Source organism: Athene noctua, chromosome 1 (genome assembly GCF_965140245.1).
Source record: "Athene noctua chromosome 1, bAthNoc1.hap1.1, whole genome shotgun sequence".
NCBI lineage: Eukaryota > Metazoa > Chordata > Aves > Strigiformes > Strigidae > Athene > Athene noctua.
In genome coordinates this window covers 241,079,107-241,223,285 of record NC_134037.1, presented here as the reverse complement: position 1 = coordinate 241,223,285, position 144,179 = coordinate 241,079,107, and the positions used below count along the sequence as shown (strand labels likewise).

The 144,179-nt window shown below is 39.0% G+C and overlaps 2 protein-coding genes across 4 annotated transcripts; one reads left to right on the top strand and one right to left on the bottom strand.

Annotated features, from left to right (window-relative positions):
- Positions 1–20,751: 20,751 nt before the first annotated feature.
- Positions 20,752–45,318, bottom strand: HSPH1 (heat shock protein family H (Hsp110) member 1). 2 transcript variants are annotated; one of them, XM_074914570.1, is made up of 18 exons: positions 45,101–45,318; positions 44,233–44,290; positions 40,949–41,089; positions 39,058–39,180; positions 37,777–37,876; positions 34,792–34,925; positions 34,022–34,266; positions 32,878–33,106; positions 31,863–31,969; positions 30,382–30,515; positions 28,224–28,429; positions 27,306–27,437; positions 26,460–26,597; positions 25,914–26,039; positions 25,276–25,383; positions 25,051–25,170; positions 23,695–23,856; positions 20,753–23,168 (listed from the first exon to the last, which is right to left on the bottom strand). In XM_074914570.1, the coding sequence occupies exons 1-18, from the start codon at positions 45,205–45,207 to the stop codon at positions 22,968–22,970; spliced, it is 2,571 nt and encodes an 856-aa protein (XP_074770671.1). In that variant the 5' UTR covers positions 45,208–45,318; the 3' UTR covers positions 20,753–22,967. The 2 variants fall into 2 exon arrangements, with proteins under 2 accessions (XP_074770681.1, XP_074770671.1); XM_074914580.1 differs by lacking the exon at positions 27,306–27,437 and having other exon boundaries at positions 20,752–23,168.
- A 27,290-nt stretch (positions 45,319–72,608) lies between these two features.
- On the top strand, positions 72,609–142,351 carry B3GLCT (beta 3-glucosyltransferase). Of its 2 annotated transcripts, none has more exons than XM_074914598.1 (15): positions 72,609–72,812; positions 80,586–80,647; positions 83,271–83,310; positions 93,088–93,197; positions 110,222–110,298; positions 114,262–114,373; positions 119,534–119,670; positions 121,013–121,076; positions 126,390–126,521; positions 127,498–127,567; positions 132,869–132,982; positions 133,880–133,979; positions 134,948–135,067; positions 137,415–137,559; positions 140,727–142,351. In XM_074914598.1, exons 1-15 carry the CDS (start codon positions 72,725–72,727, stop codon positions 140,892–140,894), a joined length of 1,539 nt encoding a protein of 512 aa, XP_074770699.1. In that variant the 5' UTR covers positions 72,609–72,724; the 3' UTR covers positions 140,895–142,351. The 2 variants fall into 2 exon arrangements, with proteins under 2 accessions (XP_074770699.1, XP_074770692.1); XM_074914591.1 differs by having other exon boundaries at positions 83,247–83,310.
- Positions 142,352–144,179: the final 1,828 nt, after the last annotated feature.

Here is a 144,179-nt window from a genome sequence, read left to right as displayed (position 1 = left end):
ATCCTTTCTCCTGCTGCTGTTCATGAGATGAGAGGCTGGGGTGATGCCAGGAGATGCTTGGAACAGCCACAGGTGGTGGGGAACAGGGGCGATTGAGGTCTCTGCCCATGGTCCCGGCTGTGGTCCAGCTCAGGATGCTGATCCAGCATGGGAATTTTGGCAGTAGTGAAAAGAACAGGTGTTTTAGGTTGGCAAATTGCTTGCTGTGGAGTCAAGGGTCCAGCTGCAGAGGAGGGAGACTCTGAAGATGTATCACCTTGCCAGCAGTGCAAAACTTCCTGGCTGGCTGGATTCAAGTCCTGGGAATAGTGCTGCAACCCTTTAATAACAAATAGACAGCCCTGGTTTCTAGATGACCTGATGTGACCATACCTCCCAAAACTGGCCCACTGAGTCATGACTCAGACTGCCCTGATGGACACGAGGGACAGAAAAGAAAGGAGGAGACAAGAGATCTGTAAGGACATGACATGGTTTGGGTAGAGGACAGGGCTGTGGGAAGGGGAAGCAGAACTTGCCCAGCTTCTCCTCTTTTTCCATGGGAATTGCTCTGTGAGCTGGAGTCTGCAACAGGCTGAGCCTCAGGAAGGAGAAGAGAGGGCAAATGAGGACCTGAACAGGAAAAAAGTGGAACAGAGGGGTCAGGGAAAGGAGCAATCCCAAACAGACAGGGAGAAGGAGGTGTCAGAGGCCAGGGAAGATCTGCAAGAAGGAAGAAAATCAGCCCAACAGACAGCAAGCTTCAGAGTTGGCAGGAGAGAGAAAAAGCATGAATGAGTTGGCCACTCTCAGGTCAGAGTCTCCTGGCAAGCACATTTTCACATTTTCAAAGCAGTGGGGACACTGCTCTGCTCTCCCAGATGGCTTACCTACCAGCCACTGCATGAAAACTGCTTTCCACCTTCACCTTGCAAGCCCCAGGAGGCCAAAGAGGATATCCATCTCTGCAGAGGCTTCAGGGGAATTTCTGTCCTGCCACCCCATCTACTGTCCAGGCAGGTGGTAAATACCACCAGCCACTTCTGTCCTGGTCCCCTTTGCCATCCTCTGCTGTTCAGACAGACCACGCAAACACGTTCTACCTTTCTCAAGACCAGGGAATGAATGATCAGTATGTCTTAGTCCAACTCTACAGCAAAATTCTTGACCTTCTAGGCCTGAGTGCTGTTCAGATAAATCCACTCTTGTGCATCGGAAAGGAGTGATGGAGGTTTCCATTCTAGAGATGGCAAGAGAACCACTTTTGGTTATCCAGAAAAAATAGTCCAACAGCTGTACTTGGTACACACAAGATCCATAATTTAACCTGATCCATAACATATTTAAAGCACTTTTCCATACTTACATAGACTTTTCACAAGCTGCAACTATGCTTTTCTCAACAATGTATTTCTAAGAAGCTTGAAATTACCATATTTTTTTTTGTAGCACAAAGAAAGCCCTGGGCTTATTTCCTGGCTCTTGTTTTCCTTCATTATTTAACAATAATTATACCACTGTATCCAGGTGACTAAAAAGTAGTCAAACAGGTTTTCATTTTATTAAATAGTACAGTTAGGCTGCAAAAAACACAAGAGATTTAAACCCAGTCGTCATGATTTGCGGGAGTCAGGTGACATGTTCCATCCCAAGGTGCTAATGCAAAGCTAGATTTTTCTCTACTGCTGGAATAATGAACTCATGATGGATTTAAGAAAATAATTGTACTGTTAGACAAAATTGTCCAGAAGTGTAGGCTCATATTAACACAGTTGATAATTAATGATCTTTAAGCAAACCAAATATAATCTTTCTCAGCAATGTTATGTTGTTTCTTCCACTTCCAAGAGCTGGAAAAGAAGGGCTATAAAGCAGTGTGTGTAGAGAAGTTCAAGCAGATAATGAAGAAGTGCATGGGTCCACACAGCACAGTACATGAACTACAATGTTAAAAAACCTGAAAAGCAAGACTGTATTTTGTTAAAGTGTAATTCTGCTCTGTGGACCTAATCCTGCAGACAAGAGATCCTTCAACAGCCTCTGTGCTATTGTAGCCACTGAATGTCCCAGAATATTCTGAAACTCAGAATATTACAAATTTAAAAATATATAATATGGAAAAGCTATATTTTAAACTGTGTGGTTCTTGTTTATGGTTATGGAAAGAGGGAGGAAGGGTTGTTTCCCTTAAGTGAAAACTGTAGGGTTGTAGGATAACTCTGCGAACAGAACGGAACAATATTTGGGCCACATACATTTTTACTTAGTCATGATAGGTTTGGCATTTTTATGTAAAATGAACCCTTAATTGGATTAATTTTATCTGTATTTGGGAAAAAAAATATTCCTGAAGTTCTGATACTTGCCCAGAAACCAAGACTGCAAAACGCTATTATTTCCAGCTGACTAAAAATCCATTGTGATAATAAAGCATACTAATTCAGTTACTCTTCACATAACTTGTTTGTCTCAAAGTCATATCATACACAGTTTTCAGAGTCATGAGCAAGTTGAAAAACTTTTCATTAAAAAAGTCTATGTTGCAACAGGAAGAATTCAGTGGGTGAGTATGCATGGGGGACAGATTTGGGGTCTTTTAATTTGTTTTGTCTCACTTGGACAACAAGTCTTCTGGCCAAAAACAGGAGTAAGAACTGCAGCCTCAGAAGTTCATCAATAGGATTTAAGTCATGGTTTATGTTATATTAAAGAGAGGAAGCATTAAATGAGATTAAAATTTTCACATTAAAATTCTTCTGTAAAATGCACTTTTTTTGTTGTTCTATTTTAGACAACGGTTTGCTTGGTACAGGATCCAAGCTTCCTTCTTGGGTTTTGTACAAACTAAGCAAGAAGCTGGGAAAACAGTCCTAATATCCTAGTTCTGCTGAAACTGACCCGAAGGCAGACTCCACACTGCTATCCCTGCTCCTCTCTCTGCGCAGCAGTAAGCATGTGCTGGACACTCTTCCAAAAACCACCTGAGCCTCGCCACGCCACTCCCAAATGCGGCCATACATTGTGAAGACATGAGGCAAGGAAGGGTCAGCTCCACAGACAGGAAAGGTTGTTCTGGCATAAGTGATTTATCAGTGCTATAGGTGATGAGCAAGGGCCTCATCCTGGGTGGGATTTGATGGCTCTTCATTCTCCATTATATTTAACAGAATGCAATCTACACCGCACTCAGTCTGGTGAGAGTCACATAATATCTGCCTTCGATCTCTGCAAGGTGTCGGAGGTCCTTGGGGTGCATCAGAGGGTAGCCATGCATGGAGACCAAACCTGACAGCAGCACCTTGTCTTCTCAAGGAGCGTGGGGATGGCAACGTCCTTGTTTGCTTTTTAGGAGAAGTTCCTCAAGGAGAAGCCTAAGTGGGTGTTGAATTCCACTGTCATGACACAGTACAACAAAATCCCCCTGGGAAGAGCACGAGTGGTTCCTGCTTGCACTGTTGGATAGCTCTGGCCTTGACAGCAATTAGAGTCTCATGTGATGTTTCTCTACAATAAACTGTTGGATGTACAAAAGGATATTGTTAAATAGGTCACTTTGTCTCTCTTCATTATAATCTTAATTTTATATCTCTACCCACTACCCCCTATGTGCCTGGGTGTTTATTTGGCTTGAAGTCAGACGTAAATGGTAGTATATAGGTGCATCCTACCCTTGATGGTGAGTGAATGTGAAGGGCAGCTAATGCCTGTTGAGGATCTGCCTCTAAAATATTTGGTATTAAGAAATGTTCAGTACAAATCGAGATGACACTGACTGATAATGCCATGCAGTCACCAGCTTAGCCAGTGACCCCAACGCTTCCTCATACCTAGCCATCCCCTGCTTTACCCTGGGGGTGGGGGAAAATATATTAATCTCCCAGAGAAAGGCATTTTGCCTTCTGCTACAGGAGTTAGGGACTGTTTGCCTGAGGAAAGCACTGGGCGAACAGTTTTATTCCTGCTCCTTTCCAAGTCACAAAACGCAGGGTTGGACCCAATGCGACAAAATGTCCCTGTTAACTACTGTGTAGCGTACCAAACAGCCTGCTGTTGCAATGAAATATTTATAACTAATCATTTTGTTAAATGAAACATGTACTTTAGGGCACCTTTTATAATTAACAAGCCATGTTCCAGTTAATTTTGCACATGATGTTTCACGGTTTATTACCAGGTACTACAAGGATACATAATAAGTACCTACAAATAACTGCCCATTTTAAGCTGTAGCATTGCAAACAAAAGCAATTAAACTCCTGGGAAGCTTAGTATTATCTGTTTGTAAACAAGTGTAAGGGTAGGACCTTTGCCAAATAAAAGGTCGGGTTAGTGGGATGATAAAGCAATAAACCTTGCAATGTATGTACATGCTATTGTGGAGCTACGGTAATGGAGTAATGAGGATGTTTAAGCAGAGATTTTGGTGGCGCTGGCCTTTGCTGACAGATAATGTTCAAAGATACTGGTAGGGTCAAGCTGTACTTAATGATCCATTAGATGATCTGAGTGCTGGCATTAACATTGAAATCACAGCTCATGATCTGAGTAAGGTATTCCCAGTGGATTATGGCAGCGTGAACATATCCAGCATTTACCATTAAATTGTCTAAATTGCAGATTAGAGATTAAAAAATGTCTGAGGGATTTGTGCTGAAGTGAAACCTCCAACACCTGCCATTCCTCTTGTTCTCAACAATCCAGAGGTTGTGGGTGTAAGGAACTCTTAGAGATTTGTTCTAATCTAACCAGAGAGCAGAGAGGATGCACACTTAGTTCACTGGTCACACCAATGCAGAGTATTAAGACATCTCCTATTTGTTTCTGCTGTACAAGCATAGAAGAGCCACTACCACCATTTCCCACAGATGTCTGGCAGCAGGGCAAACCTAGTCAGGAAGAGCTTACTCACTGGGTTTCATCTTGCAGCCAAAATCAAGAGTAGGCTTAAAACAACTAAACCCCAGTATTTTCCTGTCGTAGATGTAGTGTGAGGAGACAGCTCTGAATGCTTATTGAAGCATCAATTATCCCTTGGTTAGAGCTAGCAAAAGGGTATCTTCCCCTTTTACCCCTGCCTGAAAAAAACAAGCAGGGTTTACAGTGCTCAGTCTGATCAAGGGAGGAGGAAGCCTGGTCTGGTGCAGCTGAGAAAGCCTTCGTCCCTCCATCAGTTCTTCCTAGCACAAACCCAGTGCTCCCTGGGGAGGGACGGAGTGGGAAATCCCTCTGATGCACACAGATGCCCTTCATCTCCCCTGATCCACTGTATACTGGCCTGACTGGTCCATGCGGACCCCGTGGCAAGGCAACAAGGTGCCTTGAACAGAGGAGGCACCACTGCCACGTGGGTCAAGCCAAGGAAGAGCCAGGAGCTCTGCACAGCCACTGCTGGGGACATGCCCAAGTCTCGGGCCCCAGCACTGCAGGATTAGGCCTTCCCATGAATTCACTGTGAATGTGGCATTTTCTGTCTTACTCTGAATGCAAAAGGCTGAGGCCTAGGGCTGGCTCTGCTGGTTATTTGGGAGCTGGCAATTCTCACATATTCGTTACTTTTATTGGTGCTCTGGGTTCAATTTTTGCAAATTGCAGCGCAGCTTTACAAAGCTGACGTGTGTCTTCAGCTCTCGCTGGTTTAATCGCTGGTCCTTTGGTAACCAGTATCTACAACATGAATTAGCCATCTGCAAAATGCTGCCCTGCTGTATTTGTGCCAAATCCCTACATCCTTATTTGAGATCAGGGACCAAGGGGGAAGATGAGTCTGTGCATACAATTTTCTTGCAAAACGTTTCTTGGCTGTTTCTTTTTTAAGGCTGTGTCAATATTTGGCTCATGTTCTCTGTGGAGGTAAGCATTTGTTTCAAATATGATGCAAAACCAGGTGATAAATTAAGGTCTTTAATGATGCTCAGTTTGAACACTGACAAAATTATTGTGAATTTTCACTGCATTTAATTTTCTTCTTTTTGTCCTATATTATCCTTGTCTGTCTGCAGGATAACTGATGTTCCCCAGGCAATCTAACTCTGGTTAGGAATAACCATCCTGGTTGCTCCATTTTGATGTTGTTTCATCAGTTTCTTTGAGTTTACCCTAAAATTAGGAGCAGAACAGCTGAAAAAACAGGCAACCAGATGAAAAATCCCTGGTTTCCTTTTTTTCATGCTGAAGCCAGCAGATGGTGCTTACTGCCTTTTACATGCTTCTGCGAGAAACCTCACACTATTCCCTAGTTTATTTATGGTATTTGCCAGGGAACAGCTATAAGGCTCACAACTACTTGTCACTTTTCAGAGAGCTGAAGGATTGGGCTCTGAAAGCAAAACACATCCCACAGTGTTGAGAGCTTTAGGATTTCAAACCCCTACGAGTTTGGTTGTTTTCATGGACTGTTTTCTCAAAATGCTGCTTTCCTTCCATCGTAATCATTTGTTGTTTTTTTTTTTTTTTTCTTTAAAATTGAAAGGTGGGAGGAGGAGAGCAAGTTGTACCATCTCCTTGGACAGGTTTCAAAGTGGAGCTTGCGGAAGCAGTTTGTAAGAGACAGGTTTTGCCACTGAGGCCCGAGGGAGCCTGTGTGAGTCAGGATGATTTGCAGGGAATACTGAGTAGTGTACTTCCTGGAGGGATGCTCTGAGACTGCTTCAGCCAGGAGGAGAAAGGTGATAAGCTCTCAGAAATGCATCTTCGCAATCCATTCCCAGTACTGGTAAAGAAGTGCTATCCATCCTCACTGCCAAGGGGAGAAAGCTGTCGGGCTCCCGCGTGTGCTTTGGGAGACCTTTACGCCCTGAATATTTTCCCACAACAACAACTGTTCTCTCTCCCAGTGTGACTTACATCTGCTGGAAGGTGCACAGAGACTGGGTTACATGGATTTAATAAAATAAAAATAAAAAAATACGTATATCAGAGCTGCTTTCTCATTTGATGATGGAGAGTGTGAGCAGCAGTGTGCTGAGGATAAAAGGCTCAGCCACACATTTATACCATTCACTGCCGTGCAAAGGGCTTACCTTGTTCTTATTTATATGCTATGTGTTTCCTTTCTATAGACACAAAACCAGAATAGAAACTTGCCCGGCAGACTGCACCTTCCTGTGAGCACATCTTTTATTCAATATTATTCTCTTTTTCTTGTTCTTTGTAGCTGAATTATTATGACTCGGTTAAAGCAGTGATTTCTACCTCCAGCCATGAGTTGACAGCTTTAGTAATAGGTAACAATTTTGCTTATCTTTAAAACCAGTTGGAATTCCTTTCAAGATAATGTGTACCCAACGAGCTCTCCCTACTTCCAGCCCCATCATAGTGTCAGCGCTACCTGCATTTCTAGGAGTAGCCCGAGGTTTAAACTTTTCCTTTGATGATGAATGCAGAAGCCGTATTCTCTTTTGGGGGTTCTTTTTTTAAAAATTATTTTTATGGATTACCTCTACTACAAGCACGGCTATGTCTTCTACATGGGATGGGAAATTTCTACACCCTTCAAGGCTGGTTAGAAAAGGCAGCAGCCTTGCAACTGAGATGGCCTAATTTCCTGGCCGCTCTTATCAGCTTTGGCAACTAACCCATGGGAGTGACAGTTGAAGGAACCCATACTGGGTACTCCACTAGTCCTGCAGTCCGGACTTGCATCTTCAGGTTTTCTTCTATCTGCATGTTTACACTGGAAACTTGGTGAAATCTCAGAAACATCGGTGTTTTCCTGAGACTGCCAACTAGTTCTTTTTACCTCACTGGAAATAATGCAAGATAAAAATCTCTGATGATTAATATCTGTATGATTTGATCGTGTGTGGGTAGTGTGAATCAAAGATTTTCTAAAGGATACAGGAGAAGAGTATGTCTAGTATGTCTTGGCAGAGGAACTGGGGCTGTCTGGCCCAGTTTGAACCCTTACTGGGGAATTAGTGTATTTCAAATACCCAGAGCTGGTATCCACAGCATTAACACTTTGCATTAATCAAGATAATAAGATAAAAGTAGACACATGGAATAACTTTTTAGTTTTCAGCTGTGTCCAGGAGAGCTGAGCACCTGTCATTTAATCTAACTTTCTGTTAGTAACTTAAAAAATGGATATTGAAAACAAAGGTTAAGTGGTTACTGAGGTATTACCAAGATACTTAATTTTGGGCTTATGTCACGTGCGGGCTGATTAACTTCGACCCTAACAAGGAAAAGGCTTGCATATTCAGTTCACTTTCTGTCCTATTTCTGGGACCATGGTGCAAGCACAGGTTTTGTTCCTGAAGGTGAAAAGTGCTCAGCAACTTTGCAGCCCCATTTCAACAAAGCACAGGCAGCTGCCAAACACTGAGCTCCATGGGGGACATGCAAATGGGCTTCCTTGCTTCTCCCAAAGAAGTCAGCTGCAGAGCTCCTATTGATTTCAATGGGAGAACAACCCTCTTTCAAGAGCAAGTAAATAAATGTATTTCATCAATATAGAGATCAGCTCTCACACAGCTTTGAAATATGAAATGCTGAGCATCTCTAGCATCATGGCAAGCACTGTGCTGCCTTGCTACAGGGTGCTTTATCACCCAGCCCAGACCTTCCCCCACCCAGGCTGTCTTCATCTGCTCACGTCTCCTCCAGGTCACCTTGGGTTTCCATAGTGACTATTTGAATGCGATTGTCTTATCAATCAGAACCTCCTTTACTCTCATAAGCAACTATAAAATCTCTTCTTGTTTCTATAGCAACCATCTTTAAATCCATACATTTGTTTTCTCCAGGCTTAGCTGAATTGCTGAAATAGTACAAATTAACTGCTGGTACAATATTTCTTACATTTTTTCCCTTAAGCTATCCTTTACTGTCACCCAGAACAACAGTTATGGTGAGACTACTGTCCTTTTGTTTCAGTTGCTTAAAGATCCTCTTTGCTGCCTAACCACAGGAACAATGCCTCTTAAAAATCATTTTCATAAGGAACATGAAGCCTCTGGAGTTCAGTCTTTCCCTTCCCAGTTCAGGCTCCTATGTCATTCTGTCCCCAGGCACTTAGAAGAAAAAAAATGTTACAGTTTTGTTACCCTAAATCACTTCTTGTAATAATATGCAAGAATAATACCTTCCCTCCTGTAACCTCAATGAAAAGTACAGTCATTACCTAACAGCAGCACTGTGAGTTAGTCAAATATTATTATCTGTGTAGTATGAAGAATGTGCACAAGGTTAATGTCCCATCTACACTGCAGACCAAATAAATGTCAAGAAGGTTGTTTTCTTTTCTGCCTAAATCTGGTAACTGCAGACAAGGCCAATATCACATTGTTCATGGTTTCCTTTCACTAAACAGCAGGCAGACATAAAGTTATCTAAAAGAGCTGAGACTGGCACAACCACAATTATGCTCTTACTTCATGGTCTAACTATAAACACACATTGTTTTTAGGTCTTAAAGTTCATTTTTCCATATCATAAATAGAGAATGTAGATCATAAGTAGAGAATGTGCTTAATTCAAGGTTATAAAGTTAGTAATAGACAGTTATTCTGCTCTGAAACTCTGTGGCAGCATTTTCTGGGATCCTCTTGGTAGCAGCAGATTGCGGCCATACCAGATCTACCTCTGTGCAACTTCCAGGCTACATGGAAATGTAGATGGACTGCTAAAGGGGAAGAGAGGACCTCAACCCCATCTGTGGTGCTGGTTTCTAGCTGTTCTGGGCTCTTCTTACTCCTCTTCCTTTGTATTTTGAAAACAGTTTTGGTTTTGGAGAAAGATAACGGAACTGTTTGCTTTTCTCTTAATTTCTAACTTTTCTTAGAAACCTTTGGTCCCTCCTATGTTTTCATTTGCTTCCCCTTGCCCAGAGCTGCCCGTGTGGCAGCACAAGGTGTGTTTGTGCCCGTACAATGGGAAAAGCAGCACGTGCAGAGACACCACCAAACCTGCAGTCAGTCCACCTTGTTCCTTAGGAAAAGGGCTGCTAACAAACTGGAAGAAGTTCAAGGAAAGATGAAAAAATAGCCAGGGGGCTGGGGTTATGGTCACATATTAGGGAAGAGCAAAAGAGTTCTGTGTCAGTTAATGGGAAACTCAATAACTGTCATAGAGGATTAGGAAATTTTATGGGTCTGGGAGGTGGAATAGATTGAGCTGATAAAAAGGAGAGGAGTTAACTACTTCTAAAATTAAAAAAGAGGAAAATGTAGTGACTCTGGATCATAATGCTGAATTCATGAAAGGTTGTTGGTACTGAAGGGGCCTGGGCCCCCCCAGCTGCCTGGCTGTGTTTTTTCAGGGTGCACGATTGGTGTTGCCCAGGTTGAGCTGCAGGTGAAGGAGAGAAGGGGCAGGGGGAAGCCTTGAGGGGAAGGACAGGGTGGCTGGCCATGGAAGCTCCTCCAGGGAGAGCTGGAGGGGACCAAACAGTGTTCAAAGCCCACAAGGGAGTAAAAGCATTTACGTTCAGTAAGAAGCATGACCTACTTGTGACAGGCAGAGAGGACTGGGCAGTCTGGCTGTGGATCCCCGACCTGCTGTGGGAGCCCTTGCCAGGGTGTGCCGGTGCAGAGCTGGTGCAGAGGCAGAGCAGCTCCCAAGCTGGTGCAGAGGGCGAGCAGCTCCCACCAGCTAACAGTGTCCCGGCTGCCGGTGTGGGAAGCAGCTTGCTGGTGTCTTTGCCGACAGTGGACTGAGGACCACGGCTCTGCTGCATTGCTTCAGGTACGGCCAGACACCCAGAGCACAGCACGGCAGCTCATTGCTCTTAATACTTCAATCCCTTTTCTCATACAAACCCCAGAAAAAAATTACTTCTATAAATAAATGCCTTGCAGAAACACAAACTGTTTTCAATAGGAGCTTGGCTGGAGCTGTTCCTCATCCCTCAACTCCCAATCCCACAGTGGTTTCTGCCCAAACAGATGCCCACCAGATGAGCAGGGCTTTTAGCTCTGTGCAGGGTCACTGCACACTACCAAGGCTCTTGCAAACCTGCTTACAAAGCTGCTGGGTACGGCTCAGACAGGGGATGCCAGGAACCCAGCTGACTTAGAGTCTGCAGAGGAGATGTCAGAAGGCAGAGATGGGGCACAGGGAAGCCACGGAGCAATACTAACTAGTAGGAAAAGATGCTTTCTTCAGACAAACACTTGCAGTGAAGAGTTGCTGCTGCTGTCTAACCTCCTTGAGAAAACTCATACAACTTTGGTCTCCAAAACACAAATGTTAATAAATTTGGGCCTGATACATTTGACTTGGCATAATAAGAAACTCACAGATGGAAACTGCTTAACATGGAGCTGTTCTTATGGAAATTTCAGCTATTGCGGAGGCATGCTCAGAAGCCATACAGCACTGATCTTTTACCTTCACATATCTGAAGAAGATGATAAAATATTTTCTGTGATGTCCACTGTTGGGGTCTGTAGAAGTTACTCATACAATACTCTGATTCTATGCAAATTTACTGAAATTGTCTAGTTTCTGAATGTGTAACTCATACATAATCTGTGCTAAATAAACATGTCCCCTTCTTTGTCATTAGAAGAACATCTACGAATCTGAAGTCAAATACTCAGGAACTGGAAAATGCCAGAGCTGAAGCTATTTCTGTAGTTGCATTTTGGGTTCTTTCAGTGTAATGCTCTGAAGACACAGAGCACTTCTTGCTCAACTTCCCACCCCCCCTCCCCAGGTAGTCTTTTCCTTCTCTTTTCTCCATGGGTTTGGAATACTGAGGACCAGGGCTGCTGGTTTTGAGCTTGTTCAAGGGTAACCAGGAACATTCTCTCTGCTTGTGTTGCTGTGTACCCTGCATGCAACCCCTTTATGTTACTGTGGCTATAGTTACACGTCTCTACCTAAAATTGAGGAAGGGAGCATCTGGGGAGAAAGGGTGAGAGAGGATGTTTTACATTGCTGTTTTCTTCCCAAAGCCCATGGTCAGGTGGGTGTGAGGCCTGTGAGAGCCCAGATCAGTAAGGAATGCAGGAGTGCTATAATGGAGACAGATAAGGAGCCCATTGCTTGCAAGGACTAAAAGCCTCATTCTCCTTATCTGTTTTCAGAGACACTTAAGCCCTCCATCTTTCCTTCCCCTGTGTAGCTGATGTATTGGGAAACTGATGCAGAGCAGCTCCATGTGTTCCTGCTTGCACAGCGTGACTGGCTGTCCCTCCCTCCCTTGGGAGCATGGGGGACACGGGCTGTGCATGTGTAACACCCCACTCTCTACACAGCATGTAGATGCACATTCTGGTTGTCTTCTCAGCCAGGAACATGACTTTGTTATTTATGCTGCTCCCTCTCCTGCTCCCACTCCTATCACATTCTGTGGGTCCAGAGACTGCAGTGGGCCAATGGCTTAAGTGGCAATAAGACCCAACAGTGATGGGTCTTAGTGCTGGACACTGCTCCAGAAGTTTCCACTAGATTAACCCTGGAGGACAGCCAGTAAGGAAGACTAGTACTGGGCTCTCATGTCCCTGCAGGGTAGCTGCAGTCTCTTGCCCTTGGGGGCATGGAGATGGGGACAAGGGGTGGGAATTCAAGTGGAAAGTTTGAGCTACTTTTCAGAGTCCAAACTTCCTTTTTGTTTTTCCCTTTAAAGACAGATAAAGTGTGGGATTTTGAAATGGGAAAGCAGTTATCTGAGTTCACCAGTGCTCACAGAGACGCAGCAATCACCTGTTTGACTTTTGATAGCAGTGGAAGAAGCTACGTTTCTTTTTATAGTGGTTACATCTCTGTAGGCATTATTACTGGTGCCTGCAGCAAAGAGCACTGCTTTTGAGTCCTGTGCTAGGCTGGCTACAGGAGACAGAGATGGATGCTTGAGGGTAAGGAGTTACAGCAAGAGGCATTGCCTGCATGCTCTGAAGAGAGGTTAGAGGTTTGCAAATTTCTGGAAGACTGGAAAATATTTAAAAGGCATAAATGAGAGTGGATTGGGCTTTTTTTTACCTGCGGAAGGAAAGCATGACTGTACCTATGTGAGGGTGAACAGGAGCATGTAAGGTCTTCCCTGACATTGCATGAGCCTTGTCCCAGGGCCAGATGTATTGGGTGGGAGTTTATGCTGCAAATAAGTGTGCTTTTCTGTGGGAAGTTCCTCCACTGAGACATTCCCGAGGGATTAGTCAGATGCGTATGCCTCCAAAAGAAAAGTGTACTACAGCTTCTAGAAAGAAAAGATCAAAAATAAACCCAAGTAGAGCTGTAGTGTAAATAGATGGGAGCTGCCCAGCCTGGCCAAGCAGGCTCAGGCTGTCCATGGCTGGGTCTGCACACTTGCAGAGTGTGTGCAAGTCAGATGGTGCTTTAAAAAACAAGTTGTCTGTGTCCCTGCTCTGTTATACCATAGACAGCACAGGTGCTTTTTGTAATACAGCAACACACGCAAGCAGGACCCTATTGTACTAATCATAAGACCAAGTACACTGATGAAAGGTTCTGTGATTTCCAAGAGGAATAGTAATTCCAGAGCAGAAAATTATAATTATTTTATCCTTTTCAAGACCAGTGGGTAAATTTTCCCATGTTTGAATATTTGCACTAGTCCTGTATAAATACCACACCTTTTTCTAATTTTGGAAAAAAATGTTGATAAATGAAAGCCATCCTGAACAGTGTTCTGCATGTTCTAGGTATACTGTGGCTGTCGGATGGGACAGAAGAATAAACGTGTGCTTTGTAAGTAGAAAGACTTCATCTAAAAGAGGTGGTCTATTAGCATAAAATAATAGGAAATTATTTTAAAAGAAAACCCAATTTCAGTGTTTAGATCTTGGTAAAAAAATAAAACAGAGCAAAAATCACTTTGCCACCACTAGAACCTGCCGTCTGGGCTTGGAACCAAAACTATGACCAAAATACATGAATCTGTAGGGATCTTTCCATAGCTGAAGTGGTGTTACCCTCTGCCCCCTCTGGAAGAACACCCAGTTGCTTAGCTGTGGGCTGACTTTGGGAACTAGGAGCAATTTTGTTGAGTTCAGCTTGACTAATCAGCCCAGAGAGCCAAGTATGTCTGTATGTCATTGCAGAAGCACCGTGAGGTTTTATTGTCCTCTGAGCACAGTCTTGGACCACTCATTGAAAAAAAAAAAAAAAAGTTGGTGTAAAGCTGCATTTGCCAGTGATCAGAGAAGCATCCAGCAGATTTGGGTAGCCAAATCATGGTGGCAATTGCTGAGGTTGGATTTAAAATGTGGAGAGGAAGCAATTTTGTTACTTCTGCTGACCTGAAGGATCTTCTCTTTCCTTCCAAGGTCCAGGATTCCCTTTGGATGCCCAGGCATGCACCAGCAGACATCTTCCCACAAAAGAGTTTTTCATCATCATCATCAAATGGTCATTTGTTGAAACCAAATGGTTTCAACAAACTGGACAATGTTGGGAATGAGACTGAACAGGAAAGAAAAGGCTCGTAACTAGCTGCTGGCTGTTCAGGGATACTCTTCTTGCTTGCTTTCTCTTTAAAAGGAAAAATAGTTAATTTTATCCAAAATTGAGAGAAAAAAAAAAAAAGTCAGAAACTTCTTCCCATTTTCTGGCCAGCTCCTTTTGCTAGTAGGGCCACAGAGCCTGTGTAGCACCTTCTCATCCGCTGAGCTGGGAGCACATGTCTGGGGCCAACAAGAACAAACCTCTTCTGGCAGCGGCCAAACCAGTCTCTCCCTTGTCAGTCTCCTTGGTCTAGGACTCAGCAGATGAGGTCCTTCATGCTCAGAAATGTCAACCCTTTGGCAGGATAAATAGTAAGGATCCACCTTGAGTCTGCATTTTGAATACATTATTTAATGCAAGCAGTAAGTTATGGCACAGTGTAAGTCAGCATAGCACAGCAGATAAATACTTGGTCTTGATTTAATTCAGGCAAACGAGCTTTTCACATTAAGCTGTTAATTCAATTTTAACATCACATAGTCCTTCATCACTAGTTTTCATAGAGTCTAAGAGAATTCAGAGATGGAAATAATGTGAACTTGGGGAGGGATAGGCTGCATGGTTGTGAACTGAGGTGGGAGGTGGAAAGCAGGTGCACCACCAGGTGCTTGTGGCAGGGTCAGGCTCATGTGTAGGGTCTGACCAAGCTGAAGAACATGCTGAATGAAAGGGAAGGATGGACACTTTTTCTTTCATGGCTTTCTCTCCTTCCATCCATCCCCATGGCCACAAAGATGTCCTGTGTGTTGGGCACTGTCCACTGACTCTCCTCATCTCAACTGGTGACACTGCAGTTTGGAGCTGTGTCTGCTGCAAGCTTCGAGATGCTTCCCAGTGCACCGGCAGAGGAGGCAAGTGCTGCTTGGGAAAACCACAGTGACAATGAGTATACTCCAGCTTTCCAAAATCTTTGCAAAAGAAACATCAGAAAAGTATTTAAGATAGATTGAAATGATCGGCTTTGACTTTTATGGGGTTACTTCTGCCATATACTTATCTTACAGATTATAAACATAATTTGAAGTGTTTGTCTAAAGGAAAACAAAACTGGTTTTCTTCTGAAAACAGTAGAACAGCCTCTTTTAGAGGCTTGCTGGACTTCTTTACTGAAGTGTCACCCCAAAGTGTAACCTTAGTAAAAGCCATCATCATTCATCAGCCTGCTTTGGATTTCAGTAGGCTCAAGTTTTCCAGTGTAAAACGTTTCCATCTTTTGTTGACTGGCTGTACTGAAAGCCATCAGCGGGGATATCCAATACCAGTAGTAGCCTTGTGAGGCTGTGAGGGGGCAGCTCTAATAAATGCATATCAGTTCATTAGAGCTGCTTCAGAAAAAGGCAAAGATGGGGCGTTTATGACTATAATTTCAATACAGGAATAGGGGGATATTACACATTATGATTGTATAATTTAAGTAATTCTTAAATTCTTTTGCATTTAAGCAGGCTTGCAGGGAATACACAATATTTTTCTTCTTCCTTTTGCTTTCTAAGCTGCAGCCACAAGTGGTACCCGAGTGCGTACAGGCTCACATGGCTGGCCTGGGGTCTGGAGCAGCAACTCTCATTTCCAGTGGGCATCAAGGCAGGAGTTAAATTGCAAAATATCACGCACATCCCAGCATGTGTCACAACTCTGTGCTGCATGGGGTGTTTTTTAAAATGATCTATACAATGTTGTTTTTTGTTTTTTGTTTTTTTTTTTTTTAAAGGCTATGCTTATGTGTTTTTGGAAAACCATGAATTAGTTGTTTCTCGGTTTGTAGTCATAACTAATCTTCCCTCTCCCTCTGCTTTTAATCCGTGATCATGTAGATGCTGATTATTGATTTTCAGCAGCTTAAAACAAATCCCTTACATTGGTGACAACACAACTCACCTCTGCTGTGGGGTAAAAGCTGCAGGAGTTCTGGCCCTTGCATGATGATCTGGCCCTTGATGGTGATCCATCCTGTGGGAGAGCTCTGATTTTCCCTGATCACAGGACTTGCCCTAATCTTTTTGAACTGTTTTGGGGTTGGTTTTTTTTCACTGAACATGGATATTTTATTGATCCCTCCCTTCCTTTATGTTAAAGTTTTGAATGACAGTAATCATTTGCCCAGAAGACAAATACCCAGAGAATACTTGAGGTGAATAATAAAAATGAGAAAACCAGCGTGTTACAGAGCACTAGCAGAAAAATACCTAGTAGCAAAAGATAATCAGTGGAGGAAGGTTTGGGATTGTGGCTTCTAACAGATTTCATCCTCTGTGTGCTCCTCTCCCAAAAGGCTCTCATTCCACCATAACTAGGAAATGTTTTCGCCATCACCATTTGTTTTTCCGTGGGTTCTTTCTACTCCTGGAGCCTGCTTGGCTTTGCACCTGTAAGCTTGCCTGCCAGCACGTACTCACCACGCAGATCCAAGCTCGGCACTGTTTGTGCAGCTCCAGACAAACCACGTGTGAAGAGGAGGGAGAAAAAGTGTGTTCTCACTGACAAGGTGCTGCAAGACATGCATCCCCTCTTTGGGTTTGTTACAGGCCCCCACATGACACAGCATATGGCCATTAAAACAGCATGTGCTATATTATCATGGATTATAAATTACTGGTTAATCACACAACTGGCCTGGATGTCCATCTCTGTCTGGAGCATGACAACAGCTCAGCTGTCACTCCTCAGAGCTGGTTCTCCACGAGGCTGATGGCAAGGGGTGTATGTGTGCTGACAGCACCAGGGATGATGCCCTTGGGAATCCAGAGCAGGAGCCACTACACCATACGTGATCTGGATTATTCTTACCTAGATAAGCTGTTTGAGGTGTTGTATGTATGCGTTCACATCTGAGCAAACATGATAAGAGAAAGTAAGGATTTAAATGAGCAAAGTCCTGTCTATGATTTGTGGCTATATTAAAACCCCCCAAACCAATCAACCAATCAAAAAATTTCCTCTCTCCTGCCCCACGTTAATCTCTTTTCTTCCCTTGTACATTCTCATAAATCTGTCCTTGGTATTGCAGTGGCTTATTTTCAGCACGGCTAAGTTTGCCCCTGTGTAGCATTTCAAGTAAAACAATTTAATGGCCCATTGGCTAAACGCTGACAAACCTACTTTGAATTCAGTAGGAGGTAAAGACTGAGCAAAATCTCAGCAAGGACTTTGGCATAGCATCCTGTGACACTCACATCCTTGCAGTTCAGTGGGAGCTATTTACCCACATGGGTCTGTTTCACACTGCATGAAAACTGTTTTAACATTTTGCTGCATTGAAACAGCATTACTTAGTTTTCATTTTTAGGCTTTGTGCTTGACCCTGCACAAAGCATGGCCCTGTGCAACATTTAGTGACCTATATCTGTGTATTACTACAAATCATATGGGATGTTACAGATCTATTCTTTATTTTGCTGTAGATAGGTATCATTGGCAAGCACACATAAACACAGTTGTATTTTAAGTATGGTCTTATACAGCTCAGTTTGGGCTGTGACAGTATCCACAAACTACACAGGCCTATAGCCAGCTGCTTTTCAATGACAATGTGATTAGGTTACTTAATTACCATCCCCCCAGCAACACAGGAAACCTCAGCTCTGCCCTCTGCATGGTCCAGAGGTTGCCAGCAGCAATCACTTTTCAGATCACATGAAGTGCCATTTTATGGTACCATTTCTACTTCAGACACGTCTGACCCTCCTGAGAACCTCAGCTCCTCAAAACAAAGGGTTGGGTTACTGCACTAGCACTGGGCACAGGTACCATATGTGCAGTCAGAGCTCCTCGCTTGGAAAAGACTCATGCTCCCAGCCCCTATGCAGTCCAGTCCCTCAATTCCCTTTCTGTATCTCTCTTTGGGGGAATCCTTCTTTTCCCCTTCTATTGAGCTTTTGGGCTTTTTCCATTTTCCCATATGCATCCTACATTACAAAAGAGGAAGAACATGATCAAAAAATATTTAAAATTAACTGCCTTCAGCCAGAAGAACGGTAGATCAACTTTGAAGACACTTCAAAATCTGAAAACACAGATGTTAAATGAGGTTTTATTATGCCTGTTATGTTTTTAATAAAAACAAAACACTGTGGAAATGTTAAACTTAAATCCCATTTTCTTCTATGCACTTTTGTATCTTTCACCACTTCTGAATATCAGATAAAAGCTATCTGAATTAGCATCCACAGAAATCAATACCACTTTGGGTGATTGATAAAGGTCCATGGAATAAATAACATCTGATTTGGAAGGTTACATAAACATATCTATTTTTGGAATATTTTCAAAGAGCTGTGCTGTGGCTTAATCACAGGGAGATACAGAAATATATGCATAGGACACAAACATTCTGTACCAGAGCAGCAGATACTCTGGTAATCAGGTGCTCAGCTGCAACAGAGAAGTTAAAACCTCCACTCAAATTCAGTAAATCACATGGCAATCCAGTATCATCATCTACAGAGTTAAAAGAACCAGTAGTCTTAATTCATATGAATGAAGAGCCAGGAGCCAAAGATCAGTCAAAGCAAAGCAAAGCTTCAAAAGTCCCTCCTTCCTTCAGAGCTTGTTTAAAACAGGGACACCTTTTTGTTTGAGCTTTCTGTTATGTGTATGTTGTGATCCTGCTTTCTGCTCCTCCTCTTCCCAGAAATCAACGGAAGACTTCCTACCAGCTTTACAGATGGTATTACCCTGAGCTTTGAGATGAGTCCTCCTTGTGCACCTCTTCACACGTTTACCTTCCCTCCCTCCCACCCAGCCCCAGGACCTTTGGCCAAGCTGAGCCTTGGGAGGTTTCCACTCATGCCTCCTGGAAAAAACAGGAACAAAAAGGATGAAATTTGGCATGAGATGTCTTAGACTATCATCTGACAAATGAAAACTTCATTACATATGCAGCACCCTTATTTGGTATTCCAGAGAGATCCTGGCTACATCATTTTCATCATATACATCCATGAAGAAAGTAAAACCTACCACAAAATTTGGAGAAGCAGTAAAGAATGAAAGGAACATTTCACTGTCACAAGATACCTGACCAAGTGTTAAAATGCATCATTTGAACTTTAATAGCAGTAAGCCTACCCACTCCTAGTCTATCAAAACATTCAAGATCAAACCTGTATGAGAGGTTATACAGTAGATAAAAGTAAACTTAAGATTTTACCTTTCTTTTATTTGCCCCTATCTTTTTGTGGTTCTAAGGTCTTAGTGGCTTAAAATACTTAAAAATTAGATTTTAAAAAATAATTTCTCAGACTGTGCATAATTTCTCAATTTTTAGTTCCACTAAACCTTTTGTAAAAAACATAACAGTACAGTAAAATACAACAGTTCTGATAAGTGTCATGTATTTTACATAACTTTGAATTATCCAAGATTCAGAATTACAGAAAGACTGAATTTCAGGCAATTCGATATGTGTTGTAAGCTATAAACTTTATTTTAAAGACGGAGTTAATTCACAACTCTTATGTCAGGAAGATAATGACAGTTAAGGAATATTATATAAGTAACTAAGGTTAATATAATGACCCAATAAGGCCCCCTGAGTAAGTGCTTTTTGAGTTATTTCCACTCACATCCTTAAACATTTTTAGTGGGAATTTGGCCTCCTGGTATACTTCACACAGATTTCTGGATAAGAAATAAGTGTATTTATTAGACCCTCTTCTAGAATCTTCAAAAGAAGTGGAGTCCAAAGAATTTCAGAACACAGCTTGAAAAAAACCTGTACCTCAAAAATAAAAATACATTGAACACCAATGCAAATTCTCCTTGTTAGTAATGTCACTATAGCAAAACATATGTAAAGACTTAGGTACAACGTGGAACTTTGAGAAGCATGCTGTAAGTAAATGTAACAACTTAACTCACACTATCCAAAATACTCCATCAATAGAATTTCAAAAGCTGTTTTAGAGTAATCAAGTTCTCTTCTTTTGGAAGGGAAAAAAAAAAAAAAAAATAAATCAAACCTTTGTGCAATATTAAGTCAGTAACACAGTAAGGCTACTACATCCCCATGCCAGTATGATTAAACTGGCCAGCAGTCTGTGCCTTGTGCTGCTGAGTGCTCTTCTGGTATGCTGCAGCATGAAGGAAACTGCCACCCTGAGCATCCTCACCTCCCTATGGCTGACTGAGATCAAAGTGGAAATATACACCCATGATTTTCACATGTGTCTGGTAAAAGGTAAATTAGAAAGCAAGAAATTCATTAAATCGGGGGAGGGGAGAAGAGGAAAAGTTGAATCACTGCTTCCTGCGTTCATTCCCCACCCCCCCCCAGGTTAAAGCACAAGCACTGTAAGAACTTAAATAAGCCACTTAATCATAAGGGATCAATCACTTACCATGCAATTATCTGTTATGAAATAGCTAATGTTCCAGAAATCTAAAAAAAAAAAGCCTAACAGATTTGTCTGTTCTCTGTGCAGACTTCTTTTATGAAGGTTCATTAGAGGAAAATTAGAGCAGTATCTTCTATAGAGGTAACTGAATACATGATAGTCCCTCACTCTAGGGCCAGCAAAGCTTCTTTTTGTAGATCCAGGACTAGATGTTCTGACAGAGTTCTACTTTAAATGTCTCTACAATGTTTTACCCTGATCAAGCTAAGCTTCCTGCTATGGTATTTGATTTTGCAATGTAAATTCTTATCTTCCATGGTACTAGAACCATAATTTACATTTCAGCAATAACCTAAGCAAGCAATAGTCTTATGAAAACTTAACCCTTGATGCTACCACCCTACTGATACCAACACAGAAGTATTCTTCCACACTGCAAACATGGTTTTGAAGTCTGCTCTGACTTCCTATTCTTTACCTCTAGGAAAAGGATGGGTAACAATCAAAGTATTCTTCGTGTTGCCTACCATACACAGTTGGCTAATGGATCAGCAGAGGTAAAGAACAGGCAGCTGAGAGCAGCCAGTAACAGGGATCTGCATTTTGATAATACAGTTGCTTGCACCTAATGAAGAAAAATCAGACACTACTGTGGAAAGCTGCACACACTGCACTCTCCTGCCCCAGGCTGTGAGAAGACTCAAGTGTTGCTAAAAGTAGCAACACTTGCCATGAGTAGGATTAGTTGGCCCTGGAAAGCACCAATCCTCTCACCCATAATCCCTCCTCCACAGCTCTAGTGGGACTAATTTCTCTTTTCTCCTTTTGGTTTTGTTGCTGACAAAATACCACTGGATCCACACTATTTTAAAAAAACATTTTGCATTTAGTGACACAGCACCTGGTGCCACATGCTTATATACAGGGTCTGTGCTCCAATGCAGCAGTAGAGGTAACACCCTTTGAAATATGCTTCCAAGAAAAATCCTTCCCTTAGTACTTCAGGTGCCCGATTCCCTAGTGTAATCTATAAAGCAGAGGATACAAAGTGTCTTTCAGCATCCTCCCCTGCTCCAAGTACCTAAAAATAAGCTTCTTCAATAGACTAAAGCAATTTGAGAGGAATTCTGAAGTTTTAAAACCTTTACCAAGGTCTAACCAGAGCCACTTTTGCTCAGCAGAATGGGCTCAAATCTCATTTTATTATTTCAGTTTAGTCTGCAACAAAAGGCAGCAGAGCCTGGCCTAAGTATTCAGTCAGGTTTTAACATCTTATTCTGAACTGCAGATTACTGTCTCTAAGCTATAGTGTTCTGTGTGTTACAAATTTTGTCCTATACCTTAACATCTGTTAAAATTTCCAGGTTCTGTCAGGTTCAACCCTTGGGGCAAAGAATACTCATTAAGCAGTTGAGTTACTTCCAACTCACTGCACAACTGTTCCGTGCTAAGTGTGAGAGTTTTAAGACTTTGACTCTTGTGTGCAGGAACATAAAGTAGTGGTCTGTCACAAACCATGAAAAGGGCAACACTTACACCAGAAGTACTGAAAACAGCTAAACCCAACAAGCCAGGAGATACCAGTAAAATGAACTTTATTTTAAAGCTCATTAGATAAGCTTCACAGTAACACTAACAGAATTAGCATTTCCTTCATTTTATGTACCCCACATGAAAAATGTATTGTTTAGCAAGGGATGAAACGTAAGTGTTTCTGCATGCTACTAACACATTTCACCATCTTATTATCTGATAAGTGCTTTGGATTGCAAGAATCAAAAACCTTACAACAGAAGGATTTCTCCTGGGAAGTCCTTATGAACGGGACAGACACTGGCTTTTTATTGACATACCCAATTAGATGTCCAGACGAAAGAAAACTACCTTGGCATCTACAAATGCCTACGAAGGTTTCGATTATAACCTTTTGAAGGAGCAGTATACTTCAGAGCAAGAGCTTCTTTTCATCTTTAGTGATGCAAATGGTTAAATACTGCACAGAAGCTTAGTATGAACTCACAATTCCACAGGAATCTGAAAGTTACCAAGGCAATTTTCCTTTTAGGATAGTCATGACCAACACTATTACTATTCTTCCTCCCATAACACAACATACCCCAGACAAGTCTTAAGAAAAAAATATAAATAGTTCCCAAAACAATGCATTCCCACCCCCACCACATATGACAGCAAAAATATCTTCTGTCATGGGATGAAATAACTTGCTGGAAGTGTAGTGGTTTAGTCCAAGTCCATGCTAATGGTGTTTTGATCACTTGGATGACATTCGCCATTCTGTTGAGGCTTTTCAGAATTTTTGTCATCATCTCCCATATCTTCAGTTTTATAATCACTCTGTTCATTTAATGGGTTTTCTTCCTTAGGAGAGTCAACTTTTGGTTTTGGTTGTGTCACAACAGGCTCACAGACATTGTTTAATTCCTAAAAGAAAGGGAAAAGATGCAGTCAATATCTATCTATCTATCTATCTATCTATCTATCTATCTATCTATCGGACACACCAGCTTCACTAGTGTGAAGAGTCCTGTGTTCAAAACTGTTTGAAACTTGCTTCTGTATTTCACTGAGTCTGGACTGACAAGTATTTATTGTATCCTGAAATAAATTAACTGGTCTACTTTCTGAAGTTTGGTGGGCAAAGTTCTTGAACTTAATATTTTGGATTTCACATGAGGTTTTTTTCAGGACTATTTTGTGCCTACAAGTAACACCAAAAAACAACCTAAGTTTAAGGTGACCGAAAGACATAAAATGTCAATAAGCTGCATAGAATTGTTTACAGTATAGTACAGTTCCTCTGCTTTCTACTGAATCTCTTTCTGTCCATACAATCTAATTACCTTTTAGAGAACTCTGGAACAGTAAGATGAAATTGGGGGAGGGAGGGGGACAGATATCAGTCTAGCTTTAGCACCAGCCTCTAAACTTAGTTTCTTACTGTACTTACCTGTAGTTTTCCCTTAATTTCACTGGAATGCACAGCCGGATCCTGATCTAAGCTCTTCTTAGCCTGTGCACTCACAGCATTATTCATCCACTCTACCACTTCACTAACACACTTCTCTACTTTCATCATTTCCATTTCATCAATATGAATGTATTTCTCATCCTGTCCAAACACAAAAATTTTGTATTAGTTAATAATGTCAAGTTTAGTGTCATCAATTTATGTCAACAAAACTATCCCAATTATTTACAATTTCTAATCTTGACTGATTTACAAAATAGATGGCAACAAGCCAGATCTTCTTGCAGGAAGACGCAACAAGAAATACAGACGTCATAATAAAGCTTTCTTTGCCCAATAATCAAATACAAAACTTAATTCACAGAGGGAATAAAGGCTTCAAACAGGTCATGCAATGAAATATGACAAGTTCTTAAGAGAGCTGATAAAAAAAGAAAACTGTCTCCTTCCTCCTGGAGAGCCCAAGGTAGTACAGACAGTGCAATTCTGCTGTACACAGGAAGGGAAAGGATCAGAGTTGTTCAACTTTAGGTGCATTCCCTACAATGCCAGCTACACCAATAGCTGATACCAGGAGAATGACCTACCCAGCAACACAACCTATGATTTTAGCTAAGAATTCTAAATATTAATTCAAGTCTTAAATGTACTATTTTCAATCATGCTAGTTATTTCAAGACTGTAATACTACTGAATGACTTCACTTAATTTTGTGATCTATAGCTGTGAGGAAATAATTGTTTCTGATGCAAGTCTCAAACTGGATTAGCATGAGTGTTGTGAACTGCCCTATTAGAGCTCTTTAAGTTGAAACCCAAGAAGTAAATTTTCAATAGACAGGAATGATTATCAAGAAAGTAATCTTCAAGTACCAATAGGAAAAAAACCCACAAAAATCTGTATATAACAAAGCTGGATGTTTTAAGGTTATCCTGAGAAGCTTTTACACTAATGCTTCTCACCATAGCACAATTCTTGTTCCCAACAGAAGTGGAAGAGCACACTTCCCAAAAAAAAAAAAAAAAAAAAAAACAACCAAAAACAAACCCACACAGATTAACTTTTAGAAGATCAAGAATTAGACCACAGACTAACCCTCACTCTTTATAAATATGTCTTTTTTGGCCTGAAAACATCCAGAAGTACCAAGCAACTGAAGAAATTATATACTGTGAGAGATCTTTTGAGCACTGGGAAACATTTGCAGTGTTAAATTTGTGACCTATATAACAGTAGATTGCAGCTCATCTGAGAGTGAATTTGAAGCCTCTGCCAGCTGGTGAGCCTCGGTGAAACACTATGTGGTAAAGAGAAAGGTACTCTGAGGCCACTTACTTTATTCCTGAATTCCCCAGCTATTGTAGCATAATACTGGAGCCTGTGTTCCAATTCTTCTAACAGTTTTGGTCGTTCTTCTGCTTCTTGATAGCGCATTTCAATTGGAGTACCTAATTTCTAGAAAAAGCAATTCCTATGTGTTATGCAATTCATTAATACCATTAACGTTGTTTTGTGTGGTATTTTGGAAATTGTGCATTTTGGGCATACTAACGGACCTACCTTTAAATCCTCTAACTTGTTTACATACACCTGCTTAGCTTCATCCTCACCCTCTTCATACAGCCAGCCTTCCGTCTCTGTTAGGAGCGCAGAGAATCCCTGCAGATCCTACATGTCAATATAATTCAACATGTCAAAAACCAAAATATGCACCAATTGACTGTGTCTTGCAGTGACAGGACACTGGTAAATATGCAGATTAATTCTTAAGACTCCTACATAAAAATTACATTTCTCTACTGCAGCTTTTACCTAAAGAAGTCACTTAAACCACACCAGCTTCTGAACTGAGAAACACGCATCTAGAACATAGGCAGCATTTACAATCTTTTGCCCTTGATTAGGCCAGTGCTTGGGGTGCATCTTTAATTTATGTTTGTGGTTATGAACACAGCTTCCCCTCCTAGTCACCAACTTTATCTGGAAACAAAACTTTACTCCCTTTGTGACAACATTTATTTTCAGGGATATGTACTATTTTCTAAACATGAACCTAATTCTGAATCAGTCCCAGCCATCATTCAAATGAGTTAGTTTTCAGCTATTTCCAGGGTGGCTATGAGAAAGCTTGACCAAGGAATACAAGATAGATATTTGGTATCAGTATTTTCAGAGAAGCTCCTAAAATGATAACTTACCTTTTCACAAACAAACTTTTCATATGGTCCAGACAACTTGTCCCTGAACTCATACACATATTCCTCCACTGCATTCTTCGCATCATTTCTTTCTTTCTCCAGTTTATCTTGCATAATCATCTTTCCCTGCATAAGCACAAAAAACAATTTAAAAATGCCTATGTTCAGACAGCATGCTACATAGCACAGCTCCTGTAAAACATGGTAATCTTCCAGAGGCCTTGGCTCACATAACTGTTGAAGGTCTCATGGCTACACAGTGGACTCACCTGAAGAAATGGGTTGCAAATCTCTAGATTACAACAGCTTGAACCAATCTGTGATGACATTCCATAGATCAGTGCTCTGATATTATTGCTATAAACAGCACTTCAATCTTTCTGATTATCATCTGTCAGTTATGTGTTAAAGTTGGACTGTATATTAGTTCACTGTAAATTAAGTCCACACTCCAGGGTTACAGTAAAATATCAGAGGTTGCCTTAAAAAGCAGATCAATGGTTAACAACTGCAATCAAGAAAGCAGTCTAAACCACACCAACTCACCTCTGTTTCAATATACATATTAAGGAGATCTTTTCCTAACTGCCAGACCAAATTAGCTTCAATAGGTAGTTCCACATTCTTCACTTTTATCTTGGGTTTTTTAGCTTCTGGGGGCTGATCACCCTTCTTCTCATTTGTCTGAGTTGGAGAGAAGAAAAGATCATTTTCCTGACCTCCTCCTGATGAAGTAGCACTATGATGAAAGAAACATTCACAGAAAGAACATGCAGAGATTTTCTGTGTTCTCTCAGAATCTTCAAAATATACTTGTGAGGCACTTTCCTTTCAGGGATTCCACCTCCTATTGTAGTCTTCTTACATCCTATTTTATGGACAGTAAGTACTGAGCTGCAGGAATAACGTTTCTCAGACATATGGTGTATTTCCAGCTTTCTCAGAAATGCCTATCTGTAGCTTAGCACTTCACTAGTGATGCTGACAGTGGTAAGAATTTAACCCAACACATTTTTCATCCTATACAGATGAAAGAGCAAACTACTGACAATACCATGAAGGCATATGTTTTTCACATAGATTATTTCCTCTTAGGTTTATGAATTCCTGACCCCAGCTTCTTTCAGCAGACCCACTAAGTTTGGCCTCTAACAGCTGTTAAAACAAACTGAAACATCTGCAACCCAAAAACTGCATAAGGACAGGGAAGTGGTAGATCAAGACTTCTTGCAGGAATTCTTTTTATATAGAGTTTGCAAAAGCATCACACAAAGGCATAAAAACTAAAACAGGTTCTGAGAACCAAGTTCCTTACTTCTTCCTGGAATATGTTACCATTTTAAAAGCCACCATTATAGAGCACAACATTTTCAGAGTTAAAGGGTCACTCACTTTCTTGACATCTGGGATTTTGTTTTCTTCAGAGGAAGGTTCTGATGAAGGGGGAGACTGTGATGCTTGCTGACCATCAGTTTGTACCTGGGACTGCGTTCCAGCCTCACTGTTCTCTTGCTGGATATTTTTCTGAAATGAAAGCCCAGGCACAAAGGACGTAGAAAGCCTATGTACTTGTATTTAGTAAAAGTTATAGGGCACTTCACTTCTGACATACATACTGTATTAAGTGCCCTACAAAGCATTCTGTACATACGCAGAAATGTGCTTTAACAGATACAGACTAGGTGTCAGTTCAGAAAGACTTGGTGAAAATGCTACCAGTGCCAGGCTTGCTATGTAATACTCACGTGTGTGTGTGAGCACGCTAACACTTTCTCACAAAAAGTGGCTTTTAATTTATTGAGTCATAGATTTTAAGTTTTTTCTCCCCTCAATACTATTAAAACACTATGTACACCATAACTACGCTGCATTATTCCCCAGTTCCCCCCCTGCTTCAATGCTGTAGAACACAATCCAGTTTTCCCTTTCACAAAGAGTTTCAGAAAAGTTTACTAATACAAAGGATTACACACAAATCCTTTTAACACAGAGAACATGAATGACTAATAATCCAAACCAAGTTTTCTCATTTGGAACACTGATAGCTATAGCAGCTGTAAGAAACCCCATCCTCAAGCAACCCACCTGCTGCTATTTGGCACTTCACCCAATACTTGATTTTGAAATCCACAGTTTTGAGATAGCACAAATTTTCTCCTGTTCTTATAAAGACTTTATATTTCCTGACAGCTATACAAATCTCAAAATTAACCTCAGTTTCTTCCTTAGAAGGCATTTTTATTCCAGAGTATGTAACAGCAGAACACGCTTCCATTAGTAAGGACATTCACACAAGAAAGGTCAACTTACATCACTTGAGTTTTCAATAGGCCTCTGGTCCTGAGATTCCACTTCAGTCTCAACACCAACATCTTCACTCTCTTCACTTTTAACTGGTTCTACCATGGATGCAGTGGACACGCTGAAAATGCCATGAGTATTGACACGGACTTTCACTTTGACTTTAGACTTCTCTCCATCTTTCTGGGCTGCCACATTCTGGATAACATACCTACCTGAAAACAAAAGAATCACAAGAATCACTACTCACACAGTGGAATTAAATAGGTGATATTACAGAGCCAGGAGAACGCCACCCCTTCTCACAGAGAACACATTATGGCAATGTTAAGTGGTGTCTTTTTAATACAAGCTACTGCCCAACATAGAAACAGTAGTTGTACAAGTGGTCTTTTCAGCTTCTAACATCCATGTAAATCTGCCATTACCTTTTACCCTAGAGCAGAATGTAACTGTTTTGTAACTCCTGTAATACCCGAAACAAGCATTGTGAAACTAAGACAGACATCTAGTTTAACAGTAAATGAATAGCCAGATCTCCTTGACTTTAAGAGCATATGTATTTTTCCTGCCTACTACATGGTTATATGTGTATCACCAAACCAGTGACTTGGAGATTACAATGCTTGTATAGCTGCAAAGTAAAAGTTCACTGATTTCATCACAGACTGGCTACACATCTTCACACACACATCCCCTGACACCCACATGCCATTCCTTCACGAACAGAGCTGAACCACAACCATACAAGGTTTTACCTGCCTACTTCACAGGCTAGAGAATGCAATTCCCCCTCTCTTGTAAATCCAGCAACAGCAAAGTTGTGACCTGTCCACCCTTTTGATAATCTCATCAGAACTACTGACTCACCCATTACTGCTAACAGTTCTGTTCTGAGCAGAGTTAATCAAGGAGTGAACTGAAACCAGTCTGATTTTCAGTTCTCTTCTTACCAGTTTGTGGAAGAGCAGTTAAACACCTTCTCATTTGTTAAAGCCATATAAATTGAACTCACAAACCCCACTATCAGTCTTTATGATAAGAGTTAACAAGAAAGGAAGTCTGATGTTTCTGTAACTACAAAATACTGTGCTGGGTTTTAAGGCATATGGTATTTGAACTTCGACTCTCAGTGAAACAACCACATAATTTGCTTCAAAGTAGAGAAAATAACTGATGCTTCCTGTTATGATAACAGTTTTTGGTACCTTTGTAGTGCATTACATATTAGCTGAAATATTGGTAAACCAGATGGAGATTTTTTTGTCCTAGGTATTCTCCCACCTATTTTAAAGAATTTTTATAAAGCTTATCTTTAACACTACAGTTCTGGTGATACTGTATTTTAAGTGTATTGTTAACCAACAGGACAGCTTATTATCAAATACTTAACCAAGATTTGTCATTTCCTCTACCATTCTGGGAAAAAAAAAAGTTGAGCTTTCTAACAAAACCAAGATATTACTTGACAACTAGTAATAGCTTTAACTTAATTTTATATGCAAACATACAACATTTAACTACCTGCTTAGAACTCAATTATTTAATTGGCAATTATTTAATTGGCCTGTCTTTACCATCACAATCTTTTACTAACAAACCACACCATAAATTCTTTGTGTTAACACTGTCAATGTTGTAATTTGTCAAGAAGGATCAAAGAGCTGCTTATAAATGTTACAATTCAAATCAATACTGTAGTCTTGTAGCTGCCACTATTTCAGGCTGCCTTGATTAAAACTTATTCACCATTATGTCAAACACAAAAAGTATAGGAAAACACAGCAAACAGCTAATCAAAACATGTTTTAGGTTTTTTAATATGCAGGAGATATTTATTTTTCAAGTATTCCTAGCTTGCTTTAGTGATAAGCAGGAAAAATATGAAAGTTAAAAAGTTATCTTTTGCAGTGATAGCCGCAATTTAGTACTGGGCATTTGGCTACAGTTTTCCCTCACTTCTTCACTGGACTGAAGCAACTTTAGAAGCTAGAAAAATTTTAAAAATCCAAATCAGTTACCTATGAAACGGGAGAAGTGAGAGTTGAGTCCTTCAGACACAAAACCCTAAATGTATACATTGTAACCATAGTGTAACACAACAGTTACAGAACTGATTTAAGACCACACAATGTGAGACACCACCACTTCCAGGACAATTACTTACCAATTTTTGACTCAGGATATGGGACTCCATTAGGATCAGAATAGAAAGCTTCCAGCTCAAATGGACCTTTCCTATAGAAGGTAAGAACCTTGGAGAAAGGTGTTGCATGATTTTTGCTGAAGACCTCATGAACCCTATAATTAAGAAAAAAACATCACTTTTAGCAGAGTACTTGAGCTGAAAGACTTTGATCTAGGGTCAGAACTCTTCAGAGAAACATCACCATGTTTTGACACATTTATCCTTCTGAACAATTCCAAGAAAGATACCTCACTACTGTACTGCAATGAAAAAAAAAATACTGTTCTCTGCTGTAATGGGAAATTGTCCTATTCCACTAATTTTGAGTCTCAGAAGCAAATAAGTTCAGGTGTAGGCGGCAATTCAGTGACAGACTATCAGCAGACCTCCAAAATTTGTTTCCTGCAAAGACATTATTCTGAGCTTGGAATAGCATAATTTAAATCATAATTTGCACCCTTCCTCAGTTACTCTCAAAAGGCTAATTATAGCCCTGTTAATTCCTTACTCATTTACTTTCTGTGGCTCAGTTGAGAACCCTGACACCAGATTATTATTCATTCCTTGATATGACAGAAAGACAACCAGCTTTATTTTATGTTCTTCCTCTAGGGTCTGTCTGCTATTACACCAGACTGATCCTAATTTCCAACTAAGTTTTGTCTCCTAACTATGTAAGGATCTCATCTAATAACCCAAATGTGAGAAAATAAGAGCTTCACCTAGAATGTGAACCCATAGGTTGCTCAGAAGCATGTGACAGAACAATTAGGTTCTACATCTCCACAGAAGACAGACTAAAAAAGAAAAGGCCGAATTATAAAGAATGAGAAGGTATGAACAGATCCCTCTAGAACTTAAAACCTCCCAGAAGTTTAACTAGGACCTCTGTACATCCTAGACAGCAACTGCATTTCCCACAGACGTGGCAGTTAATAGCAATAGGTCTTAAAACACCACAATTGCAAGAAATTGCTCTTACAAAACCTTAAGAGTTAAATCCTTGCTTCTGTTTTCAGCCAGACAAATGGCATCCATGTAAACTTGTGATATTTACATAGTGCATAATGTTCCTACTAAAACAAGAAACCAGATAGGTGTTAGGAACACCTTGAATTAAAAAAAAGACAGGAAGGAAAGTGGAATCAGGATCCAACAGCTCTAGTTCGTTTTGTATACCAAAACTTGACAACAGATAAGTGCAATGCAAGACAAGATATTGGTTGTTAACTCACTCAATCACAGCTTTTTTTTAATCTTTATTTTTTAACATATGAAGAGTTATGGTTAAAATTTCAATGCATGCCTTTACACAACCTCCATTGTCAACCATCTCTGGTACACAGCCTATGGGTTTTCTGCATCAGAATGCCAAGATTCTAATTTAAATGCAACCAAGAACATTATCCTTGATTCACGAAGGCCAAAAGCTTCACAGAACTGTAGTTTGAGCTACGTACCCTTCAGTGTCCTCTGCTTCTGTGTTCCACAACAAAGATATTGGGAATGGTGTAGCATCTGTCACAGAAAATTCTCTCACTTTAAAAGCTGGAGAAAGAATTGCACACTAAAAAAAAACAAAACAGACATGCATTAAAGTTAATTAACTGTTCTACTCCACCTGCCAAGACAGCTAAACATTTTTAAACAAGGATGAACTGTGTTGACTTTACTAAAACAGAGCTAGGCAAAAAGCTTGATTTTAGTAGAGTATAAGAAAACAGGAATCTCATATAGAAGTGGGACTTTTGGCCTTATTCTTACTGTAACCTCCAAAAAAAAGGTAACAGTCTAAACAAACATCAGGACTGTAAAGAATGGAAGTGCTGCATTACTTAGTCCTAAAAGAAGTAGTTTTATCCTACAGGTCCCTGCTTCTTTCCCTGGAGACAACTGATTGCTAGTGATGTAAAGCAATTAGCAAGATGGGGTAAAGAAACAGGTCAAAGAAGAGAGGGTGACTAAGAGAATAACTAAAGGGAGAAAAGGAAGAAGGCAAAATGAGTGGTTTGCCTGTAAAATATAGTTCACTAGTTGGAAAGTGTAATATATGTGGAGGGGAAATAGAGTAAAAGTCTGTTTCATATGGATGGAAAGTTGGATATCAAAAAAAGCAAAATTGTAGTTTTGGGCTCTCCATAAATACTTCTCACACATTTTGCTGATTAAAAATATCTCTTCCCTCAGCTTGACAGCGACTTAAATTTCTCATTAAAGATCCCTAGATCCTGTCCTTTAGAGGAGTGGGCTGCTTACAGAATACACCCAACATCAGAACTTCTAGCAAAGTACTGCACCACAAAGGAATACTCTGGACTTTTTAAACAGCATAGTTCCATAAAAAGACCCAGTGAACATGTATGTGTAATTTAAAATGGACCACTTCTGTCATTTCTCATAAATGCTTGTCTAATTCTTCACAGAAGTTACATTGCTTGAGAGTACTTAAGTTTATCAAGTGTGCCAGTACTATACCTGCAGAGCACAACCCCTAGCTATGGCTTCATCTGCATTCAGTGTTGTACTGACATCCTTGCCAAAGAATTTAGCAATCCTCTCTTTGACAGCAGGAATGCGGGTTGCTCCTCCCACAATCTCTACAGCAGTTACATCTTCCACTTTCAGTTGTGTTTGTTCCATTAATGAAAGGAGAGGCATCTCTATCCTTTGCAGCAGGTCAGCACACAGTTCTTCAAATTGTGACCTAAGGAAAGAAACAGAATTAACCAAAGAATGCCTGTCCCACCATTAGGATTTCCTGGTATTCTTGTTTCTACCGATGCTGACCAGGTTTGTTAACTACACTGCAAAGAGACTTGAAGCCAAGGCCCTGTGAGTAGGCAGAAGTGACAACCATAGACAAGGTAGTACATGAACAGCTGCTTACAGATTTTCCTGTGCTGATAAATAGGATAAAAGGTACTAACTATAGTGCTATTTGGGCAGGAGCTATGTATTTGCCTCTCAGCAAAGAGTACAGATAAGAATACAGAAGACATTGATACTTCCTTTACAATGAAAAACTAGTTGCCTAAATACTGAAGGGAAGAAAAAAGCCACCCCACCGCCCTCTTGACAGTAGTTACAGGACTAACAGTGACCGCAAACTAAGTTGTGCCTCTGAGTGTGTGCAAGACAGACACACACACAGACTTCATTTATCCTCAGGCCACAATCAAGTTATGCGTAATAAACACCTTCTCTGTCCTCCGTTTCTCTCAATATCCACAGTACAGTAAGAACAGAAAAAAGGAACAAAGTTCCAATTGTTGCTATCTTAAGAGCAGTATGGGATTTAGGTTACCTAAAATATGCAGGAGGCCTAAATATGCAGCCAACCCCTTGGGTCTGGTTTGCATGCATCAATCCATGGTTTTAAGGATGTGTCATTCTACAAAAAGAATCCAAACTTCTTATGCATATATTATTACACTGAAATGTTGCTCAGGTATCTGAACAGTATATTTCACAGCCTTAGTTATTCTAACATTACAAAAATGCCACAGCTATTCAGCACTTGTGCTTAATTTTAGCACAGTAGTTTCTTTCAAACATGGACAGAGACACTTGTTTAAGAAATAAAGCCACCAAAGCAACTGCCTGTCTTGTACAAACTCACCTGTTCATTTTTCCAGACACATCAGTATCATTCATGAAACACTCAATATTTAGGGGAATGTCTGTGCTATTTGAACTCATTAGTTTTTTCAGCTTCTCACATTCCTGATACAGACGAAGAAGAGCTCGAACTTTTGCTTTTGGATCCAGTTTGTACTTTGATTTTATTTCTGCACAAAAGTAATCTACTAGCTTTCCATCAAAGTTCCTTCCACCTAGGAAAGGGTCAAATGCTGTGCCAAGTACCTGGTTTAAAAGAACACAATTATTCAGTCTTGCACTCAGTAAAGATCAAATGGAATAGCAGTCTTCCAATATCAGCAGTCTGTTATTCAAAAAAGGCTGGAGACAAGTCAGCCTATCTTCCAATGCACAGGCCCAAGTACTTCAATCAGGCAAAAACTGCTCTTCACTTTTCAATTCACATCAGACAAAAACTGCCTTCACTTTCACAGTGGAAGTGAAACTATGTAACTAGGTGACAATCCTAAGCATTCACAATTTTAATCCATACACACAATCATTTAAATAAAACAAACTAAATCAAAGCAGTTATAGTATATATCTTGTATTGGTCTATTGCAAGGAATTTGCAGCCTCTATTTGAAACTACCCTAATGAAATTAAGGACACTGATAAAAAATCTTCACCTTTTGACTCACTGCCACTTCCCATGCATTAAATTATTTCAGAATTTTAAAAATAAGTCAGGTTCACAGGCTATTTGATTCATGTCTGATCAACCTTTTTATTTTCATTTTATCTTACTACCTTTAGTTTACTCTTGTTGAATGCACAGGCTGATACTTGAAATGCAGAATGTCCCATATCAACAAACACAACTATCCGTGGCTTCTCTTCAGGAGCTGGAAGGTCTTGTTTATAAATTCCGTAATTCAGAGCCACTGCAAAAATAAGTGTCATATTATCAATGCAATCTCTAGTGAGTCGCCAATCACATGCCATCACATCCCTGTGAATATTAAGCCGAGTGATCAAGAGCAGCAAGACAAATAAAGACATATATCTATGCAAAACCTGACCTACATGAAAGCTTTATTCCATTAATAGGTGATGTAGGATCCAAGAAGCAAAACATCTTCCCTCAGTCATGTATATGCTACCTAAGCATTTAAGCACACAAAACTAAGAAGCAACAACCCTGTTCAGGGGTTTTGTACTTTTGGTCTGTTTATTCAGAACTCTTTTTTTTTTTGCTTTGTATAGTAATCAAAAGCACAGAGCGTCTTTATGATAAGACCCAAATCCACTTTTGTATTTACAAGGAGTATCTCCCAGGCATGAAGGTTTTGTCCAAGAATAGTGTAAATGGTCAGCAGAGGCTGCAAAAGGGAAGAATCTCAGTCTATATAGAATATCAGGCAGGGACAGTTTGTGAAGTGCATCAAAAGTGTAGAACAGAAGCCAGTGGGACATGTAAATACAGGATGATGAAGACAAAGGAGACAACACAGTTTTGCAGCAGCATTCATTCTGGATGGGTAGCCATATCACAGCTAGGCAAAAGGCTGATACCATAATTAAAGATAAATAAAATCCCAGATAGTCTTGACTACATGGTTACATAGGAAAGGCTAAGATTTTGGGATGAGATAGAATGTGCAAGAACGTAGATTTGTGTATGATGAAAAAATTCCAAGATTAAGATAACAGCCAGGACACTAAACAGATTATCAGGCAAGAGAATTACAGCATTAGAGAAAGTAGTAAGGAGGGCTGGGAATATGTGCTCTGAAGAGCAATGTTTTATATTCACACTGACATTCTCTCACTTTGAGTGAAAGGGACACTGACTCTCCCACATAAATAGCAGAAGCTCCAGACCATCTGAAACAAGGACAGGCAAATTTTCCACTGCCCAGAGACTTGACATTTATGGATTCTGGTGTCTAATGAAGTTCCCCTGCAGTTGGTGCACCACTCTCATCTGTGTGGATTCTTTGGGGTCTATAAAAACCCATAACAGCACTCAATCCCTCCTACTCAATCCCTCTCACAAGCAGTCATTAAGACGTGGTTAATTAAAACAAAAAACCAAGATGTATTTGTTATATCCTTGAGATCTAGGTTTGACTGAAATAGTGTACTGATCTGTTCATTCACATAACATTTGTATTTGAGCAGACTGAACACGTTGCCCTTTTTTCCAAGCTAAAAATAAATTTATGAATAAAACTTGATAAATCATAACAGAATTTGCCTTTTGTTTAAAAAAAAAACTTAAACCATTATTTTTCTTTTCTGCATTACACCTCTGGACCCCTTCCCCAAAGATACAATAAAAGGTTCTTACATTTAAAATTTTAGAAAAACTTGGACATTACTTATTAGGGCTTACAAGGTAAAGAAAACAAAATTAGAAATGCTATGTGCTACACAGTAAATAAAGGCTGCTGGTGCTGCTAAGGGGATGAAAGATCTGTCTGCTTTTCTGGGGACCGTTCATTCAATTACAAAGCTTCCAAAGATCCTTGCTAAAAAGTCCTGAAAAGCTCTCAAGGTTCTTGCATGGCTGTTGCAATACAGAAAGGAAGTGACAGTGCCTTTTTTGGTTGGCTTCTATCACCCCATCATGAGAGGGCACCTCTGAATTGGGTGTGAAGGATTACTTTTGCTTTGATACAGAAGGGGGTTGGAGAGATACTCTCTTTTGACTGCTAAGGTTGGCAAACACTTTGAGTGCTAACCTAACTTTTTTTCTTTCTGATACAGTTTCTTCATAAACATTTTGAAAACGGAATTTGAAGGTTAAAAATAGAGGGTTGGATTTTATACTTGCTCCTCCTCTCTCCAGTCACCCTAAAGATGTACAAACCTTGTAACTCAGAAGAATCCAGGCACATGGGACAGTGTACCTACTATGGGGTCCACACTTACCCAGTTTAAGAATTCACACTACCACATGTTCTCTGTAGCACTCTTATCTAGCTTTAGCTTAATTCTTTGTTTATATGGCAGAATCATGCACCTATGGCTTTTGCAATGATACTGTCACATTTCCTCTTCATTAGGTGCAAATACATAGTGTTCAATGTAAAGATCATAATATTGATGGAACAACTATGTTTACTAGAAATCCTACACATTACCATGTAGATACTCATCTGAATGATTCTGGAAAAACATTTTAAGATGTTACTCCACCAATGCATATTTAAGACTGCTTTACTCCTTAAAAAAATAAAATATAAAATTCAAAAGCATGAATCCAGCCAGTGTACACTAAACACGCTCACGTGGAACATTCTCCTAAAGTAAACTCTTCCCTACTTATCTAACTAGTGTGGGCAGCAGGAACAGGAAAGCAATTACCTCCTGGTACAGACCTCTACTTTCCAATCCTTCCCCCACAAAATAAGGGCTAATTATTATGCCATTTAAAAAAGTGGAACAAATGCTCTCAAACACAAACAGAAAAATGCAGGAAGACAGGGTAACAATGTTTGTTCTAAGAAAGACCAAATAAACTCTTCATTCTACCAACTTAGAGTTCCAAACAGATTAGCAAAGGAGATAGTACTCAGGGAGATAACTATCACTAAAGCTTCATCTCTTCTACCCCTTCACACAGAAGACATTAAAATGAAAGACTGCAGATCAAGAGAAGAGCAACAAGTTTTTAGAACATTTATGTCTCATGTCTGATTCTTCAAGTCAGGCCTGTTTCTTAGAGTAACTAAATGCACCCTCTATCACACCTTTCATTTGCAGAAACTGTTGTTTTATTCTACTTACCTGCTGTCATGTCATTCATTAATCTAAGACAATTTAATCCAACAATCTGAGCTGCATCCAGAAGTGACCTTCTTTCAGCATCCGTGAAAAATGATGGAACCTGAAGAAAGGTTAGAATGGGAATTTATTTCCAGACAATAAGACATCACACTGTTTATCTGAAAGTATTCATTTAAAAATTGCACCTATTCCTCCTCTTTGAGGAAGATGCTTGCTCACTGCAAGTCTTCTAACATGCAACTACTGTACTGAATCAAGATTTCAAACATTCTGTTTAATTCTATCTTGGCTTGATTGAACAACCATCAGCTACCTTACATGAGCACAAACTAGCAAGAAACAAATCAGCTACTTGTATACAAATGCTAGGAAGCTTAATTTTTGGTGCAAAATATGAAACTGAGTATTATGGAGACAGCAACATGGAATAACCTTCATCAGAATTAGTAGATGTACTCCTGTCCAATAAAGAGCAAAAAAAGTACAGCAATATTATAGATGTGAGAGGTGCAAAGAAATAAAGTATAATGAATAAAGAGAATCTGTTTTTATCCAAAATTACTTTAGGCAAGAAGTGGTAAGAGATTCTGAAGGAATACATTGTTGAAAATCTGTTACAGATCTCTAGCATTGGTGTTGGACAGTGAGCTCTGATATCCTCCGGGACAGAAATGGCATTATTAGAAGACACTAACTTTACAGGTATCGACTGGAAACAAACTCTTCTAATAACATAACTAAATATTCCTAGATGTAATGTGAGACAGACTTGTTCAGAGTCATTGACAACATGGAGACAGATGTTATTTTATACTCAGGCTTTGCAATGGAATGACTGTTCTTACCTGAGGTCATTTTCTGTGCAGTCATGAATTGAAAAAAAGTTAACTGACAGAGGATGAACATAAACAGGACAGAAACTAAGGTTCTCAGCCGTCAGAGGGCAAACTTTGATAAACAAAGGTGTCTTCAATGAATAATTAGTGCACTTAGTCATAGAAACGAGATGCAGCAGAAGGGTGTATATCTGGATCCGAGAAGTGTTCTGGGTTCAAAAGTTCAGATATCTCCAAAAGAATGAGTTCATGAAGTGGGTCAGGGTCTAGAATATGGAAGCAGCCCTGAAATTTCTCTGAAGCCAAAAGTTCTAAAACTAGTTAGGAATAACCCCTTTGTAAGCGCTTATGCAGTGTTCTTTTTCACTCTACACGAATAGAAACAAAATGCCCTCAATAGCTGAAGTTAAAAGACATAATGTTCCTGAGCACTACAATTACTTACAGAAATAACACAGTCTGTTACTGGCTTTTTCAGGTTACTCTCTGCAGTCTCCTTTAATTTAGTCAATAACATGGCTGATATCTGTTCGACACTGAAGATGTGCTCCTCATCCATGTACATGACCTGGATAGAAGAAATATGTAAAATAATTCCATTAATTCGACTGGAGGAAAAATTACTTACATTTAATGTTTTTTAATACACCGGTGATTAATGCTCTCTCAGTCATGACATGCTTAGTTATTTCATTATAGAACTTCACTTTACAATTTTATTTTCCAGTTGAGTATCTACAAAGCAATAATTCCATTTTCACAGACTTAAAACATCAATAACTGTATCAACTCTGTAAATGAAGGAAGTGCCTACGAAGGGATTTAAGAAGTGACACAAGTCTAAAATGTGACTGAAGCTAGACATGGTCACCCAGCATTATGCCAAAAAAGTAAAAGCAGCTGTCAACTTTCAAACTGTTGCCAACTGCAAAAGAGTCCAGAATTACTTGCTGAGTATTTTCCCCCTAACATTTTTATGCTTCTGCTCAAATATGTGAAGTCTCCAAAAGAAAGAACTGTGCAACAACAGTTCACCTATGCACATAAAACAACTAAAAACTTAAGATGAAGCTTTGCAGAAGCTTGATTTGTTGCTCCTTTACCAAGAAATTATTCTTGAGCCACCATTTTCCTGTGTAACAGAATAAATGGCAACAATGAAGTGAAAGCAGCACTCGCCTTTTATTCACATTGTCCAATTTGGGGAAAAAAAAAAAAAAAAAAAAAATCACACACCTCAGTTTTAATAGAAAAATTGTTCTCAAAACATCCCAGTCTTACTGAATGTTACTTCCTAAATCAATTCTTAAAACTTTTAAACCACAGTTAAATAGAAAAAAAACCCACTAATTCGTTCTCCAAATAGCCTGAGGAACAAAGGAGAAATACAAAGTAGCACTGTTCTCCCAATACTACACTTTCTCATAAAGTAAAACTCCTACACATCCTGTAATTAAAGGAAAACATTAATTTATGTTTGAATTTATATTTGTGACTTGTGAGATTTAACAGATAATCAGAAAAATCATCTCCTCTTTTGTAATGCTTGACTACTCTTCAAGTCAGAATGCTTTCTAATCTCTTCTGTAATCTATTACCTAGACCTGATCTATACTTAAGTTCTAAGGCACCAGTTCAAGGTATAGAGAAAAGCAGCAAACTAAATACACAGCCCCAAGCTAGGGTCCTCATTAGTGAAGCAGCATCATCTCTTATGCCAGCATGATCAGTATTTTTATATACTTCTGTAAACGAATACAAAGTTATTAACTGCACCTATTCTAGGAAAAGCTGACATTGTATCAGCAAATCCCATGAAACGTAAGCAAGAGTCAAGCCTGCAATGTGGTGCAAACTGCTTTTGAACATCTGTTGAAAGTAACTTATACCAGGCAGTCCACTAAAGATGAGCACATCACTCATTTATAGCAATTATTCTAAAAAAAAGTTCCTACTATTTTATAAAGAATTTGTAACCTCGTAATTAAGACTGTCACAATGCATTCCACACAAGAGTGACAGAAAGGTTAATACTTTGAAATAAAACCACATGACCTCATAATTATCTTAACAGTTTTTCTGCCGGTATGTTTGAGCTGGATGTGCAATTTGCCAACAGGGAAGATCACATTTCAGCAATTACTTGCAAATGAACCTTAATTTGATAGTTAATATCCACTATTTAAAGATGAAGCTGTCTATTAATACAAGAGCTCTACTTAACTGAAAGGTTAAAAGAAAATCTTTAGGGTAATTCTATATTTTCATGACTAGGTGTTGAAATGTAAACTTTTACATTTAGCTATAAAACCCAGAAAGATACACCATAAATTTACCTTTACTCCAACTCCACCATTCTTCATAGGAACCAAATCATAGCTCAACTTTTCTTTTTCCTTCTGAACAAAAGAATCATTAAATGCACGGCCATGGAATCTCTTGAAGTTCGATACTGTGTTGTGGGCATGAGTAATTTGCTGTAAAGAAAGACAGGATATTTAGAAACCCATTCTTAACTGATCTGCAATGCTCAGTGCTGTTTGTATGTCCCCAAGCATCAGTCAGGTTTTAAGACAACTGCTCACTCGTCACATCTGCTTCTGTAATACCTGTAGTAATTTACAATCTGGTACTTTATATCAGTTCATTACTACAGAAAATTATATGAGTCAGGGACATATATACTTACAGACCATCATATTTTAATTATTACAAAGATTATAAAAGTATCTCCAAAACCTTGAATCAATAAGGTGAGCAATAACAGACCTATAGTGCCCAGTACTTTAGTCAGCTAATTTAGACAGAATTCAAAGACTGAAGCCAGTTTCACAAGTAGTTGCAATGCTTGTAAACTGGCACTCCAATCCCAGCCACCTCACCTCCAGCTGTTCACTTTAAACCCCATTATATTACATGCAACAACTGTTTTCACAGCTACCAAGTTTCAAGCTGATTAAGTCTCCCATAGACTTCAGTACTATTTTTCCAGAGCTACTTTTAACCCACATCATTTCCCTGTTCATGTTCACCTATCAGCCACACTAAATCTTGCTCCAGAACAGAAAAAAATTAGACAACTAGACCAGACTAAAAGAGATATTACAAGCACCTCAGAGTAGAATGAATCCTATTCTATTGGAGACAAACCACAGAAGTGCATTGTTCTCTCCAGAATAGATTTAAGCAGGCATCAAGAAATTGCATGATACCAACTCAAATGACAAGCATACTGAGGAAGATTTCTAGCATTCACTACCCTCAAAGGAAATCATCAGTTTCTTATTGCATGCAAAATATTCCATCATGGATTTGAAGAACTTGAGCTACATCTTACACTAGAAAACTATGCAACTATGACAGTTCTCCAACAGAAAAGCTCCCTAACAAAAGAAGTAGGCCATATTAAACAGTAACTTTCAGAGCACTCTGTGTGTGGAAAGATGTCACACCCAAATTCCCTACTGGGAATCACTCTTGGTTTATTCTAAACCACCAAACAGGGCTCAGTAATTATTAGTAAGAGCACCGAGTTCAAAAATCATGCCAGGAACTATTCCAGTACTTTAATGCAATAGAGTATTTAGGCTCCTGTGTCCAAGATCGTTTCCCGACATGGTCTCATTTATTTGTACAGCCATAACTTCAGAGTACTTGAATGCTACGTAATTCACAACTGTATTGCTGAAGAACGTAGAAGCAAAAAATTATTACCATGCAGTGAGCAGAGAAGCACAAACACTCTGGTAGCTTTACAGCCTAATTTAGAATTAACCTCAGAGCCTTTTCTAAGAGAACAATCTTAAGATATTTTTAGAGTAATTGTATGCCATTAGGTCTGTAGCATGTTTTAATATCTTCCTGCTTAGTCACAATTAAGAAAGCTGAGAATTATGGTCTGTTAACTAAATTCTGCTCTCATCTCCAGTGCTATCAGACTTACCTAAAAGAAACACGAAGTCTCTGAAAATTCCCTTCAACAGCAGCTCCTCAAGTGTTAGGGATAGCACTTCTGAGTATTATGACCTCTCACACACATTATCACATTGTGAAGTCACCAGCCAAAACCTTTTTTTTTGACTTTGGGTTTGGTTTAGTTTGGGGTTTTTTTTTTGGGGGGGGGGGGGGGGGGGGGGTGTTGTGTTACTTTTGCTTGGGGGTTTGGGGTTTTTTGTTGTTGTTTTTCTGAACTAAGAAACTATTTCAAATGGAAGGGATCATTTTATTCCTTGATTTAAGTAGCTACTACACGCTAGGACATTGAAAATATAATTCAGTTGTCCATGTTGAGAAACTTCTACATTTACAAAACAAATCCAATTTATACCTCAGGTAGTCAGCCAAACTGGACCACTTACAGCAAGAGAAATAAAGTGATAAAAGATTTCAGAGCATTTAATCATCACATACTTTTCTTCCAGCAAAAATACTTAGCTTCAACTGCTAGGACAACCAAACATGAAGGATTCAATATAGTAACATATTACAAAGGTTAGTCTGAAGTCACAGCTGCTCATCACTGCAAATATATGCTTTTAAATGTAATTCAAGAGACAGAATCTACTTCACTTTCAGCTTACTTCACATTTTCAAGAACGTTTACTGGAATAACTTAACAATATTAAAACTCATGTGAGACTACATAGGATTCAGATCACTTGCTGTTTTGAGTAACAACTCATTTCTGCACACTGATAATCTTACCAGTTTCCAACTTGAAACAGTGGAAGCAGTCAAATAAACAAGCAATGCTAAAATGAAATTTAAGGAAAAAACACAAACATGTACTTCCTTTATTACTCCAACTGTTAGCCTGTATTTGAAAGTGTATGTGTGCTTGTGAACATGTAACCTATTTGTATTGCCTTGGCAGTTCAAAATTAAGAGGGGAGCTATTACAGTAAGGAAGAAAAGTCATCTTTAGTGCTCTCTCCATGGAAACCCACTGCAGTCCTTTTACTACATGGGAGATATGCACAGGCCAGCGGAGGCTGCATGCTTAGTCTCCACCAGCGCCAGTTATGTAACAACCTACAACACAATAATTCTAAGATTTGTCAAAACTAAGCTCTCCTTCTCAGTTGAAAATACTACTTTAACAAAGAAAACATCCAATCTTTCAGAGCACCTCAATAAAAAAAGAAAACAGCTTAGGACTTTTGTCTCCAAAATTACCGGCATTTACCTTTTGGTGAAACCAAAAGTAGTAAGGTACCTAAAAAGCTTTAAGAATCTGAGCCAAGACTATTCCTTTACCTCTAATTTTTAGATACTCTACACTGCATTTAAAATGTTTTCCTTCAAGTGCAAGGAAAATTCTATATGCAACCATTAGGAAAAGAAACCCCATGACCCAAAGTTGTTAGAAAAAGAACATGTTCAACTGGAAAATATTACCATTAATGAAAGAGAGAGCAGTAACGTTCTAAGAAAAACATTCTGCATTTCTCTGAAGCAAGCATGGCAGCATAGTGCAGCATTTCTAAAATAAAAAGCTTAACAAGGAAAATGAAGTTGCTCAGTTTTAACTACAGAGAGCCAACTCTTTACAGCCACTGGTACCTGAACAGTTTGCACTGGCCGATTTACTGTTATGCAGAAACGCCAGGAAATGACCTACCTGGTTTTTAGCCGAGACACCAATAGCTCTGTTTTTGGATCCAAACGAAACCACCGATCTGAAAAGCACAACGGGCTAATTAACTCAGTATTGACAATAAAACCAACTGAGAACTGTCACGGATTCATCTTCTACTACTGCAAGCACCGAAGTCCTTCTGTTGAAGTGCCATTCTTCCGGCTTGCGGTAAAACACTGCAATAAGACTCTCATCCACCTTCAAGTCTTGGCTCGAATCCAGGACTTTTCACCATGGTTTATCCGAACAGCTAAACACGGTAATTACAATTACGAGCTCTCACCCAGACTACATCCCACCCATCTGTGTTTAGCTTCTCTTAAGTTTGTAACTAACTCCTCTGCTTTGAGCCGGAGGCTTTCTAATCTGACTCCAGGCTAAAGAGCAGCAGCCCCGCGGCAGTTACAAGAGCGCACCCCACGGCAGAGAGCGCGTGTGCCTCTGTGGTGTCCCCGTGTTCCGTTTAAACCAGGCTGCCCTTGACGGGGGTTCCCCTGGCAGCCGCCGGCTTTCCCAGCCTGCCGCACCATTAGCCGAGAGGCTCCCCGCCGCGGGCCGGCCTTCATTTCCCCGCCGGTGCCGGCAGGACACGCTCCGACCCCGTCTCGAGTGGGGGGGACATGGGGACACACAGGGACACGCAGCAGAACACCGCCCGGCCCCGCGCCCCCCGGCAGCCTCCCAGGAGCCCGCGAGGAGGCGGCGAGCACCGGGGGCCGCGCGGGCCCCACACAGCGACACCCCCCACCACACCGAGGCTTCCAGCGCGGGCCCCCCGCCAGCCACGGACCGGCTCCTGCCTGCCCCCCCGCCTGTGCAGGACCCCGCCGCCCCGGCGCTCCTCACTCACGGCGTGCACCGGTCGCTGAACTCGTTGGCGACGGTCTCGATGCCGCCGGCCCGCGCCACGGCGATGTAGCAGCTCTGGAAGCCCAGGTCAAAGCCCACCACGGCCATGGCCGCCCCGCCGCCGGGGGGAGGCCCCCGCCCTGCCCGGCTCGCTCCCGGCACTGCAGCCGCCGGTCCCGGTACCGCGCGCGCGGCGGCCCCGTGCGCAGGCGGGAGGGGAAAGGAGGGGAACCGGCACCGCCGCTTTAAATATGACAATGAGACGAAGTTTCCAGAAACTGCGACAACCACTCACCGGCTCCACGTGCGGCTTCCGCTTCCGCCTTCGGCGGCGTTCTCGAACAATTCCTGCCAATCAGCGGGGCCGGGGCCGGGTGACGCAAGCCGTTCCCATGGCGACCTCGGACGCCGCCAACCCCGCGAGGGGAGGAGGCGGGGCGGGGCGGGCAGGGGGCGGCCGAGCGGGAGCGGCGGGGCGGGGAGGGGAGCGCGGGCCGGCCGCGTCTCTCGCCCGCCCGGTGGGGGCCGTTAAGCGGCTTCTGCGCGCGGCGGGGGCTGAGCCCCGGAGCCGCCTCCTCGGCGCGGTCCCTCTACAGCACCCTGGCCCCCCTCGTCTTCCCTTCCCAGCCCTTCTGCTTGCCGCCTCCCCTTTGCCCCTCGGTGCGGCGCTCCTGCGCGGCGGTGCGGTTCCCCCCCGCCCGGGAGTTGCCCGGCAGCGGTCGCGGGGCCGTGCGGCGCAGGGCTGCCGGGAGCGGGGCCGTGCGGAGCGCGCTGCGGCTGCTCGCTGACAAAAACAGTGTTGGGGGGCGGTCAGCTGCGCGGGGGGTGAGGCCTTGCTGAAGGGCTGCAAATGGCGGTACGCGGCTGTGGCGGCTGCTTTGCCGGCGGCGGGGCGGAACCTGCCTGGGTCTAGCCGGGAGTGGCGGGGGAAGAGCTCCAGCCATGGCGGCCTGGGCGGAGCGCCCCGAAGCCGCGGGGCCTACCAGCCGCGGAAGGAGCGCGGTGACGGGGCTTTGAGGGAAGCGCTGGGACGCAGGTGAAGTGCGGTGGTGCTCTGCTGTTCAAGGAACTTGTATTTTATTGAGCTTCTATGTGTGGGAGAACGGCATAAGCAGCCATCTGTGACAGTATCCTCACTCTAACAGCCTGGGAAACCTCTCTGTAGAGTCGGCTGTCACGTTGTTACAGGTATCTTCCCCACTGTGCTGTTTTAGTGCTCTTAGGCTACCAAAAAGTAACAGCACAGGTTAAATATATCAGTGCTACAGATCACGTGCTCGACGTAAGAGGACTTTTATCTCTGTCCAGTGCTGCAGTCCACTATAATATAAATAATCCTGTTGCCCCCTCGCTGTCTAGCTCTCGCTGCTTGTTCAGGACCCCATCCCCTGCTACAGACAGGCCTTAGCCTCATGCATTCCGATGGAGGCATGGCAGGTACACAGATCTTGACTTTGGTTGTCGGTGGTACATCTGTCATGCTACCCTGGTTGTTAGAAGAGGTGGAGAGAGGTGGTAGCATTCAGAGTCCTGAGCGTCCCTGTGTAGAAGAGGCAAAATGTCAGTATTTTTCCCCTACTCTCTAAATACTGTGCTGTAGCAATCTATCTCTGCTAAAGCTTTGTTTCAGAATTGAGTAACATTCAGCTCTGTGTTGGATCTTGAACCCTCCCAATATAGGGAGGAATTGGTCCCCTAAAGTACTGCTTGCCTGTCTCAGAGGAGCCACATAGCTGAAAAATCCATTGAGACCGTTGTGTGATTAGCTGAGGATGCAACTTCTAACAGGTTGGCCAAACTCTAAGGTGTATTGTGTATGCTGATGAGCTTTCGTGTCCCTACTTGACATGGTAAATATTCCTGATAATACACTTCCAATTTTAAATGAGGAGGTAGACTTCTTCAAAGTATTTTGGTGATTAAATATCTTGCCTTTTCTTGGGTGATACAGAAATACTCAAAATACTCCTGCTGCCTTCATGAGCATCCAGAGTCCTTGCATCCTGGATAATACTTCTCTAGAGCCAGTGAAAATCCATCCCCTTTATTACCAGTTCATCTGTGCATCAGCCATTGACCTATCTGACAAAAAGCTGGGTGCCTAGTGTTTTCAGTGAATGTTTAGAAAATCCTGTTGTGGCAAATGATGAACATACAGCATATCTGCTAGTTCAAATGTCACTGTAGATGATAAAGGCAGACACCAAACATTCCTTTTGCTTTTTCTCTTTTGCTGTAAATTGTTTATCCTTGAATAGAAATAAGAAAAACTTGACTGTTTGCCCAGATTTGCAGCTGGTCTCTAAAGGGAGAAAACTGTTAAGCTCAGCAGTGAATTTGGAAGTTACTCTGTTGGTTCCATCTCTCTGATGGTGCAGTGCAGTGGTTGAGCTATGGCTCCAGTGAACTGGGATCCCAGTATAGGAATAAAGTTTTTCTTACTTGGCCTGGAGTGGAAGCACGTACTGACAGTGAATTACTCTCTGTGAGGTTAATTCCCACTGTGCAATTGTAGTGGTATTGAGGGTTGGGGAGGAGTAGAAGGAAGATATGAACTGCTGAGGGCTGAGATGCTCGAGATGGAAGGCTGGGCCCGGGCAGCCGAAACAGCGGTGGGGGCCATTCTGAAAGGGTAGCTGGTACTGCACACTGCCAGTGTTCTGTAGGCTGAAAACTGTGGCTGTGGACACAGCCCAAGCACCAGCAGGAAGTGCACTGTGCAGGAATAAGTTTGACCTTTGTGACATGAATAAGACCCGCCATCATCACTGATGAAAGCTAACAAATACAAGATGAAAGAGCCATCAAGAAATGGTATGGCATTGATTGGCTAAGCTTAACACACTGGTGAGGCCAGACAGTGAGAAGACTCACATCTCTCTGGCTAGACTGATGCTTTGGACAGAGCCAGAAGGACTGGAATAATTAAAACTGTGATTTACCAAGGACTGTAGGGACGAGATATTAAACTTTAAATGAAACATCTAGAAGAAAACCCTTAAAACTCTTTCTTCTTTCTTTCAGTGACATAGAGGCTCTGGGTGTCACTCCTTTCTGAAAGAGAGATAGTATGGGTTACATAAGGACAATTAACTGTCTTGTAAGGAGGGTGGGTAAACCTAACTTCTGCTGGGGTTTACTTGCATTGGGAAGCTTGTGAGTTTAGAAATGGAGAACAACTGATGTGCTGCCCTTCCCCTTGGTTGTCACATCAGCCTTTACTGGATGGCTCTATGGACAGATGCACTGGCCTGATGCAGAATTTCTGTTAACATTATCCTTGGTGCCTGTCAAGTAGTCTGGGATCTTAATGCTGTTGGGAAGGGAAGAGGAAGGTTCTGCAGTTCCTGCTTTCTCATTGTTCAGTGGGATATTGGATTCTTATATAAGGATGCTCTGTTTCAAACTTAGTGGTTTTGCAATGAACCAACTATTGCAGCTTGTTTATCAGAGTATGATTGACCCATGTTTTTCAACTTTTTTAAGGTTGCCTTGCACAGTTAGGTTGAGTGTTGCTTAGTATACCCATATCTACTCAGGTGTCTAGTTTATGGTAAATAAAGAGAGGGCTTGGTGACAGAAAAATATCTGTTGTGGATTTTCCTTTATTCCTCAGCATGCATAGGGAGTTCAGCTATGTAGACTCTCTTACTGTCTGTGACAGCTAAAAGCTGCTTTAAACATGTCCACATTCTGACTTGGAGAAAAGAGCAATCTGGTCTTCATCAGTTCAAGCAATGCTTCACAATGGTAGCTGGTCAGGCATTTAAAGAATTATTTTTGTATTTGGTACTGGATGTTCTATGTTGTAGCCTCTACCAGATCATTAATAAGGGTGTTAAGAAACTAAATTTGACATGGAAATGGGAGTTATCTGTTAAACCAGTCCTAATATTGGCAAACTGTCACAAGGTGTGGAGGTAGAATGACATTAGTGACTATAAAGGGAGTATTGCCATTATAAAACATGACCTAAGTGAACTAAAGAGGACTGGCTAATAGCCCTGTGGAAGAGTACTTAGGATTTCTGCTATGTTGCCAGGTGCCCAAATAGAGACGTACAGGAGCTCTGCTAGGACAGAAGAGGCAGCATTCTTTGTACATAATCTTCATATTTTATTTGAAACAGAAAACAGGAAAGCCTATCCCAGCATAGTCAGGCAACATCTAAACATTGCATCACAAGTAAATAGGTCTATGTATCATTTCTCTGGAGACTTGATATATGTTCTCACTTTCCAGTTGGTTGATCTGGGTTCCAGCCCATGCTATCATTCTAATCTCCCTGGAGGTTGCCTAGGCCGGCTTTACTGCAGCTGGCATTCTGTAACCGTGAGCAGTTGGCTCTTAGGATAGTGTGTGATGGACATGCTGGTCAGTCTAAGCTTCTGCACCATTTCTGTCTCTCATCATTTGAGAGGGTCTTTGCTGCAAACCCAATGAGATTAGGGTTCAGTTTTTCTTGGGTTCCAGGCTAAGTTTTAAAGGGTAAAGGGCATTTGAGATCATCACTTATTCCAAAGAAAGACTGACATTCCTGTCACGATATGGTTCTCTGGAAACATGAATTAATTCACTAGGTAGCTGCAGTAGTCTCACTCTTGCTGTACAGCATACTTCTTTTTTAGACTGAATTTCATACCACTATGTTACCACTGTATGCTGTTTATTTTTGTATATATAAACGTTTTGTAAATCAAATGAAAAAGAGGATAATAATAAGGAAAATAATATGAAATGCCAGATGTTTATGCAGCTAAATGAAGCAGTAGGTAACACATTATGCCTACAAAATAGCTAAGTATTTTCATTTGGCATTTTTGGTTGCTTCTGTATAGGAAGTGTTAATGTTCTACAGTATTATCTTTGTTAATACATCGATCCTCATACTTATCCTGGAGAAAGAAAGAAAGAATGAAGAGCATTTGTCACCAACACAGTAGCATAAGCAGTCTGAAGCATGGTAATCAATGGGCACTGCTTTCCAAAGGCTTGAAACCTGAGCTGGGTGGTTCAGAGCATCCCTACTGCGGGGAATATCCACTTTAAACAAAATGCACAGCCTCTCGGGTAAGGCAAAGCTCACTTGATTGATTTTTGTTGCCTCCTGATAAAAAGTTTCAGCACCTGACAAATTCTAATGTGCCTCTTCACGGCTCTGCCCATACATCTATCAGCATACTATAACACACAGCATAGCATGGATCCAAATCCCAGAGTAACCAAGGGGGTGATGCTTTATCTTTCTGACACTCTGAATAAAACTCTTAACCCCCCAAAATAACTTTTTAATCCAAATACAAGGGCGTCTTTTCCTGCATTTTTTTTTTTTAATTTTCACACCTATTAATAGATCTATGTGCTTATAAAAAATGAATTAAAATGGAGCAGGCTTTGTTTTTGAGGTTATCATGAATTTCTCAAAAATTGTAATTGTGAATGTTTGCTTTGATTGCTGGAAAACTACCATTACTGTCTGATGTTGATTAAGCATTCTTTGGACTTAGAAAAACACAAAACTAAAACTGAAAATAATGCAAAGGTGGAGAAGGTAAGTTAAAAGTTATAGTCCCAAGGTTATTGTAAACTTCTTAGTTCTATTCACTTAGATGTACAGATGTTTTCATCATTTCACTTAAACTGGATTGTCCTAAAATGTGAAGATTTTAGGAAAAAGAACACTTAATTTACTTTGTATTTAATAAACTTAGTACAGCAGGCCAATGTACTATAAATGCTTTAAGATACAAAATTATGGAGTTCAGGAACTTTCAAATAATACTAAACTAAGTGTTCATGAATCTCAAATACTTTAACTTGAGTGATTATGTGTTTACAATTCCCTCATAACCTTTTTTTCCTGTTGCTTAGACACAAGAAGTGTTTTGAATAAGAAAATCAGACAATAGGATTATGGCACTAAACAAATTTAATGTAGGTGACCAGCTGCACATCACTAATTGGAATTAGTGAAGAGCTGAACATTTTAAAAGTATATATGGAATTAGATTGCATAAACTTTCTGATGTCTAAGTACAATTATTAAAATAAATGCACTTGTAAAAACAAAAAGATTGCAAAGCAAGGAGGCAGTCTGGATTTAAAAAAAAATATGTTTTTTGACTGGTTTGTGTATATAAAATCAAAGGAACTGAATGTTATTTTTAAGTAAAAATAGCGGATATAAATTAAAAATGGGGAGGGGGGGAATGGAGAAAAAGAAGCAAAGTTATTACTACTTGATCTGATAACAAACCATCTGGCAATATGCTGCCAAATCATTATGTATCATTTATATGACTCAGTGCTAATTAGATGTGCACAGATTATGCAGACTCCTTGTGCTTTCAACATTGGTAGAATGTTTTAAAAATAACACTTGCAATATTAGTATGACATGTACTTGTTATGAATTTCTGACAGTAATCCAAGCCATTTTTCCACTAGAAGATATCCCAAGCACTTCAAGACTGTTCAAATTTTGACTTATGTAAAAAAAAAACAACAAAAACCCCCAGCAATGTAATATTAGTATCTTCTGTACAGACACTAAGAAACTAATTTCTTCCTCTTTTTCACTAACTTACTGAAAATAACTGACTAGGCAGTGAGGCCTGAACAGCATGAAAAGGTAACCAGAGAGATTTATATACACTACAGATGACAGTAAGCATGCTTTGAAAGAGCATCTGATAAAAAATCTTTTTAAAGTGTGTGTGCATGGTACTGTGCCTAGCTATGCATGCATAAATCCAACACTTGTATATTTTTTTCTAAAAGGAAATGATATATTATTTCTCTGCTTGCATAGTTACAAAATCAACAATTGCCACCAATGGAGTATTATAAAAGTTACTTTTGAGTATTTATAGCATGTCTATAGCTATACTTAGAATAAATTAGCTACTATAAATATATGACTATCTTAAACATGCTACCATGGAAATCTGTTAATAAACTGTATTTTGAAAATCTAAAGCTACAAAAATCTGTTGGATAGAATATCAAATATTGCAAGTTAAAAATTGACAGGCTGAGTAAATAACAGGTCAAATTGTTCCCTTCAACTCAAGAATATCTCAAAGGTGGTACATACAAAACCATGGAAATGATTCTTGTGAAGGAAAAAGAAATTAAATATGCTTGACAAAGAAATATTATGTGTATTCTGGAAATTAAGGGCCTTTAAGGGAGCTTGTTTATTTGTTAGATGACCATAAGATTCAGCTGTGAATACAGTGAAAATAAGGCAGACAAACCCATAGCTGTATAAAGGACTAATAAGTGGGAAGAAAGAAGTAATATTTGAAAAACTGTCAGAACATTCTACTACAGGAATATAGATTTTAACACAAGATTGTTTGTGATGTGGATTCTTATGTAAACATAAGGGTGACTTCATGTGTGTAGTTCCTCATATTTACATTTATAGATGATTTGGAAGAGTTGAAGGTCACTCCAAGAGTTGGCAGCATGCTTTATAGTGTAGAAAGCATGTTCTGCAAAATGGTATAAATAGTCCATTGTTTAGATCTACTTACAGACTTAGAACTACTTATACAAGGAAGAGGTATAAGCTAATCAGAGCATTTTTTTAAATTTTAGACATAGTCATGTGATGTTCCTCAGAAGGATGAGAGCAAAATTCAAAACAAAACAGATGTATGCATTTAACAGTGATGGTCACTAATGTTCTGATAAAGTTTTCAAGTATGGTAAGCTTGTTTGAATGCTTTATACTTACGGATGGTTGGCTTTCTAAAAAGTTACTGTCCTTTGAACATGGGCTAGATTCAAGTCTTCATGGATAAAAACTGGATTGTTGTGCAAGAGATTTTATTTTAGTAGTGTCATAGTGTTTTGCCAATTATCAGGCCTAGCATAAAGGACACGGCCGGCATAAACATGAGCCAATAACCAAATTGTATTTGATACAAAAGGGTCAGAACATGGATGAGTGCTGGGGGTACAAACAAGTCATGTATTATTATACATAATTGACATCAATCCCACTGACCCCAACAACAACACTGTGTGGCCAACAATGGGTGGAATAAATGGTGAAATGCAGTCTCCCATAGAAGGGACGGGAGACAACAAGCCAAACACATAAGACCAAGGAAGCCACATACTGAATCTCTAAACAGCCCATGTTTACAAAAGCCAGACCTGACTGGAGCCTAGTCCCAGGGAGGCAGGAGGTCCTTCCCCAACAGGGAACTCTGCATAGGGCATCCACCTCACAGACAGACACTGCCCCTTCTGCAAGGGGTCCCAGCTTTTATCCCTCAGTGGGACACCTGACCTTGGGTTACTGAATGCAGACACCTGGGGCTCATTTACCCAATGGCTCTCCCTGCCAGGCCGGCCGCACCCTGGAGGGAAGCCTAAAGGCAAACTCACCCCCCCTTTGGGAAGGGCTGTGGGAATCACCCACATGTCAACCTTAATTTGCAGCTTGGGGTTGAAACCCCAGCATTTCACATAGTTAAGTCCATGAACTGCTTGAAACATGCTGAAGACTGATCCCTATGAGAGGCCCCAACCAGATGGGCCCAGAAAATGAGAAACTAAAATAATGAGGACCTTAGGAAAATTCTGGTAAACGTTCTGGTAAGCATGTTTTGACATCTTGTCTGGATTCACCTGGGCTATGCTGATATCCATTATGGAGAATTCAAGCTGAAATGAAATATTAAATATTTGCCTGTTTTGAAATTTGCCACATCTGTTAATCTTATGCCTGATCCAAACTTCGGCATACAGATATGATTACTAATAAGAATAACATACAGTTTGTTGTTTGGGTTTTTTTGTGGTGTTTGGTTTTTTTTGTTTTTTTGTTTTTTTCCTTGCTCTTGGATCAATAAAGAAAAACAAGTTTATGTATAACTTCTGGACATTGGGTGGCACCATTGCCTCACATAAACCACCATATAGATGCCTTCTATCTTAAGTTTTACAGTGTTGGCTCATCTATCTTTTTTCCTTTAGCATAACGATATAAGACAAATCAAAAAGCAGAACTGGTACCCTTCTTTTTTTTTTTTTTTTTTTAGTTTGATTTTAAGTAATCACTTTGATTTAAATGGTAGTAGATTTTTGACCAAGAACCGATGCTTAGTTTAAGGAACTGTTGATTGATTTCAAGTGTTGATCTACAGATCTTCTGTGAAACTCCTGACTGTAACAAAGATACTCTCTACAGACAGTGTGCTTTCGTGTGCGTGTGCCCTGGCCATTGATACAGGGAAATGATCACCTGCTGTGCAACTTATAGTAACTTAAGGCAAATTATAATGATTTCTGAATATTGCTTAATAATCCTGCTTGCCTTGACTGTTCTGTGGAAACTTAACAAGGACTACTGTGTTCATCAAAAACAAGAGACATGTCCTTGGGAAGCAGATGAGTTCTAACAAGCTGAGTCTTTGCAGAGTACAGATAGCCATTTATGGACTGTAGAAACTAGTATGCTAGTGCTTTTAAACAATATAGAGGGAGTAAACCATCTGGGACCACTCTTGTTGTTCAAGAAATTATTTAGGAGAATCTGTGCATTCTCCGAGGAATGGGGTAAAAAGTACAAGATGAGAAAGACTGTGAGCCTTTCTCCAGAAGACCCCCAAGGACAACCACCAGGAGGCAATGCGCAGGCGTAAAGATAACATAAACTGCTGATGCAAGCCTTTTGAACTAACTCCACCTTATTAATACATATGTATTGTGTGACTCCATAAATATGTATATCTACATTCTATAAATTTCTGGTAAAATGTGTTGTTGGTGTGCAAGCGATGTGGAGAAATACCCTTTCACCCCAGTGCTGGAATAAACATACCTGCTTTATAACTCTCTTCAAGTTGTAGAGTCTGTTTCCACGCATCACCATCCTGTTGTGAAGCTGTGCACTAATGTAAAAAGTAGGAATAACACCTGTGTGTTTTATTGTCTTTACAAAACTTCAGCGTAAAATTATTTTTTAATTTGTGTCAGTGACACGGCTGACATATCAGATACCATTATATGTTTCTTTAAGTGCAAGATCTCCTCTAAGTCTACTTTTAAGATGTATTTAGGTCTTTTTAGTTGGATCTTGGTCTTCTGGCTTGCAGGTACAAAGTCTGGTCCAGATCAGGAGACATTTGTATGTATACTACTTTCAAATGTGATGTATTACTGGTGTAAAAACATATGACAAATACCTCTTTTAGCTACTGGTATAAATCGTTTTTCTGGGGTTAATTAAATTTATTGTACAGAGAAAAATACTGAAATAGTAGATAATAGTGGTTAATAATAGCATTTTGCCATTAGATTAACTAAAGTAAACTGTCAGAGACTCCGTTCTGAAAATTGACTAACCATTTACACTGTGCTTACTACTGTGTAACTGAATGAGCCAGTAAAAAGAAATACAGTATTTTGGTTAATTTGTAGTTTATGGATGTATTTGAGATGAAAGCGCAGAATTATTTTTTGCAGCTGTTTCAGGAAGTCTCATAGCAGAGCAATGTTGGGGTTATGTAGATCAGTGTTAGGACTGACTTACCTTGAGGGAAAACATTCTGATGAAAGCTGAAAGAGTAACAGTGATTTATTTTTTTTTTAATTACCCCCTATTCTCTCTGCCATTTGCATGTATATTGATTGTTCAACCTAAAGATACCACAATTTTAGCATAAATAAAAATCTGCATAAAAGTATTTCTTATTCTTTGAAAATGTTGCCATCCAGTTATCAGAAACAGTAACAAATCATATATCAGTAGTATCTGCTATAAACCACTTAGGAACCTGATACCTACAGAAGTTTGCACTGTTAAGAAGTTTCCTTGCAAGAAATGTGTTGGCTAGAATCTGAACCAACTACAGAACTGAAGAACAGATTATTAAAATGAATTTTCTGGGTTATCTGTTTATAATGCATAATCTGACTAGCTCTAGCTGTTTATACTGCTCTCGAACTGATCACAGTGCATCTCTGCAAGTTCAAGATCTTTCATTCTTCAAATATTTAAAGCCTCACAACTAGGAGTAACAGATAATCCAGTTTCAGAGCTGAAAAATGGGACAGAAGCTTTAAATAAATATACATTACAAGAACCAGTGAGGATCAGTGGTTTAACATAGAAGAATCCTACTTTGACTCTGCTTTGGGAGACCTAGGATCAAGCTTGAGGAAGAGGAAGTGCCCGAGAGAGTGTGTGTGTGTGTGTGACTCCTTGAATGATGTGCAAAACCTCAGGCAGTGGTTCTCCCTTAACAGTTTGGCCACTCAGATGGGATCCTAGGACAGCACCCTTGGATCCTCTTGCCTCCAAACATCCAACTGCTGGCAGTAGGCGAATTCATCTGGGACCTTTGGAGCAGGAAACTTTGAAAGGTGAGTGTTAACATTCTCTGAGCAGACTCGAGATTAGTGATTTGGGTAGTGCATGGTCTGATCAGCGTAAATTGCACAAGAATAAAGGGTTTGTGTGTGGCCTGGTCAGTGTAAACCACAGGGAGGGAAAAAACCCCAAACGGTTGGTGTGACCTGACCAACATAAAATGCATGTAAGTGAGACCCTGATACTAAGAAAAAGAAATGGGAAATGTATCTGGAATAGAAAAGGGGATTCCCTTGGCCAAGGTCTTGGGAGAAAATTTATGGTACAGTGGAATTACCTAAAAAGCAGGCAATCAAATTGTACCAAGGTGAATGGCTGTTTATTACAAGAATGGCAAGAGGAAGCCCTCTACAGTTATGGCCAATGCAGGGAACCTTTGATCCACCCAAGGCAATGTATTTAAGACATTGACTGGAGGATTGGACACCAGTAATCCAAATGGATTACTGATATGTATGGCAAGCATGGTCTGGGGAGAGAAAACATCCAGGACAAAAGTCGAAAAAGGAAAAAGGGTGTTATTGTAGCAGTAGCAGAAGCTGCTGCACCAGCAAATCCTGTGAATAGTTTAGTTCTACACTATCTGTCATCTTTGCCTTCTCCACCTTCTTGCAATTCTCCTGTGATGTTAGCAAGAAATTTGCAAGTGAGAGACAGAGGCCAAGGAGAGAAGAGACTGAGGACAGGGAATTACTTAAAGCTAGAGAAGAAAGAGAGAGAGGAATAGGAAGGAATGGTGGGAGAGAGTGCTATCATTGTGAAAAGTTATGACACATACAGTGGGAATGTCCACTCTGGGCACAGGGAAGGACAAGAGAAGTGACCTATGACCAAGAAGAACTAACTTGGGAGAATATGCAATCACAGTGACTGGAGGAAGGGCTCCTATGAATTTCAGGAGAGGACTTGAGGAACTAGAAATTCTTAATATGCGCATAACACAATTAGACCAAAAGAGTCATATTATTGGAAAGGTGGAAGATTGAGAAGTTGAATTTTTGGTAGATACAGGAGCTACATTATCACTTTTAAACTTCATTCCAAAGGGGCCTAGGTCTGCATACTGTTAATACATGGGGTCATGGGAGGAGGGAAAAAAAAATTAAGTAATCCTTTATTAGTAACAGTAGGAGATAAGCATATGGGGAAGGTTTGTGTTGGCAGAAGACTCCCCAGCTTGTTTCTCAGGGAGAGATCTCTTAAAAGAGAAACATCTAACACAACAGAGTGTTGATCTAATAATAATGGGAGGAAGCATAAATAGTAGCAAATTTAAAACCAAATCACAAGTGCCGAAGGTATTAGAATCCACCCTGACAAAATCATATAGTAAAACAAGCACTGATGGGGTCGTTGTTCTCCGCACAACTGGTAAACATAAAAATAAAAGGAGGGCATCCACTAGCGGTAAATGAATATCCTATCCCATAAGAAGTGGAAAAGAGTATACAGAAACAAGTAGATTGATACTTGGCCAAGGAGTTCTGAAACTGTGCATGTCACCTTACAATACCTTGATACTCCCAGTAAAAAAGAATAGATGAGTTGCAGTTGGACACCCGGAATACCGGTTTGTGCAAGATCTATGAGCAATTAACCAACACGTGGAAGTTCCTCATCCTGTAGTACCAGACCCCTTGAATATTCTTTTACAGATACCACATAGGGCAAAAATACTTGACCATTATTGATCTTACAACACCCTTCTTTAACATCCCAATAGACGAAAAATGTCAGTTGTTATTTGCTTTTCTGTGAAAAGGACATCAGATGACCTGGATGCATCTCCCCCAAGGGTCTGGGGATTCCCCTGCAATATTTTCCTGCATATTAAGAAATTATTTAAAAGTTGTAAATTTTCCAGGATAATCAGCACTAGTACAATATGTAGGTGACTTATTATTAGCAAGCAAAAGCAACCAGGTATCTGTATGATGGACACTGTTTATTGTGTAGCTGAAAAGGGACATCATGTATCTCTATCCAAGCTTCAACTGTGTCAGAAAGAGGTTAAATATTTAGGGATTATCTTAAAGGAAGACCAGTGAGAAATAGATCCTGAAAGAACAGAAACCATAATTAGGCTCCCACGCTGTATCACAAAGAGGTAGATACAAAGATTCCTGGGAACAGTAGAGTCCTGTCAACTGTGGATCTCAGGATTAGGACAATTGATCAAACCTTTAATGGAGGCTACAAAGGATGAAGAAGTAGAGCCGATTACATGGGGACCAGAAAAAGAACAGGCTTTTAAAGTAATAAAGGAAGCATTAGCATCAGCTCCAGCCCTAGGACTGCCAGACTATACAAAACCCTTTAATTTGCATGTATGTGAGTAAAAAGGTGTAGGAAGTGGAGTGATAATGCAGAAACTGGGTCTGCATCACAGGTCAGTCACCTATCATTCAACTCAACTTGATCCAGTGGCAGCAGGGGCGCCAGCTTGTATTAAATCAGTAGTGGCAGCACTGGCTATATTGGAGAAGAGTTGCCCACTCATCTTAGGACATCCAGTGACAGATTATGTCCCACAGGAAGTATCATAGAAATACTACTGAAGCAATATATGACCCAAGCATTGTCACGGCAATGGGCACATGAATATGAACTAATTCTGCAACTGGCATAATGTTATTCTGAAGAGATGCAGTACCCTGAACCCTGTGATGTTACTGTTGCCTGATGAAGGGGGGAAACACCATCGGTGCAAATGGGTAATGCTTACTTCCATCAAACCATGACCAGATTTAACTGATGTTCCTTTGCAGAATCCAGATCTAGGTCTGTTTGTAGATAGCTCATCCTACTACTTAAATGGACAACAGCGGACTAGGTAGGCTGTGGTCAGCTGAGGACAAGTGATGGAAGCTGAACCACTCCCAGCAAGGCTGAGCACACAAGGGTAGCACTGATAGCCTTGACACACACAGCTCATCTACGAAAAGGAAAATGAGTCATTATCTACACGGACTCTCAGTATGTCTTTGGGGTGTGCCATGCAACAGGAATGTCATGGAAAGAATGAGAATTTTCCACATCATTGGGGAAAAGGGTATCCAATGAAGAGGAAATAAGCAATTTACTGGAATCAGTGCAGCCACCCAAAGAACTTGCTGTGATACACTGCCCAGCCCATACCAAGGACACTACAGAAATTAGTAAAGGAAATGCTTTAGCTGTTGCAGCTGCAAAGGCTGCAGCCCAGTAACCTCTGAGAGAGTGTGTGGTTGCAATTTCAATGAAAAATCAGAATGAATGGCCAAATTTAACAAGCCCCAAAACTATGTATGAAAAGTACTCTTCAGCAGAAGAGAAGAAACAATGGGAGAAGTAAAACAAGATGACGGTGGAATATGGACAATTGGAGGAAAGCTGGTTTTGTCAAAGAAATATTTAGTTACCAGGGCCAGGTGGTTTCGTGATGAAGCTCATGGAGAAGCAGAGGTGGTGGCTAACCAGATACAAAAAGTATGGGCAGCACCAGGAATTTATGATGCTGCAAAAAAAATCACCAGCAGCAGCCCAACCTGGTAAAAGTTTTCAAGTATCAATCCAAGCTCAGAGTTAGGGGGACAACCATGAGCGTTTTCAGTGATTACAAATAGATCATGCAGATATACCATCTGCCAGTGGATACAAACATTTATCAGTTATAGTAGATTAGTTGTCAGGTTGGGTAGAAGCTTTCCTCATGAGAACAGCGGACACAGGAGGAGTAGTGAAAGCATTATTAAAGTAAATTATACCCAGATATGAAGTTCCTGAATCAATTAAACCAGAGGTGCCCATTTTACAGCAAATATAATTGGTCAACTCTATAAATTGCTAGGTATAGAGAGGAATTTGCACATTCCCTGTCACCTCCAATCCTCAGGACAGATAGATAGAAAGAATGAACAGAACCTCAGAAGCAAAGATAGGCAAAATATCCACAAACAATAGTTTAAAGTGGCCAGATGAATTGACCTTATCCTTACGGGATGTGTGAAATGCCCCTGACAACCCATAGGACTAACATCAGCAGAAATTCTCTTTGGAAGACATTTGGTCATATCAGGGACTTACAACCTAGCCAAGACCAGCCTTTTGGATAGAGATGACTGACCCAATACATTTATAAGTATGCAGAAACAGTTTACAAATGATGAAAAATATGCTCAATGTACTAATGTACAGCACCTGAAATACAAGTACGTGATATACAGCCTGGGGATAAAGTTCTAATAAAGGTATTTTCTCAAAAGTCTAAGCGAGAACCAAAATGGAAAGGGCCCTATATTGTGTTACTATGTTCTTTGGTGTCAAAGTTTCAGAAAAAGAAAATTGGATACACCACTCGCAGGCAAATGAGTGGTGGATAGCTAACCAGCTGACAAATAATTGAACTCTGAAGGACCCTTGCAACAGTAACAGTGAAGCGAGACATCTCAATACTCTTGATAATGACAACCCTGAAAACGGCAACAGCATGGCTAAGTATGAAAAGGATGGGTGATCCCGAGTGGACAAAACTTACAATAAAGGGAAGAGAGTCTACCCGGATTATCAGGGAATAGCTGTTCCAGTCCCTAGGGAACCAGAAAGAAAAAAATTTGGGTTTTGCTGTGAAGCAAATACAGCTCTGAATTTAATTCTGCTAGAACTGACTAGCAGAAAAAAAATCATAGTGTTTTAATAAAACCAGCTGCTGTTTAATGCTGGACTCCAGGTGTTGTGTGTAGGATAATCCTAAATTAAATGTTAATAGGGTACTTGTCAATGTAACTTGTGGAACTACTAGGCTGGTTTTGACAACTGTCTCCCAGCTGCTACGTTACCAACTCCCTTGAGAATGGAGAAGCTGACACCACAAATATCTGAAATTGCACCATACACTATCAAAAATTAGTATTGTTTAATGCTTCATGGTCATTATAATTAGTAGAGTTGTCAGTGCAGATAAATATTTTGTCCATTAAATCAACCTGTGCACCATTCATTAGTACACCCTCTGAAGGGTGGCTAGCTTGGCTACATGGACAAGCCCTGCCCTCTGCCAAACGAATGAAAATAAGTAGGACTAGTGTCCTCTCAGGATTAGGAGCAGGACTTGGGATACTTAATAGTATAGATGCTGAAGTACTTGGAAACAAACTCAGCATGACATCTAGCAAGTTGGACAAACTGGAACACCCTTTGGGATCTTCCCTATTAGGATTAGGAACTAATGAATGTCTCTTGTCTGATATAATGCCCTAATGGGAGAGAAATAATGACAAAGACCACCAGTTGATTATAGATACACTCAGAATAGTCCAAAACGATATCTCATTAGCACTTAGGTATATACAGGTGCAATTATGGATAAAATCTACAGTAGCAGTAATTATAAGAGAAGGTGAAGAAGGCATTTCACCCACCGAGATTCAAAAAGTAATTTTGGATAATGCAAATGAATTTGAAATAATATTCCAGTCATGGTGGTATTTACTTAATTTCACTTATGACCCCATCAGCCAAAAAGACACGGCTTCCATTTTAACAATATATAATACACTGGTCCTTACTATATATCCCATCATAGTATTAGGGTTGAATTACGGATGAAGCATACTTTATCCAATAGAACAAAGAATATGAGCCCAACAAAAAGAAAATAGATGACAAACAGCTGACACAGACATATGTATTGCATGAGAACAAGGGTTTATCTGTGAAAGTAATACCATTAAAGCTCAAGATACATGTTTAGATACTGAGAAAAGCATCTGTCAGTTTCAAATACATCCCAAAGAAATCATAGAAACTAAACTTACTTATATCAGAAAAGGATGTCTGCATAAGAACTCTTTGATTTTAAACTTGGAGATGATAATTTTGTGCATACAGATAATTATTCAAGTATTTGTACCTTTACTACGATTGTAGAATGCAACTTCAATTATTCAGCTCCCATTACATCCCATCAATTACTACAGTCAGATTATTCCTTATATCAAGACATGTCACCCACTTCCACTGGAATGAATCTGACAATGATAAGAAAATTGCTGCACCACAGAGAATTGAAGCAGATATGAAAGAAAGTAAAAGGGAATGGACAAAAAGACTTGGTCACTGTCCGCCATGGTGCAGAAGAAATCCACCGTGATCATGAAAGGGTAAAGAAGGACAGTGACCACCACTGGTAGGAATGCCTTTTTGGATGGTCACCCATAGCCATTCGAATATGTGACCACATGTTGCATCTCATGATAATAGTACTATGCTTAGCTTTATTGTGTTTGTTACTTATAATTATCTCATATATAAGAAGATAGAGATTTTGTGAACTTCCTGTATTAAGCAGGAATGCTTGATAAAAACAAAGGGAGGACTGTTGTAGTCACTTCCTCGCTCAAAGGAGATCCATTGTATAACATTAGTAGAAAGACTTGCTAAACCCTTAGGCCAAGAGCTGTGAATTTTCACCTCGATGCTGCTGAACTTCTGCTAAACTTTTACTTAGTTACATGAAGGAAGGCCCTGACACCAGTGCAAACCAGAAAGATAAGGTAGCCACATCCATCAGTAGAAGCCGCATCCTCAAGATAAGAAAAAGAAGGACCCACCTGGAGACAGAGAAAGGACCCAGTGAGGAGCAAGAAGACCCCAGACCCAAATATTACTATTGGACCAGCCCATCCTGTGAGAGGAGGGGAACTTGTAAGGGTGTAATTGCCCAGAGGTTTCTTTGTTCAGGGTCCCTCTCTGTAGGCAGCCAGCTCGAGCTGTATACCGCTGTACCACCCTATAAATTCGTCTGGTGTACCTCATATCGGAGACCGTGTGTCTGTGTGTCGAGGCAGAAGGGGCACCTGTGAGCTCATTGGAGCCGACTGCTGTGAAGGGACCCTGCTCCTAGCAGGTAAATTCTCAGGAGGTGTGTGCACAAGTCCTTGAATGGTGTGTGAAAGCTCAGGCAGCAGTTTCTCCCTTAACATGGTATGGAATATGCCTTTGGCCACTGTGGGTCCTAGGTGTGTCCCCTCTCAACTTCTTGCTCAACTAGGGGGAAGGATAGCACCACCTGAGCTGCTATGAAGGAAATTAACGCCATCCTGGACAGACCCAGTATACCAAGTCTTTACAGCTTTTTAGGTAAAATTCAACAAATTAGATTTTTTTTTCCACACTGTCTACACAAAGCTTCAGCCATTGAGGCTTACTGTGTATCTCATAGGCATTTTCTTAGGATCAGTGGTGTTTTCTGTAGAGCTGTAAAGATCTGTTATTGCTGTTCAGCAGCACAGCATACCAGGAACATCCACAAAGCATTTTTTTCCAGAGTCTTACCTGAGTGGTTCTGGTTTAGAACTGTATATTCTGGGGGTTTTGGCAGTATTTTTCTTTATAATTTTGACATCAGTCTCCTAAATGTCTTTTGACTTTTGTATTTCCTCTTCCTCATGTTCACTTCATGTTGCTGTATTTGAATGGTTCTGAACCACATGTAACATTCTGTGGTTTTCTGATCCAGTTTTGTTTGACTTTCTATATCAAAAGCAGAATGAAATAGCCCTAGGGGAGCAATTGCTGGGGGACATAACTTAAAACTGCTTTGAGGCTGATACCGGCTGCAATGAGTGCAGTTGCTCTGAAGTCACATCAGGCTGTAATGGCTCCTAAGGGCCATTTCATAAAAGAAAATTTCTGGAATGAAGAGTGCTGTGGTTCCTACTGTCAGTTTTGCTCAATAAGCTCCTTATTTGGTTAACTGTCCCAGCCCTTGTTTCCCCTTACCCCCAGTCAGCAGGACAAGTCAGATGCCCACCTTTGAGTGAAGAAGATCAGAATGCAGAAGTCCTTTTCAGACATAATTAAAACTATTTTTATTGGACAGGGGATGGTTTTGTGGGTTTGTTCATGTCAAGAGGTAGTTGTTAGGTGACTTTATTAATGAGCAAAAGTGGTTGGCAAGTTCAGAATTGAATCATTTTACCTTTAATAATGACTGACTTTTCTGTGAAATAATTAAACTGCTTGTTTGCCTAAGTTGGGGGCTGGAACAAGCAGCAGATACCAACTGCTATGCTTGGAAACAGTTTACAGACCAAAATTATAGATTGATTTTGTCTGTGGGTATGTGCCAGATAGGTGTCATATAATTTTCTGTTCTTCTTCCTACCATCTCAGAATAAGACAATAATGTAGGCTGGGACGGACTCTTGAAGTCATCTGGTCCAAACGCTCAGCTTAAAGCAGGGCTACATCTGAAGTTGTTCAGGCTCCTGTTCAGTAAATTCTGAATGTCTCCAAGGATGAAGATTCTTCAGCCTGTCTGGGAAAACTTGTCTCAGTGTCTAATCTCTGTGACTTCTCTGCTATATTCATTTAGAATTTCCCTTACTGCAACATGTGAACTCCTATGTTCTTGCTGTGGGCTTACTGAGAAGAACCTCTAGCTTTCCCTCCTGTAGGTAACTGCTGACAGTGACTAGATTCCTCTTTAGTCTTTTTTTTTTTTCCATCTATCTTGAACAATCTATTACCTCAGATCTGCCTGGTACACCACATGCTTCAAGCCCTTAGCCAATTTAGTGGTGTCCAGTGAATTTGCTCCAGTTTGACAGTCTCTCTTGTGCTGGTGGGCCCAAAATTGTACAGAGTATTCCTGGTGCTGTCTCCAAATAACAAGTAGAGGACATTAATCACTTTTTTGTCCTTCTGACTGTGCTATACTAATGCAGCCTGTTGTATAATTGGCCTTCATTATCACAAAAGGGCACTGCTTTCTCACACTCAGCTTGACCACCAGGACTCCCAGGCCTCTTCCAGCAAAGTTGCTTTGTAGCCAGTCTCCAGCCTGATTAAGAACAGAATATTAAGGTATGTTAAAATGTTAAGGTAAGAGCAAAATATTTATGGTACCTAACATAGCTACAAAGGTTTATGGAGACACAGATTATAAAATAAGAAAACTATGTCTAATCTAGTTATATTAAAATAAAATGCAGAGACCTACCAGCTAATGGGGATATTCCAACCCTACTTGTTCAGAGGCATGATTATTGTGCACACCCAAGCTGGTTCACAAGGGAGCTACTTCAGCTAAAGAAACTAGCTCTTATGTTCCTGCCATTGCTTAGAGTGTTCTTATCTAAGTATAAAACCCCTGCACTTCTTGGGATTACTGGCATTAACAGCCGTAGAACAGGCATACCCCAAAGTCTTTGTTGTCACCATCTTACAGGATGGATTTTTTCAGGGTCTAAAACCTAGTTCAGATGTTTCTGTGTTCTAGTTCCGGATGTTACTGTGATTATTTGTCTCTTCTACTCCCAAGGATTTTCTTTATTTTTTTTATTTTCTGCCAAACTGGGATGTTATAATAACTTTTGAGTTGGTTCCTGAACTGTCCTAATTTACAGGGCAGCTGTAATAAGGTAAAACAAAATATGTGGATGCTATTTGTGAGACATGGGACATCATGAGGCAGTAATCCCAACAGCTGATGTAGGTTAGTTGAGGTAGGTAGGTTAGTTGATGCTTTAGTGATCACGTTATTTACAGCCCATGAAAACAGCAGAAAAGTTAAAGACAAATTCAGAGGACGTTTTTTGACCATCCACCCCAGTGTTCCCTTAGCAGTTCACCTTGTTTTTTTCCCTACTGCTATGACTTAGTTCACAACGGAGAATGGTAGGTGATTATTTACTCCACTATTTCTTTTCTTGTAGGAATAGAAGCAGAGGAAAGTAGTCAATATGGCCACTAAGTTCTTTAAAATATATGGAAGCATTCTGTTCCTACATGTTTTTGCTCAATTAAATCCCTTGCTATCTATATTTTGACTCTTGGTTGACAAGGTAATATTTTCATATATTGATAAAAAAGACTATCAGGTAGTTTAGGACTAATGTTTTGTATTTTCAGATAGCTGCACTCCATCAGGGAAAATATAAAGAGCTCAGATACACTTGGTAGAGACAGTTCTGTGTCAGATGGAAGCAGCAGGAGATAAAACAGGAAAGAGTATCAAGTCTGACAATTCATTTAGGCAAGCTGTTCATTTGACCAAGGATTGGGCAATATGCCCTTGGCTCATAATCAAGACTGAAAAGCTTCAGTCCTCTACATCTGCCTGTAGAAGTATTACCCTTGTTTCTCCTTGACTGTGTGCAGTACAAAGACAGGAGCGTAAATCATCTTCCTCTCATCACCTAACAGTTGCAAGAAATCAAACTAATGCATTTTCCCCCTGGTTTTAACCTGGCAGCTATTTATCCATAGATACTGGTTCTGAAAAGAGTTTATACTAGAGCTTTTCAGGAATGTTGTACTAAAAATAATTCGTAACAGCATCTTCCTGTCAGTATCATATGGGACTAAATAATTTTAGGCAGTTCTGAATGCAGATAAATTTAGAATGAAATTATTTAATTTGAAAAGTAATCTCATAAAATAAAACTGAAAACAACACTGAGCTCCCAAAAGTAGAAAAGGAAAACTTTGTACATAGTTGAATGTTACAAAATATTAATACTAATTTAGGGATAATAAGGTCCTTTCCACAGGACTCTGACAGTCTGAATTCCTTCTCTGATATGATAGGATAGTATAGTAATTTGCAGGTTGACTAGATAATCTTGTAGTAGGTTTTTTGACAGATTAGAATAAAGCTGAAGAGGAGGTAGAAGTTTAGGAGTGCAGAATGACTAAAGTCAACATGGTGACTTTGCAGGGAGAATAAAGAGCTGTAGAGAACATCTGAGGGTGTTCTAAGATCTAGTCAGTGAAATTTAATATCTGAACCAATATGGCAAGAAAGGAGAATAATCAGATTCTGCAACTAAACTACGACCCTGTGGAAAGGAGAGATAGCCAAGTTATTGACTGAAGTGAAGGAAAAGAAGTGGGAAAGGTTTCAAGCAGGGTAGGGGGAAGGGAGTACGTTTAGTTCCCTCTAGTTCACCTGCCAAAGGATTCCAGATTCCAAGTTTGAATCTCTCCCACAGACCTGTTGATATATTGCTACTGTGTTTTAAACCACAAATTTAAGAAATATGAACTTGACAAATCTGCAACTATAGGTTATATTCTTTGTGATACCCGAATAACAAACATAACCATTTTAGGTTTTCTTCATGCTGTTTCTTGGAGGTTATGTATTTCAGAAGGTAAGCCACATCTGGAATCTGACAGTTCTGAGGCAACAGCTTTTCAGTGATGCCTATGAGAATGATCCGATCAGAAATGTAAAGGTGTGGTCTATAAGGGAGGTTGAAACATTGACATCTATGATGTATTGTGGCTGGTTTAAGGCACTCTGGGGATCTGTGTCAAGTTCCATGGTTTGATAGATCTTCTGTTTCTCACCTGTGGCTTAGTCTGTAATAGTTCAGAGGTGCTAAAGTACCTGTGTCCTCCACCCTCCCCAAGTGTATACACTCTGTACACTCTGCCTCTTGGACAATACTATCATGATCTCCAGAAAACACACTACATAAGGTAATTATCAGTGTTTCTGTGCCAGATGACAGACTGGATCTGTTAAGCAGGCTTTATTTGTCCCATAGGAAAGGAATTGTCTTTGATTCATCTTTACAATCTTCTAAGAATCTGTGACTGATCACTTAATGCCCAGTGTTTTTCAAAGTCCTTTCTAAAGAGTGTGTAATCTAATTACAGCAGTCTCTATCACAAGGAATTGCTTGGTTGAACTCTGTCCCAGGGACTCTCTGCTACAGCCCCAGACCAGCTCTCTATAATGAATGCCCTAAGACTTACTTCAAGATGGAGTCCTCAAATTTTAATTAAGAGCAAGTGCTTCCCAGATTAACCCAAGGAGAGACAAACTCAGACTACATTGTGGGCTACCACAGTGAGCGCTGATCTCCCTCAGTAGTTTTGTTGTCAGGCTTATAGCATATGTGTCTTCTGATACTGCAACTTTATCAGTTCTTCTGAACAAGATGGGGCAAGTCCCAGGCCAAGTGTCACTGACCAAGTCATGTCTACAGCGCTCAAAGCTTTTCCCGCTACCGCAGATTTCTCCTGGGGAGAGCTACTTAGAGTGCTCTGTATGGGAAGAGGGAGTGTAGATAAGGGCTGAGCAATGCAGACTAGCAGAGCTCCAATGCTCAAGCTCACTGCCTAGCATTTGACAAATGCAGATGTACTTCCAGGATATTAGCTGGACTTTGGGATATTAATGGAATTGAACTAGCACTGAACTCATTTGGATTGGTTTTGCTGACTTCTGCAGGATTAGCCACAGTTTAAAGTTATGCCCCTCTTCATATAATTTGCTGAGCAGGACAGAGAAGTGAAACTGCAGCAGCCTGAGGAAGAGCTGGAACAGAACTCTTCTTGTTATTAACAGGCCTGTCTCTGCCAAACAGGAGTTTCCACCCCATCCATTGCAAGAAACCATATGAGTACACTGTCATTCCTAGATTAGTTAAACATTTTTCAAATGGCTAATAAAACCAAATAGTTCCAGTCAAGTTCTCTAATTCAGTAATTGCCATTGTGTCTGGTTCATAATTTCTCTTTTCTCCCATATTATAGTCCTTCCATAGGAACAGATGACAGAGCCACCAGACTATCCTGAATTGCTGCTGGGTTGCCTGCACACAAGGGCAAACCACCCTTGAGCCCGGCCAGTATCAACTGGGCACTATTGTCACCTGTATCTGAACTTTTCCCATTGTTCCCTTTTTCTATGACATGGCCATCTGAGTTTTTTTTTTTCTGAGTTGGAAAGGTTGTCAATCCCTTGGTTTATGTAAAGAGATGGGCGAATATGACATTAGCCCAAATGGCACAGTTGGAATACAAGTAGGGTTTGCATACATTGTGGAACTTTATGCTTGTAAAATATAAACACTTGCCATAATGTCAAGCTCATTTTTCCACTGGGACTCCAGATTCTTCGATTTCTTGTAGCCATATGATTAATAAAAATGTTAAAATAGTGACACTGTGTCTATGAAAAGGTGTAAGGACTTAAATTTACCATGTGAATGGTCCTGTTGATCTGTTAAGTTCTTATGCACGTGAAATGTTTTCAGGACCAAAATTGTAGGTGAAATTTTCAGTTAGTGACAATTTTCGGTGAGTGAAACATTGCTTCATTTCTCACATGGAATTGTCAAGCTGAAGTAAATTAGCAGAGCTTCCACAAATCCATGAGAAAAGACAACCTCAAAAATTCTGCAGACATCATAATCCCACAATTTATAATACAATACTGAATGTTATTAACTAAAATGTAGTAACTTTGATACAAAATTGCTGTAACATACTTTCTATTATAAATTTTTCAAAGGACATAGTAATTTATTATTTTAATTATCCTTTTCCCAGGAAGTCCAGATTTACTTTTCATTCTGGAAAAAATAATGGGTTTTTGCTTTTTTTTCTTCTAAAAGTCTTACCTGTGATCAATAATTAATTTAAAATCTTTAATTGTATTTAATATCTGTAAAGGATATCCTACCAGGACAAAATAAATTTTATATGTATAACTTTATATATATATATATATGACAGGATTTCTTTGTACTTGCAGTCCCTTTTGTTAATCTGAGAGGTGGGATAGCAACAGTGCTATATTTGTATTGTTTACGAATGTAAGATATATGTAACACTATAAGGAAAGGAAGCTTGGTGGTGTTCAGAACCTCTGTGTTCCTTACCAGAAAGTTCATTATTTTCATCCTTTCTGAGATGGAAATTCTCACTGGGATAGTTAGAACAACAAACAAACACAGTCTGAGTTTGTTTGTAGAGTAGAATTCAAGAAAAATATTTATTTCCTCTTTCCTTCTCCCAGCCCCAAATATAAGATTCAAAACAAGTGCTATTTTTCTTAACAGTTGGAGAACATTAGGTTTAATGGTAGAGTTCCATATTTCTAGGGAGGTTGTTGCAATGAAATTTCTCAGCAAAAGGCTGGGCTTTTTTTCCTTACTGACTTGCTGCATGGGGAAACATTTGAACATGGGTGTGTCTTAACCATTTTGAAAGCAAAAGGTCTTATGTTTGTCCCCGCTGTTGTGGGCATGATCTTTGTGACGTGAATACTTACAGAAACCAGCACAGAATGGAGAAATGGGAGAAAGGGCAGGAAATGCTGCTGAAACTTATAAGGAAACTTATAAGGAAAAACAAGCAGGAGGATTTATGCCTTTTATATTGTTATAGAAATGAAACAATAACTTCACACTAGAACCAGAGAGAGAAATGTAGTATGAGTTTCTATTTAATTTGCATCAGAATGATTATTCTTGAGGACAGTAACTTATGTGGTGAATCAGAATGTCAGCAACAATCAGCTGTTCTTCAAGGCAAATAACAAGCTGTGGTTGCTCACACCTGTGTCCCATTTTCCCTCTCTTCAACCTCCTCCAGTATAAGGGGGGGGTAGCAAATATATAAAGCAAGTCTCATACCCCAAGAAAGTCTGGCTAGTATATTTCTATTGAGATAGTTTTAAAGGAAAGTGTGAAATCTGCTACTAAGTTACAATGATATAGGTATGCTTGCCTGAGCTTGCAGTGAGAGTGAGCATTTATCACTGTGAAAAGATTTCCATTCATCTTCAAAATCACATCTCCAGCATACTTAAGGTACCCTATTGTAACTGCTTAATCTGTCCGGAAAAGAATGTAGTAGATCCAAAAGCTGCAGTGTTCTGAGGAAAGTTCCAAGTTGGGTCACATACTGTTGGCCTTACTGGGTTAAAAATATGTTGAAGTATGGGACTGACCTGGACATCTCACCATTTGTCTCCAGTGAGATCAGTGCATATTGGGTTGGTAGAAGGGGTCCATGTGGAAAGTATTTGATGGGAAAATGCGTACATACGGATCTGGCTGGAATCCACATCTACATGTATCCAACACGTAAGGCATCGTTACCTAGGTGTTACACTCAAAATAGTGTTTAAAGGCAAATAGGAAAGCATGGCTTATACGTAAGTAAAGCCAAGAATTTCTTGTTACTATAGTCGACATGTGAAGAATCTAGTAATTATTAATACAGATCTAATTGCTACAGAAAAAGAAAGAATGACAGTGCAGAGAAAATGTTATACACAGTGCTAGGTTTCTACTCCTTTTCCTGCTCACCCTTCTTTGGCTCCCCTGGGTCTGAAGGTTGGCAGTTTCTCTCTGGGGTGTATGGGGGTGTCACAGCAAGTTGTCAGCATGTGGAGCGCTTCACTGGGACAAATCTGACATTTGTGTGGACAGTTTCTTCTTCCTTTCTCCAGGATCTACGTGAGGTCATTTTTTTGTTTGCTAACAAGGTTTTGCACTCTTGCATCTTTCTTTGTTGGTCTGCAGCTCTGTTACATCCAAATTTACTGTCTGTATCATGACATTTATGCATCCTAGATACTACGTCATTGTTCTCTGTGTTATCCCTGACACCAGTTTTGTGCAGCTCCAGGTTTGGCATTTCTTTAACGGACGATGGGGTAGCTGTACCCCGCCTCCTGTCCTGTGCCTGTCCCGGGTGCACGCTGCACCATGTGTCTCTGCTCCTGGTTATGCTGGTAGTTACCAGGGAATGTCTCCCTGGGTGTAACGTGCTCTTTTGGGGTGACGGTTTGTGAGGGTTGTTTTAAGAGATGAACGAGGCCACTTGTTATTGTAGACCAGGCTCCTGTCAGAGGCTGGGTATCATTTTACTGAGAATATTTAAATTTGGTTTTGAGAGGAGAAGGATGACGCTAGTAACAAAAAAAAGCGCCCTCTTTTGCCCAAACCGGACAACCTAGAAACCTCGCCGGAGGACTTTCCATGGAGTTAATAATTTAGCATTAAGCCTTAAAGACACGATTGTTTTTGCTAACAGATGCCGGGTGATGAGAAATGTCCACGGAGAGCTGTGCTTCCTGGGACTATTTTGGGTCGGCTGTGGGAGCTCGGGTGCCCCGGGGAGCTGCCGGCGGGGCGGGCTGGGGTCCCTCAGGGCGGCCGCCTGACGCGGGCCGCCGGGCGCCGCCTCTGCCGCTGCCGCCCGCCAGAGGGCGCCGCGGCCGCCGCTCCGCCCCCCCCCTCCTCCCGGCGCTGGCGCCCGGTCCTGCCGGGCCCTGGCGGGGGGGAGGGAAGGGGAGGAGGGGAGGAGGGGAGGGCGGGCTGGCGGCGGTACCGCCACCAGCCGGAGGCCGCTCGCCCGCGCTCCTGCGGCAGAGGCGGGCAGCCGGGCTGTACCGTGCCCCTCTCCTCCCCCCCGCCGTGCGGCTCGGCGGCCCTTGCCAAGATGTCTCGGGAGCCCGGCTGCGGCCGCTGGCTCCTTTTCGCTGCGTGCGCCCACCTCTTCTGCCTTCTCCCGCCGCTCCGCACCCGGGGTGAGTAGCCGGGGGCCGGGCCGGGACGCCATGGCGAGGTGCCGGGAGGGGAGCCGGGGCGCTCGGCGCCTCCGCGGAGGTGATGAGGGGGAGGAGGGCACGGGACAGAGCCGGAGAGCTTGGGGAGGCGAGGGGGGGCGCCAGAACCGCCGCCGCTCCCGCCCCGCTCTGTCCCGCCCTGTGAGGGGGAGCGGGCGGGGAGACGGGAGGTGCCCCTTCCCCCGAAGTTTGTTAGTGAGCCGGGCTGGATGGTGGGAGGGGTAGCGCGGGCTCCCCTCAGCGGCCCCGGCTCCGATGTGCCGGTGCCGGCCAGCGCAGGGACCGCTTCCCGCCCTCGGGCCCCGCGGCGGTGTGTGCGGCGAGGGGCGGCCCGCTCCGCCGGGCCGGGCCGGGGCAGGGCAAAGCCCTCGCCGTGGAAACCGGCCCTCCCGGGGCCAGCCGCTCCGGTCAAGAAAATCTTCCTTAAACTAGCTAAAACCTACCACGAAGCCGCTCGTGTTTGAAATAGCGCCTTACTGACTGGGTGTTGCTGAGGGGAGGTGGAGAGGTAATACCGTCTGGTTAAAATTTCAGCAAAGAGGAAAAAAAAAATCTTACTACTATAATTTAGAGGCGTTTTTAGTGTGTCTCGGCAGGTGGGAGAAGATTAAAAGCGAAGGGTTAGTAGTATGTCAGCAGTTGGATCGTTACTGGCTCTTGGAGTTAGGAGCAGTTGCTGTGAGTGTAAGAGACAGAAATAAATGTTTATATCTGTTCTGTTTCTCATTATTTCTCTTCCTGAATGTTTCCATCTCTGTCAGCACAGGCTTGTCAGTTCGTTCAAAGCCTTTGGAATTGATTCTCTTACATTACTATGGCTTGTGAATCAAAATCCTGCAGGGGAAACCTGATACAAATAAATCCTGTTTTCAGCAAAGTAAAACTGTGATATTTTGACTTTTCTCTTGTAAAACACTTCTCCTTTCACCTGTGCAGCTTGGTTTTTGGAGGAGTCCTAATACTCTACTGCTTTTCCTACAGCTATATTTCATTCTTTTTGGGATGAGTAGTTTTGCTCCTGTGTTTCCGCAACATACTGTAGCACTTGTAACCTCGAACAGATTGTAATCAGTCAGAGAACAGCAGCGTCAGTTTTCTCCGTGTATATATGTATATTTATTGTACATACATACATGCAGGTAGAAGGCAAAAATGGAAAATGCAATTATCTCTTGTTTGGTAGGTCTCGATTAATGCTTGTATAGAATATGTTCACCTGAAGCTTACTGCAGTATCATGGCTTTCTTGTAGTTTTTTCAAATATCCTTTTACATCAAAGTCCTTTCTTTCTTAAATACCCCATGCTTTTGAGATGGCTGGATAGTAACTTTGCCAAACAGTCAGCTTTGCTTTTGGAAAACAGAAATAATTTGGATTGCATTTCACAGAATAAAACAGCTTGTCAGTTGGTAGTTAAGTCATTCCATAAATTCCAGCTTGCAGGTGTCAGCTTGCAGAATAGGAAAACATATTTAGATGATTTTGCTTGGGTTAACTTCTAGACAATCAGAAGGGATAATGATGATGCTTTTTATTCTACTGTTTTTCTTTGCTCACCTTTTATAAAGATACTGGTGTACACAGCACCCATTTAGACATTTCAGTGGTTCACAGTGCTGATTTCAGTTGCCTTCTTCCTATATGTGCCATTAGCTTAAATAAATTTAGTAAAAAAATAAAATTACTTGCTTTTATTTTATGAAAAGCTTCAGATGCTGGAAATGTGCTTTCATCACCCCCTTTTGTCCCTCTTCTCCCCCCTGCTCTCTCCCCATTTTGGGTTGATAAATCTGTAAGTCTTCAGTCTTACCTGGCTAGACCAGGGTCTTTGATGCTGACAGGATAGCAACAATGAAGAAATATTACACCAGTTTGCATATAAATACATGAAACTAATTTATTTTGCTTGCTAGTGCTCCCAGGCTGTCTCATTATCTTCCATAATGGCTTCCATAATCGTCCATCCTGTCTCTTTGACTGACAGCGTTGGTGCAGATTTTCTCTGGAATCATGTCAATCCATAGAATCTTAAATTCTTTGAAAACTTGGAGGGGGAGGAAACCCAACCAACCACAACAAAAATAGGCCTTCCGTTAGATTATAATTAGAATAAAGAAATTCTATTTTAAATGTTTTGCCTACTGTGTACAACATAATCAATGGCTTTCGTTATTTGAAGTGGTTATTATTAGTCACGGTTTTGCCATACGTAAGTCACAGAATCATAAATTTTTGTTGCTTGTTTAAACTGACCCACAGCCCAGTGAGGTGATCTGAATAACTCTGGGGTCAGCCTTGAATCAGACTGTAAAAGAGGAAGATAACAGAAGTGTTGCCTTTCTGCCTCAAATGGATTTTGTCTATGAAAGCAAAAAAATTAACTCTGTAACATCTTTTGCATTTAAAGGACATATAATTGTAAACGTTTGGAAGTTGTTCACACTCGAAAGAGTAGTATTGAAGAAATGATTAATTCTTCATTTATAATGTGCTATTATATCATTATATATATATTTATACAGTATATTGTATTTAAATACTACAGTATTTACATCCATTTTCCTAGTAGTTTGTTGGCATGTATTCCTGGAGTTCAGCTGCTGAACAATAAAAATAAATGATTGAGTTTTACTTTCTAGTGTTATAAGCCAGTCTATTTACCCATATAAATTTTAATGGAAATAATGGAAAACTTAAGAAAAATAAACAGAAACTGAAGCTGCTTATATTGTATTCTCTGATTAAATTTCTAGATTTTGAATGAATCCAAAAATCTTGTCTAGATTTTTCAGTGGATTTTAGTCCTGCTTTCAAAAGAAATAAATGTAAGATTGATGAAAATAATGAGCTTTAAAGTGTTTTTAAAATCTCTTTCCTTTTCTTACTTATCATCAGTTCTTGAGCATTTAGCAAAAGGAGGGGATCTGGTGATTGACATGTTCAGTTTCTGTCTGCTGTGCCAAATGACTTTTACCAGCTAATTAGTTTCTTCTTTTCTCTGTGCTCTATGGTAAGTCAGTGGTTCACCTGAGCTAGGCTTGCATTGCATCAAAAAACTCAAAGGGGCTAACGGAAGTTCTGGATTTAGCAAAGGAACTTCTAGCTCCAGAGACTATGTGTGTCTTAGGGAGTTCTGTACTGAAAGAAATCTATTGCAGTTGTCTGAATTAATAATGACTGGACATGAGAAGTTACTGTTTTGTTTTGTTGTAGTAGCATTTGATAGCTCCCAGACATAGGTGAGCCTTCTTTGTGTGTGTGTACTTCACACGCAGCAAGAAGATACCCTTGCCACAAAGAGTTTATCGTTTCTACCTGTATTGGTACAACTGATCTGGTCATGTGCTGCATGTGTAGTTAGAATTTTTCTGTCTGTTGTCCCCTCCTGGGCACACCTTTTTCAGAAACGTCTTGAATTGTGGGTGGATGAATTAATCTTAGAGATGTCCACTTGCACTCAGGCACTGTATTTCCTACCTTTGTTGATAAGTCATATGCCAGCTAGATTTACCACGCTCTTCTCACGTCACCCTTTTCCCAGTAAATCCTTATAAGACACTATCTATTTCCAGGCTGAGAGATCGTGTTGCTTAGCCAGAACAGTCTTGGCCATATGTTAGCAAGACTTGAATTTACCCCACAAGTGCATCCCAGTTTACTTGTGAAGACTTGCTTTACTTGTATCAAATGTTATGTGTATAATAGATTCGCTAATGAAGTAATAGAGGGGGCATGGCATATTCGTTGCTAAAATAAATTCATACAGTCTGCCTGAATGGAAAGCTTGGTTACTGTTGGGTGAAGACTCCTGAGGCTTTTTTGTGGTGTCCTCAGTGGTCTGCTAGTATGTTTAGTGAATGGTTCTTCAGTAATTTAAATATAGTCTGAGCAGTTCTTATCATTAAAATGTATTATCTGGAAAAAGTCTTCCTGGAATATTTAATATAAAAGATACTGAGTCATTTTAATATGTTTATTTGTTGGCAGAGAAAGGAAGGCTGCATGTCTGAAATCACTGGGAATAAGAGTAATGGGATACAGAGAGACTTTAGTGTTCATCACAGATACCAATTTGTTTAATAAACAATGCGTGTGAGTGTTGAAGTTGCACTGTATGTCAGGGCAGCTGCAACAAAAGTAATTTTTAGCCAGACGTACTCAGTTTACCACTGTCCTCAGCAATACAGAAAGATGGATATGGGAGATGGTCCAGGAGAGCTGGTTGATTTTCAAGGTTTACCTCCTACAAGCTCAAGAATGATCCATTCCCACGTGCAGGAAGGCAAGCAAAGATGGCAGGAGGCCCACATGCATGAACAAGGAGCTCCTGACAAAACTCAGACATAAAAAGGAAGCACACAAGACATAGAAACAGGCTCAGGTCACACCAAGAATAATACGAAGACGGTCTCTGAGAGTGCAGGTATGCCATTTGGAAAGCCAGACACCACATGGATTTGAATCTGGTGACAGATTAAACTTGTGACAGGCAAGAAAAAGGGCTTCTACAGGTATATCAGCAGCAAAGGGGAGACTAGGAAAATGTGGGCCTGCAAATAATCCTGGATACCCTTGCCAAAAAAGGAAGGACAAGACAAACATATAAAAGACAAGAAAGTGATTGGGAGAAGTCAGTATGTTTTTATGAGGGGGCAGTCATGCTTGATCAACCCAGAAGACTTCTGTGATGAGATGACTGCCTTCATGAACGTGGCAAAAGCAGTGGATGCTATTTATCTTGCATTTAGCAAGAAGTTCAGTACTGTCTCCTATAACATTGTACACAAACTGATGAAGTATGGGCTAGATATGTGGACAGTGAGGTGGATAGAAAACTGCTTGACTTGCTGGGTTCACAGGCTCTGATCAGTGCTGTGGTACACTTCAGGGGGTGATACCAGGGATAAACTACTCCAGTAGTGTTCAGCCTCTTCCATTGATGACCTGGACAATGAGATAGTGCACACTCGGCAAGTTCACAGAGGATACAAAGTGGGCAGAAGGGGTTGATGCACCAGCTGGTTGTGCTGCCATTCAGAGGGACCTCTGTGGACTGGAGAAGTGGGCAAACGGGAAACTTGGCAAACAGTGTTCAAGCAAAGGGAAATGCCAAGTCCTGCCCCTGGCAAGGAGTCACCCCATGTGCCAGTGCATGCTGGGGGCAGGCTGTTTGGAAAGCAGCTTTGCAGAGAAGGACCTGAGGGTCCTGGTGGGCAACAAACTCACCATGAACCAGCAGTGTGCCGTTGTGGCAAAGATGGCCAGCAGCCTCCTGGGCTGCATTAGGAAGAGTGTTGTCAGCAGGTCAAGGGAGGTGGTTCTTCTCTGCTCAGCCCTGCTGATACTCACCTGTCATGCCGTGCCCAGGTCTGGGCTTTCTAGTACAGAAGGGACATGGACATGCTGGAGTGAGCCCAGCAAAGGACCATGAAGATTATTAATAGATTGAAGCACCTGATACATGAGAAGGCTGAAGGAGCTGGGGTTGTTCAGCCTGGAGAAGAGAAGGTTCAAGGAGGATCTTACCACCATGTGTAAATACCTGATGGGGGCCAGTAAAGAGTACAGAGCCAGACTCCATGGTGACTATCAGGACATGGGGTAGTGGGCACAAACTGAAATATGGGGAATTCCAAATTCCATTTAAATGTAAAAAATGTAAGAAATACATTTTGTTTTTACTCTAAGTGTGATTGGAACAGGTTGCTCAGAGTTTGTGGAGTCTCTGTCCTGGGAAATACTCAGAACCTGATTAGACAAGGTCCTGAGCCTCCTGCTGTGGTGGGGATTGGACTAGATGATCTTTAGGGATCCTTATCAACCTGAACAATTCTGTGGTTCAGTAACATGAAAATGAAGTAGGTTGTTAAAATAATTCCCTGAAGAGCTTTATCTGTGCTCTCAAAGACGTAGTATGAAATAGGTCTTTTTTTTTTTTTTTCTTCTAGGTTATCTAAGTATTGTTTGATTTGTTTCAAGGATCATATGCATTAATATTTTCTAAATCTTAGAAGCAGTGTGACATGGGCTATTGAATGTTATGGTGAGAGAGGCAGCATCTCTTGTTTCAGGTCTTGTGTGCCATTCCTCAGCTGCATATTAAAAACTGAAAGTTACAAAAATTCTGCTTGCATTCAGTTTTGCAAATAAGCCAAACTTATCAGCTGATACTTCTTCAGGTTAATACTATGTAATTAATACATTTTCTGGAATAAGGGTGTTTAGTATTGATCTTGTAATTAGGATCATGTCAAGTAGAAGTTGTGGATCTGGTTTATGTAGGGGAAGATACACCTTATCTGGAGCTCAAAGTACTGTTATATTGGAAGAGGAGGAGGAAAATGATCATAGCATGCAGTCATCAAGGAATATACAGACAGATATGATATAATAAGCAGACTGAGGTATTCTCTGTGCACTTTTGAACTAGAAGTGCAGAACATTTACTTGAGGACAGGATTTGAGGAGACACTCCTACTTATACTCTATTTTCTTCTACCTGGCATTTATGCCTTATTGAAATATGTTTATGGTCAACATGGGTCTCCTGTGTTAGAATGATTTGGGGATGTCTGCATCTAGTGGTGTAATTTGAGATTCAAATTAGTCAGGACCTGAGATGTCATTGTGAAACTCACCTCCTAGACATGAAATTTGTCTCCAGTTGAAAGAGCATAGGGATATAGGTAATCCGAGGTGGAGCACTGCAGGATTTGGACAATCTTGTCTTCTTGCTTTCCTACGTTCCACGTTTCTAGTGTGTCAAAGGAATTGACAGTTGTTATCAATTCACTTTGAAATCAATTTCAAGCAGTAAATGATTGTAGTGAGACACTCCACTTGAATCTGTTGATTTTTTTCCACTCTAGTTGTTAAGAAAACTGTCTATTTGACCATGATGAGTAGTGTCTTGAGTTCCTTCCAGATTATAGCAATTTACTTTCATTTGCATCTCTTTAGTGTCTTTAAGAAAAAGACTCCTTACAAAGAAACTTAGCAAAGCCTTCTTATGTTAAATGGAACTATTTTACAAATGAGCAAGCTGAGACAAAGTGGTTAGATGACTACATCAACAAGGAAAAAAAATAACACTTTTTTGGTGATGATTTTTCTAATACAAACCAGAAGTGTATGCATTAGGGTGGTGTCAGTGTAAAAAGTTTATGATGATGCTATGTCTGTGCAAATTAGCTCTTTGGGGTCTCTGTTCTTTTTGTAAACATTTATTTGGGCTTTTTATACATCAGTAAGTTTGACTGTTGTTCAGAGATGGCATTCAAAGCGTATGACAGCTATCTTCAAGTTTGATAGAAATTTCCTCAGTCCCTGTGGTTCCAAGTGAAGCTTTGGTAATGCAAACTTTAACCTAAAGATAGAGTGGAATGCAGGTCTCCTACATGACAGCACTAATGTGCTGTTATCAAGTGAAATACTGGACTGAACAGATTTGAAATTTTTTTTTGTAATGGGATTTATTTGCCTTGAAGCCAAGATAAATTGGCTTTACATCAAAGAGTGATATTCTCAGTGATGTACAGGAATAGAATTGTCAGGCGGCAAATATATAAATTCTGTAAGAATGGACTATCTTATGTTCATAAAGATTACTACCAGTATAGTATCATTTAATGTGAAAATCTGCCTAAATATTTTTTTTTCTTTTGCTGCAGAACTTTATCAAGTGTGAAAATGAGCTCCTATAATATGAAAAAAACCCTCTCCTTTTTCTTTCAGCGTTTGCTGTAAGTGTAGTTCTTGAAGATGGAGAAGATGAGACTGAACTACCAGTGCTGCAGGTAATAAATTTTAATTGCCAGAGCAAGAATGTTTTACAGACATTATAAAATCATCTAGATGAGACTAGAGCAGAAAGCCTAACATCTGTGACATTGATTATTTTGATCACTGACTTCAGTGGTACTAAATGTCATATGTATGTCTGTTCTATGTGGCATATAAGAGACCTTTAATGGGACACAATGCATGCAGCACTACTCTTCTAGTATTACTAGGTTCTTAATTTGTCCTATGGATTCTTAAATTACTGGAATAAACTTATACTTAACACTTCTGATTTCTTTCTTACACTGGATTTTCTGATTTATGTTGACATTTTTATTAAGAGAATTAGGTTTTTGGGGTTTTGTTGTGGATCAAAATTATAATTTAGAAAACAATTTATTTTCTTTTTTCCTGGATCAGCTGAAGAGTACATTAGAAACCTTGATGATTTCGCATAACTTCTACAAGTTGATAGCGTTACTGCTGTTGAGAGTAGTATATTTTTGAGTATATAATCTTTATTAGTTCAGAGGCAGGTTTTTCTTTCTTCTTGATTTTGTTAAATGCGTAATATATTGAGAGCAAAGTGGCTGCTTTTTTGCTAAATTAGTATTATTATCTATTGCTACCCAAGTCACACCTCAAGTAAAGCATATGAAATTTCAAATTAACAGATTAGAAGAATTGATGGTCAGAGCTAGCCCTACCATTAAACAGCATAATGGATGTTGGGTGTATATGCATATATGTCCTTTAACAGGCTTCTATCTATCAATTTTTATTTATATATGTATATATTTGTAACAGATATTAGTGTATGTATAAAAGAGATTTAAGGGAGGAAAATCAAATAAAAGTACTGGAATGAGTCAAGAGTTAGAATCTATAACTGCTATTTAGATCTAATGATCTTGCATGAAATGCAGATAGATCCATGTTTCTAAATAATTTTTGGTTTTGATGATGGTTGCTCTGAGTAATTTTCATAAATGAAAAAGATCCCTATTGCAAACTGCTGATTTGCTGCAGTGTATCTGGGAGACGAGATAATGTCATTCTGTTTTCATTACTTGTAAGTTGCTGTTTGTCAAATTCCACTACTGTCTCAAGCCAGCTGTTTAATGTTATCATTCTTATGTAGGATATAATTTATGAAGGCTTTCCTACTATTTTAGAGTTTCAAAATCTTCCCTCAGATGAAGTCAGAGGTGCCTCCTAGAACTCTTTAGGCCAAAATCCTTTTTTTTTTTTCTTTTTCTTTTACATTAAGAGGAATGTAATGGGCAATAATTCTTTTGTGTTTTAATAAAGGTAATTGTAAAAGAGGACTTGTTTGTCAGTGTACCACAAAACACATACTTTTTTATTTGCATAGAAAATTAATCTTCCCATGTTGTTTATGTTACATGTTAATTTAGAATGTTGTGTATATTACGCTGTAAGATGGCAATACTGTGTATAGTCATCAAAGAAACTTAGTCTTACAAGAGTTTCTTTAAGCTTTATTGACCCAGTCAGCAAAAAAGGGTCATAAGCATGGATCATGGATGCAATGCAGCCATTCTTGAAACAGTTTTACAGATGGCTACCAAGGAAGTTGGAGCTTATGCATTGCAGTGTAAAAGTCAGACCTGGACAGAGGTAGAGATCATCTGATGCAAGCAGGACTAAAAGGATTAAATGAATATGATATTTAAAAAAAAAAAAAAAGGGGGGGGGGAGGAAAAAAGTGTTTATAAATAGGAATTAAGTCACAAGGGTAGGAAAACTATATAAAAGCTTGTTACTGAGGAGTACCTTGTATGGCATTTCTATCTGAAGGTCTTAAAGCAATTGAACCAATATAAGTCCTTCAACATCCTTATGCAATTAGTAAAGATGATCTTGATTTTACATGTGAAGAAACCAAAACACTGAGGTGCTGTTACCAGGGAGAAATTACGCAATAAATGAAGGCTCTGTTTTCCTTTCTACAATTTTTGTAGGAAGTGCAGAGCTACTTCTCCAGTCCTGTCTCTCTACCAGTCAGCAGTTCTTAAACAACACCCTTCCACCCAGCCTCTGTTATTTAGAAGCAGTTGAATGTGCTCCTAAGATATTTTATGTGTGTGACTTAGTTTCATGGTTAATGCTGCAAATGCAGTATCACTGTTGTCTGTACCTCAGCACTCTTAAAATTCCATCACAAATGCATGTGATACCTGAGTAAATCCCAGCAAAGTCATGTTATGTACAACAACCTTTTCATGTTTATTTGTCTTGATATAAATTGCTTTTGAGTCTTCCTTTAAGAATTGTATTTCAATAGATGCTTGATAGTGGATCAAATGAGTACGAGTGTGTTGGCTTTTTTTTACGCACTGGACAGGTGTGTTTGTATTATAGAGTTCCATATTCCAAACTTTGTGCTAAGGAGATACGTATTAAAAAAACCCAAACAAAACCACTGTTAATAGTTTAATTAACATTTTAATTATTAATTATATTAATAATTAAACCATATGTTAATAGTTCTTGAGTTAAAACCTCTATGTATGCATTTACAATCAGATAAATGTTTTGCCTCCCTGTATGTCTCTCTAGAAATATTTGAGGTTTTGCGTTTATATTTAGTTTGCTTTTTCTCCTTTCTTCCAGAAGTCTGAAAAAAGTGGAACGATTAGTAAAATAAGCAGAGGTAGGTACTGTATAGTCTGTATGTTTTCACTTGTGGCTGCCTTTTTAGTATGTTGTGTTCACTGGGTGAACAATGCCCAAATGCTCAACGGCATTGTTAGTTAATTACTGATTCACAAATACTTTTTTTTTCTCATTTAGTCTCATCAAACAGAACTTCTTGATCTTTGTTTGTATTTGCAGTTCTTGTAGTTGTTTTTTTTTGAAAATGTTCACTTGCACTATGAAACTGATGCATTGCTTTTTGTAGTACACAGTATTTTAAAATAAAATTTAATGATACTTAGTAGCTGTTCTTGTAAAAATTTAACATGAAACTGAATTTTACCATTCTGCTAAGCTCTCATGGTACATGTAATAACTATATAATAACTTGCAATAACTTTTTAATATCTAGAAGCAATTATTTAAGAAACATGTCAAACATTAAGAGGATACTGAGTGGTAAAATAATTTTTTTACTGGACATATAACAAATTATGAGAATAAAAATTATGCAGGCTTCTGCCTTTTCTGAAAATAAATCTGATGTCTTTCCAGCAAAAAGTTTACAGACCTGAGATAAGGACTTGCAATCTCTGCACTGTAAACTAGTGCTGCCTCTGCTATATTAAAGCCATTAAATTCTTGAAGGAACTTGGGCTCTCATAAACCCTGAGTGCTTGGGTGTGCCTGCTCTAAGAAGAGCCAGCTTAACCATGTCTCTTGTAGCAGTTTGTGAATAGTTATGAGTTCATTCTGACATCAGAGCTGAACACTGGGAAGGCTTAGCTTGCTTTTAGTGGAGTTGCTAACAGAACTCTTGAGTGGTGCTGCTAAGATCTGTTTTTTGCTTGTTTGTTGGCTTTTTTTGGACTTATTTGCAAGCTCTGTCCCTAACACAGATAACCACTTTTGTGGAAAATAAAATTAAGTCACTTGTCCCATTAATCTCCCATTTTACCATTGCAAGGTCAAGGCATTTCTATAGAAGCTTTATTACTGTTTCCCTGTTCACCCTTCCTTATCAAGTGGCAAAGAAACTCTGTTTCCCCTTTGTGTTGTTTCATCTCTTTCTGTAGAATCTCACAGCACAGCCAGGTGCTGGTTGCTGCTTTTATTACTTTCAGCAGAACCTGCTGTGTCTCAGTTCATAAAACACCCAGGGAGGCATTGACAGACTTTTTTTTTTACTTTTGACAGTGATGTTTTCATAAGTTCCCATATCATCTCATTACTTAGGAAAGTTATATTTAGGGATGTTACAGTGGTAGATTAGTGATGTAACTACTATCTGTCATCTATTGTTTGTTGCAGTAGGAGATCACTTTAAAGCAGACAAGCAAAAGTATTTTATGCAGCAGGTAGCAAAATTTAGAAACTCGCTGCCACAGGAGGTTATGGAAGCAGACCATACCAGCAGTTTCAAGAGAGGACAAGTTCATAAATGTATGGTAAGATAAATAGACAGCAATGTATCTTCTGGCATTTCCTAATTCAGTAGTTGTCGATGCTGTTAGAATATGAGGAGCACTAGAGAAAAGGAAGGTCTTATGGTGTTCTTAAATCTTAAATAGTGTTTCCTATTGCTAGTGTTAAAGACAGTGTACTGGACTAAATGTACCATTGGTCTAATGTAATACATCTCTCCTGTTCTTGAGCTTTTTTTGACGAGATTCTGCCTCTCCTTAAGAAAGATTTTTTTTTTTTTAATTCTCTTTTAACCCATTTCTGTGGGTAAAATCAAGAAAGGACTTGAAACAGAGGATGAAGTCCTTCATGATTCTTTAGTTTCTAAGTTTTTTCATTCCTCTTTTTAAAACTGTTATATAAAAAAAATATTTCTCCTTTATAAATAAGCTGTAGCTTTGTACCAAGGAAGCAAATTTACCATTTGTAGTTTTCTATTCAGAGTTCTAAGAGATCTTTTAAAGTGTTCTTAGTCAGGCCTTTGAAGATAGGTATCAACATCTTCATATTCTTGTCACTGGGAAGACAAGTGTAATAGAGAGGAGACTGAACTTCAATGTTCCCATAGTTGCTTTGTACCCAGAATGTGATGTGGCTTTCTTAATTGGCTGGTGTGCAAAGTGCTTCATGCATGGATATGTTATAGTCCAGCCAAAAGGTAAGTGGTGTGTTTTACCAGTGTTGGGTCATCATTGCCATGCCATGGAAAAAGTCTCGCCCTTCAGATGGATGTATAGGTACTCTGTTGGTGGGTGTGTTTGTTCCCAAAGGGTAGGCTATACTGCTCACCAACAGTATTTTCAGCTTCTGAATAACAAAAGCAAATCTCTTCAAGTGAGGCACTGGCTATTTCAGGCTAGTGTACAATGATTTTGCCTTCTTTGGAAACTCAAGGAATAATGTGTATGTTAAATGAGAGAAGAATGAAGTAGTCTTGAGGCTGGTTTTCTTTTATATGATTCTTGCAAATATTGTGATGTTATACTTCTTATCTGCAAATACATGCAATATTCTGAAAGGATCTAAAGTATATTTGGAAGTTCTATCCTTTTAATATTCTGCCTGGCCTAATTCTGCATTTTATCTAGGCTCTCTAGGAATTAGAGAGGGAAGTTTGGGTGGAAAGGTGAGAACCACATACAAGTTTTAAATACGGGTTTTTTTTAGTATCAGAGTAAATGCGTAGGTGATGAACTTTTTTTGTGTGTGTTAAATAAGTGTGAAGACACATCATGAGTTCTGAAGTGGTAAACAACATGTATTACAAAACTGTGAAAGGGTGTGCAGCTTGAGGAACTGGATACTCTTATTTCTAATTTCAAAAAGTAAACAAGTGGTATGTTTGGAATTGATTTTCAGGGGGGGTTTTGGATGTTACTAAGGTAAGCAGTTTAGTAAAATTCAGGAAATAGAAATATCAGAAAAACTGTATTGAGAGAGTGTTTGAAGTTAGGATGGCTTTCAGTTCTCCTGCAGACTATAAACAGATATATTACAATGCTTATGGCATATATGGTAAATAAGTAAGCATATACACACAGATGAGATTGTGTGTCTGTATATATATCTATATATATGTATGCATACACTACCTTTAACCCAGGAAGATCCCAATAACTATGTATACACATTTACAAATTATTGTTCTTAGCATGAGAAAAGACTTATCTCTACTTTTAATAACTGCTGCAATAATCTGCTTAAAATACAAGAATTAAAAGATCCTGACTTGGAGTTTCAGGTTGATTTTTGACTTAACATAAAAGGAGGGGAAGGCCTACAGAATATGCAAGTGACCTAATTTTTTTAAACTTGAATTGGAAGCTGAGTTTTCTGGCCTATGTAGTAGTCTCTGGTTTGTGAGTTAGAGCAGCAGTGCTTCTACAGTTTAGTTTTTGTCTGAATGAATAATGAGACATTTTTTACTTTTCTCACTGCATTTTCATTGTGCAAATATTCCATTTAGCCTTAAACAATTTAATTTCCATCAGTTCTTAGAGGAAAAAAAAAAAAAAAAGAGGAACTAGATTTAAGTACCATTAACATAGCTGCAAAGATGTCAGGGATGTTCTTTTACCTTTTAGGGGCCAGTGGTTAGACTTCATCCTGGTTGTTTTAAAGTCATAGTTATAACTGTAATTTTTGTGGAAATGGTTTGCATGATGTTACACATACTCCAGGGAAGTATATAAATCATTGTGGAATTCTGTCTTTTCTGTTGATGCTTGTTCTACCTTTTTAATGATGTGTTTAAACATTCAGTGAGTCAGAGACATGGTTATAGATGCCCATTATTTCAGGAGAGTTAGGTAATTAGGAAGCTAAGGAGTAATTTTCACTCTTCTCCATTTCTAGAACAATAGAAGGGAATTGGGAAAACCCACTGTCGCGGATGAAAGTATTGACACGGTAATGATTTAGAAAAATAATCTAGATTTATTAATAACTAGCAACTATTTGTCAATACAAAATTACTTAGAAAGAAAAGCGACTTATTCAGGTTCTAAAATGACAATATTCACGCTAACTTACTTAATGGTACCTTAATTTATACACATATATACATGCGCATACACAAACCAGACATATAAATACAGAAACAAAGGGGTTTGGATTCGGTAAAATGAACACAAAAGGGACAGACACACAGGAACAAGGGTAAGGGTACGTACCCACACACACACACACACACCAATAAACAGGTGAAATAGAAGTTAGCTCAAAGAAAATTTCCCTCTCGAGTTTAGAGTAAATACTCACAATGCCTTGGCATTCCTCAACGGGCGATAATTGAGACTCGAGCGGGGGGACTTCGCCCTGGCCTTCCATCTGGAGCAGACGATACCTGAGAGGCGTCCCAGCTCAAGGGAGATGCTGGTCACAGGCCCGCTGTGATCCAGGAGAGCTCAAAGGGCCTCTCTGGTGGTCGCAGTTTATAGGATCCAAGATAATTGACTTTTGTAAAATACTATCTGGTGCCTTCCGGCAGTTGCACAAGAATTTGAATAACATGCAACCCTGTTATTGTTCCATCTGATCACATCCCAGGCACAGGTGTGTCAGGCCATCAGGAGATGATGGGCCATTATAACCTTTTCCAAGCAATTAGGAGGGGCAGGAGCCAGGCTCCTCAAGGTTATCAGTCCTTATCTCCATAGATTGGTGTATGGCTTGGGGGAATGTGGATGGAATCACACCTGGCACCAAGCAGCCCAGCAAGGAGGGCAGGGAGGGGTAAAAATTGCACCACCACACCCACTTCAGAATATACTTGCAGCCTGGAAATTAAGAGACTTCCCTGGAACACCAAAGACGTACATTCAGGCCCGAATTGCCTCACAGATGAGAATTTGGGTTTCTTGCATCCTTGGTGAATGCTTTAACCTCTGAGTGGTAGAGAAGGGCTAGCAGGCAACATCATCATCATCATGTGTTCTTCTAGGATATTGTTCCCTCCTTTTTTTCCTGGAATGTGTTTGGGGTTTTTTTCAGTAGCTTTGAGTTGATTAAAACAGCCTTTTGTGGTAAATAAACCTTTCAAACCTTGCAAAGAAAAATCATACAGATAGTTTATCCATGCTGGTCATTATACAGTAATGCTTATCTTCCAAGTAGCAGTATTTCCCCATTGGTATGTTTTGAACTGATTTTGTGGTAATTCCAAAGGACTGTTTTGCATAGGATCATAGAATCATAGAATGGTTTGGGTTGGAATGGACCTTAACCATCTAGTTCCACTTCCCTGCCATGGGCAGGGACACCTTCCACTAGACCAGGTTTACTCAAAGCCCCGTCCAACCTGACCTTGAACACTTCCAGGGATGGGGCAGCCACAGCTTCTTTGGGCAACCTGTTCCAGTGCCTCACCACCCTCACAGTGCACAGTGAAGAACTTCTTCCTTATATCTATCTTTCAGTTTAAAGCCATTACCCCTCGTCCTATCACTACACTTCTGATAGAGTTCCACTTCCCTGTAGGCCCCCTTTAAGTACTGGAAGGCTGCTGTAAGGTCTCCCTGGAACCTTCTTCAGGCTGAACAACCCCAACTCTCTCAACCAGGAGGTGATCCTTGAATATCAACCAGCTTTCTTGCACCCCTCTTCCCTCCAGGGCTTTATCCCATGGTACTCTGTCAGGCAGATCCCTGAAGAGGCCAGAGTCTGCTCTCCTGTAGTCCAGGGTAGTGAGCTTGCTGTGCTCCCTCCTTGCTGCTCTAAGGATCTTGAACTCCATCATTTCATGGTCATTAAAGTCAAGGCTGCCCTTGAGCTTCACATTCCCTACCAGCCCCTCCTTGTTGGTGAGAACAAGGTCCAGCATAGGACCTATCTTTGTTGGCGCATCTATCACTTGGAGAAGGAAGTTATCATTGACACATTCCAAGAACCTCCTGAATTGCTCGTGCCCTGCTGTGTTGTCCCTCCAACAGATATCAGGGTGGTTGAAGTCCCTGTGAGGCCCAGGGTTTGTGAATGCAAGGCTGCCCCTATCTGTCTATAGAGGGCCTCATCTACATAGTCTCTCTGGTCAAGTGTCCTGTAGCATACCCTTACTATAATGTCACCTTACTCTACCTTCCCTTTGTCATTGTATACTTGGTAAAACATGTTACTGTTAATGGCTTGTTAAAAGTTGATTAAGGTTCCATTCTGTTTAGCAGTGAGCCATGGTTGTGGTAAGAGTCGGGAAGTCTTCGGTGTTACTGTTTCCCAATTTTTCTTTTTTTTTTTTTTTAATGTGAATTTTCATCATCTTTCCAGCATTTGAAATGGTTGAAGATATTTTCCAGATATGTAAATATCTTAGGGAAATGAAAGACAAAATGAGACAACAAGAGAAATAAAGTATCCACGTATCATCAGAAATAGCGTGGCCATCTGGGACAGGGAAGGGATCTTACCCTTGCACTTGGCACTGGTGAGGCTGAACCTCAATCACCGTGTTCAGTTTTGGGCCCCTCACTACAAAAAGGACATTGAATGACTCGAGCGTGTCCAGAGAAGGGCAACGGAGCTGGTGCAGGGTCTGGAGCACAGGTCGTACGAGGAGCGGCTGAGGGAACTGGGGGTGTTTAGTCTGGAGAAGAGGAGGCTGAGGGGAGACCTCATCGCCCTCTACAGCTCCCTGAAAGGAGGGTGCAGAGAGCTGGGGATGAGTCTCTTTAACCAAGTAACAAGTGATAGGACAAGAGGGAATGGCCTCAAATTGCACCAGGGAAGGTTTAGACTGGATATTAGGAAGCATTTCTTTCCAGAAGGGGTTGTTAGGTGTTGGAATGGGCTGCCCAGGGAGGTGGTGGAGTCCCCATCCCTGGAGGTGTTTAAGAGTCGGGTTGACACAGCGCTGAGGGATATGGTGTAGTTGGGAACTGTTAGTGTTGGGTTGATGGTTGGACTGGCTGATCTTCAAGGTCTTTTCCAACCTAGACAATTCTGTGATTCTGTGACTCTGTATCAGTAGCTATTTTGGATATTAATCTTCGAAAAGACTCCATTCTTTGTCTTGTTTGGTTGACTTTCTTAGCTTGAGAAACAACTTACGTGTTTGAAATTACACCTATTTTCTGTTGACACTTTAATACAGTGAATATTTATTTTTATGAACTATTTTAAAGTGCTTTAGTAGAGGAAACTCTTTCCATTAGATTAAAGCAGTAACACCAAAGTAGGTGTTAGATTACTCTTAGAAAGTATTCTATTGCAGGATATCACAGCTGTTGTTAAATGTACCATAAATGAAACTGAATGTAATTCAGTTGCTTGTGTATCTGTAAATGTACTGATACTAAAACAGTAATTATATAAAGCAGTGTAGTTTTTGCTTTCTACCTCTGAGGATATTTTCAGTTTTGTGCATGTAGATTTAGCCCTTTGACTCTCACTGAAATATAATTTTAATTTTTGCACTAATTCTAATTTTTGCACAGGAAATCTAGCAAATATTCTGCTAGATAGCAAATAGCTGCTATTCAGAAGTTTTTATTGTGCGTAGGTTTTTTTTAAGCAGTTTGTTTGGTGGGTCAGAGCATGAAGGAACACTGCGTGGGAAAAATGTACCATCAAAACTGATATCTATGTCAATGCTTATGCCATCTCTGCAACTTTATCACCAGAAACCTTACACAGTTTGACATTTTCAGAGTTTGTCTTTGTGAATAAGCTAATAAATTGCGGGAAAAGAATATCAGGGGAAAAGTAGAAAAACATTTAACTGCAGCTTTGAGCTGTTATAGGTCTAAATTAATGAGTAACTGTTCAGAGGAACAAAGGAATGTAATTGATCCTCAGGTCTTGGAAATGGTAATCTCATAATTTTAGCACAGACATTTGGGGTTAATGCTCTTTTTGTTGTCACTGTTTTTTCTTGTGATAGTTCTTCATGTGCTCAGTTTTACTCTTTTTCCTTAAGACTACTTCTTTCCTTCTTTGGACGGTTATTCTCCATCTTTGTTCCACTGTTCCTCACTCGTTCTACTCTATTTGTCAAATTAGCATTTTTAACCTACAGGTCAAGATCTGGATGTGACACTAGGATCTCTTAGATTTTTAGGTTGACTTGATCTACGATGCAAGAATATACACTTTAAAAATAAATATTGCATGATGTAAACCTTGAATTTATACTGTACTGCAGATTTACTAAAGTGTTGAAATACTCTGCTGCCTGACAAAAAGCTTCATGTGCTTCCTCTAAGGTCCTCCATCCTTGGGGTGTTTGTCTCTGCAGACATTGCTTGTAGTAAAATCTGGCAGCTTTCAGTTAGTCATGACTCTAGTTCTCTACTGCACTTTCATCCTGAACTGTCTTCAATTTGACATCTCCTGAATCTCACCAAAAGTTTGGTTTCAATGGAATACCAGAAAGTGTTCTTAGAAAGCTCTCCTAGTGGTTTTGTATCTTTATTTTCTCTGTCAGCTTTCATGATGTTGCTAAAGATGGTGGTCTTGAAGCTTGGCTTTTCTGAAGTTTGACTCCTACATCTTTTTTTGTTACTATATAAGTTTATTGGTGTGCACTTCATTCCTTCTCCACATTTTTTGACATTCTGTACAGATCCCATGGGACTTTCAATTTCTTTTCTTTTGGTACTGTCTTGTCTTGGAGTGATGTCATCTGTAAACATTAGCTCAGCAGCCTTTTCTGTGCTGTCTCCTTGAATTAACTACAGTCTGCTGTCTCTTATGCTTGATCTGTCACCTTGAGTGACAGAATTTAAATGCAGTTCTCAATGTCCTCTGCTTATCTCCTTGAACACTGGAAAACAGTATTACTAACTTCTTTTTGTTCCTTATACAGTAATTTGCTGGTCATTGACTTGGATCTCTTAAGTTGTTATATTCTGAGTTTCCTTGACTGCACACTGTCTGCATAGTATCTGAAAAGTTCTTCCTTTTCTGGCCAAACAAACAGAAACTGCAATATTGTGCAGTTCTCCTCATCTTGTACCTTGATTGGTACTTAGTTATGGACTTGGGTAGGTTATACAGCATAGGTCAAATTTGTAAGAATTTTGGAAAGGGCGTCTGTCCTCTTCCTTTCACCTTCACGTTCTCTGTCGATCCTCTGCTGTGTTCTGCTTCTGGATGGGATCAAATCTGCCTGGTTTTCTTTGCTTTCAAAGTGCTGCAGGGTTATTCTATCTACTATCATCAAGAAAATTTGGCTATATCTACTTCATCACCTACTTGTATTTTTCCTGTAAGCAATTTGTTCTATTCATAAATGTTTGCAAAGCTACTTCATTATTTGCTTTTAAATTTCTCCGTCTGCTACCCTGTTGAAAGTTCTTAACTATAGTGCCTTTTAATGCTGTGAAGATATGTGAGGTGTTGATGCTGTGCTGTTAAATAAGAGTATTACCTCATTGTCCTCATGTGAGTGTTTCTACATTTGATGTTTGTTTCTGGGTACAGTTTTAAGCTCTCTCTTGAGGAATCATCTTTTCCATTTCATGTTCATGCATTGCCTAGTGGGGGGAGATGCTGGTCTATGACTAATACCTTGTAACTGGTTATAAGGATTGCTGGTGTATAGAAGAAAAAGCAGCTTCGTGAATGTGGCTACTGTTAACTGTGGGCGTAAGATCTGCTTCAGGTCTTCTAGTCATGTCACGCTTTTTATATGTTAATCCTTATAAGAACTGTTCTGGAATTTGTGTGTGTGTGTTAAATTACGTCTTTTTACTATTTCATGAAATGTTTATATAACTAAAGACATAGCTTGCTATGTAATAGATTCACATGCACACACCTGGGTTCTCACTAGCTTTGGAGCAAAATTGAAAGTAACTTCTTTTGTGTTTAAATCTTCTTATTTTCTGGTTCACAGAATTAAAAGAAATTGTGTTTATCATCCAGAGTCAAAGTAATTCTTTTCATTCCAAGAGAGCAGAAGACCTAAAAAGAGATATTTTAAAACAGGCTGCAGACCTTGGAAAGGTATGTTTAGATAATATAGATTGCACCTTGTTATGAATGCTTTCTCTAATTTTACTAAAAATATAATTTTCTATTGTGCCTTTTTTCAAATCCATTTTACTCCTTTTGTCAACTGTCTTCTGTGTGCTTATAAGAAAATTGTTTCAGTGGGTCTTTTCTGTTTGTATGCTGTGATTTGTCACTAAATAATTTTATTTTGAACTAGCTACCTTTTTGTATAAACAGTTGGTTTTGTTTAGATGACATTCAATGCAAAAGTGATAACAAAATAGACTTCGAAGAACAGTTTTCCAATATGACTAGTGTCGATTTTCATTATATTCATTTACGTAATAATTAGAATGATTTTAGGTGAATACATTTTATTAGAGCCAATGAAGGTGCTGTAATGTAGATTTTCTTGGAATTTCATTGCACGACTGTAGCATTGTGGCAGTAGAGCAGCAATGTTGGTGGACATTAAAATCCTGGCACAGGATTCCCTACTTATGACAGCAGTAGTCTTCCATGTCACTCTTGCCCGCGTCTGTATTCACTCCCTCCCCCAGTGCAGTCCCTTCCCTAACTACTCCTTGCTCCTCTGGCACCCACTGACCACAGTGCAGTATGAAGGCCTGAACTCTTCATCCAGTTATCCGTTAACACATCATGCCATGCTCGGTTCCTGGCCTTCACCCTGTGCAAGGCTGGTGAATCTTCTGCTATGCCAAACCCCACTGGAGACTGAGCTTTCTGCCTCTCACCTGCTGGTGGGCCAGGCTGGCCTGGGAGCCACATGTTGTACAAGTCTGGTTTTGACTCAGCACTCTATGAAATTTAGCCTACAAAGCTTCAGCCTATAGAGGTTTTTAAGAGACTTACGTTGCAAATTAAGTGTATGTAAACAGTGTTAAAATTTCTTTGCCTTTAATAAAAATAAGAAATAAGAGGGGCATACATCCCCTGATATGAAGTAGCTTGCTGGGAGGTTATTTGACCTATTTTTCAATTCCAGGTTCTTTGTGGTAAAGGAAAAACAAGTCTGATTTAAATTGTCTTATGTATCTCGGCCTTGGAGTGCCTAAATCAGATTCCTGGATGTTTTAGGCTCCATTTATCCCAAGTTTGTCAAACCTGTTTTAAATGAATACATTCTAAATGCAGGTTTTAATCCCTTAATGAAATCAGTCATGTGAACAGACTTTGGTCTGCGAAGTTCTACTCTTTCAGAGTCCTCTTTGGGATTGAGACAAGTGTTCAGATACAGTGTGTGCAGAGAGGATTATGGCTTCAGTTGTTAAAAACAAGGGGTTTAGTTGAGTTCTGTAATTGATGTTGTAGAATATGAATGATGAAAAGACCAGTAAGTGGAAGTATAGTTTCAGTGAGGCAGGAATATAGGCATGTTTTATGGAAGAGAGGTAAAATCTTTTTTGTTATCAAAGAGTTGTACTTGTGAGTAGTTCTGCTTTGAGCAAATTGAACAGGCTTTTAGAAAACTTCATTGTCTAATTAAGGAGATTCATTTATGCGAATGCTGAAATAGCAATGCTTTTGCAGTATTAGGAGGTACCTTTTAAACATGGCATCTTGGAGAAGCAGTGATAGGAATACATTAGACCTAAAATCTTGTACCTGAAATTTGGGAAAAGAGGAAATGTACAGGGGGAAGAAAAGAGCATAGCCAGCATGTACTTGGTATGTCTTGGTAGTTTTTGTCAACTCGCAATTCCACTGTAGGCCACTATGAGGCATGACCCAGTAATACTAATTATGGAGAAGGGACGAAAGTTCTCTGAAGTCCTGCACATTTTAAGGTCACATTTTTCATTAAAAAGAATATATATGAAATTATTACTTGCTGGCAAAGGAAGTTAAATCCTTGTGTTTTAAAGAACAACTGCTGTATAGAAACAAAGGACTGGATCAGCTGAATCAGCAGGTTCACTTGCCTGTTGTTACAGAACGAAACGATAGCTGTTTAGTCCATAAGGATTCATTAGTTATTAGTTTCTGCTCTTCTAAAATTAGAAGTGGCAGCCAGCTGCTAAATCTGTGTTATTTAATGAAACTAGAATATCTGCACTACTTTAAAATGCATTAAATCACTGACATTCATATTTACTTTACATTAATCTTTACAAGTAATTTTCCATTTATTTTCTTTCACTGTGTACTTAAAAATTTTTTTTTCATGTGAAACTAATCGATAATTCCGGTCACCAATAGATGTCAGTATTGTGTTCATGCTGAAAAGCATATTCAATAGCGATTTAATGAATATTAACCAAAACTCGTAAGTTAGAACATAGCCATAAAGAAAATTCTGTGAGTTTTTTACCAATTTTCTTAATTTTCTGAGATTTCTGAGTGTTTAAGAAGCTCTGTAATCTAGGCCTTCCTAAGAAACACCAGATAAGAATAAGGAAGCTGTCAGAGTGTGAAATGATAGTATTTGGCACTGTTCTGTTTCTATCTTCTTAAAAAAAAATTGAAAACCATGATTACATTTTTGGCTGTTACACTTAAGACTAGAAAACAAGTAAAATACAGTTTTTGAAAAATTATAGATTTTGTCTGAAATACTGTTTTAGATGTAGTTAATGCTATTTAATTGCCTGGGATAGTGACATTGTTATGAAGACAGAAGTCTTCGTATTTTTTTATGGAAACAGGTCTAGTATGCCCTTTTTTGTCTTTGAGGGTTTTTATATTGTACACCCTCAGCCAATTCATTATGTTCCAAAAACTTTTATTTTTCCTGAAAAGCCTAGAGATTAAATGGTATCCTGTGTACATTATCCAAAAGAAATACAGCAAATTAGTACTATTCACTGTGGAGGTAAAAAAATGCAAGAAACCTAGAATGTAAGAATAAGATTTTAAGACTGATACCATGGAGTATGGAAAATGAAAATGAGTATTACATACTTAGATATCAATAATAGGTGATGTGAAGTATGACCTCCATTTTGCAGAAGTGTTGTAATTATAATTTGCAGTATTTTCACTTTTAGGCTTGCTTTGTTTTGAGCAAAATCCTACATTTTGTACCACCTCATAGAAATGAAGTTTCACAGATTTAAACTATCCCTACACATAAAGGGGAATATTGCTCGTTTGTGAGTTTGAGGACCATCACTGTAGTGACTGCTACCATCAGTTTAAAAGAAGAAAGTACAGTCAAAAGTGTGGAACTGTACATAGAAAACCTCTATATTACGTTGCTTGACTTGCATTAGTTAATGTCTTCATTAAATTTCATAATATCGTTTCTTTGTCAATCTCACAATTTCCAGTTTGACTAATGTGAAAATAGGTGACAAATGTTAGGAGCATCCTACCGTTGTTTTCTTGTTTATTTCAAATGATTTTGCAAAATCCTGTTTCCTGAAGCACAGCAGGAACAAAAATGATCAGAAATCCAGCAGGCCTGTGCCAGTGGTCTGTGCCTCAGAACTTCAGTCTCTTTGTTATGCTACAGGATCATGCCTACAGAAGGCTCTGGTTTTCTGCTTCCAACACAAATTGACTGTAACTCAGTATCCTAACTGCTGCATCTATAAAGCATCAAAGCCACTTGGTGCATATCTCAGCTCTGTTCTATTATGTCATTAGATTCATGGCCGCAATATCTGTTGCCAAAGTGCCAATTGTTGTTAGACATGGCATATGTCCTTTGAAAATCTGTTATTTTTAATTGCCTAGGCTGTACGGATGGCGGCATTGCATTATTTCAATAATATGGAAGATTTCTTTGTTAAAGTTTTGGAGAGAGAAAAGAAAAGTGTAATTGCTTGAATTTTAATGTATATGTGTTAAGCCATCACCATATTCCTATCTGAAATTATCTGTCTCCAAATTATTCCTGCTCATGTTTTGGCCATCTGTGAGAGACTACTTCCAGGGAATTTGTAGACTGTATCTTTTCTTATTTTGCCAGTGAGGCATGCATTCCCTTTCTGGGTGAATTAATGTTTTCTGAAGTTCTTCCTGGCTCTACTTCCACATCTGATTTCAGACACTGGAGTGAAGCTAGGTGAAGTTTTGTTGTCCAAAAGCTTCTTTAAATATTCATGTGTTGTTGTTTTTATACTATTTCCATGATGAATTCTGACATCCATACCTCACCTGACATTTTTAAGTAATATCAGGCTATGATGGAAACAACTCTGAAAATGTGTCTAGGTTTTTCTTGGGCTGTAGTGGTTCTTTCCTTATTTTATTCTTTGTTGGTTGTATTCCACAGATGAACAGGCGTAATTTCTCTTCCCGACCTACAACAAGATCTATAGTTAAAATTTCCCAGTGGTTCTTGGAGTAGGTCTGAACTAAGCTGCTACTGTAAAGCTCGCATGCATGTTAACAATGTTGTGGTTATAAAATTTAGTTGAAGGATTGCTGATGCACTGCAACAGAATTATTTTTAAACCGCTCTCTATATTTAGACAAAATATTCGTAGACTTAATTTGCTTGAGACCTTTCAAAATTAATACCATAAGTGCAGGGCAATCCATAATATATCTGTTGCTTCAACTTTCAGATTACTTGCTCAGATTCTAGATTCTGGTCTGAAAACCCTGTTTCTTCTCTCCCTCCTGTAATGGCTTCCCATGCCATGGAAGCTGCTTTCCAGCTGAGACTGATAAGATGATTCATTTTTGGATCTTGCAGTTTTAACAAGGTTTAATTGATTATATTTAAGTGAAGTGTGGGGCGACATCCTGTCCTGTCTATCCATCTCCACATCTACAACAGTTTGTCTTTATGGCAAGGTTTTCTACAACATCAAGATCAACTCTTTTTAAAATTTGAACAGCTATGTTTTATGCATAACTTCAAATTATTTTATTTCCTAGTGTTATTAGAGCTAGGGGGCTTTTTTTTGGTAGTAAAATGTTAGTGTGCAATCTGTTTCCTTCCTAGCAACAGCTTTCTTTTCTTCTGCAAGGATTTATTCATGTCGAATAAGTCCCATAGCCTCATGAAAGGTGCTTATCTTATTTCTGAAAATGCTCATTCCTTAATATGTAAGAGTTTATCTTGCCAGGCAGAGGAAAGCTTTTGTTGACTTAATGAAAAGCAAGGCTCTCTGGCATACCTTCTCCATGAGCTTTCCATTGTTTTTCCGTCTTTGTACAACAAAGATCAGATGCCAGTCTATGCCAGAGCTCTTGGGGAAGATATTGTCATGTCATCAGTGATGTTAATCTTATACGTCACTCTACTTGGCCCAGGTCTTCCTAGTATTTTAGTGATCAGAAAGACTTTTTCCACAGCAAACTGATGAATCTGGCACATGGCTGGAATAGACTGTGTGAAAGTATCTTGTTGAGATGACAAGTCCTGCGCTGCCCTGTGGCGAGGACAGAGACGCTGGTGGGGTACCGGGAGTATCTGGCACTCTTACTTTCTCGAAGAAGTGAAGCACCTGCAGGGGATCCCTCTTGGACTGAAAAAATTAGAGTAATTAGGGAACATGGTATTGGAGTGAAAGAGAGTGAGGAAGTTCCAGCCATTATTGGTAGCCTCCTGAAACCACACAAATCCTTGTCCAGAATTTTGGAGCATCATAGTACACAGTATGTGTTGCTCTTGTGATGCTTTTTTCTGTTTGAGTCACATGATACTACCGGTAGTAACTACTAAAAGCCCTGTATTATCTCTGGTTTATGAATAGAAAATTATGGAAACAAGATTTCTTTGTCCTTTTCTTTCCCCTGCCCCTTGCCTTTAAACAATATCTGGCATTTAGAGAATGAACACCTAGATATTACCATACTAGTTGAAGTTTCTCCTAAACCTGCATATTTGTACCTTGCACAGTTTAGATTTCTTGTTTAAAAGACAGAAATTAAATTGATGTGTTAATGTAGTGTTTCAAACTTCCTCTCATTTTCAGATTCCTCTTTAAAGTTTAGTTGGACCTTCATTTTATCCAACCTTTCTTCTCTCCCCCCTTGCCTTTGTTTTGCTTGACTTCTATTTGTAACATTATCCAAAATGTTCGTATGTATACTTAACTTCCAAGTCTGTCCATAAAACTTCATTTCTGTTATGAGGGTAGAGCTTTAAGTATAAAAACCTTGTCTCTAGTAAGTGTGTGCATTTAAGTGGTCAGTGTATAAAGTTCATATTTTCCCTTCCTTATCCATATTAACATCTGCATTTGTTAGTTTTCCGATATCCATAGTTTGTTTTCATAATGCTTCATTTCTTTTAGGATTTGCATTTTAAAATTCAACTGCTCATTTTGGGGTCTCAATATTTGGGTCCTCAACTTCTGAAATGGTTCTGAACTCTGGTCTGTTAAAGGGTGAGGTGCCTCTAAGTTCTGATCATCAAACCTTTTGAATGTGTTTCAGGAAGAGTGTACGAAATTACTACTTAATTTTGAAAATGTAATTCAGAGTTGTCTTGAATGTCTTTGAGGTCATGTTGCAGGAGTTTATAGATTTGACTTCTGCTTTATCTTTGCTTTCCTCCAGCTGTTCTCTTAGCTTTTTGTTTTACTTGTTTGATTTCTCACTTTCTGATATGCCCTTGCTTATCATTCTGCAAAGGTATCAGAACCCTTCTGACTATTACTAGGCTTTATTATCAGCAAAATTGATGCCCAGCCCATTAACTACTGAAACTAAATGTTACCTACACTGTAATGCTGGAAGGTGAGTATGATCATCTTTCCATAATAGATATTCAGTAGATTTGAAGGAATTTGTAGAAGCTGGATGACTCTGCACTAATGAGATCTCTTAAATGTTTTAGTAGTGACAAATGGGCTCCTCTCAGCCCTGTCTTACACATTATATACTGGTTTTATATAGCTCCTTTTCCCAGCCAAATCTATGGCAACTGCATTGGCTTTTTTATGCAGAAAATAGGACCTGTCACCTCACAGAGATGACTTCTCATGTCAGGGCAAAATGCATACATGAAATTGGGAAGTTTAAGTGCTTTAGGCAAAGGTGCCTCTCTCAGCCTCCTCTGCAGCAATCTCTGCATACACAGTAGGATTTGAACAAAGCCATTTCACTAAGGTGTATCTTTTAGTAAAGAACAAGAGATGGATCTGAAGTTTCCTCTTTCATTGTGACTGCTGTCTGCTCTGTTAAAATTGCTCAGTCATCTTTGAATAGAGAGCCATATTCACTGCTCTCAAGTATACGTGAGACTAGAATTACTGAATCATCAGATTTAAACCCTTAAAATCAGTACCTGTTGATACTGTTCTTGTAAGTTCTCCTGAGCATCTGTACTAGCACTGGAAGTACATTTACCAAATTCCTTGTCTTGTGGAAGCTTCTTTCTGCTTTGCTGTTCCTCTTCCTTCTCCCTGTCTTCTTCCTTAGTTAGAAACCATATTTCAGGTTTACTTGCTAAGATACTGTGGGGGGAAGGGACCTGCTGCCACATGTATCACATTAAGTTAGCTAGGGAGATGACGGTCTCAAACTTGCTGTCAGTAAAAGATGCTTCAGACTTACTTGTCTGTGCATATAAAAATCTAGTAAGAAGTGGAAATGCTTAAACTTGCTGTGAGGCTAAGAATGTCCATAGATATTACAATAAAAAGTTGAAGATTAGTAAGCTTACATTGTTTCCACAGACTAAAGAGAGAGAAGAGCAGAAGACAGAAGTAAACCATCGTCCATTTGTGTGTGTGACACATGGAATTTGCATATCATCCAGTGCTAAAATAGACTTTATAGATTTTGAAAGGACTGTTTGCTAATAATAAAAGAATCAATAGGACCCCATATATAGCTTAATTTCATTGTTTGAAATGTTTTTATGCATTTGTTCTGATTGAGAAGGATGTTGCTTTTAAGTAAAAACTCACTTCACATGGTAATTTTATTAGCCACAGTACTAAAAATCCTATCTTAAACACATTCTAAATAATCTTCTTCAGATCAGCTGGCAACATAGTTATTATGGTTCACCATTGATACTTACTTTCATGTATAATAGCTGTGTACTGTAAACCACATCTGTCTTCTGTATGACTGCTTTTCTTTAGAATTCTTGTAAACTATGAGCCGTGAAGACAGTATTCCTCACTGCTTCTTATCCACACAAGTGATAAGCAAACAAATGGTACTGTACTGCAATATATTGTCATTCTAGGCTACTGTCTCGTTATACATATCTCTGGTAGCATTTATTATAATAAGCACTCAAAACTTTTCCAGATTTTTCCACATCTTTTTTGTCTTGTTATGAAATTAAAGCTTACTTTGGGATGTTGGAACTCTCAAAAGAACAGAACAGAGAATATAAGAAATATCTAGGGGGAAGATAGGGGATTCTAAAGGAGAAAACGAAGATGAAATGCAGAGTAAATTGGTGAGAACTTTTATATTGATTGTTCCTTCTTCCAAAGCTACACTTCTTAATTAAGCAAGTTCAAAGTCTTAATTTTCAAAATTCAGACTGTTGCTCAAACTAAATATTAGACTGAATCAAAATCCATGCAATTGTTTTATTAAATCCTGGTTAACTGAAAGTATAGCAGATCTGCCATACTGCTTATTTGGACTATTTCTACATTAGCGGATAGTGAGGTGTAATAGGAGCAAACCGCAGAGCAGTGCTGTTGTTGCTGAGGAGCTAGCACTTGTGTTACATGACATTTCAAAGGGTTTTACTTTGGACTAGTTCTGGTTTGGTTCTATGAACTGGAGGTCCATTAGCAGTTGCAACATATCTTTTGGTTTAGTTTCATCCCAAAGGAATACAGTTTGTGCACTCTATAATGCAAGATAGTGTGGTGAGTAGGAAAAAAATGCACAAAAATGGACTGACCTAAACTGAATATATGAATAGTATTAGGAAGTAGTAGTAGCTGTTTTTTGCCTAGGTATCAATGTTGCAATTAGGTTTGACCTTTATTTAATAAATGAGTCTTTTCTAGGTATTAAGATTTATGGTAATTTTGAAATCGGTCAATACCTCAATGTTGTTCACATCTCAGTAACTACAAGAATGAAAGAAATTCTTTTTTTTTACGTTGTTCAGTTTGAAAAGTCAGGAGTTGACAACTCTATCAGCAAGCACTAATCAAAGATTCCGGACTTAATTTTGATCTTTGAAACATGTAGCCTGGTCTAAATTAAAACAGATGAAAATAGAATTATTTTATATTTTTTGAATAGTTGGGGGAGGGAGGCACATTATTCATTTGTTAATTAACATATAGTTTGAAGAAAAATTTTTTGTTTGTTTTCAGTTTAGTAGTTTCTTGAGTTTTCTCATGTCCTGATCATCTGAATTATGATCTATTCAGGTTTTCATCTACCAGATTGGAGGCAATTGTGCTGATGTCAACGCATGTTCTGTTCCTGATAATGGAAAGCATAGGCACATTTATAAATTCTTCCTATGACTCTTTTTCAGTTTGCTGCCCAACACTTGTTTGTACCAGTAGTTGAGGAAAGTCCTGTGGTGTGACATCAACATGATGTAAACCAAATTAACACTGATTAGTACTGACCACAGGTGAATTATTTCTGGATCACAAGGACCTTACTGGACTTTTTACTAATTTTCTAACTGTGGGAACTCTAGGCAGCGTGTTAGCAATTGACAGCATTGTAATATGTATGCTGAAATTTATTCCCACTGCTGTTGAAGAACAACCAGATAAAATAAAAAAATCAGTGGCTACCAGCATTTTTCATACATGAAAAAGTTACATTATATGATAATTACATGTGTTTGAGACAGAAGTATATTGTAGTAGAAAGCTTTCTTTTTGATGATGAAATAAATTTTTGCATAAGGATTAATATTGCAGCTAACTGCCTAAAAAGTCCCCTCAGATACAAATACTTATCGTAGCTATTTTCCCAGGCAATGAGTTCTTGCATCTAGCATGCAAGCACTCAGGAGTCAGTGCTTTGGTTATGCATTGAAGTATATTTTCTGGTAGCTAAGTTGTGTTCTGGGGATTTCTGTACAAAGAAGGAATAAAATAATTTTCTCTTAATTAAAACCCTTCCTTTTTTTTGTCTCTTACCTGAAGGTATAGTCAGGAACACTTAAAATCACTTTTTAAAGTTGCAGTTATTACCTCCATATGATTGGGTAAATGCTTCCTTCTTTTCTTTAACATAAAATCATTTGATGACAAACCTATACAGCATCAGGATTTGTGAAAGCAGGATACTGCTGTGGCCTTTTCCCTGAACCCTTTGGAACTGCACATAATGTGTTATGAAAACTCGTTTCTTTTTTAAAATGACAACCAGGCATCTGGGAGTAGAAGAGGAGATACTCTCTAATGGAAAATAGTAGATTATTACTCTAGGCTTCCTGAGGAGCAAAAGACAAAACGTCTATTTATTGGCTATTACGCTTTGTTAGAAACATGCGGGGTTTTTTAAAGGGTGAAATAGAGCAAAGGTTAAAACGTCATGACCATCTTGGAGAAGCTCCCAGAGAACTGACTTGTCAAACAGAAACAAGTTACTTTTGTAACAGTTGGAAAATAGTACTTTAAATCATTCATGGGGTTTGTTTGAAGGGATATATTAAAATAATGTTCTGCCTTGGATTCTTGGACTTGATGCTCTGATAAATGTTGATACTTATGTCTTTAAAACATTAAAATTATTTGAAACTTATATTGTAGTTTTTAATATTTAAGCAAATTGTTAGAATATGGAGAATATGTAGTGTACAGTGTAGTATTTGATGATGGCCGTTCCTAGCAAATTGACTGACCAATTGTCCAATTGACTGACCAGTGAGGTAGGATATTTGCTCTTACCTTCTGTCACTTTAGAAATCCTTCAGGGTGTCTACAGAAACGGCCTATTTGTGAAAATAAAGCTGTAGGGAGACTTCAGTGTGTATTCCACACCTCTGCTTTGTCACAGTAGTGATAACAGGTGACTGGAAGAGCCTGGCTTATTTAACCTCCTGAGGGAGGGCTGAGAAGAGGGTAGATAGGCTAGCTCTGAATGTGTCTGAGGATTGAATTCTGAAAAGAGGACAAGAGAGTAGGGGAAAATGTTGTTAAGTGTGTGGAGAGCACATAAAGCAAAAACTAGGAAAACATTTCTAATTCTGGAACAGTGTGATTTGACAGCAGTGTCTAGGGTTTAGGATCTCCCCTCCTGCCCCCCAGTTCTGGGTTTCGTGAGGCAGTTTAATAAACTTACAAAGCATGAGGATGTATGCAAGACATCTGCAGATACCAGCATACTGCTCTGACTCATTAAGAGCAGATTCCTATATGCTATTTTTGTATAGTATGTTATGTCTGATATTTGCTCTGATGAGGTGACTCAGTAATATAACAATAAATATATTACTGTCACATTTTACATTTCACTGCAGTTCCATGTCTGTTTTTATGTAGTACTCAACAATACGTCACATAGGGCATATAATAAATACTAGTGAGCAACATCCAGTTTGAATTATGTTCTGAAAAGTATGTTCTCATAAACCATACACTTAGGGCAAGGTTTAGTTACGCTTAGATGAAATTGATTGGATTCTGTTCTGCAGAAAAACAAAGCAAGCACGGGTCTACTGGGAGGTCTTAGAGGATGTGACCTAGCTGTGGCTCTGCAAATCCCCATTTGGCTGGGGATGATCTCTGCCATCCTGGGTGCTTACAGAGGTCCCTTTTGACCTTGTAGACTATGCAGTTTTAGACCTTTCTGTGTTTTCGCACTGTGCTGTTTTGTTCTTTATTATGCAATTGTGGATTTCTTATATAGGTTTTGATAGATTAATATGAAATTACATGTAGTACAGAAAAAAACTTCAGATATTTGTTTCAGGTTAGGAATTCTCTTAATTATTTGTTAAAAACTCTTTTATTCTGAATGGTCTTTTTCCTCATTGGATATGTTATTCCCCCAAGGTTTTTCATGTGTTAATGAAGGTGACTTACAGTGTTTAGATTCAAGAACCACAGTTTGATTTCAATTCTGTTGATGACGTGCTCAATTTCACAGCATCTTTGTACATTGACTTGCATAAATAACATTAAATTATTTTAAAGATACATATGCGGTTGTGTCAATGTCTTTTGAATTTCTTTGAGAATGTGGATCTAACCCCTTTATTCACACTTAGCTTTTTTGTTTGTGTAGAGTTTGCAGTTGTGTTCTGTGGCAGGTATTACTGCTCTCAATGTGCTGATACAGTAGGTGCTCTTCGGGGTAAAAATTCTCATACTGTATTTCAGACCACAAGTGATTTCATTGTTTGGTTTTGCCCTTTCAAAGTCAGCTCAGTTTTCAAAGTGGGGAGGGTAGTTCACAGGTATTTGGCTTGTGTTATATGTAGTGTGAGATATGTTTGTCTGATTCCTGCCCATGTGAATGATAAAATGCAACTCTCTTAAGTATGGAACTCTTAAATGCTTTTGTGCTTTTTTATGTAGCCACAGGTTTCAGGGAAATAAGGTGTCATGTACATAGTTCATGTTGTTTAGACCAGTTGCTGTTGTTAAAGAAAGGAGCAAAGATGGCCTCCATCACCAAACCAGACAGCAGTATGTTCAGACTATGCTGTGATCAGCCTTTGTTATGACTGCGTTATTCCCTATGTTGAGTCATTCCCTATGTTGAGTCTTTCTCCCCTCCATGATGGAAACCTGATGAAAGCCAGGAAAACTTTACTAAAAGCCCAGGAAACTTTACTCATGCCCATCCTCATGAATATGTAAAAGAACTACACTATAAAAAGACTCGGTTTTGTTATGTGGGTGTGTGTCTTGATGGAGTGGAGACTCCCGGCTCATCCAGCGCTGTTTGCTTGTCTCTATTCAAACAATAAATTTGGAATTCGGTTTGAAATCTTGGTGAGCCTAAATTTATTTATGACAGTAGTGTTAATATATGTGAAAGAATATGGGCTCTGTAACTGTGGAAATAATGGTTTAAGGATAAAAACCAGTGAATACAATACAGGAAATGGATGCATTGATAGGAGAGTTTTATGAGATACACAGACACAGCATGTAAGTTACTACCTTGACTATCCAGCCATCCCCTGATGAGCTAGCCTGCACATGCCATTTCACTCCCCAAAATTGACATCAGGTACTTTTTGCCTTTTTTCTGTCCCGGCAGCGGCAGGGTCTGGCTGGTGCCCGTCTGGCGCCTGCCGGGCCCTGTTGCAGCGTGGCTGTCGCCCGCTGTGCGTGGCGGGCACCCTCGGAGGCCAGGCCTGCGGAGCTGCGGGAGCAGCTCCCGATGCAGGCGGGCTCCCAGGCTCTGCGTGGGGCACGGCCACTGTCCTGGGGTACTGAAGGCAGAATAAATCAACTTAGTAAGTCAGCTCAGTTCCACTAGGTCCAGAGTGAAAATACATAAAATGAGAAAGAAAGAGCAACAGAGATGCTCCTGTATTTTTGGAAGAAGCTATTTTGCCTGTACAGTGTTTTTTAAGCATGTTCTGTATTAAATCAGAATTGATGCATTGTTAGAGGTGAGTGGAAGGAAAGGTATATGCAGGACATGTATTTAGAGGAAGTTGGGTAGAGAAAGAGAGCAGGCTTATGAGAATGTCAGAAAGGAAAGATACCTTGCAAAGTATCTGATTAGCTCAAGAAAGAGTGCTTTTTCTTTAGCATCACCCTTTAATCAGCACAAAGGAAAGAATGGGGAGGAGATAGCTGAATATATGGTACAGCTACATAGATCATGTAATTTACTTCATACCCATTTGCATGGGCAAATGTTGTTTGTGTCTAAAATGAATACAACTTCAGGCTGTAGTGGAATATAGACACTGAATATATTATTATTAACTATTTTTATTTGTCTAATTCCTATTGTGCATGAAATATGTGGTCACATTCAAATACTAGTGTAACTGCAGGTTTTATATGTCTGTAAAAACAAATGTTCTTGTAAAGAGAGAGGGTTGCCCTTTTATCTTCCTATCTGCAATCCCATAAGCTATTATTATAGTTTTATCATGAAGTGGTTACATTTTAGTGAAATACCAGGTGTTGAGCATACTGTTACTAAGATTTGCTATCTCTACTAAAAACCTCTGGACTACTTCAGTTTTGCAATAAATTGAAACTAACCAGAAACATATTTGGTAGATTGGCTTGAACTAGAACCATAAATCAGAACTCCTGATAACTTAGATACAGGTGAATATCCATGAAAATAGAGTTTTGGCATTGTTTTTTTTTTCAGTTTGGGTCATTCGCAATAGCATAAATATTTTTAAAAGCAGTAGATCATTATTTTTTTATAGGGTTAGTGCACTCCTGAATGACACAGTTATTCTTTAGAGTGGTGGAGATGTTTCCTTTAGTCTATGAAGTTTAGAGGTTTTACATATTTCTAGGTGCTATGCTTAACTGTCCTTCAAAAGGATTTAAAGTAAACTTGACAGAGTCAGCAAGCAGTGGAACTGTATCTTATAGCTTTTCTTAGTGAATAAATGATTTTTGTGTTTAAATGTGAATTTTATGTTAATGGCATTGGCTTATATTTGTAAGAAGCATTATCAGACAGAAATGCTTGGCATATGCATGGTATAAGTGGAAAGGAATTAGGCCCTTGAAAGATCAAAGTGGTTTTACTTAGGAGCTGCTGAATCCGCTAGCCCGACAGAGGGGAAGTCTGCTGCAGCTCCATGCCCCCAGGTCTAGCCAGTAGCGAGGCTGAGCATGTGTTCCCTGTAGTCACATGTGAACGCATACACACACTACATGTACATATATACATGGTCATCCACACAGATCAATGCAGAAGCCACAGTGCTCTCACAAACACAGACTGCACCTATGGCCTGACCTTGTTTCACCTTTCTGGTTGGCCAGGATGAAAGCCTGTTAGTGGAATATGTATACGTAAATATACGCATCTACAGTACGGATGCCTCCAGTAGCTGGTCTTTGGCACTCAGTCTGTGCAGCTGCTGGTCTCTCATCCCCAGTCTCTCTCTGCAGTTGCCAGCACATGGGCATGTGAGGCTTGTTGTATGGCTCGCAGCTCTGTTCCAGTTGCTGGTGCTCAGCCCTGCTCCTGCACACCCACACGTGCCCGTGCACACACTGTGAGTCCTCCCAGGAGCTTCAGACAACTCAGCGTATACAGTAGTTGACCCATGGCCTCTCCGCTTCCTCATGCACAGACACACATGTGCAAAAGGTCTTTCTGGTACCTGGTGCAGACTTGTAACCCTACCAGTAGCCAACCCTTGCGTCCCAGAGGCCGTCCTGTAGCTGGGACCTTCTGGTTCCTCCAGTAACCAGTTGTCAGGCCCCCCAGTCACCCCAGTGGCTGCTCTCATACCTGGCTCTCAAGCCTCTTCTACTCCAGCTTGATTCTCTTGAGCAATTGCACACACTGCAACACATTCCCACACAACATACATGCACCCCACTCTCCCAAGTTCCTGGCAGCACAGACTTGTGCACCCCTATGACTCATGGTCCCCTCTCCAGTTGCAAGCACTGAAACTTCCAAATACACAGACACCCAGAGCCTTCTGCCCACGAGTTAGAAATGGAATTTAAGAAGACAGGACAGACTGCAGTGGTCAGTGCAGGGCATGGTCAGACAAGCATCCTGACCAGCGATCTGTTTCAAGTGACCAACCTCTTTTTTCCCTGTGTTTACTAATGGTTGTTCCTCCTCAAACTACCCTGGTCCCTCTTTTATTGGCTTTTGTCTTCCCTAAACATCTCATAATAAGTTTTGTACCATCCCATAGTGCTCTTTCCCTGAATCCCCTAATAACTCCCATGCCCCTATAGGCAGTAACCCTCTGTCAGACTGTAAGGTGAGTGGGGAGCCTCTTCCTTCTCTTCAGCTGGTGAGCGTCACACCTGGACAGGCTGATGGGTCTCCTGGGACAGCCCTGGGGGGAGCTGGGTCAGGGTGCTCCATTTTCTCCAATTACATTATCGGGGTTTCTACCCTGTTGCTGTTCCTCAGTGCTTCTTTGTGTTTACGGTGATGAGCCTATAATCACATAATTTAACAGTTCGTGTAATGGAAAGGTGGGATCATGTATGTGCTCCAATTAGGTAATTTGTGTTAAAGTGCATTGACACCACCAGTGCTTCTTAGGTTAATTATTGTAATGGGATGTACTTAGATGGTGAGGAAATTTCCTGACAGGAAGATTTTTGCTTCCATACTAGTACAATTACCTAGCCCAAAGGATTTAGACGTTTGTGATGTGGTTAAGACCCTAATGATGCTGCAGTAGAGAATTGTAAATATAGTAAATTAATGGAGTAAGATACTCTATATCTTAGAGTATAGATATATATATAGTATATATCTTAGGAGATACATCTCCAACTTTTAACCTGTATGAACTAGTGAATAAATTATACAGTTTGGTTTATCAGTGGGCCGTGTTTAAAGGGTGTTTTCTTGGGAACTATCCCAAAATGATAGCTTGTTTGCTAGACGTCAGGATCTGCCACACCAAAGAGATTTCAAGTAACAAAAGAGCAAAGAAATTTATGACAAGATTTTCCTTTGTAGGAAGCTTCTTTGATTTTTCTGTAAGAAAAAATGCTAACTCCTCGTATTGATTTTTGCATAAACCCATGGGTTTTTGTCATGATGTTAGTGTGACAGGTCAGAGCTGAACCTGGCAAAGTAAGGTGTGTTAGAACTCTCACATAAGCTCTGTATAACGTGATTGTCCGAAGGAAGCCTTTGTAGAATAGTCTACATTATTTATGTTTTTCTTTACAATATGGGATTTTATGATATGGTTAAAAAAAAGAGTATCATATATTGCTTAATTGATTACATGAGACCTATACAAAACATTTCACTTGAATTGTATTAGCTTTATATCTAATAGAGAATTAAGAAATCATGAGTTGAAATAAGCACTTTCCCTAAATGGCATGTCACCTTGTTTTGTATCATCCGAAGTCATCTATTCTTTGGGCCTGCTTGCTGGTAAAAAACAGTGAAGAACTAAGTAGTCATTCCAGAATAATTTTTTTTAAGATTACCTGGTGTTTAGGAAAAAAAAAAGTGCATCTAATTCAAGTTTAATGGGAATATTTTTATTTTTCTTAAAGGAATTGCCTACGGTTCTGCTTATTCATCAGATGGATGGGCATGAAGGTGCATGGACAATATTACCATTAATGAGAGAGTAAGTGTAATGAATGCCAGTTATGTTCAGAATTTTTGGTAAGCAAGCATATAAATAGACCTCTTTTTTCAGAAGTAAAGTTTTTGAATGAGAGCTGCAACCTTCTCTTTTCACTTTCTTACTCTACTTTTTTTTTGTTGTTTTTCCCCCAAAAATTTCTGTTAAATTTCATTAAATCAGAGAAAGCTATTTTAAATAAAAGAACAACAATAATATAATGTAACTGAACAACTACCTTCTTCAAATCATTGTGGGCTTTAAAATTATTAGGTAAGTAAACTAGTGAAAAGAAATACCATTTAAAAATGTGTATTTTCCTATTTGGTTCCCATTTCTCGCAGTGTAAGGTGTGAGGTATTTCAGAATTTTGACCTTTCACATTACTTGGGATAATGAAGTGGATAAATAATTGTTAAAACATAGATAATAATACCTGTTTTGGGTTTCTGTCTTTTTTTGCTTACAGTGTTTCTAAGAGGTGGTATGCCTTTAGAGTGAAGAGGTGTAGGTTTCAACATCTTTTTAGAAGATTATATATCCAGTTTTCACCTTAGTATGGTCAGAGAAGACAGATAGTCTCAAATATCTTTTCTTCTTGGTTTATGCAGATGGCTTCAAGGAAGACGTGCTGTACTTACATGGTAGTATGTTGCAAACCATCACAAAGGAATGATTCTTGTTTTAGAAAGTCCTAAAGCTCCATGGTGCTGAAGGCTATCCTTTGCCTAAAACTTGCATTTGAAATTGATGCCAGAGGCTCTGCAGCCTCTTGAAATTTAATTTAGTTAATATAATTTGAGTTATTCAAAAGAATGTTTCTGATTTGGTTTGAGGTTTTTGCATGAGAGTAGTTGCAGGATAGGATGCTCCGTCTGCTTTCCATTGCTTTCTGTATGTGTAGAAACATGAAAATAGTGTTTGTTATAATAACTGTATTTGAAATACATGTAAACTCTGAAAAGAAGCAAAAGGAGAATTAAAATAAATTGAAAGACTGGAAGATGATGTTCCAACTATCAGTCATCTTTGTTATTCCTTCTTAGCTCCCGTTTCAATGACCTAGTGGTTCCTCTTCTGAATTATTTATGACGGTGACAGGGTTTACAGATACAGCTCTTAAAAGATAGTGAAACTTGAAACCAAAAATACAAATGTTCATTTGTGTGATAAAGCAGCAGAAAATTCATCAGAAAACAGAAGAGGATCTTAAGTAGAGGATTTCCATCTTGAGAATTCTAGAATATGAATTTCTTCGTGTCTACTGTTTCACTTACCACTTTTGGCAGAATAAAGACATGGAGTAGTTAAGAAGTGTATTGATGTTGTGAGGCTTGTACTGTTCAGTTTTCTCAACAGGCAGAGGCAAGTAAGGGAGATCAGCCCATTCTGCAGCAGCTGATCATGCTTGGAATTGTGATGTAAGGTGCGTTCTTATCTGAAAACTGTTTTCAGAAGAATGGTTTACCCCAGTTCTGTAGTTGTCAGTTTTAAAGAGACCTCTAAACAGTTACAACAGTTCTTAATTTTTAGTTATCGGGCACAGGTTAACTTGCACAAAATACTTCATTTCAGAGGATGTAATAATAAGACAGTAATGAATGTCTATGACATAGTATCCTTACTGTCTCCAGAAGGCCCACTACATCTCTTCTTAGTAACCATGTTCATTAAGCAGATAAGGAGTCCTTTTTAAATTATTACTCTGAAATGGGAGTCTTACCTGAGTATCTCCAATGGCCCCTTGCAATATGAACTCCAAATTTGTGAGGTCTGCATAAGACTCTGCAGGCCTTAAATACTTAGCCTTGAAAATCATTCTGTTTGTCCATCAATAGCTAGATGAGCAGATCATTTGTTTTGTGAACTTTTATGTACTGTATTCACAAGAGGGAGTAATTCTTTTTGTGGGGAGCATTCTGGTGTTTTCTCCTTGCCCTTAACACAGCTACTTTCATGTAAATCCAGTTGTTTCTCTCCTAAAGTTCTAGCTGAACACAAAAGTTGTGAGAAAAGCCTTCAGTCTTTACGGGGCATTGAATACTGTACATATTTACAAACATGAGGGTTCTGGTACCCTTTTTGTACTTGTTTGGCAACTTTGGAAGGAACAGCTAGGAGGTGTCTTTCCCAGCTGATGGTATCTTGTTTGCTTGCCTGAGCAAATTGTTGCTTAGATTTCAGTGTTGAGTAGGCAACAAAAAATGCTTTTATGTACTAAAAGGATGAATGGATTGTGAGTTCTTCTGGCTATTACAGTTTAGCAGATTAAGTATCATAAGCAGAAAGCAGTGAATCATCAAATGCTATTGCAAGACACAGAGGAAAGGTAGCTTCATAAGGACATGACTCATGGTTTAACCCCAGCCCCACACAGCCACTTGCTCGCTCCCCCCTCGTGGGATGGAGGAGAGAATTGGAAAAGTAAAAGTGAGGAAACTTATGGGTTGATGTAAAAACAGTTTAATAGGTAGAGCAAAAGCTGTGCACACAAAGAAAGCAAACCAAGCAATTCATTCACCACTTCCCATTGGCAGTCAGGTGTTCACCCATCCTCAGGCAAGCAGAGCTCCATCACACATAATGGTTACTTCAGAAGACAAATGCCATCCCTCTGAATATCGCCCCCTTCCTCCTTCTTCCCCCACCTTTGTATGCTGAGCGTGACCTCATATGGTCTGGGATATCCCTTTGGTCAGTTGGGGTCAGCTGTCCCGGCTGTGTCCCCTCCCAGCTTCCTGTGCACCTCAGCCCGCTCACTGGTGGGGTGAGAAGAGGCCTTGACGCTGTGTAAGCACTGCTCAGCAATAACTAAAACATCCCTGTGTTATCAACACTGTTTCCAGCGCAATCCAGAACATAGCCCCATACAAGCTCCTGTGAAGAGAATTATCCTAGCCAAAACCAGCACAATGACTTGTCCCAGATGGAAAAAGACTGAACTAGTTTAGCACCTGGCAACTATCTCGTGCTTCTAGCATGTAAATTATAAGAGCTGCAGAGGCAGTATCACGTGTTCTAGCATAAGTATTTCTCAGATAGTGGGTTTGGTTTTGGGGGGATTGGGGTTTTTTTTAGGCAAATACTGTTCCCTAAAACATAAATGATCCTATCACGCGTTTTTATTTATTTTTGCTGACTTATATATCCACTGTTTAATTTCATTACCGATTTTATCAGTGGACAATGCTGTAGTGGAAAAAATCTGTGAATTTTCTAGGGGCTAATTTTCTTATCCCTCTTTTCAGATGATTTGTTTAATTAAGTCAACATAAAAGCTATGCAGAGGAAACTGGACAAGTAAAAAATGGCTTTTTTCCATTAGGATATCATGATTTAATAAGGCTTTGTTTTGTTAAGTTGGAAAAGAATTAGGCTGGGAGCAGTAGAGAAAGAAGGAATGAGAATTTTCTGACGGAGTTAGGAATCCTGCACTGAGATTAGTGTTAGCTTTGAGGAAGCTAGGGGAGTCCCTTCAATCTGTGTAGTTTCGCTGTACTGAGAAAGCTAGCAAAGGTTTTAGACTGGCGATTATCAGTTGTGAGAAAACCTGTCATTAGACATTTTCATGATTTTTGCAATGGTGTTAGATGCCCAACAGTGGGGCTGCTTGGAAGAAAGTTAAGATACAGAGGGGAAGGTAACTTAAATTGCTATCTACAAACTTCTGAATTCATAGATGGCTATTAGACCTGTACTACCTATACGTTTCTGAGTGGACATTCTTTACGTGTTTCTGTTCCCTTCTTTCTGGAATAACTGGTGCTATATCAATAGATAGCAGCAGAGGCAGTATCTTTATCCATTCACTGTAGTCCTTTGATGTGTAATTCTAAGTAGTAAAGTTTCTGTTTCTGTGTAAATGAATAATTGATTGCAAAGTATTTGTATTTGGGGAATGTGGGTTGAATCAATCTTTCTGTTCGTAAGCCAGTTTATTAGTTAAATATTAATTTCTTTTGTTAGCTTCTCTGTTACCTATGGTAGGAACACCTCATGGATTTTCTTCTGTGAAGAAGATACGAGAATACAAGTTGTAAAGCTGCTAGAAACACTTGGAAGATTTGACGGGTCTAAGGTGAAATAAAAATTTAGATATTTAACTTTCTTTTGAATGTGCTTTTAGATGAAATGTGAAATAATTTTAATTGCAAAATTATAAATACAGAGTTTTAGAATTCCTAGTTATGGAACGGTATCCATGACCCATAATATAATTTTATAACACTGCCTGGATGGCTCAGAGCTCCAGTCATTGGAAAAGATGTATCCAAACGTCTTAAAATAGGGGAATAGATTTCTGTTGCTGAGGCTGAGAGTGAGCAAGGTTTAACATGAAGCAGTCTGAGCACCTGTCTAGCTGTTGAAGAGCTGTTAAAATTCAGCAGAGAAAAGATTCCTTCCGTGGATAGCCTGAAAATGATGTGGCATCAGTAAGAAGATGAATATAGTCTGCTGTGTGGTCCCCTTTCCCCATTTTCTTGTCTGTCATCAGTTCTGATTATCATCAGGCAGAATGACTGATGTTAGTTTGACTAACTGTCACTGATCTAATATAGTAAGATATTTTATTTGCATTCTGTTTCTGAACTGTCGTGGTGATGAGACAGTTTTCTTTACCTGTTGGAAAAGAAACAACACCAAAAGACTTGCAGAACAAAAGGAAAATGCAGTCACCAAGGAACAAAGGAAATTTGGCAATAAAAGTAACGTGAAAGCTGTTAGTGTTTAGAATTCTCAGGGTTCAAAAAAAAATTCAACTTGATGTCCATCCTCTGCCGGGAATAGAAGAAGCCAAAATCTCCTGTGCGAAATATGTTTTTTCTGTTTATTGATAATTTGACTGAGTAGTGAACTCTACTTTGGCTCTCACTTCAGCATATTTACTTATTTTGCAGGCACATAGCCTTGTCATGTTTTCTCACAATTGTTTTCTAAAATGGTGGTAATAATAATAATTCAGAGATCTTACATATTTAAACACTGTGTCTTCAAAATAGCTGACTGAATATATTTAGGGCTTTTCAATACCCATTTATTTCTGTTTCAGAACACTACTCCTACTTGATGTTCTCAAAATAGAAACAACAATTTTTGTTCTAGTTGCTGCCCTTGTGCCAGTTTTAATCTCTTCTTTGCATTACATGTAAATTCCCTTACAGTAATAAATTATGTTTCAAACTGCATTAAAAGGAAAATAAACTGGTTTGCTTTTGTACATGGTGTAACAGTCCATAACCGATTCCTTATGTATAGTAGTAATCCATCAGTCACAAAATTTAAGGTGAGTTAGACTGGAATGAGCTCATTCATTATTAATTTTAAAATGTCAGCAGTCTGCGTAATAAAAAGCTGATATACATTAATCACAATAAAAGGTCTACAAGGGGCATGTGGATAGTTGATGAATCTGCAGCTTTTCAATGTGCATATGTAGAGATTAGTAGCAGAACTACCGAGACTGATGTGAATGTAATATTGAGTGAAGACAGATGTGTGAAAGCATCGTAAGAGACTGTGGAGGAATGTTAAAGAGAATGACCTGCATTGTTAATCAAGGACGTTATTGACTGCAGTAAAACTAAAAGAGGGAGGAATATCTGATTTACATACAGACCTCAAGGCAAGTACTCAGACAGTGAATTATATCTGAATATCAGGAAACACTTTTTACTGTGAGGGTGACTGAGCATTGGCATAGGTTGCCCAGAGAGGTTGTGGAGTCTCTGTCCTTGGAGATATCTCACAAGCTGTCTGAACATGGTCCTGAGCAAACGGCTGTATTGGTGGACTTGCTTGAGCAGGGGAATTTGGACCTGATGATCCCAAGATGTCCCTTCCAACCTCAACCCTCCCTGTGATTCTGTGTTTCAATAGCAGATTGATTCAGCCTGTGCTTTCATAATGGAAGATGGCAGCGAGGTTAAAGCAAATTGTATGTGCCACTCCTCTTTCTGTTATCCTAACAAGATGATTGACTACAGCCCCAAAGATATCCAGAATGAGTAAACTAAGCTGACTTAGTAGCTGTTGATACCTAAAGGCTATAAAAGATCTGTCTAAAGAACAGTTTGTCTTTGAGATCGTAAGAACTCTTTAAGCTGATGTAGTAAGATACAGTGAGGATCTGACAGCTGAAATCTCCTGTCCTGTGTGTCAGACACAATTCTTAAACAGATTAATTAGGCACACTTGTCTTGGTATTTGTGAATAAGAGGATACGACAGTGAGTGGGTAGAATTGACTTGATTAGTACGTTAGGTAAAGTCACTTCTGCCCTCCCTGAGGTCTGGTATTGAATTTTGTTGCATCACATTCCTTCAGCTACTAATTTAAAGTGTTCTAAAGACTTTGGAGTGCTCTTAGTAAAGGTAGCTGACTTTTTGCCATTTTTGAAGCACAGTATATTGTCTGATCCAAGTGGATGGTAGTTATCCATAATGGAATAATCACATTCCTTTTTTAATCCACGTTTTTTCCTATATGCAATTTGATTACCATCATTCCATAAGTTCCTTCGCATATAACTAATTTAATCTTGTAAAGCCAGCCTGCACAAACGCTCATGACCAAATAAGCTTGGAGAGCATTGACTATAACCTGGAATGCCATCACTGTGATTTGTGGCTTAATATTGCCAGAAATAATATTATGTGAAAGCCTCAGGAGGTATATGTATGGGTTTAATTTTCTATGCTTTATAGAGAAAGGAAAGTAAGGTTGTTCTTTTTAATCCATAGCTTGTTTTGGTGTAAAAATTAACATGCAAAATTAGGATAAATAAAGATTTTTTTTTTTCTTTCACTCTGTAGCATAACAAAGTGGAAGTCCAGAAAAAAATTGTTTGCAGATAGTACTATCATATTAAAATGTTACTATTTAGTAACTATTTCTGAAACAGAGTAGTGTGCTTGTGTTATGAATGTTTTGAAGCCTTGGAGGCCTTAAAAGAGTTAAAAAATGGGTGTGCACAGATGCTTCTAAAGAACTATTTTGATTCTTTCAAGGAAAACATCTTTGTGCATAAAATGAGTATGATCGCCCATTTTATTTTACCTCCCAATAGTTTGTTTATTTTTCAATCCATCCAGTGAACACTACTGAATCCTTCCAATAAAGAAGGGAGAAAACAGGGTCTGTTGTGATTGAAGGTATGAATCTGTAGGTACCAGGTAGCAACTCCTGTAAAGGTGGTTAAAAAAACTGTGGGGAAAAAAATCTCCATCCTTGCCTTCTCCATCTATTGAGTAGTGTCAGTTTAACTGACTCTTTCCTTAACAGATTGCTGAACATCTACCTCAGCCTCAGGAGGCACGTGGGGATTATGGGAGAAAACAAGTTTTCAGCATTTGTGTTACCTTAAGAAGTCACTAGTCAAGTACAAGATATTTTCAGTTTAGTTTTGTTGAGAGTAGCTGATCAAAGTAGAGGAGAGAAATGTGCAGAATTCATGGGAAATGCACTCAGCGCCTCACACATATACATGCATGTGCATACCACATTAAGCTTATACCAGTCCCTCAGAGAATCAGTGTTCCTGGCACGGGTGGTATCCCATGTCTTTGACTCGTGGTTGTTTATATGGGTCCTGGCAATGCTTGCAGAGGTGGCTTCTTGAAGAAGGCAGCAGCCCATAGCTTTGACTCTGTGTGTGGCAAGACACGCATCCCTGGTAGCTCCTGAGGGCTGCCCTTTTACTGCCTTTTGGGGAGCCAGGTTGAGTTCTGCTGGAAGCGAGGGGAGTTGCCAGACTGAGTATCCTCTAGGGCAGCTCCACGTGCATGCTCCAGCCAGGCCCAGCCAGTTGGTTTTGGCCGGAGGTGTCTCCTATTGCATGAAGACCTCTCTTCTGCTGTTTGCTGATTCTGCCGCATGCTGGCCAAATGTCACACATTGCTCCTCATCGACTCTGGGGAGCTATAAAATTCAGTTCAGTCTGTATAGCCACATCTGCTTGGAGCTAGGAGGATGGCTATTGAGATGCAAGATCCTCTTGGGGTTAGACCGTTTTTCCCCCCTGGATGTTTCTATAGTATTTTTGCTTGAATATTTTCCCTTTTGTCTTGAATTTTGTGTGAACTTGTTTATCTCATGTGAAGTATGTGAACTGTACTAATGCCTTGAAGGAATTTTTCATTGTTGCTAATGGCTGCCTCTTTAAAGGAGGGGAAAAAACAAATATGGCAGGGAGTCTGGAGAAATGGAATCTTTTGTGAAAAACAGTTGCCCTAACTATGAATCTATGTTAGTGATGAATTGTCAGGAATTGATAAATTTTCAGGAAAAAGAAAAACCTGAGTTACTGTCATAATGCAAAGAACTTCACAATTTAAAGATTTAATGTAACCATTCAGGTCATTTGGAATTCTGATTCGTCATTTGTACTTATGGGCCTGAAAAGCAGTTTATACATATATATATTTTTAAAATTATATATACACACATATATCCTTTTTTTCTCTCCATATTCTGAAAAAATTTGAGGGTATACTTGTTTTATATCCATTCTAAACAGAAAGATTAAGACAACTGACAGTAATGTTAAAAAAGTAATGTTTAAGTCTGTTAATTATTTTCAGATACAACAGAGTCAGTAGTAAATTCTTAAACACTGTTATTTAAAACTAATAATACTACTTAATCTTTTACTTTACAAATGCATACTTGGGACCTTCTTCATTTAACTCTTTTTGAAGATCAAGGTATTTAAAATGTATTTGCTTTTTAAGTTCCCTAGTGTAGAAGAGGCTAGACAGAAGGAAATTAAAAATGGAAATGTATATAAAGTTCTTAAATGCAGTGCTTTTGAGTGTCTTGTCTTGTCAGTAGTCAGTTTGGGTGGTCGAACACTGAAACAGGTTGCCCAAAGCGGTTGTGGATTGTATTCAAAACATGACTGGACAGAGTCCTGGGCTGACCCTGCTTGAGCAGGGGGATTGGACTAGCCAATCTCGAGACACCCCTTTCAACCTCATTCCTTCTATGATTCTGAGGTTCAGTGCACTTTGAACAGGTGGAATCCAGGGATTATGCCGGAGTTTGAAAATACAGTGTGTATCTGAATTACCTGTCTTTAGTTTCATTTCTTACCAAGTACACTTTTTGTCTGGATTATTGTGAATAATACGCTTCCCTTGTTTTTGTTTTCAGGTTTGCTTTATTCAGCATGAATGCAGTCGTCATCTTCACTAAAAGGATACTGTAGATGAACAAAATTGTTTCCTATATTCCTTTACAGGAGTGGTTTTTAGGTAAAGCACTATATGATGAAGAATCCACAATAATTCACCATTATGCCTTTGCCGAAAATCCTACAGTATTTAAATTTCCAGATTTTGCTGCTGGCTGGGCACTTAGCATTCCACTTGTTAACAAGTAAGAATTGAATTTTTAATCACTCCTTGTTTATTGTTAGAATTAAGAATGTTTAATTTATACTTTTTTCTAGATGCAAATCAATATTATTTTAATGAGTTATGATTTAGTATGAATTAATATTTTTTATAAAAGATGGAGGTGTTCCTGCGGTACAGTTGAAGGTAATATTGCAGATCATGTAGATGCGCAAATTCAGATTTTAATTTTGAGCTGTCTTTGAATTGAAGCTGCTGGTTGCAGCTGAGCTATGGCAGACAGTTTAGGGTTTACTCAACCAATGCAGGCTGGCCTCTCATGGATTTGACTTCAGAGCCTATGCTGAGCTTTTGCTGCTGCTACCTATATTATCAGCATTGACGCTGATACATGTAAGTCTGCTTTAGTCTGAGTATCTAAGGTGCATAGCAAGACATTCAACCAGGCACAATAATGTACAACTAGCTCTGGGTATGCCTACGTAGACTTGTGCTCCCACTATAAACTTACCCAGAAAATACTCCTTTGATACAATTCTATTTCTTCCTTATTCTACACATTCCAAGCATAATTATTATAATTGAATGCTTAAGAATTTATTAGTAGACAAGGGTACAGAAACAGATTTCTGTATCATTGCTGTGCACGTGATTTATTTTGCTTCACTCTGCCTGTCTGAAAGTTAACATCATGTCAGCTAGGTAATAGTTGTCCAGTACTTAAATTATTTCAATACCATTGCTTGTCATTTAAAAAATGTGTTCTCCACCAGACAGAAGTTTTATTCCTGGATCTTAGAGTGGCTGCATTGCCCTCTAGCAATGTTCCTCATAGTATAGAGACAACCTAGATACTTATTAAAGATTAGATGCTTAGATTTTAAAGGAGATTTGAAAAGTTCATAGATTTCAGAAGCTGAATGTATCTTGCTGTAGCAGGGTTGATGTTTTCATAAATTGAAAGTGCCTAAATACTGTGCTTCAGAATACACAAAAAGATAATATTGTCTGAAATTTTTGATCAATATTGAGTTTCAAATGCACTGCTGCTTTTAATCTATTGAAAATGTCATCCCACATTTCCCATCTACTCCAAATGACATCTTTCTTCTTGGGCAGGAAGAATGTATCAAAATGTGTGTGCTGAAATTAAACATCATCATACTGTGCTCAGATTTTTAAAAAAATTACATGAAAAAGAAATATAAGTTGCTTCTTGAGGCAATAAATACAGAAGTGTGATTTTTTTTTTTCCCTATATAAGATGGTCAGTAATACCAGCACACTTTGCTGCATACACTAGTGACTGATTATTTTTTTAATATGTTTTTTTTGTGTGCATTTCTTCATCTTTGATTATATAGGCTTGCAAAGAAATTGAAAAGTGAACCACTCAAGTCAGACTTTACAATAGATTTAAAGCATGAGGTAAGCAGTGATGTGGTGAAAGAAAAAATTGTCTCATTCTGTATATTTGCATGGTAATAAAGGATAATGGAAGTAATAGATTTTTCTTAGATATTGCTAAAAAGTTTGACTGCAATGCCAGGCATGTTTAATTTCTTTTCCTTCCTTTAGAATATTGTGATACTTTAAAAATATATTTCAAGCATAGAAGAATTCAATAAAAATGCATTCATATATGAGTACGTATATGGTTGTATACAGTAAGGTATCTCCTAAGGCTTGCTCTATAGAGAAGGAGAGAGACTTCCAATTCATTAAGCATAAGCTGACATGAATAGTATCTCAGATACCAACCAGCCTCACTCACTTTCTAAATCAGACTCTAAGAGCTAAACATGATGGAGTTTCGATTAAATAGTCCGAGGAACCTAACAGTTGTATGAACAATCAACTCTGCAACCTGCAGCATGGAGGTCTGGATTTTTTTTTTTGGCCCGAGTTTTGCAGAAGTTTTAGAAGGTAGCCACTAGGTTTTTCAGAGAATAGGTGAGTTGACTGAAAGGAACATGAGACAAAAGGAGTGAGAGGATCTGAAAGAATGTCAGTGCTACTTTTTCTGAAGCTTTTTTATTTTTTCTGCTCTCAGAATGTTTGTACTGTCACCGAAGTGAAGTCTTGAACACAGGGTGGAAGGGGAGGATGAATCTGGAATAAGCTTGCTGATTTTGAACCGAAATTAGAGTGATCTTGAACTCATTTTAATTTTTTTAAAGCTCCCAGAAGTCAGCTATAAATTGTGATTCCGGCCCAGAAAAAAAAAAAAAATCTTAAATCTACTGCTGCTGTTCCAGGTCTTTATTCTGCAATGATTATAAACCTCTTCAGTTCTAACATCAATCAACAGTGTATTTATAAATTGGTAGCATATTTAAATGAAATTGGTTTTATGCCAACATTATTATTATTTCACATAGTTCCCTCTTTGACTGATGTATTTCTCAAAAGCAACTGGACACCTCTCAGCTTTCATTTTGCTATGTGAAACAAACCAACAAGCCGTTTCCTTCCTCTTGGTAATTTTTCTAAATGCAATACATTGGGCTTCACACTGTTAATCTTTTTATAAGTTACCTCAAAGTCATTCATATATTCCCGATATTCCAATCTGTGTCAGCACTGACAAAGCCTCTCAACTGAGTGTCCTGAAAAAAAAATCTTTAGCAGATATTTCTTATATGTGCCACAGATTGCTTAATGAAAAAACAATTGATCAATCAACTGGCAAAATTACTTCCATTCACTTCTTGTTCTGTTAGCAGTTCTTTGCATATGTTTCATTTCAAATTTATTGCCATTGATAACCTACTTTAGCCCTGTAGTTATTCTTTCTGCACAGTCTTGTGTCTCCCTCGAGACAGTTCCATTTCCCATTTATTTTATAAATTGCCATCTTCTTAAATAATTTTTCTCTGTGTTCTTCTTGTGTGAATCAAGATTGACAACAAGTCAAAGGATATAACTGTGATCTTTAATTATTGTAATATTTAAATTTATAAAGAATGATAAATGTTTTAAGAAATGTTTTACTTTGACAGAGTCCTAATAACATGTGCCTCTAGTCTTTGATATGTTATTGTTCTCTGCGTCAGTTTTTTTTCACCCTTCTACCTTCCAAGTCCCTGTTTCTTATATCCATAACATTTATATCACTTTTCATCTGGAAGGCCTATTTTGCAAATATGGCGAAGGGTTTTTGTCATGCTGCTGCTCATTTTTAGGTTGTTTTTTAGACTTTTTGTAACTGCACAATATATAGCATATTCCCTGATGCTTATTCAAAACTGGAAGTGAATAATGGATTTTCTGTATACCTAACATTAGATTTGAACTAGGACTAAGACTATACTTTGTCTTTTTATTGTAAATCTATTTCTATTATTTTATGAACAGTCTGTCATCCTGTTCAATAACCAGAATGGCACTCTAACCTTACTTCTGAAATATGATAGCTTCACACCATTCCAAGGCTTTCTATTGAAGATTTAATTATTCAGTGGAAAATCTTAGCAACTTTCATAAATAATTCATGTTAGGTTACAATTGTTCAATATTCTTTGTGCTGCAGGAGCATTGCTTCTTTGTTGGTTCCTGTGATAGACGTTAATTCTGAATAGCTGAATTCTGAACTAATACAATCTTAAAATATACTGGAAGCTCTTTAGAAATCCCATCCCTTGCTGTTTTGTAGTTTTCCAGCTACAAGGCAGTCAAGAACCACTTTCATCCCATAATGTGAATGTGGTGACAAGGCAAAAAGATAACCTTGGAGGTGTATGTGTGTTTATTGTCTGCTCCTTACCACGAGTGTATGTATGTTGTGTGACATGTCACTTCCATACTCCTCCTGTACTCCAAGCACTATGAACAGTGTTTGTCTTAACTGACACTCAGGCTTAAGCATTTTCTTCCCTACAGAGTGGCCATTTCCTTTAGTACTTTGTTGAACTCATTTGTAATGCTAAGATCTTCTGTGTTTCCAGAAGCATTGCTAAAACAGCAAATAAACAGACTGCTTAATAATGGCAAGACTAAGAGAAATTAGAACTTGCAAACTGCAAAACTCATTCTAATGAAAGAACCTGCAGCTGAGTTAGAGTGGTTTAGCAAGTCAGTATCAGCTGAGCAGTAGTAGTGACCTTGTTTATACTGACAGCTCCCAGTTGTATGCTTCCACTCAATTACAAGGAAAAATACAGTAATTTAAACTCTTTTCAGTGCAGTCAAACTAAATGTTTTTACTTTGCAGCTGAGGTGGTCTAAGAGTGCATGTGTAGTTATGACAGCCCAGTTACAAACAGTAACTTGCTAAAAAGCCATCAGGTAATTGTTTTCTGGTATATGACTGTACCCTATCGAAAATCTTGCAAATCTGGAAGCTTAAGTTTCAAAAATCTGATTGTATTCTCAAGCTTACTCCCAGTTGTAACAGGGCCTGTAACAAACTGGTGCTTCTGGTTTATTCCCTATAAGTTCCAGAAATGGTTGTGTGCAGACAGGTGAAATTTTCTGAGGGTGGTGAAACCTAAATGTGATGGTGTTGTGGTTTAACCCCAGCCAGGGTTAAAACCCAGGTTGAACCCCAGCTCCATGCAGCCACTTGCTCACTTCCCTCCAGTGGGATGGAGAGAATCAGAAGGGTAAAAGTGAGGAAACTCCTGGGCTGCGATAAAGGTAGTTTAATAGGTAAAGAAAAAGCTGTGCACACAATCAAAGCAAAACAAGGAATTCATTCACCACTTCCCATCGGCAGGCAGGTGTTCAGCCATCTCCAGCAAAGCAGGGCTCTATCACGTGTAACAGTTACTTGGGAAGACAAACACCATCACTCCAAATGTCCCCCACTTCCTCCTTCTTCCCCCACCTTTATATGCTGAGCGTGACCTCATATGGTCTGGGATATCCCTTTGGTCAGTTGGGGTCAGCTGTCCCGGCTGTGTCCCCTCCCAGCTTCCTGTGCACCTCAGCCCGCTCACTGGTGGGGTGAGAAAAGGCCTTGACGCTGTGTAAGCACTGCTCAGCAATAACTAAAACATCCCTGTGTTATCAACAGTTTCCAGCACAAATCCAAAACATAGTCCAATACAAGCTCCTATGAAGAAAATTAACTCTAGACCATTCAAAACCACAACAGGTGAGCAGGAAAATTGTTGTCTGTAACTGATTTGGTGACTTGGGCTTGTCCAGACCGCACTTATGCACTTGGTTTGCGCTGAGTTCTTCCTGAATGCTGGGGAGAAGGAGATGTTGTGCCCTCTTAATACTAGCTTAACAATCGCATTATTTTCTAAAAGAAGAGCTGAATTCTGGCCCTGGTGGGGTTTAAAGCCAACGGTTCCGAAGTAAAACAGTGAAAAGGAGATTAATTTTCAGTGCCTTTGATGTGTGCTGGGTCTGGTGCCATATTCCAGTGAAGCACTTGTTTTCCATGCAGGAATCACTGGGAATATGTGTAAATAACATGGAAAACAGGAGCTAGAACCAAAGACTTATTCTCTTCCCTTGGAGGAGTCTCCTTCCCCCTGTGCAGTAGAGTCAGACTCCCCTTCGCTACATTATATTGTTGGTTCCATGAATCTTACTTTTGCAAAGTGACGCAGTTTCATGAAGTAGCATGGAAAGTCTCTGTCCCAGAATATCTGTGGTTTGTGGGTCTAGGCACCCTTTTGAAAACTAGAAGCTGTAACTTCTGACTATGTTAGGCAAAAGCAAACCTAGAACCCGGATCTCCTATATCTTTAGTGTATGCTCGAACAGCTCTTGTCCAAAGATACTTCCATATGTTTGGCTTATCCTCAAGAGAGACATAAGCATTCAGAATCTGGAGTGTATGACAGTGCAGCTGGGAACCTGTGAATCCACATACTTACTGAGATGTTATTTTCTGCCTTTCAGATTTTCAAGAATTTAATTTTGTTCTTACAAGTTTCTGAACACTTTTATAGGAAATTAAGTTAATCTTTTATCTGTTCTGAGGTAGGCACCCAGCATAGAACTTTCCTGCCTGAATACTTTGGCAAAGTTATAAGCAGTGTAAAAATACTGCAATAGAAATGTTGGGTAGGTCTAAGTGTTCTTGATGTGTCATAAAGTACAGATTGGAATATTACTCTTTTTAGTATGAATTGAATGTAAATACAAAGGGTTGGGGGGGGGTAATCTTCAGACATCACTGGTTTGCTTCTTCCTTTTTCTCTAGATTTTGGCTGGCTTTTTTTTGTTCTTGCATTTAAAATGGACAAGAGTCTACTACAGGATAAGCATATCTATTACATTATCCTGCATTGTATTTTACAGCTTGTCAGAGTTTCACTACTCATTTCGAGCACTTTAAATTGTCACCAGAGGATGGTTCTGTTTTGAAAAGCAGAAAATTGCCACATAGGGTGAAAAAGGCCTAGCTATTCAAAATTATCAAAATAATTACACAATAAGGATTTTTCTTTAGTTTAGACAAAGGTGTAAATATTCACTCTTCTTACAGAAGTTGAGTTGTTCTGACATGCTTAAATAAATGAAACTGTAATTCTATGAAATAAATTTTAAAACTTGTATGTCTATAGAATTTCTTCTAGAATTTGAAAGAATTACATGTGGGCTTTAGAAACATGAGCAAGAAGGTATGCAGCTAGTTAATCAACTAAGGAACAAATCTTCTACAGTGTCTCCTATTTTTCAGTTTTCCTGTTAGGTTTGTCCTATAATATGATTTATTCATATGCCCTGAGAATTTTTGTCCAGTTTCATTACTGATCTAAATGTTTGCTATTTTGGTAGATTGCCCTGTATATTTGGCAGAGAGGGGAAGGACCACATCTTACTCCAGTGCCTGAGTTCTGCACAGATGATGTGAACTCATATAAGGTTGAGCACTGTGCAACAACATTCAGTAATTTTCTGCCACTTTGTGTAAGTACCATATTTTAAATACCACTTGCTTAGTAAAGGTGAAACTCCTACTAAAATGCATAATACTTGACTTTAAAAATCTCAAACCCTTAAGAAAATATTTTTCAATAAGTTTAAAATAAAGAGTTTGTTCTGGCATTTATCTAACTTTGGATATGCTTTCAGCCTTCCGTGGCACAGAATATTTCCTGGCAAACAAATATTGTATATGCTTTAATGGGTCTTTCTACAACAATGTTTGATCAGTCTGTGTTCTATAAAGTATTTCTCCTTACATTTCTGTGAGATACTGAAGTATAGGTAATCTTTTTTTCACATATGAAAATTTAAAATTTGTTGAGGCTAACGATAAAATGTAAGGTAGTATTTGGTGCATTGAAGTACAACCCATCTGCTCCACCTCTAAGAGAATACATTTATGATATAATGGGTTAAGTATTGATAGAGGCCAAAAAGCGTTCTGTGCTTCCAGGAGAGCAAAATTCCAGGTGCCAAAAAGGAAAACAAATAAAAGGTGTTAAATGATTTTATTACAGTTGAGGAAATTCAGAGATTTCTAGTGTGTAACATTTAAGCTTCTTTTTCCAAGCATGATACAGTTCAACATGTTCACATAGTGATTCATTTCAAAGAAATTAAGAAAACATTCTTTTTCAGATGGATTATTCTTACTTCAACAAGTTCTACTACTCGTTCTCTTTTCCCCAATGATAGGTGTTTTAGTTCATGTTAGAATACTACACCAATGGAAAAAGTATTTCAATAATGTTATTTCAGGAATTTTAAACCACTAGTGACCTTTTTTCAAGAGACAGAAATGTACTTTCTAATATATCAGTAGTACACTATTCTACACAATATGCTATACCATGAAAAGGTATTTTCTGTTTTATTATATGTATGGGCACACATATCCTATAAAATGTTACAGGCAGAACCTGCAAATAAAAAATTAATTTTTGTTCTGTTGATATAGGGAGAGCCAGTGAAAAAGGAAGACATTTTTGTTGCTGTAAAAACATGTCGGAAATTTCATGGTGACAGAAGTAAGTTGTTGGTTGGTCAAGGTAGTAGTTCTATGCAATGTAGTTTATGAAATTTATATTTAAAACCCAAGCTGATACATGCTATCTGTGTAGCTCTTGGGACTAAATGTTTGCAGAATCCACTGGGAAACATGGAAGCTTCAGAATGGTAAACAGCTTGTCCTTTTAAGCTTTTTTTGCTATTCAGAGTTCTCCAGGGGTGCTGTGAAGTGTTTAAAAGTTGTGGTCATTTGATGTTTCACCACTAGTAATTGGTTGGCAAAAATCTTGAAATAAAATATCTAAATTAAAAATACACTTTAAGTTAGCTTGTATTGTTGTACGTTGGAGCTGTTGCAGTATTAATTAACATAGCAGCTATTAATAACCTTCAGTTTGTTTCCCCCAGCTAATTAGTTCACTTCTATTCATTGTACTAACAGTGACAGTTGTGCAGCTGTATGGTGGCTGATTGAGAAATTTGAACAAGCTGAAAGGTCTCTGCCCTCCTCCTTCCTTTTGTCCTGTCCTGCCCTCCAGTGAAAGATTGAGCAGCTTATGCTGTCCTGTTGCTTCTCTCCATTGCCACCCTACATAGGATGTGCACATAGTGTTTTGTAATGCTCGGAATGGGAAATTTTGTCTCTTGTAGAAATCTGGTCTTTGTCCAAAAACCATGCCCCAGATAAAGAGTCTCCCAAGTGTGCAACACTATAGCATGTTTTATCTGGAAATTGTAGTGTTATACAAGCAATGATAGTTGCCATGGAAATATGACCGTGATATCTGTGGTAAAAACAGCAAGTAAAAAAACCTAGCACATCCCAACAAGATGCATCCAGCGAGTATTAACGTCCCGCTCAGAGACATGGAAAATAAAGATACAGAGAGACACTCAGCTTCAGCTAATACACAGTAAGGCTCAGCTAAATTGAGGTGGATCCGGTGTCTACAAAACTTGGAAGGAAACATTCCAAATCCACTGATTGAACAGAAGACATTCTACCTACTTTGTAGGTAGAGTGGTAGGAATGGACTACCACTCCATTCTAGTTTACTTCTAGATATTTTGTTTTTAAAGAGATTGAAGAATGGATTTATTTCCAGGAATTTACTTGAATTTTGTGTGCCCTTGAATACTCAAGGTACATAATAATGTCACCATTAGGCTCAGTTGTTTATAAAAGTAATTTAAAGTGATTATTACTGGCAAAAAAAAATAATGTTAAGTAATAGCTAGTAGTTGTACCAAATTTTTCGGGCATTTTGCCATACCTATTGTCAGAGGACAGGATGAAGACAAAAGCTCTTTTCTTAACTAAGTCCCCCTTTGCTAATGCATCCAAAACTGTAGCTTCTGTCACTTCTAAATTTAGACTATTTGGCGATTGCTGGTTTTTTTTCTTCAAAATAAGATTTATGGATTTTTTTTCTTAATGAAAATTCTTCTTGATGAAGGCACATTTCTCATATTTTAATCACCTAATTATTAGGCTATCTTTAAAGTAGCTTTTGACAAAACAAAATTGACTGTCCTGTAATTGGAGTTCACTGAAGAGTTCTCCTTTCTGGATCCATGCTTATTTTCTTACATCAAAATTAAAACAAACAAAAAAAACCCTACAAAGTCAGAAAAGAACATAAGTCTTCAAAAAGATACTGTAAACATCCTTCAAGAAACACCTGTTGAAGACTGAGGAAAATTCTTGAACTTTCCTCACAGCTTCCAGTGTTATGCAATAGAGGATAATCTTACTCAAGATTTTGAAAGATTAATGGATGCCAGCTTCAGAGAGCTCTTTTTACCTGGTAAGTCATTTTTTATTGTATGCCAAAAACAACATTAGTGCAACATTAAGGCTTGGAATTCAATGTGAAAAAGAAGCTAAATTTTACTTCAGAATTTACTTAAGATACAACTCTCCTTCTTGCACGTACCATATATAGTTATACGAGAAAATTTCAAGACTGCAAACATGTGTTAAGGTTCTAGAAGTAGCACAAGTAAAATATAATTAAGAGCTTAGGGCTGACCTTCTATCAATATTTTTGTAGGTATTAAAACTTCCATGTGATCACAAGTATTAATACAAATTGATAAATATTTGCATCAATATCTAGTCCAAAATTTCATACTGTTGCTCTTTCATTGGAACATACGAGATGTTAGAAATTCTGAAGTATTGGATTCAGTCTACAATTGATGTTAGTCTGGATGGTGACACTTCAGTCAAAACAAGCAAGGAAATGAGAAAGACACTTCAGCTAGTAGCCTCCTTGTTAGACCATTTAACTGAGGTGAGACTCCAGTCCTTGCTTCAGAGAACATTTTTTCATTTATACAAAGAAGGAGCACTCCACTGAAGAAACTGAGAGGCTCAGTCTCTAATAGCAAATTGTTCTGTATGTTAAAGCACCCTACTGAGGTTTAAGTCCTTGGTTCGAGAAAGATAAAACAGACTTTACAGGTGCATCTCTTCTGCCAGGTGAAGGTTGGAAGCATTTTGTATATCTGTGATGCTTCTGTACTGGGGCCTTGTTTTCTGAAAGCATTCTGGTTTTGTTCTGTTGAGAAACATTTTTTCAATAGAACATTTCCACAAAGTAAGAAAATAATTTCCTGACTACTTGTTTGCTTACTCTAGTTGAAAAAAAAAAAAAAAATGTTTATGTGTCTCTCTCTGCCAGTTAATGCAATGCTATATGTTGTAATGTGACTTTTTATTACATGAGAGGTAGAATTAAGACATTGTGAAATTCCTGGCTTTGCATTTCAGAACTCCACCATAATGTTGTATGGACAAATTTTTGTACATAATTCCCTTTGGTTTTTATGCAGAAATTGAGAGCAGTTTTATGTTTATCTAAAAACCTTTAAAAGCAGTATTGGCAATTGCACAGTGCTACAGAAGTGAAGTTATATATTTTCCAAATATTAAAGCCTTTCCATTAGTGCACTGAGTTATTATTACTCTGTCTTAACAGTTACCTTTCAATTCATTCTAGTGTTATCAAACTGACTGTTGGTCAAGTGAGCAAGTAGGTAAGCAGCAAACATCACATTAGATGATGGATGATTCCAGCAAGGGGCTAAAATGAGTTTTCCACAAATGCCAGTTATATAGCATCAAAGGGAAGTTATATAAATATTTCCTCCATTTAAAGAACTGGTGTGTTGATGCGGGCTGGATGCCAGGTACCCACCAAAGCCACTTTTATCACTCCCCCTCTTGAACTGGACAGAGGAGAGGAAATATAACAAAAGGCCAAGATAAGGGACGGGGAGAAATTGCTCAGCAATCCACCGTCACAGGCAAAACAGACTCAACTGTTTAATTTAATTTATTGCCATTCAACTCAGAGTAGGATAATGAGAAATAAAACCAAATCTTAAAACATCTTTCCCCCACCCTTCCCTTCTTCCCAGGCTTAACTTTACTTCTGAGTTCTTTAGCTCCTCTCTGCAAGTGGCACAGAGGGATGTGGAATGGGGGTTGCAGTCAGTTCATCACATGTTGTCTCTGCTGCTCCTTCTTCCTCATGGGACGACTTCTCACACTCTTCCCCTGCTCCAGCATAGGGTTTCTCCCACAGGAGACAGTCCTCTATGAACTTCTCCAACATGAGTCCATCCCATGGGCTACAGTTCTTCACACACTGCTTCGGTGTGGGTCCCCCACGGGGTCACACGTTCTGTTTGCAAACCTGATCCAGTGTGGGTCCACAGGTGCTGCCAGGAGCCTGCTCCATTATATGGGCTCACCACAGGGTCACAGCCTCCTGCAGGCATCCACCTGCTCCGGCGTGGGGTCCTTCCCGGGCTGCAGGTGGGCATCTGCTCCACCATTAACCTCCGTGGGCTGCAGGGGCACAGCTGCCTCACCATGGGCTGCCCACGGCTGCAGGGGAATCTCTGCTCTGGCACCTGCAGCACCTCCTGCCCCTCCTCCTTCACTGACCCTGGTGTCTGCAGAGTTGTTTTTCTCCCTCCTCTCTCCAGCTGCAATTGCTGTTGCACAGGTCTCCCCCCGCTCCCCTCTTCTTAAATATGTTATCACAGAGGTGCTGTCACTGATGGCCTTGGCCCGCGGTGGGTCTGTGTTGCAGCTGGCTGGCACTGGCTCTACTGGACACAGGGGAAGCTTCTAGCAGCTTCTCACAGAAGCCACCCTGTATGCCCCTGCTACCAAAACCTTTCCATGCAAACCCAGTACAGCAGGAATAATCAAATTAGGTGATGGATGATTTCAGCAGGGGGCTAAAATTTGTTGTTCACAAGCATCAGTTACATAGCAGCGAAGGGAAGTTACATAAATATTTCCTCCATTTAAAGAACTCGCTGCTACCATTGAGACCTACTGGATGGTGTCAGAGACCATAAAGCAGATAAACAATGACAGCACAGTGTTTCAGAGTAGTTGCTCATATAAATCCACTTGATTTTTTAAATGGAAAAAAGGTCAGAGTATTTTAAGGTCAGATTATTTTAATCTGATACTTTTCTTCCAAATACCCTGCAGGCATTCAGCTTTTTTTGGTGTTACTTTTAATTTATTTTCTTCTGGATATAATTTAAACTTTCATAGCATTGTTGTTAGAATTTTGTATGATCAATTTTAAATGTTTAGTGAAATGGCAAACTAATAAGAGGAGGATTGCTTTTGTAGAGAAGCGTTAAGCAGTCCTCTTTTGAATAGAATCTCCGTGGGACCACAATTGGTCATATGATATTTATAAATGTCCTTCTGTGAATGTTTCTCCAGACAGGTGCTTTTGAGCATTAATATGACATTACTGTAAGAATGATGCGTGTAACACAAGTGTAGTATTTCAAAAGTATATTTGGTCTGTTTCTGATTCAGAATATTTTACATGCTGTACAGTTGGATGTGCTGTTTTAAAATGCGACACTTTCAATACTGGAGGAATGATTGATCTCTGATAGTGTTCATGCTGATGTGTGCTATGAAGTCTAGCATAGCAAGTATAAAAGTAATGAATTCCATACTTTGGTTAGCATAAACTTAAACATCACCGTTTTCAACGTAATATGAATGAAACTGTAGTCATATTTTAAAGGAAAATTTGTTATTGTATAAATAAAACTGCCATGACTGGCTTTCATAAAAATGTAAAATTGTATTCTCTAAATATTGTAGGAAAAAAAAAAGAAGAACATTCAGAACCATGATGCTGTATTTAAAACAGGTTTTTCATTACCATGCAAAGGAATATGTCGGTTAACAAGGTGCATAAATGTTTTGATCGAGTACTAGTTTTAATCAAGTTACTTGTGTTTCAATGTCAATTATTGTTTTGCAGTACCAGTTGTAAAGCAGACTTGGGAAAGAGAAGCTGCCCTTATTGAATACTACAGTGACTATGCAGACACCTCCATTCCTACTATAGATTTAGGCATACCTAATACTGACAGAGGTGAGCTATTGACTGTTGTCAGTTTTGCACAAATAACTGTCTAATAAGGATGGTAAATTTTATGGATTATATGTGTATTTCATGTATAATATTTCAGCTGGAAGTAGCTTCAAATATAGTATCCTATCCTTATTTTTTAATGATTGTTTAGTAATTATAATATTTATATTGTGTAATATTGATAGCAATAATTGCACTAGATAGTCACCTGTAATCTAGACGAGTAAAGACTGTTTGCAATTAGATTTTGCCAAGATCTAAAGAAGATTCAGTAGAAATCTGAAACTCATTTCTCTTGTCATGCTCATGGGGAACAAGGTTATTTCACTTCTCAACTCCTAGTAAAGGGTGTTAAGACATGAAAAATGTTAAGACATTTTCCTGTAGGAAGTTATCAGGACCTGAGTTGCCATTGATGAGTACAGTAGATAAATGTAGACTTAAATATTTATATAAAAACAGTGGACCTGTCTGATGCATCATGAAATGCTATGAAATATCTTGAAGCATTTTGCAGAACATGTTCCTATCATATTCTCCTCATTTTACAGTTTTTGAAATTTAAGAGTAGCAGTTTGCCCAGTATTGTCTGACAGCTTAACATGTTAGCTGGAATAAAGCTTATTTTTCAGGTTTTCATAATTCAAAGAATTTCCATACTTCACCATCCTTCAAAAGTACATTCCTGCATAGAAAGAAATGGTTGTGTTGGAACGATGTATACAAATACCATTCGGCACAACAAAGGATGTAATTTAAACTTGCATCTCAAATAATTTTGCCAGTCATTTTTAAAATGTTTTGCATAGTGCAGTAAAATATTTATTTAATTAATAATTGTGTATTACAAAATTTCATTTTATTTAAATGTATATTCTATTATTTCTCTTCCTTTAGGTCACTGTGGGAAAACTTTTGCCATTTTAGAAAGGTTTTCAAATCGTAGCTCTCCCGGAACTCCTTGGTTAGTTATAGTGGATGATGACACACTAATAAGGTATACATTGCAATACTTCAAGAATTACCACTGTTCGTGTCAGTAGGAGTTCTAGCAATATTCATCTCTTCTTCTGTATTGAAGAGATAGAGCTGTTTTATTAATGATGTAGCTTTGTATTCCTTTAAGGAAGAAAATTGTCACTTTTCTTCAGTGTTCCTTGGTTGAAATTAAAACCCACATAATCTTGTAACTCGATAAAGACTATGCATATTGGTGTTATGTAATCATGTAGTCTGAATATGATTCTTTAGTGTAGGTATGTCTGAGCCGATTGGTTTTAGTCATTTGTTAATATGCCTTCTAAGGTGTATTCCTCACACAAATGTGTCAGAAAAGGTTCCATAAGATAGGGTCAGTAGTCGGAGCCACCCAAAACAGTGTCCATGGACTTGCCTTTGCTAGAAAATAGATCCCATTCACATGAAAACTGACACTGCTGTATAAGCCAAATAAGGCACGGTGCCAACCAGCAGGTTGGCATGATCATGAACATAAGAATAAGTGGTTCAGGAAAATACTTTACATTAAATCATGTGACAGAAGAAGAATTTGAAAGAGGCTATAACTATAGATAAAGCAATATTTGTATAACTAAATCTACCTTTTTGTTTTTCAATTCCTGTTGAGAAAAGATCATTTGCAAAGATATTACCATTGTTTGGAAAAAATAATTTCATTTTTTTTCTGAGATGAGACTCAGTTTTGCTGAGAAACTTTGTCTGCTTCAGGAAGGTATTTTAAGCTAACTGATTTGTTATTTGACCAAATTCAGCAGTTATATCTCATAGCAAATAACACATCACAAATTTCTGTTTAACAGTTTGTATCTCTGAGGGTTTTTTAGCATTTCTGAATTTCTTCTGTAGTTTTTGTGCTATTTAATAGAATGTAATTTAGGCTAGCAATATCTATTTCAAAATGAATGTCTACATGATTTTTTTTTTTAATGAATTTTCATATTATAGTATCTTCAGACTCCGAAAATTGCTCAGCTGCTATGACCCAAATGAACCAGTATTTCTTGGAGAGCGTTATGGTTATGGCTTGGGAACAGGAGGATATAGTTATATCACTGGCGGAGGAGGGTAATTTATTTAAACTCTACTTCAGTCTCTGCTTTGAGTGCAAATGTTTTGAATTACAACACAAATCAGTTTCAGTGGAAACAGTGATGTTTCTTAGTATGATTAAAATGTAATGATGCTCAAAGACACAAATGTCCTACAAGTAAGAAGTTGTTCTGCCCACTAGGAACAGATTTCTAGAGCAAAACATTTGGTGCTGAGGACCATGTGTGTTTCAGAAGGGGTCATTTCAGCTTGATTGGTCCATTGAATTAAGTGCTTGTTACCAGTTATCTACACCACGAGTTCTCCTGACACACATCATGCAGCCCTGTTTTATCTGATAGAATTCATTCTGCATACTCAGAGACCATCTTACAATGTGATTTGAAGTGTAGTAAGCAGAAAAAATTGGTACAGTTGCTTAAAAAACACCCTCATGATCTGAACTGTTGTGGAGTTTGCAGGAGAACCAAAGCAGCATATTGGGGGATACAAACTACTGCAATGAAAATTTTCGTTCCTGTTCTCTTTCATCTTCCAAGCATGGAGAAGAATGATGATGATGATGATTCTCCTTCTGTTTTTGAACTTCATGCAGTGATTTATGGGGAGGTGGCTGAGGAAGGAGTTTGATGTTGATATCCTGGAAAATAGTTTCTTATAGAAAGCAATCATTGTGGGTTGATCTCCTGCATGAGACACATGGGTCCTGTGATTGTATGCAAAATTTAGTGTAAATTAGCATGTATATGAACTTTCAGGCTGGATCATATTGCAGTAAGAACGATCTTAAGATCTGTCTACCTTGTGTGTCTAAAGCAAGTACTGTGGATGGCTGAAAATCCTTCGTGTCTTTCTCTGTGAAAAGTAATGGCTATACCAACTTCCTAGTTTCTTATGCATCCATGAGGAAGCAGAAATCAATTGTCTGGCCTCCTCATTGTTTTGCATGGTTGCATAAGGTCTTACTTAAGTAGGGTTTATGCCTGAGTTGCGAAATAAACCTTCTACTGGTGCTGGTGTGTTTGCTGGTTACCAGTCCTATACTTCTATATCCTTTTAGCATTTATCTCTTAGTTTCTATTCTGTCATCTAGATGTGGAAATTTGGAAGTTATTTTCATTCTTAGGTTTGAGCAGATAGAGGTACAAATCATCCATCTTGCTCCATACCCTAATTTTGAGAGGGTTCATTGTAAGTGGAGAATTATATATAACTGAAGGGACATGGTCCAGATAATCAACTAGCAAGTACATTCCCCAAATGTGTGCAATTTACATTACACCTTCTGTGTAGCAACACATGCTGGTCACAAGTTCCAACTCTTTTTTTTTTTTTTTCTTTTTTTTTTTCCCCCATGCCTTTAGCTTCTTATTCCTTCTCTGTTTGATCTGAGTACTGAGATACAACTTCCTATTGTGCTCTCGTTTTTGGTTGGGTTTTTTTTTTTGTTTTCATGATACATGCAGTCTTCAAAGTTGCAATGATAGTGATGGAGTCTTTTGCAACTTCAATCTGACAATATTCTCAGGTCAGTCTTTTTGCCTTAGCATTCAGTATTTGTAGTTTTGCCATGTCACAGTGTCAAGCAAAGCATTGTTATATAGTGAATAAGCTCATGAAGCCATGTAGCGATTTCAGAGCATGAATCTTTCTAGTATAACTTGTAGCAGCTAGAGTACCCTGTATTCTGATTGTACTGGATGGATGGTGTAACTTCATAAAAGGCAGCTATGGAATACTAGACAAGAGTATATTCCATCAGCTGTTGAATTTAAGACGTCATCATGTTTCTGGTCTATTGAAGGCTTATTTTAGTGATAATGATCTAACAGCTCCAGGCTCTGGTTGATACTTAGATGAGCAAGAAAATTAGGATGAATAGAGGAGCAATAGCTTCAGGGAACATTTTTTAATTCTGGAGAGAACTCTGTATAACAGAGGATTCAAGGAATGACAGTTCAGATTTAGAGTTCTTTTCGTTTAATTGCTACATGATAACTAACTGGACAATACATTTGAGGAAGATAGAGAAGAATGTCCCTTTAAAAGTCCTGGCCAAATTTAGGAAGAATTATCAGCTGTAGTAAAAATGGTGGATAAGTAATTAATTGTTGGAATAACAACAATTGGCATAATTGGTATAATTAATTTTCTTTATATAAAGTAAAAATGCCTCTTGCACTACTTGTCAGTACTGACTCCTTGAATTTTGAAATTTCAGATATGTTGTACCAGAGGGCTATATTTTGTCTTGCAGTTTTCTATCATTTAGCAATATATGTTTAGCAGTATTTAATTACAGTCATTTGACTTTGCTAGTAGTTATTGTCTTATATGTTTCATTTGCTTTTTTTTTATTCAGGATGGTCTTCAGCAGAATAGCTGTTCAGAAACTACTTGCTAGTAAATGCCGGTGTTACAGCATGGATGCGCCTGATGATATGGTCCTGGGGATGTGTTTCAGTGGCTTAGGAATCCCTATAACACATAGTCCACTTTTTCATCAGGTCAGAGAATTATTTTTACTAGTATTTAAAATATATTTAATTCTTTTACACATAAAACAGGACTCATAAATATTGCAAACTTGATCAATGTGTAGTAATGATAACTAGGGTGGTGCTGCTATACCTTATCTCTCTCCAGAACAAGTCTGATGGAGCAAAAATCCCACACCACAATACTTTTTTTCATCGGGTAATGGAGAAGTGACTGACATTTTTCAGTAAATTTGTCTTTTCCACTTACCCAATTTTTCGGTTGATTCAGTGTTTACTATGCTGAAATATCTCATTAGTGAAAATATAAAATGTAAAAGTATTCCCACCACTGTTGCTTTTGCGGTGGATTCTGAAGAATGGTATAAATATGATAAATTGCCCTATGCTAACACAAGGGAAAAAGAGGTCACAAAACACAATTGTCTTGCGAGTATATTCTCCTGTTTGAGAGGAATGGTTTGGAATAGATTTGAATCTTGTTTCTGTCTTCCAGAATATTTAACAATCTTAATTGTAGTGTCACAGTGGAAAACACAGTGCATTGAGTCCCAGAGAGATTTGTTGCCTTCTAAACCAAATAAACACTTTACCTTCCTCCCTATAGAGAAGAAGGACTTAGGATTTTTCCCAAACAGTGCACAACTTTTTTTAAAAACAGCATTAAAATCAGTGTAGTGTTTGATGTTTTTCAGGTGTTAATCCAGTTTAAAAACTGGGAAGACCTGTGTATCTTGAATAAGAACTGAGGTTAAGATAATGGGCTACTTAACATTAGTAAACTGTTATGTGATTCAAAGCAGCTGTCAGTGGGGGGTATAAGTTTGCTATTTAAATTATCAGGCTTTCTTATATTAAGATTCTCTTTCTGATTACATTTACTATTCAGAGAAATGGGAAGACTGAGTACATACTATTCAGTATTTTAATTCCTTGTCCATATGAGAAAATCATCTCTGTTTACTTTCCTGATTTGTTTATCATCGGTCACTCCTTTCAGTATAGAAAGAAAGCAAGTAATGCATCTTCTAAAATCAACAGTAACTGAATAATTTGAGCTTGCACAGGTGTTTTTTAAAAAAATCAGCATCTAATTAAAGGCGAGTCAGAAAGAACAGAGCTCTTTCTACAGATTGTAGGAATGGCCCTTTTACAACAAAGCAAAGCACCCCCTTGTAATCTTTAATGCTGTGCATTTGATACTGAATCACTTTGAATGTAAAATCCTAGCAGTTTGATTTTCCACATAGAAAATTACACTTAATTGTAATTTATCTTTCAGTGTTGCTTATAACAAATTCTGGTTTAACATACCTTGAATAAAAATTAAGCCTGGGTGGAAAACTACTGAATAAAAGTTGAATGTGCTTATTTTATGAATTCCACTATTATGCAACAAATATTTTAAAAATGAGAAAACCAAAATTGGATTTTCTGTGAACCAGAAAATTATTTTTTAAAGACTTGACTGGAGTATTATGATGTACAATGTTCCTTGAAGTACACAAATCCAAAATTATACTCAGTATGTATTATTAAACTGAAGCAAAGATATCTTCATCCTTAGAATGTCTATGATGTTACAGTGTCTGCTCACTCTTACTGGTTTCCTGTTCGCTACGTGCTCAGGTAAATACGTATTCTGTAACCGGTTCCAGAGGCTTTTGATGTGATGAAACTTTTAAAGAGAACAGGAACCTTCCCATGTTGCGTAGCAGCCAGAATTGGGGTCTTAAAATATAAAATCTGGTCAACATACTTGGCTTTTGTAGAATACCAAATATGAATTCTACCATTTAAAAAAAAAAAAAAAAGCAAAGATTACAATAATTGATTCCACAGAATGTAAGGAAGAGGAAATTCAGGGAACTTACATCTCAAGGTCAAACACCTATAAAGTGGCATGATTCTTAGAGAATAATATAATAAAAATGATAGTTATTAGAGCAGATCTCATTCTTTTAGAATTATCGGAACACCAAAATTTTGTCTATAGCTCGATAAAAAGCTGATTGATTTTCAAACAGCAGAAAATTTTGGTCTCAGATGTCTAGAAACTGTCTCTATCCAAAGTAAATTATTCACGTTTTTCAAATCTAAATGTTCATTGAAGTTTTTTCAAAAGTCTTGAGGGAGATAGGCTCCCTCTTGTTTCCTCCAGTGGAATTTTTAAAAATAAGCACTCTGTGGTTTAAATGTCAAAATAAAAATACACAACAGCAACACATATTCACATTTCTTAATGTCAAATTCTGTTGCCTAATTTTATGACTGGAGTGTATAAGGACCTGTGTGAAGCGCACAGCATGTGGAATTCATTAATACCACCATAAGTAGGTGAAGTACGCAGTATTAAATCAGTTACTAGCTTAGGCATCAAATCAGTGATTCAGTATCCAAATCAGTCAATTTTCTTCTTAATGTTTTACATCTAGAAAAAAAACAAATGTGTGCCTTTCATGCATTTCTCTTTACAAAAACTGTTTACAAGAGCAAAATCTAGTTATATTACCAGGGACCACTGCAGCTCAGGCTTTTTTATACAATGATGCACTAAAATGCCATTAAACTGTCAGAGGAAATGAAACATGCTTGGTGCATTAAGAAGTCAGCTGCATCATGTAGTTGTGTTGTTATTCTGTCTCTTTTGATATAACCTGATAAAGAATAACAGTGCAGTTTTCCAGCACCACAGTATTGCCTGTGTTTATTAACCTTTCTCCATGAAAAAACTTTGTATACTTCAGCGACTTACGGCCTTATTAGGATCCTACAGTCACACTGGCAGTGCTGGCAACTCTCATTAAGAAGAGGAGCAAGAGAATATTACTTGAAATAATTTTGTCATTATTGAACCAAAACTGTACATTTAAAAAGATGCAATACAAACGATACTGTTTGTCACTTGCTTTCGTAGATGGTGATCATTTCATCCTGAGAAGACAGGGCATATGTAATATCAGTGTACTTCATAGCATGGTGACTGTTGAAGATCTAAACTGAATGCTTATCAGTTGATTTAACACAATGATGTAAAAACCCCTTCGCTGTATATTTTGTCAGTGCCACATTGCTTTTGTTGTGATACAGAGACCATTGAATGGTGATACTTTCTTGTTCTAAAAGTATTCTTCATCACTGAGTACTAGTGCTTTTACTTTATTCTTCCACCTTAGGCAAGGCCAATGGACTACCCAAAAGGCTACCTTTCTCACCAAATTCCAGTATCTTTCCACAAACATTGGAATATTGATCCAGTGAAGGTATATTTCACATGGCTGGCACCAAACACTGAAGAGTCACTTAATGGAAAGAAAGTTGAATATAGCAGAGAGGATTTATAAGCAGTAGAAGAATGTAAGTGTCAATGTACTGCAGATGAGAGTCACTACTGTGATTTTTGCGGTGTTCTCACATTGTTTCATCTCTTCGTGACATAGAAGAAAATGTTTTGTTCCTGTTTGTTTCATTCCTTCAGAGCAATGGAAGAAGGCACCTATATTGACTTTTGGATTCTTTTGTTGCACTTGTTTTCGTTTTAAACTGGTTTTGGGATTTGTATACCAATGACCTTGACACGCATTTAAAATGTCTCATACAACTTTACCTGTGTTCAGACAACATCAATTTACATTTCCTTCCTTTGTTCTCTCAAAAGCTGAAGTGTATTTGGGAGCCTGATATTGAACATGTTTTGAACATCTATTGAACATCATCTCCCACTGACCTACAGAAAATGGTTCTCTAAACTGTTCTGGAACGGGTTCTTAATAAATCAGAGAGGAGACATGACACTGTTTCTGTGACCAGGAGCTAGATTGTGTGAAGGCCATGTTCCTTTCCAGATATAAATATTGTAGTTTCCTGGGACAGATGGACCAAGCATGAACCATTGTTGTACCTTTTAAGTTTATTAGCATTTGTGAAGAATGTCATGTTCAAAATTGAAAAAAAGGTTAAGGACGAGGATTCCTTAAGTGGCCGCAGGAGGTCACTGTGGCTCCTTTAGAAACATAAGTCACTGTGTATCTTTTTGGCAAGTATAAATGTGACTCTTAAGGATTTTTCGCAGAACTAACACTTCAGTATTTCTGATGTGTGCATTTCAATAGTATATGGGTGCCAGCTTTATAAAATTTGTAGTGTTCCTAATTTATATCATCAAGGTAAGTAATTTTATGCATACAACATGTAAAGAGTGATTCATATTTAAAAAGTTGATTTTTTTTTTCTTTGAGTAATTCAGTTTGTAAAAATGTTTGTACAAAAACTGGCTTTAGTATGTTTGAAACTAATTTTTATATTGTAAAACTGCTCCTTTTAAGATGACACTACATGACACTTGTATGCTGTTATTTAACTTTGCTTGCTATATTGTAATGAAATACAGGGTCTTACAGTCATACTGCTGAGGTAAATTGTGGTTTGTTTTGTTTTAGTAGGTTAAAAATTGATTCCATTCCAAAGTAATGCAATACTTGCTCTTAAGTCAAAACAGGGGAGCCACTGATTCCTGTTTCAGTAATTACTGAAGTTGTATAAAGTTTCTTTTTGAATGTAGCTTGTGGAATTTTAAACATTTGAATAGCAAGCACATATCCATAATAGATTCAAATTCTGATTCAATAGGAGCAATCCATGTTATGTCTTTTTTTCTTTTTTCTTCCCACTATCAGTGCCTTAAACAGTAGACATTTTACTGATGCCAAGACTATGTTCTCCAGTACCATAGGTGAATTGTTAATTATGTTTACTATTTAGAACTGTGAGAGCTGAAAGCTGAATAAAAGCATTCTTCTTTAACCTTTTCTGCATTCTTCCTCTTTGCAAACCAAGTACAGGTTTATTTAAGCACCTATGTCAGAATTTTATCACCTGAATAGTATTCTATCGTCAGTTGTACTAAAAGGCAGTTTAAACTTTTTTTCATATTCTGTCCTGACATGCTTCACCAGATTAAGTTAATTTTCAAGTCTCTGGTTTTGTGCAAATGAAAAATGCTTTTGCAATAGACACCTCATGTGATTTGGAATCTTGATGCTATCAAAAAATATAATTATCAAATTCTCCAAAGGTCTTGCAGCGTAGTCCAATCACTTTCAACTTCAAACTGCTGGTATTTTACATCTCCTTGGGCCCTGGGAAGGCAGGATAGGTCAGGCAAAGACAATTAGCTTTGAATCCATGCTGTGTTGCACTTGTAGACTTCTGACTTATTTAGAGATTGGGAGCCATCCCGTCAATACATTCATTTCTCACTTACTCGGACTTTTACTTCTGGTCTGATAAATGTAATAGTAGCTGTCTTAAAGTCCGTCTTTTCTCTTGCCATTAGCTCTGCGTTTCACTGCAAGGATTCTGGACATATTAGTAAGTGTTAGACTTCTGATCCCAACCTTCATAGTTTTGAAAGCAATGAAGCAGTAATTTACTGAAGTATTCTGGCCCTAAAACTCTGACTTTGAGATATAACTAATGATATGCAACCCTAGCAGCAGCATAACCAAAGTAACCTTTTATTCCATGAACTAAAAAACTAAAGATTTTTTTTCACGCAGAGGATCCCAGAGAGTTTCTGAAAACAAGATGTGAAGCCTTCTGTATTAAATTTAGTTTTAGAAGATTCAGCAAGGCTGCTAGTATCTGAAACCTAAAACCAAAATTGCACGTTAATGAGCCTGAACTATACTAATGTTTCTAAGGAATATCAAAGGGGTTATAAATGGTGTAATGTTGAAGAAAAGCAAGAGAAGGGGAATTCACAACTCACTTCTATAACGGGCAGATTAAAACAGGACTGCATGGTTGACTGCTTGAAGTTACCTTTTCTGGAACATTTGAGAATTGTGTGAAAGAGAAAATCTGGGAATCATTATTGACTGTTTGGTTTTAATGTTTATAACAGAAAATTATGATGTATTAAGATATTATTTAATTAAATTATCTTGATAATTTGGTTGTTCGGTTAATCTGCTTTCAGGAGCCAAAAAAAAATATTGAAATACTGATGCCTTCAATATAGCAGCATATGTAAATGATGAGTGCTAAAGAATTTGAATCCTATATTTGATCACAAGTGAGAATGAGGACCGTGAATCTGGTTTTATTAACCTACATCTGCAGATGGCCCAAGTGTGGAGACTCTCAAAAGGAACTGACCTTTGTCTCTTCCTCTGTGAGCAGGAAAATGGGCAAGAGTCTGAGGCAGCTTGCCAGCTTGGTAACTTCCTTTTTTGTGGAGGAAAACTTTGCCCTAACATCAGTTCTAATGACTGCTGACTGGAGGAACGAGTCCAAATGACTTTATTTATTAATTCCTTAATTTCTCATGGTTTAGGATTTTTGTTAGGATTCTTGTTAGAATATGTCTCAGCCAGAGGCTCAAGGCGCCATTCCGTTAGAGTTCTGGAAAGTGAGGTTAACATTGGGTAAAGACTACCATAAGAGGCTACTGTGAAGTGCCTCCAGAGCCAGTAATGCCACTTCATTACGTGGAAAAGTAGCAAGACGTTTACTTTTAACAGCACCATAAAACTCTGAAGGCTTTTGTTCTTTGGACTTCATGATAGTGAATATATTTGAGTTTGCTTCAATTGAATTGTTTCTGTTTATTGTTGATACAAAGCTAA

What these genes read in the sequence shown, in the direction of transcription:
- HSPH1 (XM_074914570.1), bottom strand. Translation starts at nt 45,207, where the DNA reads ATGGCCGTGGTGGGCTTTGACCTGGGCTTCCAGAGCTGCTACATCGCC. An exon ending in TTCAGCGACCGGTGCACGCC is followed by an intron (nt 44,291 to 45,100) that starts GTGAGTGAGGAG and finishes TGTGCTTTTCAG; the next exon opens with ATCGGTGGTTTCGTTTGGAT. An exon ending in GAAGCAGAGGACACTGAAGG is followed by an intron (nt 30,516 to 31,862) that starts GTACGTAGCTCA and finishes TCTTAATTATAG; the next exon opens with GGTTCATGAGGTCTTCAGCA.
- B3GLCT (XM_074914591.1), top strand. Translation starts at nt 72,725, where the DNA reads ATGTCTCGGGAGCCCGGCTGCGGCCGCTGGCTCCTTTTCGCTGCGTGC. An exon ending in CCCGCCGCTCCGCACCCGGG is followed by an intron (nt 72,813 to 80,585) that starts GTGAGTAGCCGG and finishes TTTTTCTTTCAG; the next exon opens with CGTTTGCTGTAAGTGTAGTT. An exon ending in GATGATGACACACTAATAAG is followed by an intron (nt 133,980 to 134,947) that starts GTATACATTGCA and finishes TTCATATTATAG; the next exon opens with TATCTTCAGACTCCGAAAAT.